Genomic DNA, 144,179 nt, shown 5'->3' on the forward strand with positions numbered 1-144,179 from the left:
TTTTATAGCCTGAAAATTGAAGATATATATACGCTGTATAATAAATGCTATTTCTCGCTATGATATATTTTCTGCCTTTTTCAAACATATATAGTAGACCATTCAGCAATTATATCCGCATACTATTCTATTATTCATTAATTGCTCTGCAACTAATGAATAATAATTATTTAAGTGATAGTTTAGAAATTGAAGTCTGATGATTCGTTAATGATTATATAACCGGATCATTGATAGCTGATAATATAAGTGGCTATAGTTTTAAAGTACCCTACTTATATATATATAGATTATAATTAGCGTACTGTAATATTAGTAACATATTGTTGCACAATTAAAATACTCTCACGATTTAATTTTACAATAATTGCTGACAGTTTGAGAATAAGTTATGTAAATTCTTTAACTTCCTTTTATTTGCAAATTCTGTGACTGATATTTGAATTATTGTTTTTTTAAGCAATAACAATACTAGAACATTAATATTTTTATTAATAATTAAAATCTAAAAATTTTCATTAATTGTTAAAAACGCAAATCAAAATTTTATTTTATTTTACAAGAGGATTCAGATTTTTGAAATTAAAAAAAATCGTTGATATAAAGATTATCAAGATTATGTAAATGTTAAAAAATGATGAGAAAATATGTAAATTTTTATAAAATATAATTTTTATATTCCATTTAAATTAAAAAATTTAAATAGACAGAAATAGATAACAAATTGATTAAAAGATATGTACATGAAAAGAAACAAAAAAAATCTGGAATACCTTTTATGATTTACATTACAACATTAGTCGTAATATAAATTTGTTTGTTAATATTTTTTCTATGTCTTTCATCCTGTTTGTAAGAGATTAAATCTTGCATCTTAGCTTTTAGTGCAAAGCTGACACAGAATTGTGCTTGTGCTCGTTAGTGCGCCTTAACACAAAGCCAATGTTTCGCTACGTTAGATCTCAAATGTAATTTTGTCGCATTCGCCGAGTATATGTCATTAGCTTGACGAATAGTGTCAGCGACAAAGCTAAGTATGCGACGATAGAGAATTACCACGTTTTCAAAGCAATCTCGTCGCGTGATGATGCTTGCTCCATTTTCGCAAATTAGTTGATAGCAATTGTTGTTTAATATTTTCATTTGCGCTGCTGTTCCGCTCTATATTCAAACATGCATAAAAATATGTTTCTAAAAGAGTGTATAATCCGATTGTCATGCCTAATGAAAAAATGTTGTTATTACTATCCACTGGTGCTAATGGTGAAATTAATAATAAACTTAAAAGTATCACAAAGAATCCCGGAGCCTTAATCGAGAATTAATACTTATAACCATTTTCTTCAGATCGATGAAAGTACGAGGCCTAAAATAACGCACCATGTGCATATAATGAGCGGTTGATACTATAAGTGCAGTTCTTGTTCTGCGATGATACGACCCTAGCACGAACTCGTCAATTATTATATGAATATACAATGACACATTTATAGCATTATATAAAGATAAATAGCATGAATGCAAATTATATTAATTAAAATCATTGTTTTAATAATTTATATTCAATTATATTTCTTTTCTAAAATAAAATTTAAAATTTTATAATTTATATATAATTTATATACACAAATATAAGCGTTAAATTCAATTCAATTTCAAACAGAACTTAAAATTATATTGTTGTTTTCTTGCATAATCATCAATATTCAAAATTAATGTAAATTTAAAATATTCAAGACCGAGTATACGCGAGTTAAATTCTTCTCGACATTTAATTATTATTTTCTCACACTAGCACGCATATCTGAAATATCTTTACCGGAAGAAAGAACTTATCACGCACTTTTATACCACTAGAAAAGCCAATATTTATTCTCGTATGCGGTGAAAAGTCGTTATTTTCAGCGATAGAATGCAGAATCGAATAATAAAGCTGATAAACCCACAAATCCATAGTCGTCCATAGTCTTCTGAAACTGGAAAATTTTTCCCAACCGATCAGCGCGGCATCTTTTTAATATGCACCTTCAAAAGTATACCAGAAGCTCTTCTATAGTGGAACAATTTTTCCGCTCGGAGTGTGATCCCGGCAATTTCACTATAATGCATGGAATTTTTGAGCTTTTCTGCAAAGACTTTCTATTCTTTTTTTAATCTTTTTCCTTTGTTTTTATTAACATCAAATTTCAATCCAATAAATTAATTTTTTTAAAAATGAACAAAAATATGTTTTTAATGTTCTAAAGATACGGAATATATTTATTAATGTTCGAAAGGGAAATATGTTCTTGAATTCTTTCTAAATGGAAAAAAAGCAAATAGCAAACTCACAATGTAATTTTCTAAACTCCTAGCTTTGCATATTCTTGCTGTAATTTTCTGTTTTAAATCGACGGAATCTTTGGCAGTAGAGAAAATGGAATCGTTTCGCCGGATTATCATGCCGGACTTATCGCCGGAAATGATTTTCACGGCTAATTGAGCGTACTCGATTGCCTCGCGACTCGATTACTTTTCAAACTTATCGTGTCGCAACGCGACACGTTTTCTTTTCCCGAGAATAGTGGACAATTTACTATCGACAGTTTCTATATCGAAAAGTCTCGCGAGGCATTCTGCCTTTACGAGATCAGATATATAACGGACACTTTGCAACCAACGAATCAAAGGTATTGATTTATAAATGAACGAAATATATTTTCTATCTATGAGACACGCGACATTTATCAATATTTATTCATTTTTATTTTGATAAATAATTTAGTTGGTTTGAAAGATGACATTTCTCACGTCGAAAGGGAATGTATTTAAAAAAAAAGAAAGCAAAATATAAAATTAATATATCTTCTCAGCATTACACATATTTCTCCAAACGTGTCGATATTGTGATTCAATCAAAGCACTTAGTCGACTGGATATCACAATGTACGAACATTGACCGTTCCATCTGCACGTATTGCGATATCATTCGATTATGACGCTTGGTTGAATCGTAATTATGTCTCGCAATTCGCAGTTGAAATGGGTGACAGTCTGACTGGTAGATAGCTACGACAGCGTTAGGAGCAGAGTAGGTCGTCTTAACAGCCCTGGAGACACGGATGGCACATAGAATAATAGGTTACTCCGGCAACCTGGGTTAGTCCCTGTTAGCAAGACCGAGAATGCACAATGTATGCAAACACTGTAGCTCGCGTCCCCGTATTCACCCTTCCTCCCCCTCCCCTCTCTTACCGAAATACTCGAATTACTGTTCTTCGTCCAATAGGATGCTCGCCCGGCTGTCAGGATGCTTTTGCAGCTCTCTTCGAAGCTAATGGAGAGGCGCGACGATCTGTTTTCCTTAAAGCACTTCAGCCATCTCGCTGCGCGTTTATCTCGAGGAAATGGTGCGATACGTCTCGTCCGTGGCAATTTTCTTTTTGTGAAATATATCGCTATTCTCCTTCGCAGAGGACTCTCACGATGTCGACGCATCTCGGCATACCGAGACTGACATTAAACGCTTGCATTTTCTCTCGCCGTTATTAAATGCTCCCATTTTTCTGTAATTACTCGTGTCTGCTGGTCTGTATTTAAAAAAAAAATTGCGACGTCTACTTACCTGAGGAAATGAAAAAATTTCAAATAAAGTGAAATAGTACTCCATATGATTTTTATGATCACATATTTCCCGGAAATAGGTATCAAGTGGCTCGTAATACAGATAATAAATATTTGTTGATAAAATAGGTCCCGCTTTTTGATAGCATGATAAAATTGATTGAAATATAACTTTTTGTAATAAAATACAACATATAAATAAAAATCGAGATGCATCGATATGCACCGGGTAATATAGTAACGTTCCGTATTAGGTACATATTGCATAACGTGTATACATATATACTCTCGCGCTATGTACATTTATTATAGAGAAAAATTCCTTCAACGTTTGAAATAGATATTACGAAAGACAAGATGGAAGTGTAATGCATCGCGCGAATAAATTCGTTTCCTTTACATATCGCAGAAACTTTGCCTTTGTTGTGTATCTACTCTTAATGGAAAGGAATAGCGAAAGGACAAGGCGAATGAGAGAGCTCATTTGTGTAAAACAGATGAAACGTATTCTCTTTATTCGTATTCGCATGCCATCGAGTTTTATCTTACGCGATCGGACATTTCTCGGCTTAACGTGTAACGGATTGAAATTCGGACATTAGTGACTATATAACTCTAGGGCCAGGCTCGTGTCTATTTACAATAGAGATCTTTGTACAAAAACTAGTTTCATATAAACAGTAAAACTCACGTCCATGTACCGCGTCAGTGATCTGGAACGAAGACGTCGCTCCTTAAGAGAGGATTTTTTCGAGTTTTTTTTTTTTTCGGCGAAGTCTTTCGAACGAATATGTCTTTCTTTGGGTCGTTATATAAAAATTTTGCGTAAGAAAACATGAGCAGTGATGAGCTTCGAATACGATCACATTAATATTGTTAGTATTTCGAGAGCAAGACTGGAGAATGAGCTTTGATCGTGGGGAACCTCTCCTTAACCGTACTATCTTATAAAACTGTTAAGTGGGGACAAAGTTGAAAGTAGCTTGTAAAAGTTCCAAAAGAATTAGTATTTGAACTATACATATAAAAGGATGCTGTTTTGTGCGCGACTCGGAACCCGGAAGTATGAATAAAGTATAAAAAACGCCGTTGTGAAATTTTCTCTCAGCTCACTTTAATCCAGCCTCGTCTCTCGTTTCTCTTGTTATTGACATTAACTACTTAGGGGTTAGACTCTTTGTACGTTACGATATACCGTTTATACCTCAGTATAATGGCAGTAAAGAAATAATTCTGGACATGTATGGGTTAACTCTCTTCCTCTATCTCGCTAATTTTGTTTATCCCGTTTTCTTTTTTCCTCTCGGTAAAATTATGAGATGTTGCCGTCCGGCATCGATATAACGTAATCTCGAGAGGAGATCGCATTTCCGGTCAATACGATCCGGAACGCGCTTCGCATCAGTTTCTCTCTACTTGTTTTGTTTGATAAACGTTAAGTGTATTTCGCGGAGTAGAGTTTGTAACTCGCGTACCAACTATGGGGAAAGGAGGGAGATAGACTTTGCATTCGCGTCTCGTGGATCCACTTGGGGAGGGAAGGGTTGGATCCCCATAACGCTGCTCTCTCCGCCGGTATTCGTTTACATTTACGCGTGTAAATATAATCGCCGGCGGCGTCTTAGAAGCTCACGAGGTCGAGATCTCCCGCAAGGGAGGAATCCCTCCGAACTTATATACAGCTCTCTTGTATCCGATTCGAGCGTGTCACTACTTCCGGTTGATGAAATTTGCCTTGCGCGGAGACCGACGATGAAACGGGCCTCTGTGGCATCGAAAGCCCTTTGCTCGTCCTTTGAAGGCTATAATATACCTGAAAGCAAGAACCAACGTCCGATGTTTATCAGACTATTGTTTCGATTAATTCAAATGAATACGTATATGTGCGCGCATTAATTTTTATTTACATGTATGAAAATTGTGCAATATTAAATAGATTTTTAAAGTTTAGAATTAAATTTTTACGTCGTATAAGAGGGAAAGAAAAGATTTCAATAAATCAGTGATTTTTTGCGCGAACAGCAAATAATGCGTACTTCTTCCTATTTTATTCGCATATATGTATTTATTTGTGCGCGTTCGAAAGGAAACGACATATATTACTTTATATTTGCAATTTCCTGAATGGAGAGAGCAGCCTGAAAATAATATCGAATTTTTTTGTAATCCTCGGTATTTTGTCATGTCACTTTTTTATTTTTCTATATATACATTTAATAAATTTATAACTATCGGATAAGAGAAAATTTCAATGAATGTTAATTAGCAATTATTATGTGACTCCTTTGATGCAGTTTTAATTTAATGCTTCAACGAGAAAGTTGTCGAGCTAAGTTTTTCTTCTTCACATTCGTTTAACACGTTATAATTATTCCGACATCTAAATAGAAAGTGATCGCTTACGAAGAAGAGCGAAAGAGAGTCGAATACGAGTTACGTGCATCGGGCTGGCCTCGTCGAATTATCGAGAAAACTTCGACGTAATTAAACTTACGAAAGCGCAGATAACTCAAGACTCTGCTAAACCGAAAAAGTTAAAGTGGGGGACTGCCGCATATTGAAGCAACCGATTCCTTCTCTCGAACCAACTTTCCATCGCTCCGTTTCAAGCTTCTAATATTTAAAACGACTCCTCTAATTTAGCTTTACGAAAGTATAGACGAGGCAATATTTCGATGGGAACACGAAGATCGAATCAAGCATTGCAAAGTCGTACGGCTTGTTCGATATGTTCGAGCATAATTCGACCTATTTTAAACTTTTTATTTTTAATTTCGCGTCGCTTGCCTATTTTCCGAAAATTAACGACAATCATCTTGGTTTATAATTTTACAGAAATATTAAATTACAAATCTTATTACGTAAAAAATTTATCGTAAGAAATGATTTTTAATAAAAATATACAAATTGCATTTTATTTGTAAAAATTCACACAAATTCCCTCATTTTTCTTCCACAATCAAAATCACTTTTCGTACGGGGGAAATTATTAAGAAACTGCAATATATAATCACTTACGTTTTGATGGTTACGCTGATTGTAGGCGTCCATGGCCATCTGTTTGAAATCAGCCATCGTGGGCGGATGATTGTAAGTGCTTTGCTGAGGCACATGATTTTGCGGGTAATTTAGGGTGGGCGTTGGCAGACAGTCGGTCAACATCGGATCCGGAGGCAGGTCCAGACCGTGTTGAACGATCGGCCTTTTTTCCGGCGAGGCATTCTCATCGGTGGCGCGATCTTTCTTTCTTCGTTGTGGTGGTGTCTTATAGACGGGGGTGTACGTTAAGGGTCTTCTTTCTGGAGACAGATTTACGGAAGCCATGCAGAAACTAAGCCGCTTAGTCGATTAAATCAAGAAAGGGACGGTTATTTTATAAATGCTACCTCTCTCTCTCTCTCTCTCGTTATAAAAGCGACAACCGTGACGTCCTCGCATCTCGTGTCATTTTTTATCGCACCGAGAGAAGATTTGCGTTACTTTATCGATGCAACTTTCATTATGAAATGCGCGAGTTCTACGGGAAATATCTCGATTTTTAAGCATCTCAATCCAACCTCGTTTCCTCGACATTATCATTATTCGTGGAGTTCGCTCGCCGACGCAGTTCGCGTATTAATATCGCAAATGGAAATGTATTTTCATAGAAAAAAGTAACATCGCGCTGAAATGAATTTAAATGAGAAGTTTGTTTCATGGACTTGCTTGCTATATAAGCACAAAAACTAACATTACGTGCTTGTTATCGTACTCTTGGAAAATAATGTCAGAGTTTTATTACGTTTATGTTTACGCGGATTTAAAATATGTATAATGTGTTTTTTCAATCGTGCATACTCTTTTTCTATCTCGTACGAGAATATCTTGCGCGGAGCTTAATTTGTAGTTACCACAATTTTAATTATACAAAAAGCCCCATTGAATTATTATTACTTGATTACAATTTTATATATACGTATGAACTCTCTCTCTCTCTCTCTCTCTCTTTCTCTCTCTAAAAATAAAATAATTTATTTAAAAAAAATTAAATATTGATATCATATTTTTATTATATATTATAATATTATAAATCCTGCCAATAATTTAATGACATTATATTCATAACTAAAATAGAGGATTAACAAAACATATAATTCCGGATGTAGCTTATAAGAAATTAATGCCATGAACATATACATATATGTGAAAATCGGAACCGGTATATGTATATGTGTATTCCACTTTAAAGTGAACAATATTAAACACGTTATCGCTATCGCTCAATTTTCTGCATCATTTATTAGTCTTTATTGAAGTCATCATAGAGATTTTTATAAATCACATTTTTTTTATATTTCAATCATTATTATTTTAACAAAATTCACGGTTTATAAAAATAATACCATGCGACGGCCCAGTTATATTGTCGTCAATATATGTATATAAAAAAAAAGGGAACAGATGCGCGCGCGAAAGCAAATTCTTTTCTAACGATCGGATTATCGGCGGACTCACCGTACTCGTTCGGTATGATGTCCGGATCGATGTCATCGACCGCCTGCTTGGTCTGAGGGTGCACCGGGGTGGTTGCACCAGCATTAGGCGGCTCGCATACGATGGGAGCGTGCTTTGGACTTCCGGGTCGGCCGGTGGAGTGCTTCCGGTAGAGCGCCGCCAGGATTCCAGCGACGGCCAGGGCCAAAAGGGTCGCCATGGCTGCCAAGCCCAGCAACAACGGATTCAGCATCGATGCGTCGGTGTTGCCTGCCGCGACAGTCGATGCAAAATGCTCGATCAACTGGAACTTCTATCGATCTTTCTTCCTCCCTCTCGCTCCTCGCGATACAACACACGCGAGACTCCCACCCTCTTTTTTTCTCCAATCCCACATTTCTGTGGAACGCGAGGGTAGCAACTTGGAAACTCGTAGAGTAAAGGAGAAGCGTTACAAGTAACTTTTCTTTCATCATTCGCTCTCTCGCGTCTCTCGAACGAATTGTATCGAATGAGGAAGGAAGGGAAAGGGCGATACCGAATTAAGGGTTGGAGAAGGGTTGGTTTTCCGTACTTTCCAATTACCCGTGGATTGTATTGCGCCGTTTCGTTGGGCTGCTGCAAATTCGTGAACAGAAACCGCGGATTGTAATAAATGTTTTGTACGTTCCGGTTCTCACTCGGAAATGATTTTTCCAGGCGTACCGCTGCGGCCCTTCTCTTTGTCTCGATACGAGAAAGGAAGCAATTCAATATTTCCCTATTATCGACGCGTGACAACGCCCTGCACAAAGAGTACGTACAGCTGTAGATCAAAAAGAGATCGTTGAATGGGCATACTGCCTTAGTATATAATACATATATATATATATATATATATATATATACATATATATATATATATACTATATACTATATATATATATATATATATATATATATATATATCGCGAAGCGCTATTCTGAAAGTGGCCTGATTGCAAAAGCTAAACCCTCTTTCCACCCTCTTCTCGGCCGCTTTGTGATAATGCCGTTCACAGATTGGGTGCGACCCGTAGCTTGAAAAAAAAGATTGTAACTGCTGTTCGACGCGATAGTTTGTTATGCTAACAAATTCAATTTCGCGTTTGTTTATTGTATATAAGACAAACTCGATTAAAATTATATCCCCGCGATCTTTTTTCCTCCCTTACTTTCATAGGATTACATGTCCGCAAAATATTACGCAATGTCACAATATCATAATACCGCGGCACTTTGATCGTATAAGAGCCCGGTTCGTGTTTCAGTTGCATAACTTTTTCACCTTTTATCAATGTTCTGAACAATGTTCGTTCGCAATTACGTTTATTTCGTGTTTATTTTCTTTATTAAAGCTAACTTTTAGCAACAATGCAGTATATAACTGTGTATTATTTTGTTTTCAAATAAATAGATACAGTTGTGGAGAATCATCCATATATTCATGATTTTCCTGTTCATTGTCAGATGAAATAACATAAATAGCATTCCTTCGCGCATTCCCGACTTCTTTTTATTACGTTTTTAATTTCCTCGACTAAAGAGAAAAGTACCATCTGATTTAATAAACGCGCGACAATAATTAACGAAGATATGTCTACCAATATAATTCAACCCCTCTATAAATACGTTTCTGTTATGTTTCGGCAATATATGAACACCTTATCTTGCTGATTCGCATTTTCTGCGTGTGCGTGTGTGACTATATCTGCTAGTCATCAAAATTGTATATCAATTAATGCATTCTTATAAAGACGCTTTTTAATATTTCCCTTATATCTCTGCGCAAAAATGTATCTTCTTTTTATTTTATCGTCACGAATTGGCTCGTGAATGTCGCATGTAAATATATGCAAACTGGCTGATATGGGACACTATGGGCATTAGAGACCATGTCGTCTCTGTATTTTCTCGTATTCTCTCACGTGTACTTATCTCCGACCGTTTCATTCAAGTTTCCCTCGGCCAAAACTGACTCTATGCGAGTTATCATTTTAAATACAAGTCCTTAGAACACGATCTGCTAAAATGCGCGGACGGAATATGGCGAGATTACAATTAATACAATAGATCGCACTCATGCATTATCAAAATGCGCCATTTTACATTAGTACGTTGCAATAACAGTATATTAAAAATGACAAATATGAATACAAAAGCTCCACACTCTGCTATTACATATTACATGCGACAACTAAAGCTCGAACGAGCGGTAATTTTTGTAGCGACGAGCTAGCAGCTTAGTTAAAAACGCGAAAAGACGGCAGTGATGCGCCTTTTAAAGCTCGTTTAGCGCTTTAAAACCGACCGCGGCCCATTCAAGATCTCAAAGAAATGAAACGGTATAAACGAGTTCGCTCCTAGACTGTAAGTACAGACTATATACCTTTGATGCTTCCGATTTGTTGTTTGCTATTACAGTTAGCACAAGGCGGCAATAAATGCGTTTTTCTTTTAACATGATTATATCGTGAATAAATGAATCCATTAATCATAGATTATTAAAATATCTTAGACGTGAACATACATTTTTGTCATTTAGCAATATAGTAGTATATACTTGAATGAAGAATAATCTGAACAGTAATGCTGCTAGAAATTTTCGTCAGATTTATAGTGTATAAAGATAATTAATCAACAAATGCACTTCTCTTATAATTTATACAATAAATCTATAAAATTATGATGCATGTAATATTATTAGACTAAAACCCGTGTATGCAATTATAATATCAGAAAACCAATTTATTCTTAAAAGTAATTTCTTAATAGTATCAAGATTAAATGTAAACAGGAACTGGTATGCATCATGTGCATACTATACGCATTCGCTTGGTAAATTAATGTTCCTGTTTGAGCAAATTCTATTTTACGTATTTTGGGAAACTCGGTTAATAGCTCGTGTTCCGTGTGAATATTGCGTATTACAACGAAGCGACGAAGAAAATCTCAAATCATTAACGGAAATTTTATATTTGGATTCCACGCGCGAATTATAAAACTGCATTAAAATAATGGGAGGAAAAAAAACAGAAAAAATAGCAAAATCGATCTCTTTCGCGTAGTTTTTAGCATTTAAAATTTTTGGTATAATTTTACACGATGGTACATTCACGCCCTGTTTATTTTGCATTCAACATCGTACTACTATACAGTTAAATTAAAACGGATAGTATATATATATATTACACGTAATATTAGTACATTTTGAATTAGAATTCCAATTGTTTGTCAAAATAAATTGGTATTTGGAATTAACAATCCCGACGATATACATATATATTCATCAAAAGCGTTGCGTGCTTGCGTAAATTACGAACGAATAAATTCTCGGCAAAAGTCCATTATGCAAATGTTAGTGAGCGAAAGGATGTATTCGAGAGAAGGCGCTCTTAAGAAGAGCTCGCTAGAAAAAGACGTTTAAGACGCGTGGTATTAATACATAAAATTTCATCCCGCGAAAATATAACGACCGAAGTTTGTTAATAAGAAATATACGAAGATTCCGCACATTGCTATAAGAAGACGTAAAGAGGTAAAGACCGAACAATAAAATCCGAAGAAGTCGAACGTTTTTCGACTCGAATGGCTCGGTTAATATGCGATAACAGTAGTTTGGGGCCAATTAGATTGGAGAGAGAAAAATCATTGTAGTACCGTCTCGAATGAGACAGTAAAAGATTCTCGCGTGCAAGAAAGAGGACCGACGAGAAGAAGCGGGTAATCCCGGTGAATCGCTCCTTGAATCGACCACCGTCGACGCTGTTGAAATTTTTAAAAGTACCGTAAATCCGTTGTTATCCGCAGTCCTGTAGAAGACAAAAGGTAGCTGGAATTCTCGGCTTGACGGGTATCTAGGGAGCATTCGTGATACTCGTTAAAGTTTGATTAGACTTTGATTGCCGACGGAAAGCGGACCAATTTAAACTCCGTCTCGCGGACTGCGAAAGTTAAAAAAAGAAAAAGAGGAAGAGAGGGAGAGAGAGAGAGAGAGAAAGTAAGCGAAGCGACATCCGGCGACCAAGTGAATGCGGACATTACGTCTCGGCTTTGCTGCGTTCCCTTCATGAAAGAATTTAGTTGAGAGCAGAGCAGCCTGTCTCCCGCTTGTACCACCGATGCGCGGACAGTGTGTTTACAACCGGGATATGTCTCCGGCACCGAGAGTAATTAAACTTTTTCCAATGTGAAATTGCAGGACTGATGTTTGGCAGCATTTGCCGCGCCGATGCATTTTACAGAGAACGCAGTTGCTCAATCGCGGCGAAAAATTTTAAAAAAGCGATATAATATCGTAAGAACGGAGAGAAAACCGGCAAATTGCTAGAGTTGCTTACTTTGCACTTTTATGCGGCAAGTTATGACAGCTAGATAACAGCTCTCTTACGTTTGAATAAAAAAGACTGCAGCACTCTATTAGAAATGTTCGGATCGCGGACGCTTATTTGGATAAAATATAAGTGTCACTGTCACGAGAAAGAAAGAAAGAAAAGGTGACGACCGAGGTAGGTGTAGAAGCTGAAGCTTTGTAAAAAATATTCCGTTTCTTCCGTAGGACTCGGCGTAATTATTATAATAACTCGTGTCGCACGGTTGAAGGATTAAAGAGAGAGAGAGTGCGCGCGCGCGCGCGCAATTGTTTGCCTTAAACAGGATTTTAATGCACTCAAGCCGCTCTTTTGCCGCGCGTCGTGTTGACTATGCACTTTGTCTTACCTGCGTAAATAAGACAGGAGCGAACTCGACGACGCCAGAGAACGGCGTCAGGAGGAATTCTTTGAGTCACTCGACGTTGTTGTGCATGCCCGTGTTAAAGAACACAGTGTGCTACCGGTCATTCAAAAAATCTGTCAGCAGACTGCCAGAGAAAGCAAACTCGCGCAGTGCTTTGAATTCAGGTATTATTAGCTGACATCTGACGCTGCAAAGAACTGTCCCCTCTCTTGTTGATAAAGAGGAATGGCTCCACTTAAAATTCTTGCGCGAGTATGACATCAATTTAAAATAAAAGTTTAAAATAAAAGTTTAACATAACGTCAAAATATGCCGGCGTATACATATATAAAGAAAGACTGCAAGTAAAATGTAAACATAATATTTTATACTATAATTTGTGTTTCGATTCTTTTATTATTGTCTTTTCTTTAGTTTCATTATTTAAATCGCATCGAAATAATTTGAGCGTCATTAATGTATAGTTTTATCGAAAAAAAAAAATTGTAGTTTTATATCGCGTTCTATCGAGTATGTCACTAAAATTAAAGATTTCGATAAAAGTACACATAGTTACATTGTATAAAATATATTACGCGCACTATCAAATTTTTCGAGCGCACTCGCGAAAACAACTTCCTCCTAGCGTTTTTGAAATATCGCCCGTCAGCAATCGGCCGTATAAGCATCGACGTATCTCAACCCACTGCAGCGGATGGGAAAAAAGAGTTAATATTGACGTTCCCGTTTATCTTGCCGTTGGATCGTGTATCGTGTCCTCCGCGAAGATGTACGGCCTGTTGCGCGTATGAAAACAATGTCAATCGTAGCGCGATAAATCGAACCACTTGGAAATCTTTTCTTGTGTAGCCCGACCAGTCTCTTCCCTCCTCCTCGTTCATTCGTATTCAACAATAAAAGTGCGGTAAAACGGAGAGAGAGAGAGAGAGAGAGAGAGAGAGCGAGACGAGCGAGAAAATCAGAGGCTTTCCTCCGCGTGAACAGAGTTTGGAAGCGGGATTTCGCGCGGAGCAAGGTTTTCCGCCATCTGGACGAGAGAGAGAGAGAGAAAGAGACCAGAGAGGCGAGTTTGGGCCGCTTTTCGAGACGGGTAAAGTAATTCGTTTGAAATCGAAGCAATCCCACGGAAGCCCGAAAGCAATTTCGAAAGAATTGCAGTCTGAGACCCGCGTCCACGTGGTAACCCCGGGGCCAAACAACCGACTTTACCGCGCACGAAAATGCACGAGGAAGACCTTGAGAACCTTGAGCTGGAATTCCCTATTGATTCGCGAAAAGGCTCCGAATTTCTAAGATACGCTTATTTCCCTTCTCTTTTGGGTCAGTGGAAGTCGAGCGTGCAAGTATTATCCTTCCTTATTTTTTCTTCCGGACAATTACGTTCGCTTTCCTCTTAAGGTTCCTACATTTAGAGGTCTTGGTGTCGAATATAAATGAGGGCGAACTTTCGCAACTTGTAATATCCAAAAACCCCCTCATAAATTCTTATCGCGATATTTATCGCATCCCCTTGTTCGATACGAAACTTTTAGGATTAATTCCGGTAATCCTTTTTAGATAGTTACGCGACTTGTATATATGCGAATGGAGTTTCCAACAAGAATATTCGCGTATCGCCCCTAGCAACCAAGTATATCCTCTCCCATTCTCTTTCTATTCTTCGTATCTCGTTTCTGTCTCCTGTTTTTCCTCCGCCTTTCCTGCCTTTTCTTCCGTACAACATTAGCGTTCGAGAAAGATAACGGTAGGGAAGAGGTCTTTCTCGCATCCTTTTTTTTATTTCAAAAGAAGAACCGCCGCGGGTCGAGTCGTGTTTTAAGTCTAGGACACGTTCTCGCGTGGGAGGGCAAGAATATTCGCCATCCGTTTAATTTTCCTAATGGATCAGCGCCGGTGCGCGTTCAATGAAAGAGTGCGAAATAGAGGCTGCGCAAAAGAGGCTGCTACAATTTTCTTTCTACTTGTCCTCTCAGTCCACGTCGGCTTGCTTTACCCGCTTTTACTCCTTGTGTTCATGTTTTCTTGCACCATCGCGGCGTGCCGTGTCGAGTTACCGTTTTTCTCACTCCTGGCGAGAGAAACTTCTCGACTTGAATCATATCTTCTTCTTGGCGTGTCGGTATCGTTACCGACTAGCGTTTCGTTCGCTCGTGGCCAGATTTTGTTTGGTCCTTGTAGGAGATACCAATAAGATACGCAAAAACATTTCATGGAGGATCTCTCTCCTCGCAAATCGCAACCGATTTGTCGGAATGAAGGAAAAGGGAAACACTTGTTCCAGAAAGTGATAAGTGAGAAGCGTAAAGTAGAGATTTATCCTCATTCTCTGCGTGATACAAACGATATTTAATTTGAACTTTTGTACGCGATTCAATATAACGTTAAAGCAACTCTCTACTGCGATGTATGTGCGCTATTTTTATATTTTTTAAAAATATTACAGAAAGACGACGTCTTTATCGAGGAAAAATTTATATTGTTATATCCATAGGAATAAATAATATGTTTTATAAATACATTTATTGCGCGCTACGAAGCAATAAAGCAGAATATTGGTCTGGGGGACGGATCAGAATAAGCAAACGCAGACGTTAAAAACGCAGCACAAAGACTGGCAGTGCCTTCTGTCGCTAACGGACCCCCTGCGGCGCTTTATAGGACAATACTAGAACGGGAACAATACAAAGAGAGCCCGCAAATTGGCTTCGATGGTTTGTAGACGGGTCGCCATTCGGGCAAATCAGCGCCGCGCGGTTACGGTCGTCAAATCAATATTTGCACCTTGCCACCCTCGCACACAGAGAGAGAGAGGCGGTGTGCAAAGTCAGGCGTGTCGGAATTAGCGAAGAAGGAAGGAAGGAAGCAAGGAGAGTAAGGAGGGTTGGACCCGGCGGTGAAGGACGACGACGACGACGATGATGAGGAGAGGGTGCAGAGAGGGTTGGCGGATCTACGTGGTTGGCGGCGTTGGAAATCGGTGGTAAACTGAATTAACCTCGTGTTGACCCGCGACCGTATGTTACCAATGACTTTCTATTACGTTGTTGGAGAGTCAGGCCGGGTGGAGTCCATTATAATCAAACATTTGCCGCGTTATGGGAAAAGGAATGATCAAAGTGTGTCGTCACGTCAGTCTGCGCAAACGTACCTTACACTCTTTGATCGTTTCACACGCACTTGGCTTCGTTCACGCTAATATAGGATTTGTTAGATTTATCGTGTGTATAGGTATTCGCGCTCGAGAGTTCAGGATATTCGTCGAAACATGCGCGCGCGAAACAACCTTTTGCTTTCGCGTATTAAACGGAAGTTAGTTTCCGATCGTTGCAGCTAAATTCGAGCACGCCAACCTACCAGCAATTTTTGGTATGTAATGCAGTCTGTAGCATATCGATCAAGCCGGCGATTACGTTCTTGCGTTTTGGCTTTTTCGTGTCGACAAGCGACAGCACGAACAGGCGCTCAGACGATGAGTTCTTTGAGTTGATGCCTTTCAAGTTTGCAACGTGGTTTAACGCCACCAATATTACAGGAAAATATACCGAGGCGTCAAGGAACGTTTCCCCTTTGCAGTTACGCGAAAGCGAAAAGACTTTCTTGACAACGAATAGCTATTTCCTCTGATAAGTATATTTATCGGCTCTTTGGTATATGTTTTCTAATTAAGCAGTTTCGTTTAATCGTAGAATAAATTCGAACAATCGTAAAAGATTACATAGAAGCTAATACACCGTAATTAGAAACTTACTTAATTTCATTCGCAAATTGCTTATATAATTTTTTTTGTTACTTCATGAAAATGAATATTTTACAAATTTTTATATCATATTGAATAAATTTGCTCCTTTTAGTATCTTCGAGTCGGCTCGAAGTAAAAAGCCTGACAGTAACTCAACTCAACGTGTATATCAATGCGGGGCGCATGCTGTTTGCTGTTTCTCCACGGAATTGTATGGAGAGAGAGAGTTGCAGAAAGCCAGTGAAACTGTCACGTCGCGTTCACCGAAGCAGGGTATAGGTGTTCGTTGATTGAGAGTAATCTGTTTTGTTAATTGCAAGGTCCGCAGAGTCCGATACCTGCGGTTGCGTTGTGCTGCGTTCAGCATTACAAGCTCTAGCTAGCTACTGGCAGCAGTCGCTGCCACCTCCACCCTCGCCGTTAGAATTCAATCCCCTTCCTCCAGCGTTCACCTATCCCGATACCGGCTCACAACATCGTCGACCGCAGTGTGAGCCTGTCCTGGAGACTACGGCGAGGAGGCTACGGGGGCGGTTAACCGACTAATTGCAATACTGGCGCGTCCGCTCGCAGTATTTGTGAAATTACGATCATATCCGCCGTCCTTGCGACGTCTATCAGAGGTATAATAGGTGCCTATACGCGCACTGCGTCCGAACGCGCACTAATGGACCGTCAAAAGCGAAATTCAGCGTTTTTTCCCGCCCGATCCACGTCATTTTTCAGAGAGCACGTCCGTTCGCTTTTTCAGTGGTACCCAATAAAAAAAAAAAAAAAAAAAAAAAAAAAAAACGTAACGTGACTGTTATTGTTGCAGCGACCAACGATCGACGCGTAAATGTAGGAAGTTGAGAAAGGAAACCGGTTCGGCTGACGAATACGACTCTTTCATTTCCCCCGCTATTAGCGCAATAAATCTATTTATTTCTGTGAAAAATGTCTTCTGTAGCTTTTGTAAGATACGAAGCTGTACCCGCGTTTTGCGCAACATGAATGATGCAATTAACCGGTCATAAGTTTTTCTCGGAAAAAGGAATAGTACGCGCAAATTTCTTTTTAATGTAAGAAACTTAAATATAATGAAAAAAAAAATATATATATATATATATATATATCGTGAAAAACTCTATGTAATAATCTTGCAGGGCAAATTTATATTACTACTTATTTCTTCATTCAATAATTTTACGAGTCGTCCAAGTTGTGTTGCAACTTTGCTCAATAAGATATTTTATCATAAGATCACCCCTTTTTCTCTGCCTGCATTATAATACAAGAATAATCATTTCTGCTAATGAGAAAACTTTTTGTAGTTTTTCTCTCGAACTCGGAACGTGACCAACATATTCTTCTAATAAATAGTCACATATTCATAGGATTATCGAAATTTAAAACTTTTACGATTCAGTGATAATATAATATGTATATAAAGATAAGGTTCCAAGTTTTCATATATATCGACAAAAAAAAGAGAAAAGAATGAAATAGCAAAGGTCTTAAAATTCAAAAATTTTCAAAACGTTTCGTCAATAGAAAAATATTTTCCAAAAGCTTGGGAAATGTACTCACCAGTCGTGTACATAGCGACACCCTTCAAGGTTACCGGCTCGAGAATGGTGGGTTCGCTCCTTCCTTTCGCATTAATCGCGTAGAGAAAAAGTCGATAGCTTCTGCCTGTCGTCAATCCCGCGACTTCGAAAGTCGGCCCGTTGGGACCCGCCGGCACGGTTTTATTTAGCAAAATCGGACCTTCGTCCTCATCCTCAGCCACGACCTCGAGCTGATAACTGTTTATAGGAAGACCGCCGTCGTAGCCCTCCAGGCATCGGACTACCAGTCCTGTTCCCGATTTCGTGCCAAGTTCCTCCATATCCAGGGGCGCCGACATCTCCGTGGCACTGCAATTGTGAAGAGCGTACGGACGACCCGCGGCTATAACCTGAAACAAGGACACAAACCCGAGATAAAGTATATTTGCATTAGTTGAACAATAGATCCTTTACCGCATCGCAAACGAAGCGAATCGTCCTCGCATGAGGAGAAGCTCAAGCCTCAAATGGAAATTTCTTACTCAGGTATAGTTTCTAAACAACATCATATGTATATTATCGCAACTGCATACATAATTTAACAAAATGCTTAAACATCGTTATGCTTATACGTCATGCATTCTTCTATCATAGTCTTGTAGAACGATCGATCTTTCCTGCAACAGCAGGAAACGACTTTACACACGTTCGAAGACTCTCATAAGCACGTCAGATATACGAACACAGTTTGTACCATCAAAGAAGGTAACCCCTGCATTCTTTGTAGATACTGTCGATCGATCAAAATGAAAATGTATGGGGCATAGTGATGCCAGAATATACAATGTGTAAAATTTATGAAGGGAAATAGCTGGCAACATGACGTACATCGTGTAAATACCGGAATATTTGAAATATGCAGGATGGTTTAACTTTAATTTATCAAATCAGCAGAGTTAAGAATCGTAACAATCGACGCAGCGATCGAGAGAGAGAGAGAGAGAGAGCTTCGTGCTTCAGTTCTATCAATCAGGGAAAAAGAAATCTCTTGATATCAGATTGAAATAAATTTCGATATTACGATCAACGGATAAAATCATTTCTCCCGTGAAATTTTCACGCTCACGAATAGAATTTTTCTCTTATGACATGCTAAGCAATCTAACAAGATTCTATACAATTCTCGTTCTTGCGTATAGAATAATGTCTGAAAATAAAAAAATCTGCATGCAAAAAAATTTTATGGACCGCTCCGAAATATAGTTGATGATGAAAAATGGAACATCAGTTATTCATAAGATGTTATAAATATGTATTGATAAAGAAATGTATTACTTTGTAACGTAAAAGAAATTTTTTTACGGTACTATAAATAAAGTTACAATTCTATAAATGAAATATAAAATATTTGTGAAAGAATATATGTACAATTGAAATATTCTGTTGCATAGATAAAAAGTAATCTCTTTTTTGTAATAAATTTCAAAGTCTGTTTTGCTCAACGATATGACATATTCTGTTTATTAGTTGATGTGACATGTTATATAAATTTCATGAAAATAAAATAAAATTGAGAGAATTTTCAAAAATAGTTTTGAAAATTTTCTGTCAAAGGATTTATAAAATACATCTGCATATAATAAATGTCCCACATTTACCAAATTTTACTAACAAATTGTTAAAACGTGGTTTAATAATAACTTAATAAATTGATAATAATGGTTCTTATATATATATAACAAAAATGTTTTATTTATATATTATTTTCAATAATACATATGTCTTTTTTCTTGTAAATTTTAAACGTCTTAAATTCACTTACAGTTAAATTCATTTAAATTTATTTAATTCAAGAGTATTCTTAATTCTTGATATTTGTCTTCTTGTAAGATATATTCTGTGAAACACTTCATATATAACCGTAGAAATTATTAATGTATTGAGAACTTCATTAGATCGACTTGAAACTGAATAAAAAATCTACATAATCATAATGATATAATATATAATGTAAAATGGAGCAAAATTATCCTTTTTATTTCAATAGAAGCATCTACCACGTCTATATTCACATGCGTTATACGTGCGCGTTAAAAAGATAAAATCACAAAAATTGGAATGTGACACCTCGAAAATCGCGCACGTAAAGAAACGAAAAGGCACAGGCGGAAAAGTACTTGCCTGAAAGAGGCAGGGCGTTCGTTGCTTGCCAACCTGGTTGCTCGCCCAGCATGCCACCGTACCGTAATCCATTTCCGTGGCTGGTGTGTAGTTTAGTCTGGACCCGTGAAACTGTTGGTACTCTTTCAGGTTGTCCGCGACGGATGGCGTCCCGGGCACCGATACGTGAGAATAACGCGAGTGCGGTACCTCGACAAGCTCGCCGGAATTATTGAATGTCCAATGGAAAGTAACCGGCGCCGGATGGCTCTCGACGGAGCAGACTAACGACACGGTTTCCTGTTTCAAAGCGCCTACTACCACCTCGCTCTTGCCCTCCTTGCACACTGGCGCATCTGCAAACAAAGTCGTACTTTGCCAACGAATAGTGGCCCCTCTCTCTTTCTCTCTCTCTAAGAGCAACGATAGAATAGCGCAAAGTTTGAAGTATATAGGAATGATTTATGGTCCGCTTGTCAAGATTAATGTATAACAAAGTGTATGCAGTCTACGTTCTTCTGCCTCGAGAAATTTCATTGTCCGATGATAAGCATAAAAAGCGATTCTGATTAATTTATGTTTCCCCGGCATTGCGCCCAACGTACCGTACGTACAACCGTAAATCAATCAACATTCTGTTCTTGTCGTGAAATAATACTAGCGGCGATTTAAATGGATATTCGACGTTCCGGTATACATTGCACCGGTATTGATACTCGCGCCACGCCGCGTCGTCGATATCCCAGCGAGATCCGCGAGTGTCAAACGGAAGAAGAAGCAGCTCGGTAACGTTCAGCTCGCTGCAACGGTCGATCGATAGTCTAATAGGAAATTCCCTTGACATCGGTATTTGCGATAGGCTATGACATGCGGAAGTCCCACACGGCTGGAGTGATGATTTACGACCGAAGGCTGGGAATCACGGATAGAGAGACTGTCTGGTTGCAATTTGATACAGTCTATGCAGTACTAAATTAATTGCGAAGATGAGAAGTTGGGTAGATACAGAGTTACGTTGCATATCGACGTATCACCCGGATGGGTACGTCTGTTTACACTGAAGATATCTTATGTATATGTAGTCTCATAGAATACAGCAAACTTGGAACGATCGTTATTCCAAATTTGCTGTATTCTATGAGAAATCAGGTTGATCTTTTCCACTTGCGTTTGACATATTTCTAAAGCGAAAATAACTTCGCGAAATGCCGCAAAATGTTTTCTCGGATATCTCTCTTGGTATATTTCGCGATTCTTTCGCAAACCACCTGAGATGTGGTTGAGTCGTTTATTTTGCTCAAACATCCTTTCGCAGCCATCCTATTTGATTTACCCTCCATTCGTAAAAATACAATTTATTTTAAAAATTCACTATTTTCATTAACCTGAATGATTTAGGAAAATATGACAAGGAACAATATTATATTTTACGTTGGTATGTATTTCTAAGAAACGTACACAATTTGAATAATTTCGCAATTTCTCCAGGATAACCAGACAAATTTGTCGGGTCGACGTCTATTTCGCTTGTAAAACATTCAACGACAAACATACTCTTCCTTCTTTTCTTCATTCTAACAAAAACGAATTAGATGTTTCATAATATATGTTCAAAAACCCAGAAAGTCGCATCGCGTGTGTTCATTGATTATTTAGTGGCCAACAATCAATGCTCTGTCTTATCTATTAATCCTACTTCAATTGAGATACTTTGGGAATAAAAAAATACATCAATGCAAATGAAGCTAATAAAGACATAAAGAAATTGAGATATGTGCGCGTAATTGCTTACTATAAAAAACATGTAATTTAAATTGCGGTTTATTAGAGATTAACCAGATTTAAATATACGCTAGTCCACACACACATACACACACACACACACACACACACACACACACACACATATATATATATATATATAACAATAGATATTAGCAAACTTCTAGATTTGTGAATCAAATGTGTGTTGATCAGAAAGCTTCCCACACTTACACGATTTGCATTGCAAACAGTTAAAGTTGTTTAGAATGAAATTTACAGATCTTACTATCTCACAATCAAATACACAATACTCTTGTACAAAATAAAAATTGCAGGAAATATTTAATTTTTCTTTAAACTTGCCCTTTGCAAATAATATTTTTGTTAAACTATGCATTTTTAAAAATAAATTTAGCAGAATGTATAATAATTTTATCACGGTGTGCAGAGAGCGTATATATTTATATTAAAAAATCTACATATATTACTACAAAAATACATCGTGACATTCTTTATAATCAAGTGTCAAATTTATCGCGAAACCAGCATGCGATGCAAACGAAATTACACAAAAAGTGAAATTACGCAAAATGATCTCGAATGCAGGGAAAAATCTTTCGTGTCTGATGACATACGACTTGGCTATTTTGTAATAATACTATTGTGACGAATATACATATATCGCGATGAAACTTTATCGCGGTTCGCGTAGTCCCTTGCACGAGTGCAAAGAGATCGACGTCATCGGTTCACGACGCGACGTGACGGATTTAAAATATCGGGACGGATTTCGCGGTCTCTCCTTGAGTTACGTACGCCCCACCGTACGTCTACTCCGGCCTAGCTTAGCACATTGCCAGTCTGCGTTCACCCACACATGAATATTCAGCTACGCTTTACATACACTGAATATGCATCGCAGTCCTTCCTTCCCTCTTAGGTCATTTACAAGATGCAGATAACGCCAGGTACCCCCATGGCACCAGGGGCACCGACCATTCTAATAGAATAATCCGCGTTCCGTGTTTCACAGAAAACTATACACCCTATCTCTCCCGTTTGCCCCTTTATCCTCCTTCGTTTTCCCGTTCCATCCCACGAGTTCCCGGAGAACCGTCGAGTTCGTTTCTCGTGCGTTCGACAAACGCCTCTCGCCGTGCTTGCCTCTGTTCACACTGCGGAGTTGCTTACCATCGATTAAGTAATTATCAGGGGGATCGTAGCTGCGATGGGTAAATTGGGAAATCGATGCCGCGTTATGAGAGACATACGTTTTAATGCTATTAGAACGATATTGTTTACTCGCGGATCATTTTATCGATCGTAATAATTCGCTTATCAATTAGACAAGTGGTGACCGATTGCCGGGGACTTACTTACACATTATCTGAAGAGACACCGGATTACTCGCGGTCTTTCCCTCGCTGTTTGCCGCGAGACAGGTGTAATCGCCGGCGGAATAACGCGTCAATCCTTGAAGGACCAGGGAGTGATCGCTGAGTACTACACCCGCCGTAGAATTATTCTTCAATTCTTTACCCTGCAAACATGTGCAAATTTTGCTAATTATGATAGAGCACGAGTATGGCAGCATTTCCTTAATTGCAATTATAATGTAATTTGAAAATGCTCGCGCATTAATGGAAGCTGCGCGGTGAAAAACTACGCGGAATGGTGTATAAATATATTGTATATGCGCGCGCGAGTTATCTAATGGAGAAGTAATTAAATTTGCATAAACCGACGAAAGAGCAGAACGGTTTGTGTACGTACAACAAAACGGCAAATATACCGTGAGAATGTTTCTTCGGGTATCGTGATAGACACGCGAGAGAGTGTGTTCGCGATATTACTTACGTCCTTGAACCAGGCGAGCTTGTACACCTTTGGATTTGCCCGTACTATACACTCAAAGTACACGTCGTCTCCCTCTTTGATGTCGTCCGGATTCAGGGTTTCGCCCATCCTTAGATTGACCACGGGCTGATATTGTACGTCGAGTCGCCACTTATCCTCCAGCGCGCTGTCAGGAATAGCGGGATTTTCCGCGCGGCACGTCAAGTATTTGCCATCGTCTTCTATTGTTGGCACGAAGCTGAGGATACTCAAACTTTGATTGTTCTCGAGCGAATACTGTAATTAAATATCCGTATTGATTGGAATCGATTCTTCCGAGTGCGCGAAATTGCATACCTACATGTGCATGCGTGAATTATTCAATTTATCCGAATGAGTCAAAGCTATTTCATCGATTTAGGAGTCAATTATTTCCATGATTTTTAAACACGCATATATATATATATATATTAGAAATTTAAAGCTCGTGTGATTAACGTAATCGAGCGCGCGCGCGACCTATTATAATCGCGTAAACTAATTAGCGCATTAACACGCTCTGCTATCTTCGCACACGATTCGTAGGCGTAATTTGAATATTTCTCATTTCCGGTGTTAAAAGCGCCGTATTCATTTTTCATAGAGCGTCACGCGCGTTCGCTGCTAATATTAATTTAACATCGTTGGAAGCTGTTAGGCCGAAGTGATGCCGAAATAAAAGAGCGCCCGAGGATTAACGGTTTTTCAAGATTTATGATGCTTAAAGCAACGACGGGAAATGGAGGATGAAGGGACCAGGGCACGCGGGTCACATCGCTGACGCTCTCTCCATCACGGTCTGTGTTCCTCCCGCTTTCACGATGTCATTTTAATGATAGCACCATCGGGCATATATATCGGAAAAGCCACGTATCCGCATCAGTATCACGAATACGATGAATGGAAGTAATGGTTCGTCAGGATTAATGTGGCGTTGCTCTCTTTCTCCCTCTCTCTCTCTTTTTCTTTCTCGTTTTTTCTGTCTCTTTTGCATTTTTTGTAAGCTTCGCTGCGTTGCACTTTCAGTGCACCTCGGTGTGCGACGCGATCGAATTTCCCGATAAAACCCTCCGGACAGTCCGACACACGGGCATCGATATATCCTGCAGAGGTAGATCGTACGCGGAGTGACGTTACGGTCACACTGTTCGCATACGTCGGTTGAATGTTACCAGCATGGTATTTTCTCTAGCTCCGCTTTCTAAAGGGACTCTCGCGGGGACGTGACGTGAAAAAAAGATTTTATACTTAATCGATTTAATAAAATTCTATCTCGCCACGCATAAATCCGATAATGTCTTAATTATTTCCCGACGCTTCTCACGAAAGGCGAGACTCTACGATTTTTTTTTCTAAAATAAATGCAAACGCGTTCAGCGAAAGAAAAACAAGGGATCTGCAAAAGTTGAATATGTATCAATCTCTCGAGAGTATCGCAACTTATTCGTAAAATCTAAAGGTAAAAATATCCATTTTTCTATTTGCATCACGCGTCGTTCACGAGAATGATATTCTCTTTAGAATTTGTTCGGAATTTTCAATGGGAAACGTATTGATAAAAAAACTTTTCTCGTTGAACAAATGTATTTAACTACGTAGCAGCAGAAAAAAAAATTGTAATACAACTTTTTGTGAAATATTCCGATATGTCATCATGTAATGGCCATCACAAGTGCTTCAAACATTTTTGTCCGCGAATGAAATAATGACGTAATAAATATATATATATATATATATATATATATATAGAATAAGCATAAAACGGTAATGTTCGCTCTGTCATCGTAAAATCCTGATAAACCAAAATGGTGGATACTTTCATCAGCTTTTGAAGCTTATCTAATGTGTTTTTACATACGTGAAATTAGCGTTTTATACGATGTATGTATGTGTGTGTGTGTGCAGTACAATAATGGAAATGGTTAAAAATTTACATTATTTTAATGGATATATTCTGATTCATATTTTAAATAAAATAAAACTCGACACGTATATAAAATATATAATATAATATATATATATATATATATATATATATATATATACATAATGCACGAGTGTTTAAATTATTAAATTTATTAAAACTCTTGTGCGTGTAACATAAATTATATTGTTTTGAAATATGTCATATCTTACGTTAGGTTACAGTTATGTAACAGTCATGTAGCAACAGTTCATAAATGATCAAATTATCAATTAGGTACCTCTTTATTATTATGAATCAACTGCAATTAAAATGGACCTACATGTTGCTTTAATATGTACGCATAATTATCTTAAAACATCGTAACATTGTGAAAACGTGGGATGCATTACAAATATTATATCATTCAATGATACCGGTGAGTATTTCATTTAACATTTGAATTGTTAAACTCTGATAACTGACTCCTGATATATATTACACATTAATTCAGAAGTAATAATAAGAGCGATGTATTTCAATGAATTTACGATTGATGCAATCGTAATTTATTAAAATGACACAAGATACAATCGATAGAGGATATATTTTTATGTAAAAGAGTAAAACTTTTGGAGTATATATATATATATTGCGAAGTTACTATCTGAAATAAGAGGAATAGATACATCTGGTGAGACATTTTAAAAATTTAACGTTCCCAACTATTACTGAAACATTTCGTGATACCGGCGATGGACAGACCTTTACGTGCCGCGCGTATCAAAAATAGGATAAGGAAAGTTAAACCTTGAAAAAATTTATCAAGCTGGGAGCCACTAGATCGCGCGAACTTTCGTACTCTCTCTGTCACTGCGAAGGCAGATGTCAGAGGGATTGGGGCCGAACGAAACGTAAAAGCAGGACGCACGAAAAGTTGTCCGCAAGAAAAATGAACGAAATAACTGCATCATCCTAACTTCCGCACGAATCGTCGTAAACTGCGGCAAGTTGCGGGACGCCGATTTTAAGAATTTTCCTTAGAATTGTGTGGTACATTTCCGACGCTAACCGTTTGCAGGATCTTCGAGAAGATACGAATATACTCACGTCCGACCGAGACAATATTATCTCGATAAAAACACTCGGCGCAACTTTTCCGAACTCGAGTACTCGACAGAGTCCAGAGGGATCTCTCTTCTTTCGCATGCGAATATTTTTGTCGATTTTCCAGTCAGATAATTCCTAATTCTCTTATAAAAACATATTTTAACTTTCACCATAATATCAGTCTACTTTACATATCGCAATATTGGGTATATATCCGGTTAAATATATTTTGTAGGTAGAGATATATCAAAGGAAATAATTTTTCGCATTATAATGAAAGAAAGAGAGAAAGAGAGTTCTTTAGAGAGAATAAAAAATTTATACTGAAAGATACTTGAATTCATCCTCGATTTTATTTGCGTCATTTTATAATTAGTATTATAAATTTGCTTTGCTCGCAGAGCAAAGAAGTTACAAATCAAATACAGACATTCAACGTGTTCAAAAAGAGTCCGAGAGAAACTTTTTTAAAAAAGATTTTGTTTTTCCCTTTATATTTAAATGATGTACTGTATTCCCTTTTTTTAGATTGATTTCTATTTATGCTTTTCATAGCAATTTTATCGCACATGAGATAATTTACACATGCAACCTATATATATTAGACTTACGGTTTGAGCCATCTTCTTGATCGACTTGTTTGCTTTCCACCATGTGATCACTGCTTCTGGCCGTGAACCGCTCGTACGACATTCCACGTCATAATTTTTGTCGGCTGAAACTCGCGTTTCCTTCGTCAAGATTTGAACTACCAATGGTTTTACTGTAACAGTAAAAAATGATGGTTTTTATATGATCGTAAATATAAAATGCAGCATTTTTTTAAATACCTTTTTGTAAGAAAAATGAGATATTGCAATATTGAATAATTAGTAAAACCTTATGTCTCGATGAAAAAATATTTTGCATGTTATTCATTTATTATCTATAGTAATGTGTTTTATTCTCATATAAAAAAAAAAAAATTAAATATAAATATTCTCACATTTATATAATACTAGTAGTTTTTATTACATTAGTCTCTTTCTCTTTTTTTCTTTCTAATTGTATTATTTAAAAAGATGTACATTGTAAATATATTAAATAAAGTTATATAGTTGGAGTACGGTCTCTACGTGCAAAGCCAAGTTTCTGCAATGCCGAACATTAATTTAATCAACTTTATGCGCGGATCGCTACTGCTTCAAAGTTCCCTAGCGAGTGAAATCGCGAAAACGGCTTTCTATTACTACAAAAGCATTCGTGCTCAGTTTTGTGCCGGGAAAAATCCGGGAATAAGATTAAACGGTCGGAATAACGACGAGACCAGAGTGTTAATTCTATAGGGAAGCTACGGAGGAAACGTATTCGCACAAAATCATTCCGAAATTTCGTTGCCCGGTAAACGACTACATTCGCTTCGCGAACTACAAAAGGAATTAAAGAGGATCATCGCGAAGCCGCTCAGTCGACAGTCGCGATTAAAACCCTGTTCTTCGCGCGACACAATGATACATTTTAATTTGTTTAATTCCTAAAGTCGCAAAAGAGAGAGAGATAGAGAAAAAGAGAGAATTGTATCGTATCTTGTGTCGTTTACGATCGTTGTAAGAGATTTTCCAGAAGACGAGCCAGCGTACTGTTTAAAGTAGCAAGTCGCTCTTATCGTTTATTCTCCTTTACGCGCCATTGAAATATTACACACGCTTGTAGAATATTCTTTTGTTGAACAAAACTCGATCGTGTATAGCTCAATCATAGTTATTTTTTTCACAATTGACTCTTCAATCACCAACTTTTTGTTCTCTTACTCAATCGTTTATTTTAAAATCCACTTGTACTGAAACATCTGCGATCTGTTGTATTCGAAATAGCTTCAATGATCTTGATACTAAAAACGATACGGAATAATACGTTTTCTGATAGAATTAAAGTCTCAATACTAAAATGCAATCGTATTTTCTCTCTTTCTCCCATAGGTGACCAATATCTGTTTCCAATATCAATTTTATTCTCTCTCCGACCTATATTTCATGCAACGCTGATTTAGAAATTTGATTCAATGTTTTTATATTTAAATGCTACGATTGTATTTATCTAAGAAATGCAAACGGTTAACCCATGAAAGAAGAAACAAACATTATTTTAGAAATAAATATTCCAAGGAACATCAGAGGAATTATCGTCAAATCTCAAGCTTAAGTATTATTACTTCTCATATCGATCCATCCTTGACCCTAATATCACAATATAACGAATGACTATACCGTACGATGTGATGTATCTATCTATTAATATGAAGAAAAGCAATTCGGAAATTACACAAGATTATTTCATTCTTCAAGCTCGCGCTTGTAGTATCTTGATGTCTTGCGCCACACGTGGCGCGATTATTTAATATTCATTATTTGATATCCATATTGATCGCAAATGATCGAGCTATCTTTAATATTACGTTGGTGGACGCGCGGTCGTCCTCGTAAATTTCAACGCACGCTTATGCGCCGCCACGGCCAGCCACTCATACAACCCCTAATTGCCATTAGTTGGTAGCCACTTCTCTGAAATTGGTTCCTCCGCGTTTCGCCCTGTACCCTCTTCCTGACATTTACACTCGCCCACATACACACATACATGGATACACCACATATATGCACATGCACATGCATGATGTCTGTTCGATGGTCCTCGTGTTGCTCTGATCATATATTTGCACTTAGAAAAAGTTTCATTCATTCGAATCAACTTTTGCATCTACTAATCCGATGGTCAAGGATTTATCTGTTTAATAAGAAGAAAACGAGAGGATTGCGAAAACCACTTTGTTGCACAAATGCAATGAAAAATCGGTTTTATCTGTTTTTCAGATTGATGTTTCTCGTTTTAACAATGCCTTGATAAATATCGCGATTACGTTCGAAAATAATTTTATTTCGCACAAGAGGTGGGTCTGACATATGCATGAAGATTCTACAGTACGGATTGCATATCGACAGGTGCATCATTGGATGCACCATCGAGTATCGTAATCGCACCCTACGATTTCCGTGAAACGAGGAGAAACGATTGTATTTATTTTCGACGTTCAATTGGAGAGAGAGAGAGAGAAAGAGAGCAAGAGCACGAAATGTCGGTGCGTTTTATTGGAGAAACCGAGAATAATTGATTCTCGGTAGAATGATATCAGTAGAATCAAACTTTCGACGTTGCGGCTCTATTGTCATTCGTAATTCAGCAATCGTCGACGGCTTTGACAAATTGTTCCACTCTATCAGCCGTGCTAGAATGTCATGCTCGCACGCTTGCTTCTAGTGTTTTCATTAAATAACCTGTTAGTTTAATTTTCGATTATCGAAAATTTGAAGAAATAAGAAAAATTCAAAAATAACTAAAAATATTTTCTAAAAATTGTGCATCCTTATATTTTCAATCTTTAACGTAAAAATACAGCATTGAGAGAGATTGGAAGTCGATCAACCTCATAATGTCAATATAATAGAGAGTGCCGCGAAAAGAGTCGTTCTTTCTTCCTATTTTCCATGCGTAGAATCCAGCTCGTTTTATCGTTAATCGTAATGTGTATCCATCAAGTTTTACTCGTGTATTATCGACTGCAACGACCATCGACAAACAATCATCCTGTGAATTAACGCTCGCTCACGGGTCGCGCCTTAATGGCTTCACGCGTGTGTGTTTACCATAGCGTTATCGTTTGTTCGTATATAATTCCCTTAGTCGAACGAGTGCGACTGCTCCCGGGGACTCTGGCGCACTTATCACATACAAACCCAGCGGCTCTTCGCACCTTCTCATTTATTTCCAGACGTCTCTAAAACACGGCCACCTGCTCCGAAAAGCGCGACTCTCGGCGCCGTCTGACCGAAATCAATGCCTCGTAGAAGCCATCGACGAAAAGCACATGGCTCACGGCGAAGAGAAATCTCTCGGTCTTATCGGGGAAAACCAAGTCGAGATAGCCCCCCTGATGAATGACGATGATGTTCTGCGCGCCATAGAAACGCCGCGCGAGAGTCGACGGGAGAAAGAGAGGGAGGTTATTAATTATTATCAAGTGAACAGTCCTGGCGCGCGCATGACCGCGCACGAATGAACGTCGCGCGTGAAAGTGCGTGCTAGTATGCGTGCGTGTATGTGCGCGTACGTGCGTGCGTGCACGCCGATGCGCGCATGACCGGATGCAAATTGGCGCAATTGCAATTGGCAAGTCTAGCGAGCCGACTGGTTACCACATTGACGTCGATTTTAATTCTTAACCCGGTGTGTCATGAATCCCGGGCGTCACACGAATATATATATATATGTATATATACGCTTCCACCATTTGTGTTTCACTCTGGCAAAAAATTTATGAACAAAGCGCGCAATTTGCATGCTACGATGCAGACATATACCAGGTCACTCGAAAAGCTTTCGTCACGCTTAGCCGCGTCACGCGTTTCGTGCCCGCTTACTTATTTTTCACATTCTCACTGATCAAATCTTGCTACAGCGCGATGTTGTAAAATGTCGTAAAATTACAATTACTCAGTCTTTAATTGACCTATTATTATATGTATAAGAAAACTTTTCTCGAGTGCTATTTCTTTTTAATTTTCGAAAATTCTTCTAAATCTTTGCAACACGGTTCTCTTTGGTCTTGAAAATTAGACGTGAAATTGGCCAAATTGACATAGAAGCGAAGGGTTAAATCATGGTGGAAGATAACTCGCATTGTGCTCAAAGGTATTTAATTTTCCGCTAAAATTTCAACGTGATTTATGCGGCGGCAATTAAGAATGAATTGATACGCATTCGAGCACGCGGGAACGTGGGCATGCATGCTTATTATTATTTGGTCTATCGAACGAATTCGACGCGCATCGCAATGTATGAATTAATAGGCATCACCCGCGGGAGTGTACGAAATTATTCGCATACGAGAGTATGCCCGCACATCTACTCTACTATCCGGTTATGTATATCGTTGCTGTAGGATCACACAGTTGTTCCCAAACTATCATTCCGCATAACTATGGGGAAGCTTTAATATATTCAATTCCTTTGAATAGAAGCAATCAAAGTCATTCTCCGTGTGATCGCAAAAATGCGAAGAATGAGCAATTTGTCTACACTGACGGATAAGATCGTTCATTTAGTCGTCGAATCAAGAATAGCCAACATTTTCTGATGATTAAACAATACGCCTTTGATAGCGTATAATTACGTTCAATTTAGACTCGTTCAGTCTAGTAATTGTTTTCGGCAAAAGGATTCAGTGTAACCAGAGATTAATTCCTAATCGATGCTTTTTCTTGATATTTATTATTAATCTTGCGTTATTAAATAGAGTGTTGGCGTGCATTGCGACACTTATATCTCTCCCTCAAAACGTGATGGCCGTGCACGCATGCATGTCTGTGACGTGCGATCGGCGAGATCAATCGACTATACGAATTAGCGCCTCTTGCAGCTACGTCGAGTACTAATGCTTTCACGCGTGTTTACATTAACGTTATCGCCCCGGGAAGGTTCGAACAGTTTCTTCCCACCCCTCCAGTCTGTCTGAAACGACGTTACTGGGTCATTACGAGTCGAACCCTCCGCGCACCCAGTCGCCACTTACGCGATATCTCGGCGCGCCGAGTACCTTCTTACCCAGCCGTCATGCGGGGGCGATTAACGCACGCACGCACACGCGTGCACAGAGAGAACGCGGAGTTCTCGTCACATCTATCGACCCCCGGGGTCCCCCGGCAACAACACAACGCACACGGACTTGGCGCGCCGTCGCACGCCAAACGCTCACAAGCACTGGGGAAAACACGAAATCGAAGCTGCGCGGGCAAGTCGAGAGGCACGCGATTCACTGATCCGTCTTACGAGAGGCGTTACCGTTATCTCTATCGGTTAATCTCTCGGCCCGACGACTAATAGGTTCAGCACGTGAATACCTTGGCCCGGCTGCAGGACCACGTGAAAAGGCCTTCGGTGCACGTCTTCTTGTGACCGTTCAAGCGATTCGTCTAGCGATGCAGACGGCTAGCTGCGAGAACTAACTAAAACACTGGTAGCAGCTCAAATAGAATCTTATATATGTACAGGTATATCTACATCGATTCCTTGGGAATTCGTCTCCTTGCGAACGTCAGATTCCGCCGATAGATACGCTGCTTGATTATTCTTGAAGGTGATAAGTTAACGAGCGAGAGATTTCCTAACGCGATATAAATGAAATTCTTTTTTGTCGAAGACTGAATTATAATCTACATTCTTGTGGTTGTAGTACAGGATACAACAGGGCGTTAAGGATCAGCGACTTTATTCTGAAAGTTATTGTGACGTTTGTGTGCCGCGTTTCTCCATAAATACAAAGTAGGAATAAACATCCATTTCAGGGAGATATCATTCTTAGATAGGAAAATACGTGGATACGCGATTAAATGTTTTTCTTTCGCAAAACGCATCAACTTGTCGGTATAGTTTCACGTTTACCGCACAACGCGCAAATGGAGAACTCTCGTACCTCGTTATGCACGCGATAATTGCGTACTTACATTAATGGTTACACGGAACTACGTATATCCAGCACTTTACGTCCACGGGGCACGTTTACGTTTAACGACTGTGCTATATACAGCAAAATATGAGAAAAGGTAAACAATAATTTTCCATAGCTCCCGACGCGATAACTATCGATAATGTTATATATAAAAAAACAACAATAATTATAATAATTTATGTATAATATAAACTATATATTTGCGTACTTTGATACTATCTCATTTCGAAATATCACTGTATTAGTCGTATATATATATAAGTAGTGCTCGAGGGAGCACCGCTAACAAGTTTCGTATTCAGTTTTTTTAACTTTGAAATTTTTTTATTTAGAACAGATTAAACTAGATGCAGCAGCTGGTTGATAAATTGCTACTCCAATAAAAAAATTTACGAAAAAAACTACATTGCACGAGCATGCAACATTACAGAGATTGACAAAGTGAATAGCATAAGTAGAGCATTTCTTGATCGTTATTCACTATGGATGTACATATATTAATCGGTGGTTCGTTTTAATCATCACTGAAACGGTCCTTCCCTTTTTTTGCGCAAACTGATCGACATTGATGATTCAGCGCCAAAATCATCACTTATTACACGGGTTTTCTTTCTCTCTCTCTCTCTCTCTCTCTCTTCATTCTCTTGTTTATGTAAAAACACTATTTCGGACATATAGTATTTATGTAAATGCAATTATCGTTCTCGCGTGATGCCGAGTGAAAATATTACGCACACCGGACGCAGAGTCTGTGGGGACCCATTTTTACGCGACGCACTGAATCATTTGGTTAATACATGCCACCATGAAAAGCAAATGTCGCGTTGTCATAACATTGCAAATTAGAATTACGCTGTTGCGACGACATGCGTAAATGCGATATTTAATGCCGCGCGAAATTGGGTCGCGTAGGAACTCGAGAGAGAGAGAAAGATGAGAGCTAAAACCAAAACAATTACTTTCATCGATCTGCATTTTCAGCGGATATTATAAAAAAATAGATGCAAAAAGGACAAGAAAAGATAAAATTGTGAACGACTTACGATTCACGTCGAGGACGAGCAGCTTGGTTTGCGGTTCCACCAAGTTCGTGTTGCTGGCCTGACAGATCAGCCTTGCCTTGAGGTGCTGTCGCCCAATTTTCGGATACGCCAAGTGGTTAACCGTGATCCCGTTCTCGGCGTTGTAGTGATAGGACTCGTCTATCACGGTGTTGTCGAGATACCACGTCAGCTTCGGGGGCGGTTTGCCGCCACGAACCTCGCAAATCAGTTTCACGTCGCTCCCCTCGTTGTACGGCTCCTCGATGTTCCGGACACTCTTCATCGCCTCGTCCAATATTATCGGCTTCGACGGAGGCACTGTGCGAACAGCATGCGTTGTTAGAATCCGGAGCGCGGATACGTTAATCGATCGTTTGTCAAGGGAAGCGACAGTCAGCGCGAGGGAGAGATGCGTATGCGGTCGATGTGGTGGAATCCGGGGAGAGAACTTTGGGCTCTCTCGGTTGTAGCAGAATTAACTGTTATAATGGGGCCCCAAAACAGGTCATAGTTATACCAAGTATAGTATATTACCGCGGTGCGGAGCTCTCTCTCTCAGTTTGCGGAGCAAACCGCGCGGCTTACGCCGGGATTAATTTATGCGCCGGAAAGCGCCGAGTTCATAAGTCAACGCCCACGAAATGTATCGAGAGCAAATGTATACACAGACCGACGCAACGCGCAAACTTTACGGATCGCCTGACGAATTGTTGCGTTTATATATTTAGCGTCGTTTAATTACGCGTCAGGTGTATGAGTGTACGTGTATGTTTGGTGTACATGAAAACCCTGTTCTCTCTCGGAGGTGCTTCTTGCTCCGATACTTTGACGCGACCTCCATTAAACCGCGTTTGATCAAAAGGACCGACTTTAATTGTTGCGTGATCGCCGGCTTGATTGAGTTTCACCGCGATACAATGCGCTCACCTATAACGGTTAAGTTCATCTTTTGTTTCCGCGTCGGCGAGTTTCTGAAGTCCACCCGGCACCGATAGATCCCTTCGTCCGTGCTCTGCAGCCGGTCGATGCTGAGGTGAGCTGGATTCGACGCCGTGATAAAAAAAGCTCTTGGTCCCAATGCCGCGGGCGACGACCAAAGACGGCCGTTGCTCAATTGACGGTGACCGCGTGCGTCAAAGCTGCAACAAATCGATTAGCTCTCCTGTACTCGGCCAGTAACGATTGCATTCACTCTGTGAATTATTACGAACCTATTATTAATATATAATATACGCGCTGCATTATTGATTATACGTTCGCATATATAATATAACATGAAATTTCTGTGTTTTTCTCTTATATATATGTGCGTGTGTGTGTGTGGAATACTAGAATGTTTCTGCGCGGTAGAATACTCGTCCCTCATCGTAATAAGAGTCAATTTATCGTAGGTAATTACCGCTTTGCTCGTTATTCGTATCAAAAACTGTGCCAATTTAATTACATAATTTGCGATGTAATTGCAGTCAATTGAAACGGCTATACTAACGTCGTTATTGAAAGCTTGTCGTGATTAAATTAATTATAGTTACCATAAATGATGAACGTTATATTTCTGAATAGTGAGTGATGGAAACGTATAACATCTCGTTACAAGTTTTCTCGGTTATAAAATTAAATACCTCTAATCGCGTGATAATAAAATTATAAATCAGTACAATTGCGTAATTAAATTTATAGCATGTGAAATCTAATAACAATTTATCGATACCACCACATTTTTTTTTTTAATTTAATTGCGAAGAATTTTTGCCGGACGTAAATTCTTTTAAATTACCATTCTCGTGGATGATTAGTTAAAAAAAATTAAATTCGAAATCTTTGTTGATTAAATATTTACGTCGCTTTTTTTTTTGCTCTCGGGATTCAAACATATGTATACTCTTATCGCGATTAACTGCATTAGAGAATCGTTCGCGAAACTACGAATTCGAGAGACTAGTAGTCGAACGAACACACACACACATATATATATATATATATATATATGTATATATGAAAGTCACATGGGAGTCGTTCCTAGTGCGTGATTGCATATTAAGCATCCGCGGATGAGAGCGCAAGGATGGGAACAAAAGGAGACGGATTAGAAGGACGGTTGGAGGATATATAAGAGGGTTCGCGCGTGGGACGGAAAGAAGAGAGGTAACTCGAAAGGGAGAGAGAGAGAGAGAAAACGGAGAGGAGAACAGAGAACATGACTGAGCTTTCTAACGGCTCCCCGCGAGCGACTAAAAGTTAAATTGCGTTCCGCGACTGCACGAGAGTTCGGATTTTCGCTCGTGACTGAGTATTCCCAAATCGCCCACCTCCGCGTTCGCTTCCGCGGCATTGACGTTGAAATACGATTTAATTCTTCCACTTCGCACTTTCAACAGATAAGACCGGACACTTCCGCCTCGTTTTGTCGTAGATATAGAGTCCAGCCCCTATATACGGAACCCTTCGGAAAAGCGGTCGAGTACAACACGTTCCGTCCGGAAAACGACCCGCGGATATAACACGTTTGACCGACTTTTCTCGCGAACGATAATCCTGAAAAGCGATTTTCCCATATCGGTCTTCCGACTTCGGCTCCTCTCGCGTTCGTCGATGGCGGGAGCGACTCTCAAGATCGATCGGTCGACTGCCTACTCACCCGACTCGTCGATCACGACTCGAGAGGCTGATTCGTCGAGACTCTCCGGAAAGGCATCGCCTACAGGCGTTTCTTCGTTATCTCGGAAGATTGCAGTGTAGATTAACTCTGTGTTGCTCTTTGCAATTCGCGAGAAACGATTTGCGGATCAAGCGGCGCTCAACATTTTGGAAAACCGAGCGCGTAATAGACGAGAGAGAAAGAGAGCGAGTTTCGATAATATAAAACCTACGGAGAATCGATTTTCTTCGTTTATATTGTATGGCAAATTACATGTATTTGTAAAGATGAAGAAGAGTAATTTAAATTGTCGAGACGATTTATTGCGGAGATGTTGCGAAAAAACACTCGAGATCTCTGTAGGCGAACGTGTCTTCTATTTAGCTATTATTTTCTACTACGAGCGCTCGCTAAAACAGCGATCATTTTATAAAGTCTCACGCGAGGAAAAGAATTTACCAGGTCACTTCTGTGGGTCTAAGTGTCTTGAAACTTTCTCGAAAAAGAGAGAGAAAGAGAGAGGGAACGCGGAATGGAATTGAGTGGATTCGATTTTGCGAAGTGTTATCTATTATAGGTAAAATGCGAAGACCGCCCAAGAGATTGTAAATATTACCGAGCGTTTTGTTCGATCGAGACGCTGAGTGCTCAATATTATAGAGTAATATTGAAACCCAAAGATCTCTAATGCGATCGCGATCAAATATTATGAAGAAATGCAGTCAATCGTTTTCGACTCTCCCTATCTTCCTCGTCTTAACTGAATGAAAAATTAAACGAGCTTCCGGGGATAAAGACGACACGGAGAAATTCAATCATATTCAAAGATTGCGAAAATTTTGTTGAATAAGATTAATCAATAAGATTAATGCAGTTAAATGAAAAAGCGAGGGAAAAAAACTCGTTCTTTATGCAAATAAGTAACAGCTCTCGGGGAAATCACGATGAGATTCAAATGTCATGCGGGTCACCTGTATCGCGGGCTGAGATGTTGAATACATTTACAAGAAAGGAGGCTCCGAGAAAGGGTTACGATCGTATCCGCGTAGTCTCTTGTAGAGCTTCCTCTTCTTAACGGTCTAGCGTACGTACGATAAGCGAGCACGATGTCACGCAATAAATATTTTACTCCGAAAGGTCCCGCGAAGGGAAGAGTCGACGCCAAGCAAGGGGTTGGAAGGGGTTCAACGAGGACAAGGGGGTGAGACGAAGCTTTAGTACGACGGCCGCCTTTAAATTTAAAGTTCCTCGTCGCGACGAGGATTAAACTGACTTTACAACAAGCGGGATGACGGCGTTTCTCGAAGCCGAGTGCCAGCTCGACACCCCCTACGCTTTTACTACGCGGGGGTACACGATGCATTGCCATCCCCCCGTACATATCTTACACCTTATTACATTTCTTAAATATGACCCGTCGGGTACTCCAAAGTCCTCCTCTCCTTTCCCGAAGAGGCGTCCTCTCGCCTCCTTTCTGACTCCACGGACGATGAGGAGGACGGCCATTCTATATGCAAAATTTCACAGGCCGCGGAAGCGAAACGACGACCCTCGAGTGGAGCGAATGAACTTCATCGCGGAAAATAACGCGAGGAATTTCCGGGCCTGAGCCATCGCGCTCATTCCTTTCTGATTTCTTCCGAGAAAGTGAACTTTATATAGACGGTATGGATGATTTTTGCATTCGAGAAGAGGTTATTCGAGTTCGAGAGAAATCTTTTTTCAACCGCGTCTCCGTCCGACACGTTGCTAATTTATAAAATGTAAATAGAAAATATCTACACTAGAAAAAAATCCATGTGCTTTTACATGGAAATTACTTGTTCGAAACTGGAAAAATTAATTATCACTGTAATTTTTTCCATATTTTTTAAAGTAAAAATACATATTAACGTAGAAACATATGTAAAATGTAGGTAAATTATTATTTTTATGCAAAAATCATTCGTAAATTTGAATGTATTTTTACTTTATTAAAAGTTTATTTTATAAGCATTTATCCATTTTATTTATAACATTATTCTATAGCATTTCCTATTCGTGTAATTTTATACAAATACTTTTTCCAATGTTTTTCTTTTGTGACACATACGCATAAATACGAGGATACTTTTATTCAGAAATTTCGGAATTGTCATATATTTAAAAGGGAGCAATTAATTTCAGCTTGAAATTCTTTTCTAAATCTCACCTGTAAATCGGTTCATTCCCGCCTCCTTTGTACCAAAGCACCATGTTGACTTCGTCGTTATCGGAACGAATGTCGCAAGGAAGCTGCACCTTCTTTCCGACTACACCATCAATGGCAACAATCGGTACTGCAACAAAGAAAAAAGTAGATATAAAGTAAAAGCAATTTTCTTTTTTCTCAAATATATTTCAGAGGCGCACAATATTCTAAATCGATCGAGCCAAATTTTCTGAATCATCATAAAATATATCCTATAATTAATCCATGAGCAATTCAACAAAAAAGTCAAGATATCGATAGAAATATCATAAATCTCAAGACTCATTTTCGAGAAAAACAGCTTAATGCCCAAGAACGATCATGGCTATAATCAATCACTTTAATAAGGTTGACACGATATATCACTACGGCAGGTAAAACGCTATATAATATAATACAGCTTTCACCGACGAGAAAACACATTAGGATTAAGTCTTATTAGACGAGAATTTAGCAGTGATGTACACATCGACGATTAAAGGCGAGCTTCTACCCGAGTTTAAGATCCTTCCCGTGATGAAGTAGACGATAGCGGTTTGATGTCGCTGCGGTTTTATCCGCCCGATTAGATTCACATGTAGATGGAGTTATCGTTTTAATGAGCTGTCTCCTCTTCCTCCCTCTCTCTCTCTCTCTCTCTCTGACATACTATCTTTCCACAACGACGCGTTTCCCGACGTCTCATCTGACATGTCTCGATCGCTTCGAACGGGAGCGTCGTACCTGAAGAGCGATCGCTCCCAGGGATCCCATCGATCACCAACGCTAGAGTTTCGTCGCTCGACGTCCGATCGCAACAGGACCGGCCAATCTCGAAAGTCCACGGACTTTCGTGATCGCGTTATAAAGCGTCGATATCTTCCACGAAGAAAGCAAGAGAAAATGGGGCGAAAATAGCGGAGAAAAACAGATCGCGTTCGCCGGTGACGTGTTCAAAGGCGTGCGCAGTCAGTGTCTCCGCGTCCTGATCCACCAAGATATTGCAAGAACGTGCCAAGTGTTTGCTGAAGGGTCCTGAGAGCGGTCTCGCGGAGCTCTCGACGCTCTGAATTTGAAATTAGAATACCAACCGGGACCTTCGATAGGACGATAGGACGCTCGATATGAGAAACGCGATAAAGAAACGTATGCTTCTGCCTTGCACTTTCGTTATACTGACACTATCAAACTATTACAGTAGAGTTTCAAGCCTATCATCACAATTTTTTACCAAATCAATATTTTTCTCATTTTTCCCAGAATATTTTCACCACTATTTATATTACAATCTAATATATATATATATATGTATATCATCAGAAATTTTTATTAAATCAATATTTTTTTTATTTCGCCCGAAATATTTTCACCACTGTTTATATTACAATCTAATATATATGATATACTTAGTTAAACTATCAGAATTTGTCTATCTCGATTAATGCCTTTAAGATAGCCAAGTTTAACAGTGTGACAGTTGTAAATCATACGCGATTTTGCGTTTTATCCGATTCAAATGCCGATCAAGATTGTTATGGGACACGATCCTATTACTAAACGGGCACATTCTTCCCGATCTCATCTAATCCCGGGAGAGAAGTTTCGAAGCGGTTCAGAAGGAAACTCGAGGAAGCTCTCCGCACAAACTCGCGAAACGTTTCGCGAGCGTGACAAGCGCCGCGCGCAAAACAATTTCATTTATCACAAGAAAAATAGCAGTTTAACTCTGCGAGTGGGCGTATCATACATTTCCCGCGAGTTTGGGAGGATGGAAGAGAGACACCGTGGAAAATGGAAGATATCCCGAGGTCGGATCGTTTCTTCTTTGTCGTCATAGTCAACGACGGCGAGCACGAACACGAGTGTATTAGCGTGGATGATATCCTCGATGTTCTAAGCCGTCACACAACCCTAGTTCTACAGTTTATTGCACGCTTCTTTCTCTCTTTGCTAGCACTTAGAGAAAATACAGTCTCGATATTGTCAGCGTGTCAGGACACTTCTCGCACACGAAAAAATGACACATTTCCGAATAACTCGCGCGTATGTATGTACGTGCCATTGACACGAAAAATTTGCATCACCGGGAGGGAAATTATATTGACGACTAATTGATAGACCGAGCGGAAGCTGTCCCCAGAAGCGTGAATAATTGTAGCGCTGCCGCGTTAAAGTTCACAGTACCTCGTAACTCGCTGGAAAACACACGATTGCCTCGCAAAGATAATTTGGAATATTTTTATTCTCGGTATCGTGATCGATAAAAACCAGGCGCTTGTTAAACGAACCACGAGATGGTCCTTTTTCCCCGGAATCGTCTATATGGATCAATCAATATATACTGAGATCTACCGCTTATTATTACGTCTTTCCTTCGACATCATTATAACAACCCGTCATCGTGTAAAGCCGCTGGCGTTTCTTACTTTGTTGCTTAGCGAACACAGATACTCGAATCATCTCGCGTATCTGTGCTCGTGATGAATTCCAAACGCCCACGTCGTTCCTGGTACAGATCGTTGTTGGGAAAATCTCGTAGGGTTTCATAAATAACCTTCCTACGTAGAAAACGAATTCATCAGCGGTCCCTCTCTCTCTCTCTCTCTTTTTAACTTTGACGATTGGAGGCAACATCAAACGAGTATACACAGCGCAGGCATCTTGGGCTTCTTTATCGCGCGAGAAACCATAAATAAGTAATCTTTTCCGGTTTTCACGAATGCGCGGGAGGGTCCTGAATCTTGAAGATGATTGCTTCGGCTGAACGCGCGCCGCGTTTATTTTCCTTTTTATTGGTAACGTAAATATAACGGATTTTATTTTTTTCCTCTGTTCTTTTTCTCTCTCTCTTTTCTTCATCCGCTCTCGCCATCGAGAAATGAAATACAGCGTTATTTCAACAGCAAAGCGTACGCAGCTATTTTTTCTCAACTGATAGCCGCCAATATGTTACCGAACGATGAGAGATTCAGAAAAGCTATATATTCGTGCACCATGTGCGAAAAATAAAAATAAGTAAAAAGAATTGCGCAATCGGTATAATGTACAATGACGTGGTAAATAAATCCTGCAATAAGATCGCTATTTAATGCATATTTTAATAACATTTGACGGTAATAGAAAGGCTCAAAGAAAGATATATTAATTGATTGCAACAATAAAATTATTTCATACTAAAAAGTTAAATTATTAGATTTCTCTCAATATATTAAGAAATAAAAATTTGTAAAGAAGTCTGTTTAGAAATACCTTTTAGGTTAAAGCGAATAAACTTACAACAACCATTCGAAAATTAAAATTAAATTGTAAGTTAAAACGTAATCGATTAAATCGGTTAGCTATTCAAATGCGAGTTGTATGCGTGTCTTTCTTTTTCTACTATTATAGTCGGACGATAAAACGAATATTAGTGTAACCGTACATTTTTTTCGTTAAGCTTATAGCTACAAAAAAATATTGCAGAAATAAAGCGGTCGGCTCGAGGCAATTTTTTCGAACAAGGCAAGGTAATCTTTCAAATAAATAACGTTAGTCTTTCGTATTATTGTGGATGTTGCTCATTGGAATAATGGATGACCGGTCGCTGTCTAATACAGTAACTTTATACGAACAGTCCGACGAAAGTAATGCGTGCGTACGAGACGTCAAAACGAAAAGATTAATTAAATGATGGTATAGTTTTTTCGTCTCTATCTTCGAGGCGTGCGTAGGGTCCATAATTTACATAAGTATGGGCGATCGATTTAATGGAAGTGTATGCGAGTTTGATTGTACGTTAAACATGTCCGTGTTATTAACAATAATAGGTCTTCAACGCAGAGAGATATTCTCGGAGTTAAATAGACGGTGTCGAAAGAAATTTTCGGTCGACATACCGTGTGACACGCGTAAAAAATACATTTCGAACATTCGACGATGTCGGAGTCATTTGTCATATTCTTAACTAGCATGTAGATGTTTTCAATTTACGTCAAGACGCGATCAATCACGTATCACAATGACAGCGAATGCTTCGATAGTCTCTAATTATGTCTTTGATAGAATCACGGATGACACATAGAAAATATGAACGTTTCAACGGGTTTATTCTTAATTAATTTTTCACCGGCGATTTTTCATCGAGAAAATATACGAAACTAGTTGTTACAATAATAAGGAATTCCCTATTCAACACAGTTTGCGCGCGAAATTTCGAAATAAGAGCAATCGTTATTGTAATTCCGGTTGGACGACAAAGTACTTCGACGAGGGAGAATAATTCATAATTTTATATAGCCTCGTGCACTGCAGATAGATTATATAAGCGAAGCTTCGATTTTTAAAGTAGACCGTCTACTCCGTTTGAAGTACGTGCAGCGGTTACCGTTACGGATGGAAAACGTTATTCAAGTCGGCAGCGCGATGAAGTAAGAATCGATAGAGTCAGTCGCTTGCCTAATAGACTTGACGATAAATCATCATGTCCCCGAAACACAATCAAAAACTATTTCATCAGGAAAATAAACAAGTTGACGTAGCAAGATAATTTTATTTATTAATTGCGTGTTTAATCTCCATTAATTACTAGTGTTATTAAATCGCGAATTTTATTAATTTTAACATTTTCCATCTGATCTTGCCTTCGTTATTTCTGAAATCTTATTTTACATCAATTTACTTCAATCGCTTCATTCTAGCAGCTTATTTAAACTTATCGGAACTATTATCTTCTTGATTAATAATTGGTGCTTGTAACGCGTTTAATTTTAGCGTAAGACAAGAGAGAATTTTGTTGCAAATCAAATTATCAAAATCTGTTATTATTCTAAAATAAAAAATAAATAAATTTATCGAAAATTAAATAATCGAAATCCGTTATTATTCTTAATAACAATTTTGCAATTTTAAATCTTAATTCAATATAGTTTTAGGCGATTATTTCATTTAATATACAACATTATTTTGGATTAAAATCTACTTTCATTATAAAAATTATCGCGATGTAGTCGATTGTTATAGATTGGCGATTTTTGTCTCACAGAATTTAAGATTATGTATATTACGAATTTATCTCGACTATACAATAAGTAAAGCCGATTTACAAGAAACTGTGATAACAAATTATTTATTAGCCGACTAAGACGATAATCTACTTATATATATTGCTCAAAAAATAAATTTAGCTCAGCCTTTAAGTAATCGCGTGAATTGTCAAGATATTTATATAGAGGTTTTTGACATTACAACACATAATATAATGCAACATGCGATAAAGTTCATTTTTTGCGAATAAAAGGTGAAAACCTAATAAATGGAGAGTGAAACAGCTGAACTATATCGGTATTTACGATTATAGAAATTTTATAGTTGGAGAATTTTCAAGACCTTAATTTCATAATAATTCAGTCGTTTATACGCTGACGTTTCCTGCGTACATTACATTTATTACTGTCGTCCGAACAACATGCTAAAATTATTGAATCGCATGAATATCCTGCAAAGAAAAGTATGCGTTGCGTAAGATATCAGAGTCCCCGCTTTATGGGATAAAATAATAGCGCAATATAAAAACGTGCATAAGCTGTTTGCAGCGTAGACGTTACGACTCGATGGTCGAAATGGATGCGCAAACAAAGAAGTTCCATTTTGCCACAATATACATATATATGTAGATCATCGTAAAAATTCACGGTACTAAAGTGCTTCCCTTTCCCCGTGTATTTACACAGAACGTATTTTAAAAATCATTGTAACCGCGGAGCGGCCCTCGACGCGGACGCATTCAGTCGTAATAAGAAATCTCGAATTTTCTCGTAGAACACCGTGGCCTTAAATTCCTCTTTATGCCGCTCTATAGTCGCATCACGATCCCTGCGTCTGTTTCCTTCGCGCGAGTAACAGCTTTCGCATAGAACAGAATAGTTCTATAGCAGAGAGCTTTGCAGTTCTCAAGTTCCGCCGGAGACATTAATCTCTCTTATGAGTTATAGCATATATTGTATATATTACGTACGAGAGATACACGAGCTTCGTACGATATGGTGTATCACGATCGTATCTCAAAAATCCGACGTATTACTCGAATCATAAAACGAAAAAGGGCAATAAAAATCGTCACTGAAAAAAAAAGTGACGTAATTAAAGATTGACACGTTTTTATTGCTCGCGTTTTGTACAGCTATGTTTCAACCTGCCGCTCTGTTATCGTGATATTAGAATAAAAAACAAAAAAAAAATCGCGAGCACACGTCACTTTGAATTATTTCACTTTCATTAGTCTTCATTTTTTATGAGCTCTCTTACAATAAGCCAGTTGAATGCATTTGTTTCGTTATTTATTGATCTGATTGACATGCATCAACTACCTTTTATTTTGGGAGTATTTTGCTCTCGTGCGAAAATAATATTAAAGAAACAAATTATATTTATACAGAGACTGAAAATATTTTTTCATGAAACGCCGTAAAATTTGACGACGATGTAAAACGATGTCTTTACTTTTTTTCTTCTTTTACGATTTTTTTCGTGCCGCACTTTGTTTTTTTACGAGTGACGGCCTATACACGGTACAGCAACGCGATATGATTTTATGGTCCTCTAGTGGCACTAAGTGGCGAAAAAAAGAAAAAATAATCTCGATCGTGTGGGAGTAATGACTTGCATGTCGGTCAACCTGATTCTGCCTTAGCTCGACGATCACGGACGTCGTGCATTAAAGTCGAGTAATACTGGCATATATATCACAGCCAGGCGCGCATTTCCCTTTGAGAAATACATCGGATATCGGTATACCGAAAATATTTTTCGCGAAAGCGTGACTTTGCAAAACTTCTCTGTAATCTTGCAATGCGCAGTGTGTGAATTATATCGCTTCGACGCACATACAAAAGCTGTAACGTTTCGGTCCGATCCATTCGCACGCTATGAGGTATCGTACACTTGTATATGTATATATACACACACAAACATATATATATATATATATATATATGTAGTATCGGGACTCCTCCATAACGCATAAGTGGGTGATGTGTCCCGGTCTAGTCACCCGAAGGCCCGATTTTTTTTCGCGAATCCCACATTTGGGGGCTCGTCCGGGATGGAGGCAGGATTCCGGTCTACACGAAGCAAAACGATGTTAGAGACGGTTTGCGGGTGTCGCCTAAGGGTGGGAAAGAGGCCCAAAGGCCCGGTGGCACTAGCGCGTGGCGACATTCGAGGGCGAATGTCAATGCAGGACGGCCGAGTGTAGTATCGGGACTCCTCCATAACGCATGAGTGGGTGATGCGGAGAAGGTTGGGCAGAAGAGGACCTAGGTAGCTTAATGGTTAGAGCAGTCGCCCGGCAAGCGGAAGGTTCCGGGTTCTCGAGTCACCTGAAGACCCGATTCTTTTTCGCGGATCGCACATATATATATATATATATATATATATATATATATATATATACATATATATATATATATGTATGTATATATGTATGTATATACTAGTAAGGAAAGAAAAATGCGACTGCGTGCGACGATAAGTAGTAAAAAAAGAATGAGGATCCTAAAATATAAATGGCAGGTCTCACTCTCGCTATATGCTTATCCCACGGTATTCTTAGTATTCCTTTAGCAAACACGCAGGATTGTAATTTACAGTCGTGATATCGTCAGCCCAGCTGTTCCACCGATCAAGAAGCGAGAGGAAAATAAACAGTCGCGCGCTCCGCGCTATCTCAATTATTGTACGGCGCTAAACTTACTACGTTCGGACGGCGAATAATTTGCCGGCGCCTAATGTCGGGTCTCGTCTCGTTCCCCACCTTGTGATTTATAGATATTACTAAATAATCGTCGTCGCACACAAGCCTGGATCGCCTCGGTCGAACGTTCGGAGAAAAATAAATATAATATAACAGCGGCAAGAGAGAGAGAAAGAGAGAGAGCGCAATTACGGAGCATCCCGCAATTATCGGGAGTCTCGGTGCTCGTTATAGCCAAGTCGAAGGAGAAGGTAAAATCACTTTGTTGGCTATACGAGGACGGAGAAGTTGCAGGCAATAATTACCGATCGCGCGCGGAGCGAAAGAAGTTTACCAAAAAATACACAAAAAAATGACCGGATTCGCGAGAAATGCGGCCAGCGATTTTACGGCTTCCTGCGAACCAGAGAAAGATTTCGTTTCTTTTCGTTGAATTGTAATGCAGCTGTCTTACTTACGGTTAAAAAATTCTTTAATCAAATTATACACATCTATTCGAAGACAAATGCCGATAATTATATAAGTACGATAGAATTTTAATTTAAATTGATAAAATAATCGACTGTATATATACAGGGGATGTACAAATATGTAGAGAGGAAATCCCATTCTACGTCCCATGTAAAAAATTGAAACTGCGCGCGGATAGATTGGTGCTGCGATATAAATTACAGAGATCTGTTTGTTTGCGGATAAAATGAATACCAGCTCGCTAGAGAAATTATCGTGACCCGGGATGTATTATGCAGCAACGATAGAGTTTCAAATTGGTTACCCAGCGAAATGAAATCGACTGCAAATAAAATCCCATGAGAGGCGAATTCGTATATAGCCGTGCGTTTGCGCGCTCGATGTACGATGTATGTGTATGTTGCACCGTAAGTCGAAAAACTACCGAGGGCGCGCGCTCGTTTCGTCGGAGAAAATGAAAAGACGGAAGGGGGTGAGCAGAGGCGATACGTCGAGGGTGCAGCACGCCCTGGTTCTAGGCGCCCATTTAAAATTACGACGAAAGCTCGCACCGCCGTGCTGTGCTCGATGCTTTCCAATTTTCGCGCGAAGCTCAAGAACGTGCTAAACGACCGTGGCAGTAGTGGAGCTCCATCGGCCAGCGCAACGCGTTCCATCCCCTTCCCTTTCCCATATAATCTCTTTCTCTTGTTTCTATTTTTCCCAGACACAGAGTATGTGCCGCGAAGCGTGAAAGCCGTGTGCGGAATAGCATTTGGTGTCTACCCTCGCAGGTTTTAACGGGCAGTCCCGTATGCCAGACGCGTGCCAAGTTTTCCCCTTTTGCCTTCTCTCTCTCTCTCTGTGTATACATATATGTGTGCGTGTCTCTCTGACCCTCGGGAGAGGAAGAAGCCGCGGAAACAGGCGGCTCCTATTTTCACCCCACATTCCATCCCCGCGACTCGCCACCCTTCCCGTCGTTGGATATCTCGCCCGGATATCTAGCAGCATCCGCCGCGCGGCCACTTTCGAACTCGGTACCATGTGCGTCCGTTCGCCTCCCTTTCTTTATTTCCTTTCTTTCGCCCGACGTCTATCTCACCTCCCGATACGTCCGCTGCATTCCTTCCGGTTTCCTCTGTCTCGCGTTCGACGATATTCTTAACGCGGGACATATCAGACATTGCCGAGATATCTCTTGTTACAGCTACGATCTCCGAATTTTCCGAGCGAATACTTCCGTCTGAATATAACATTTCTTTATCTAATCAAAGAAATGGAAAAATTTTATGTATGTATAAAAAACATCATAAATAATATAATAAAATATATATGTGTATTGCTATATTTTGTTATGTTGTCACCAAAATTAATGTAATTGTAAAACAAAAACATGTTTGTTGTGAAAAAAAAAACTGAAAATATTAATTCATTGATATTCTTATGAATGTCAATATTAAAGTAAAAATCTTTAAATTTTTGTCCTACGGGTGCTCTTTGATTTCTAAATTTTTTAAATTGAATATTTTTTTCGTTAGCTCAGTAAAATTACAGAATTTTTAAAACAAGATTTATTTGTCGTTACATCTATTTTTTTAACGAGATACAGCGCGCTTCGATGCACTCGGTCATTTGTTAATAATAGAACGCAATTACGAAAAAAAAGCGAAATTTAACGCAAACCGTATCACGCAGAGTAAACACTTTTTCATGCCGACAAACTCGGGATAAAAATGAGCGTCACGGGCATTATAAGAAAACACAGGGACATATCTGTCGGTTTTTTTTTGTGTAGTCAAACCCTGCAGTTGAGCTTCAAAGCTGCTGCTTTCCCGTGGACATTGTTCTACAGAAACCCGCTTTCCAGGGAGGAGAAGACAGATTTGAGTGCTCCCTCGATAAAGTTTCCGACCGTTCTTTGTATCCTGTTACTTATTTACTCCCGTTAAAAGAACGTCCTGACTGAGAGAAAAAGATTGGACGGAGGAAAAGAAGGTTTCTCGTGGTGCATTGGCAAGCTTTAAAGATCCTTTCACAAGCGGAGACCAAGTCCTAAATGCATAGCTTGGATGCTGCGTTATCTCGTATTCGGCAATATGCCGGTATTTATCCGTCCGAGAGAGTTTTCCAATACGGCAGCAGCAGGTACTGATGAGTTATTGTGTTCAGCGGCGAGTATCGCGACGCATGTCGTGAATATTTATTCTCGCGCAAACTTTCGATGCAGTTCAGGTATCCGGCGATTCCTCCCATACAGTCGTGCTGCGCGTCGTTAATTAAAATATACCGAAATATTGTAATTTACACTGCCCACGTTGTTTTTCGATAAGCTAAGTGGACTTTAAATGATTTACTTTATTAAATTATCGCAACTAGAGCAGATAAATCAGAGAAATCTACGTTGATAGACGAAAGTTGGGTAATATCGCGAACATATATTTTCTTTTAACATATTTATGTTCAGACTCCTGACCTTATTATTAGCGCACCATGATGAAATCGATTCGGATTGCGCGGAACATTTCTATGTATTTTTCCTCGGTTAAATGTGCAATGAAAAGGAAGAGTCGAGAAAGTAAGACTAATGAGAATAGAGAGAGAATCCGAAGAAACGAGGACGTGATATACCATAGCGAACATGGACGGGCAGGAAAGTCTGAAATCACGTGGCAGTAAACTAGCGGGAGCTTTCGGTATATACTCTTCCGCGTATCCCGAAAGAGGGCTTTCCGGCGTACGAACGGGTACGACGTGTTATCCGGCTCGAGATTACTTCTTGGAGCGGAAATAGGGCGTCGGCTAAGACGCCGTTTCGAAATTACCGTATAATTCCGCACTGGGTATATAGTCTCGCCGCCGACGAAAATAATGGCGAAGAGGCCAAAGTGTGCGAGAGTCACACAGAGATCGACTTCAATTTTCCTACAAATTATTGCTCACACGGATTGAAAGACTCGTACGTGCGAGTAACATAAACGTCATGGCTCTACGGAATTGATGGCCGGTTTCGTTAATTGACTTGCATTGCAAAACACGATATAAATTTTATACTTTAATACTTGCATATGTTTCAGTAAGCAAAAATCAACGCAATATATTTATCAAAAAATTTATTTTTAAAATGCAATTTACTCTCGGAATAAATATTTTGTTTTTGCACACAGCACTTATGCTGATTAGCACATGTAACAAATATTACCATGAAAAAGAAAATTACCTCATTATAAAATAAATTTGCCTATACATATACTGTCATAAATTTTCCAACTACAATATTTTCGAGAACGAATTTTATACAAAATTATACACATTATAGCCATTTTTGTAATAAATTGCACAGAAGAGAGAATAAAAATATATCGTAAAAATCGTAATGTCACATCAAATGTTAGCAAAAAATTATGCGTTTCAATTGATTAAAAAAGAAGCATAAAACCCAGTGCAGGTTCCTGCGATTTATTGATAGTTTAACCTCGAGCGCGCGCGATACCCGGTATCGATTCGGCGAGGAGAGTCTCGGATTACCTAATTAACAGATCCTTCTATCTACTCCGGGATCTGTTCAGGTACTGCCTCTGTGCGACGCTCATTACTCTTTGATCGAACGAGTGAAGCGCGAGTATAATTCTCAAAGGCAAATTTTAAGCGGTCGGATGAGACGTGAAAGGGATGGCGATACACGTTCTCGCGCGCAGTTGGTAGCTGGTCGATCGAAAAATAAAAGAATAACTTTCGAAGCGCAAGACTAGAGAAAAAGAGTGCTAGCGAGAATAAAAAAAAAGGAAAAAAAAATAGGAGATGGATTACATGGTCTGTTACCATCGATCGTGCGTAACTCAAGAGAGAGATTCGACTGACTTCTCCAAGACTACCCTGTCTCGTCCTAGTGCTATATCCCACCACTGCGAAAGTTCGTTTTAATGCGCTCGCATTGAAGTGGATGCAGCCGACCCTGGTAAGACCTCTCTCTCTCTCTCTCTCTCTCTCTCTCTCTCTCTCTCTCTCTCTCTCTCTCTCTCGCGGGCGTCGCCTAGTTTCCGCGACTTCGTCTTCGGCGAACTTTCGACGGGGGTTTCATCCCCCCGTTCGAGAGACGTATTCAGAACGAAGCCGCGCGTATAGCATCGGCTCGATACTATATCGAGTAATCCGAGACGACGACAACACGGTAAGCTTTCGCGCCGCGGAGTAATTGTAATTGCGCGGCGCCAGAGTTTCTAGAACAATGCGGCTCTCATCCGGACGCGAATATCGAAATTAGATATTGCGATGAACCCGGAGTATTCGCGATGCCGACGAATCCATCCAAGTTTCTCTGGGCGTGCATTACCCCGAATCGGAACGTGATCGGAGCGAGTAACGATGCGATATACTTGTTATGATCTAAATCACGCGGGGATGTCGGAGAAATACATAAGATCGTCCTCGTCCTTTGATTGCTTCGACGATCAATTTTGACATTATCACGTCAAATTCTCGCAATCATGCTTAAAATTCCGAATCGTATACGAACGCTTTCGGAGTTAAGACGATATCGATTAGACGTAATACTGATGTATATTGCGACATACCGTTTACGATCTTTGTCTTAAAATCATCGTTGCTGTAAAATGTTTGCCGTTTGGACAAATGTTCAATTTCGCGAACCTGAGCGCGCGATGACACCTGTTTCGATGCTATTGAATGATTTAATCAAGTATCGACAGCGCGTAGGTGTTATCTACCTGTCAAACTTAATTCGTTTATCACATCTGACATATCGGAGTGAATAAAATATATTTTGTCGACGACTCGGCGTTTCGCGAGAACGAGAGCTTAAACTTTTATCAGTATATCGTTGATTGATGCGTGAACGAAATTATTCAATCTGAAAATCAAATTGTAATATAATAATACAGTTTCCTCTCTTACTCGACTTTACAAATATCTAAATAAGAAGACACGCGCATGCAGAAATTTTTATTAATGAGGCATTATAGATTAAACAGAAATACGAATGCTATTTAAACAAGACTGAAACAGCTTCGATCTTATTACAGAAAATTTTACATCAAAATATCATTCGTTGAATACATCACTTCTGTTACCTTATTGCTAATCTCACAAGCGAGAATACGGTATGTAATTCGGTTCGATGAGAGCATGATCTGAGTACTAAGCCCGTCTCGATTTCGCTGACCAATCTCATTACGGCGAACGCAACAATGCGGTTGGAAATTCGTCCTTAAGCCGTATTGTTTCAAGAAACTGGCTAGTACGATTCGGATAGAATTAATCGAAAACGGTAATTGCTTTCGTAACTGCGATCGGATGGGAACCTTTTCAGATATTACTGTTTTCGAAAGTAACAAAAGAAAAATTATAATTGTGTTTTTAAAAATACAAACATTTCTTTTTCAACTTTTCAAGCCTCTCTTTTGCAAATATTTTTTTATTGAGTTTTTTTATAAATATATATAATTTTGCACATGTAACAATCATACATTTTATTTAACGCATTTAATTGTCCGAATTATAAAATAATGAATTAATTATAGAAATATGCTTTATGTTCAACAGTCTGATATTAAAACATTCGACGATCATATTTTGAACAATTAAAGAACGATCGATAGACGCAAATAACCATCTCAACTATTTATTTATAAATTATAAAAATATAAATAAAAAAAACTTTAATGTGATTGTTAGGATTCCACACATAAACTCTAGAAGATATAATCTGAAGCTTTTACAATAAGTAGCCGCCCGAAATAAATAAAATCGAAAATACTATATATATTCAAGTGTTTTGCAGTTATTCTCACAATAACAATGAAGAATTATTAAAGAACAACTTCGCTTATATGCCAAACTTTTCCCACAATCACGAATCATATTTGTCGATCAAACAAGAACCATGTCACGATATTATTAATGTGCTTTTGACGTCGGTTTACTTGTAACTTTCAGTTTGCCTATAACTATTCTATTACTAAACTTATACCAAATAAAATTTATTGCTCGAGTATCCCTCTCATATGAATGCTAAAATTAGACAAGTTTAATATTATTTATTAATTAACTAAAATCAACTGTCTTGAATCTATTTCTACATATCTTTGTTAGCATTAATAAGGTAATAGCATTGAAGAACCAAGGTCGACCAAATTAAACGAACGAAACATTGTCTATCGAAAATTTCGTTACTGTCTTACCAGTTTACTGAACTAATACGTTTACGTAATATTTGTCTTATGCCCCTTTCATTTCTTCCGCTCCTCTTTCGTTGTACCATGGTATTCCTGGTTTCCAGCAGCACTTTCAGTTTCGCAGAATTTTTCCATATTTCATCTTTTCTTATGTCATCTGTTCATATTTTCCTCTACGAATACTCCCAGAGAGTTTCGCTCTTTACATTCGCATTATTTCGACCATAATAAATTTCTGCGAAGAATATGACTGAGAAAATTATCGCGTCAATCATTTATCTCTTTTTAACTCGCTTTAAAAAATTGCTTTTTCCTATTTATATATGTTTCTTCATTCACCATCTGGTCCATGACTTCATATATAATACAGACAGATAACTTTCATACGAAAAATATGTCAAACTTCTTAGAACGCTCGAAATTGTCTTCCTTATAAAGTGAAGATTAATGCACCGCAATGTTCCAATCAGTTGGCATCTAAAACTCGCGTGGCCGATGCTGCAAAGTGCGCGTGGTAGCGAGATTGTACGGCCAATGAAATATCTGCCGTCGTCCGGCATCGTCCGAAGATTTGTCAAACGGGAATTGATTTAGGTCCAGGGGCTTAACCCCTGAGGGAGCCCGCAGCACACCAGTTGGTTTCCCTTAGAATTCGTTCGATCCAAGATCCGCGTACGACTTGCACGCAAATAAATCGGAGGACCCTTATATTGGTCAAGAGGTCGAGAATCATTTTTGTGTACGTATTTTGTGCCCTTGTTTCGAGTCGCGTGACAAATTGCTCTGGCGACGATGGGCACCACGATATCTCTAAATTGCAGCCCCGTAATTTTTTTTTTCGCAGATTCGATTGATCGTTATGAAAAATTTCTCGTGTGAAATATAATAAAATGTGGTTTGCAGATTTTTTTCCCATATACGGGACAAGAGAAAAACGGGAATTTGCGTATTAAACTTAATTCCGCGCGTAAGGTAACGCGCGGAATGCTCATTAAATCAGGAAGCGCTAATTGTTATTATTATGAATGCACGTCTACAAAGATATGACGTACTCTTTTTTTACGAGAGGCGGTATTACGAACGTCGTTATAATAGCGTAACGAGGAACCACAATTACGGTGCAGAAACGCGGGTGGTGGGTGCGTTTAATGCCGTAAATGATGTTAAAAAATTGTGGTCTGGCGGGCCATGTATGCAGAAATATTGCGAAGGCTGCACCGCAAAATTCAGGAGCTATACGCTGAATGCGGGAGCTACTTCCTCGGGTAGCTGTATAATTCTATCACGGAGATATAGAATTGTGACAAAGAAGCCATCGCAACCCGATGAGGATCCACCGAAATGGACCATGAACGACCTTTATTTGCGATTTACTTTCGTCCTTTACTCTCCGTCATAAAAGTAAAGCGACCTCTTCTTTGACCGAGGAAGAGAGGAGACGGATATCGCGTGTGCAAAGGAAGGATGCATGTAGGTGTTTTATACCGTAAATAAGGAGCGACACGTTCTCAGAGCTCTCTAACGCGGTTGCCATATAGATTCATCCGAGGATCCATTAACTCTTGCGTACGTGATGGGGAGTATAAACCTCGAGAAAGTGCGAGTGAATACTTCGTTGGCTAGATGTTCAACTGAACAAAGTAAACGAAAGAGGTAGCTAATTGTTTCAAGGTAATGAATACTTCGTTGGCTAGATGTTCAACTGAACAAAGTAAACGAAAGAGGTAGCTAATTGTTTCAAGGTAAATTATAAGATATATACATATGTGTGTGTGTGTGTGTGTGCACCGCAAATCACAAAAATTCTCTACTATTTTATACAATAGTATATTTTTTAATACGATAATATATTGTATAAAATAATGGAAAATCTTTTCACTTGCAAAAACATATCTATAAATGACATTAGTATTGTGTGGCGAAGTAAATAAAAGCACATAATGATAAATTACAGTCTTTTTTATCTTGTATCGAATTGAACGTATAATAGCAAACAGAAAAGTTAAATTTAATATTACTACAATGGCTAATCATCTGATTAATATGAAAAGTTAATTACGAAAACAATGTAAAAATAATAGTATTATTCGAGTTAATTTTTTATTTTATATGCCATAATTCAAAACATACGCAATTTCTATTATAAATACATCTATACATATCTTATATTATCCAGACATAATGTATAAGCTTTCTGAAAGCTTGTTATTATTTCTAGCTATTCTAAAATATATATAAAAATTTATAATAGAACTTTATAATTGAAGAGTTCTTGCGTCTGCATAACAAGTATTTAAAAATTTCGAACTATCGATCGTAATTGAAAAAACAGAAATAATTCTAATAGGGTAATTTTTAAGATTATGGTATACTGCGCGGGTTTATATATTTACGCTCATAAAATTGTACATGCGAGAAAGTTTCCCATTAGCGCTTTAAGTCTCTTTTGTACTCATAGAAATGTTCATTCATTCAATACTATTACTATACAATTTGTCACGTGTACGCTAAAAATAGCTTACAATGTATAACAAATTCTTTAAATACCATAAGCTATTTCTAACGTACACGTGACAAATAGTGTGATAATCAATGAATGAAAAATACAAGCATTCAAAAAAAAAAAAAAAGAAAAAAGAATTTTTGAGGTCGCGCCGCACGAGTTTACATAACCAGAAAACCCGCTAAGCGCTAGTGGGAAACTTTCTTGCATATGCAATTCTACGAGTTTGAGTATATAAGTCCGCGCGGCGCGGTCTAACAAATTATTCTGCCGGTGGAGTTGTTTCTATTATTCGACTATTATCGTATAGTTTTTAAATTTTTTGTACTGCTTGTACGTATGTTCATTAAATGTCATTTGTCACGTGTAGGCTAAAATAGCTTACGGTATTTAAGGAATATATTTCTTATAACATTGTAAGCTATTTTCAGCATACGCGTGACAGGTGACAAATCGCACAGTAATCGCGTTATTGAATAAATGAATAGTGATATTGAACACTTGACTTTTAATGGATAGGGAATAATTATTTAGAGCGCGATTTCCGTTCTCAATTATAATTGGTAATTCTTTATCATTTCTCTAAATAAAATTAGTAGACTAACACAACTTGGCGACAAATTCGCTCTCGTGCTATACGTTTTATTCGATTATATTAAGGTAACCGTGTCAGCTTGATAGACGTGAAGCCGACATCGCCTATTTTCGAAAATCAAGTCAGCTCATCGAACGAGCATACGGCTAATCTTCGCTCGAGGTGTTCGGAAATCGGGCATTAATCCAACTGTCCTCTCTCTCGCCTCAACTACCCGCCATAAATTACGGGCTTCCAATTTCCAGAAGTCGAACTGTTATGCTCGCCATGGCCGTGGTTAAGGAAGCGGAAGCGATGGAGGAGGAGACGAAGGACATACGTCGGTCATACCGGTTGCGTTTAATTATCCACGGAACCTGGCTAGCCCTCGGAAGGACACGACGGTGGCCGGCGTTGAATTTCCTGTAGGTAGACGTCTGAAAATCTTGTTACAGTTTAATTGTTAATTTACCACCTCAGCTACCAGGAGCCGCCTCGTCTCCTGGAAGAGAACTCGGCGCGGCTAGAGACAAAATGGGATTCGTCGAGTGCTTCCGAAGGTAGAGAGGGTATACCAAGGGGACGCAAAATCGCTGGCGCAAGAGACGAATATCCCTTAAAAGCAAATTTGATCCTCGTCGAAGTCTAAGAACGGGAACAGGGAAAATCTGCCGCGAGTGTCCGAGCAACCGGATTATTGTCGAGCTATATTCCTGAGAGAAAAGCCAAAGAGAAAAGAACCTCTAGACACGCGTAAAGGACGAATCAATATCTTATCAATCGGGTCATTAAGCCGCGTTTAAAGAGAGATAGCTTCTTCCTCTTGGCCGAATTGCCCATTGCTGGCCAAGCATTCGGGCACGAAGCCGAGTTTGGCGTTTCCGCTGTTATCAAAGTTTGCTTAAATTGAAATTCTTTCGTATAAAGAACTTCCCTCCCGGCATCTCGACATGGTTTGCATTCTACGCGAAACACTATACGCGCTTTGCTTCTGCTCTTCTCGTCTCTCAATCGTATCTTACTGGTGAAAGCGCGAATATACATATATATACATATACATATATATGCGTGTGTACGTACATATGCGGCTATTTAATTACGATTTTCAATGCAATTCGCATGCAGTCTGTCTCGCCTCGCATACCGCATGTATTATCACGTAACATATCAGCATATATATATATATAACAGTTTCTGTCAAAAGTAAGTTTCTAACAGTCTAATCAAATTGGATGAACGAACATGCCGAGTTTCCTAAACTCCGAAGACGTGTATAAACTTATCCGCGGCTTCTTCCCTCTCTCCCTCTCCCTTTCTCTTCATCCCTTTCTCTTTCTCTCTCTCTCTCACCCTTTTGGAGTCCTGCGGGCGACATCACGCGAAACGCCGACAAGATATTTTAAGCCAGCACGTTTCACAAATTTTGGCGGAAATTCCGGCTCCAAAACTTCGACGAGGAAATACTAGATAGTGTTCCATCTAGTTCCGCTACTACTAGATTGCACACCTAATTATTATGTACGTACTTTGGCGCAGCAACATCTGTTACTATTACTGTCACGCAACTACGATCCCTTATGCGCCTAACGCTAGAAATGATTTATTTTTTGCTAGGAATTTTGTGGCATAATCGTTGATAAAAATAATCGCAACGCTATACCTAAATGTGTTGCGAGTATAAATGTGTTATTTACGAATAATATTTGATCGTTTTAAGATGCCTCGAAAGAACTTTGCGTGCATTGACTTTTTTAACTATATAGTGAAATGTTAGAAAAATTTTGCTTTTTTAATTTTATAATTAATGGATAATTAAAGTCGGACAGTTAATTTTCACCAGGCAAATGTAAATGCAACATGCAAATTCATGCACGAGTCAATAATCAACGCGGTAAATTATTCTCTTCATTTAATTTATGCCGTCCTATTACTTATTTTAACATTAAATCAATATATATATATATATATTTATTCGCAAAAGTATGTCGATAAATAAAAAAAGAAAGAAAAATATAATATTCTTTATTCTTTCTCCGTATATTTTTGTATTTATTGCGTATTAATAAATGAGAACGGTAAATGTAACGCAATATAATCCAATTACACGTTATATTAGAGTTAACTACAAATAATCACCAATTTATTTATGTGAAATTAAATTAACAGGATTAATATATTCGGAATTGTCGGAAATAGTTTAATACTGATCATTTATCGAGGGAGCATTAAATGCAAATTTATTTAACCAATATCACACACGGTGTTTGAATATGAAGTTTTTTTTGCAAAATATTCGATGTTTCAACCTCGCGGGATATCGCGTGCATAAATATGTAGTGATAAGCCAAGCGGAAGTTCGTTAAATCCCACGTGTCTTCCGATATATATATATATATATTCTTCGTATTTGCACGCTGATCTATTATTTTATTATAGAATCACAAAACTTTTATCCAAAAGAATTCTCTGAAAAATTAACGATATCTTTTATTTTAGTCTTTGTTTCATTAAATCTGATTTTCCATTTATTTCTATCGCTAACGATTCACAGTTTCACTTAATGTTTAATCATTAGAGAACCAGAACAATACCTCTTAATGAGAATACAAATTGTATGTATAAATTTCACAAAGTGAGATGAAAGGCAGAAATTAGCATAATGCTTAACGTATTACAATGCAAGAAAGAATAACGCGCGACGCACATAAAGAGAGAGAGAAAGAGACTCTATTAAAAACGCAACTCTATCCCTCGCATTTACGCATATCTTGATATGTATCTGTAATATTCTCATCAATCGCTTATGAACCTGTTCCTCGTTAATTTTTTGCCCCGTGCTCATTTGAAGTAATTATGCATACCTACCAGGTAATCAAAGTAAGTTACCGTTGATTTATGAACAAGCAGGGTAATTTCGCGCACGACAAAAGAAATTCTTTGATATAGTACGACATAATCGCCCCGACTACTTATACCCAAAACGGAATTTGACCACATTTTTCATGGGGACATGCCGTTTTTATGCGTCCCTCTTTTTCTCTCGAGCAGCCATCATTCTCTTTCAGATTTTACGTAATTTTTTGCAAAATTATTACCGGCTATGTTGTCTCGATATTCAATTAAACGTCGGTTTTTCCTTTCCTCACGTTAAAAAATAAAATTTTTGACATTTAATATACAAAAGGAATTTATAAATGAAGTAGAATGCTACGCGAGTAACCTTAACCATGTGCATATGTTATTTAATTAAAATAAAATACGAGACGGATTAAGTATATTTTGTGCTTAATATCGTGTTGCATTCACAAAATTATAATTCTAAAATATCTACGTTCTTATTTTTAAAAATTATAATTGTTATAAATATTTACAAAAAATAAACTTCTCAAAAATATTTTACCAACGTCCATATAATTAATTAATTAACTGATACTACCGACAATTAGTATTCAATAGATAATGATGTACGTTTTTATAAAATAGGACCAGGCAAAAACAAATGGAGTACGCTCTTTCAATTAATAACATGACTCGTGCGTTTATGAAATAAACGCTTAAACGCACTCGTGAGTATCTGTAAATAAAGCGGAAACCGCGGCGCGAGCATCTATATACGATTCCCGAAAAGTTATAGGATAAAGTCTTTTCTGCTTTTGACCTTGCGGGATTCTAGCGCGAGTTAGTGAACCGTTGCGCCGAAATTAATAGATCCCCGATCCCCTACTTCCGGAAGGTGAAAGAACCTTGATAAACAACGCCGACTCTGTATCAGGCCGCTTTCAAATTTATGTTTTCGCCGCGGGCTTCAGGTCCGCACAATGATTTTTCATTAGGTTCTTTGCCCGGCGAAAGAAAAAGCGATACAGCGGCAGTTGGAGTGTCTATGGTACGTCAAAAATACGATCCATTTTTTTATCGCCATTTATTCAGTACAAATATTTTTCTATCCCATGTCTAATTTATGTCCAATTACGTGATATGACATTCGTAAAAATATATTATTATATTTAAAATTTGAACTGGATTTTATGCTGGAATAAGGCGTCTGTTCTTCAAAATTGTGATTTGATTAATATAAATTATAATTATAATTTATTTTCTAGTAGAATTGTTGAGTAATATTTAATTAAATTCTTCTTATATAGATTTATTCATTTAGTTATTTATTTTTATTTTAAACCAAAGTTTATTTTAAATCTCAGATTATCTCTCTATACTTTATACATATGTGTACATATATATACATCTAACTTAATAAATGTCAAGAAAGATGTTTTATTATTTAAAAATTTCAATTAAATTTTACATGATGATCTTACATCACTTGAAACAAAGTTTTAAAATAGTGCTAATTTAGTTTTGAATACAGTCACAATTATAAGAAATCATCGTGTCGAATACGTATGTTTAAATCTGTCATTTTAAAAACGATATAATTGCAAAGAAATATAAATATTCATAAACATGTCTTTATTCTATTAAACAGATGTTCTAAGTGTGACTTATAGCGATTCAAAAGTTTATTCACACATGAAGCATCATAAACTTCTCGATAAAACTCGCAGGACACGCTGTATAAGTTTTGACATATATGGAACATGCACAATTGAAAATACGAGACTATTCAAATGAAAACAAATTGTTGAACTCGGTAAAAGGGATATTTTCGTGCGCTAGAAATGCCTTCGACCGCATAGATTTACGAAAGAACCGAAAAATTGGTCTTACCGAGGACGGAGAATTTTTAATCTTCGGTCTTTCGTGGCGCTCTGGCTCCTTTTTTTGCCTGCCGGCAAAATGTCGGACCACGGTAGGCAAAGTGTCTGATCATACTAGAAGGGCCCGAGATAACTGTGCAATGGGGTAGTTTTCGTTGGGGTCGGAGAAGCCAAGGGATTTTCGCGGAGGCCGGAGATCCACGGGAGTTATCAGAGATGACGAAGCGCTCCCAGGATGGTCCTTACCGTTCTTGGTCGAGCCCCTCGGTGCCGACGCGTTTTACAGGCTCCTTCACAAGGAAGCCGACATTAGCCAACGTCACTCTCTCTCTATTTTAAATGACTTTATTGCCGTCTAATTAACAGCACAAAAATACATAGTAGGTACATAAAATTTTAAAAAATATATATTATTGCAATAAATATACTATTAAAGAATAGAAAAACTTTTGTCGCTAGATAAATTTAAACAGAAAAATGGTTTAAATTTATTTTTCATATTATATAGATTGTTGAACTTTTATAATCAACGCTTTAACGCCATCCGATATTAGCTACCTATACCTATATAATGGGATATCGAAGCGTCAGTCTCTAATAAACAACTTCCCTGGCACGTCGTTATCGTGAAGCTCGAAGGGAAGCTGCGGAATTTTCGCAAGGATGGCAAGGGTTGATGCAACCTGAATTATCCTCCTGTAGGTTTTCGGTGATTCATCATTCTCGAAGACAGTCGCTTCCTTCCGGTGTCGGATACGCGATGCTTCATAAACTTCTTTGATACGAGATAGGAATAAAAGATGACCCCACTGAGAAACGATGTTAGAATATATGTTCGCGCCGCGCGAACACAGTTAAAAAATAGATTTTGGAAAATCTGTTCTTCACACAAAATTTCGCGTGGCGTTATTCCATTTATCACTTGCATCGCAAAAAAACAATAATTGTCCGCGACACGAATAAAAATTTGATTAATATGCAAAGATAGTTTTTCAATCATAATAATTATTGCGATTTAAAGCACATACGTATTATATATGCGTGTCTTGTATATATATCTTGATTGAATAATAAATCGTTCCTATATGAGTATATCAAATAGTAGTAAATGTCCATGACGGTAATGTTGCGATTTATATCTAAAAAAGAATCCATTATTCACACATACTCATAAGTCACGAAGAATTCAATAAGTTAGCGCTTATAATAATAAATTTATGCTTTTGCTTTTACACAACCTGCAATAAAAGCTAACAATAAGTAAACCAACGGTGGTGTATATAATGTAAAAAGAATAATAGATATATATGCTAATTCTATATACACATATCGTAAATATCATTTATATCATGACAGAGATATTTCAAAATAAGTAAGAAATAATTGACAGCGAGATTAAATTTCTCGTGAAATATTAATTGTTTTTATAATGTATATGTGTAACACGCACATCTGTGCGATGTGATATAAAAATGACATTAAAATCCGATTAAATCGTCGAAAGGGAGATCCCGTATGGTAATAAGTTAGCATAATATGCTATATTACGGTGGCGTGTAAATGCAGTATCGGTAGCCCTTACGAATCCGCATCGTAAAGCATAATCAATCTCCGTAATGCGGACCTGTAATGAACGGCCAGGAACCCATTATTCTTCGCTTTACCGCACAAAGCAATATTTAAACGCGCGGCACTCTCTTTCTCTCCCTCTCTTTCAGCCCGCGGCATCCTCATAGTATGTTAATCAACTTGTATGAATCGCCGCATATTTCACACGGAAAACGGAAAATGAAAATACTACTGATTCGACCTGTATCATCCGCAGAGTTGACGTTGAATTAATTGCGGCGCGCGAACTCTCTGCATGGGCGCCTTGAATTATTGCGCCCGATTTTTTTCGCTCGCGCGCGCGCTTTTATGCCTCGCGCATTCTAAACCCCCGGATTCGCCTCCTATCGCTATGCTAACGGCGAACGCGAGAAATCGCACGTGACAAATAAACTCATAGGTTATTTTTTATACATATACGTGAGTGAAATCTAAAGCGCGCACGCAATTGCGCGCGTAGAAGGAATTTATAACGCGCGCACGCAAATATTTTTACATTTCCGTATAGTGCATTTTTTTATTCAAATAAGATTTTTTTCTCTTCCGGTGCAGTTACGCGAAAAGACACCAAACAAGCAGACTCTCTCTCTCTCTCTCTTTCTCTCTTGTGTGTTATCGTAAATAATCATCAGCCAGGCGGGGTGAATAATGGCCCGTCAAGTTCGCCAACTTTTTTTAAACGTCGGCGAGAGATTAATGCATGTGTCGGTGGTCGGTGGTTCATATAAGCATGTACACTTGGCATATATGCTTTTATCCATCAATTATTACCGCTAGTGCACTGTCCGTATAAATTATAGACAAAGGCCATAAGTAACAACGTGTACGGCCAAGAAAGGGCAAGAGCAAGAGACAATAGAGATTAATTGAGAACAAATTACTTTTACTTTTCTCCGTCCGTCGCTAATCATTCGTTTATTTTAATAATTAGTCAATATTGTGATTTCTATTCACATTATCAGAGTTTATACAGTTAATCGACTAGCGGTACATATTGATTTTGAAACTTTAATATCAGATTTATTTATCATCGTTTCAAAGTTTCAACTCATTAAATAATACAATACACATGACGAAAACAAATGCGAAAAACATGCAGAATATACATATAAATAAAATTTCATCCCTGCATTCGACTATTTATGTCTCACGTGTGTAATTGTATCTTTGAAAACACATAATTGCGCGAGTAGACCAAAAGTGCAGGCACCAGCAGAGATATACGTCCTCTTTCTGTAACACCCTTTTCTGACAGCGCTACATCCCGATGGCGCGACCACCATGACCGCAGCCTCTTTCCGCCGTGTCCCACGCGGTTATCGTCGACCGCTACGTAAAATTTATAGGGAATCGCATTCGGCGGCAGCCAGCGAGAAGCCGTCGCCTTCTGGCGCGCGCACGTTTCGGAAAACGAAGAAATCGGCACGTGCGGCAATCTTTATCCGATCTTTCACGAGGAGAGAGAGAGAGCCGCCCCTCGACGTCATCGACCGACTCACGTTCGCCCAGTTTCAACCCTTATCCTCGTTCCCAGCTTTCCGCCCCATTCTCATCTTCGGAGCGACTTAACCGAACCGCCGAGCCAAAAGTAATAATGCAATATCAGGGGACGAGTTCGTAGGGAGCTTTCAAAGCTTCTCCTCTCCGTTTTCGTCGACTGCTCGCTCTCGCGCGCCAGCAGTCACCATTATTTATGAGGCCCGCGTGCCCGGCATTCGGCGGCGTGCCACCTCACGTGCGAGGTGAGGTCGTATGGTCAACGGGGTCACATGGCCAGCGAGAGTAGACGATGCAAAGGAGTCACGGACCTCTCGGCAGGTTGACACGCGATCGTCCTACAACGTCGTAAGTGATCATGCCGCTCGTTCGCTCTGTAAGTAAGTAAGTAAGTCTATATACCGTCGTTCGAGAGATGATGGGCCACGTGGCGCGTTCTCTCCGTCGTGAATATAAGGCGTATACATAGTGTATATATTATATATATATATATATATATATATATATATATATATATATCGCCGACGGAAGGAAAGACTAATTTAGAGTCTTCTCTTTACCTAGGAATCATGCGGCCGATTTTATCGCGTCGGACGGGAGCTCGACTCTCTTGCCTATAATTTTGGATAATACGCGGATGTATGATCTCCCCTTCTTCCTCCCCTGTCTGGCCACTACGTCCGTTACTGACTCTTCCTGTATGCAAATCGTATTCTTCGTGCATGACGCGCCCGGGACGAATCCTTTCCACGGCTATACCGGGATACGACGGAGCGTGAAAGTAAAGTCTCAAATATTTCATTATGTACATCGTATATATTACAAACTGAATGTGATTATAGCTTGTACGAAATGTTCTGCACTTTCGTTTGTCTAATAGAATTGACAGTCTTGCAGAATCGCTTAATAAATTAAGAGAAAATCGAGATTTGAAGGAATAAAAAAATATTTAAGTATAAAAAAGTGTATGAATATATTTTTCAACAAATATATATACAGAAAATATTTGTTTTTAAATTATTAGATTTATAAGGATTAGTTTAATTAAGAAGGGATAGTTGTTAATGAAAAGTATAAAGTGCTTTAATAAGTTGAACTTTAAAAGTGTAAATAAGTCCTAAAACTTTACATCCCAATTAAACTAAAGAAAATTTTACTTTAATAGAATTTGAAACTTAATTACCAAGTAATAACTTGGTTAGATATATAACGTTTGGAAAAGTTATAGCATTTCTTGTAAGGTGAGTCTGATTTAAATTTTCATCAAGTTAAAATTGAGAGCAATATTGACGAGTGAACTGGAAAATGGCATATTCATCGAAATGATTGCCCTGTTATTGATTCTTTTATCGTCTATCTCGTATATAAAAACCGCTGGACTCTATCGAGCGTTCGTGTATATACCTACATATATAGATATATACGTTGAAAGATCGATGTTAAATTTTCTTGCTATGTATTTTTTTGCAAACTTCCAAATTCAGTTCCAGGAAAGCTCGCGAGTAAATCGAGAAAGCAAAGAGACGCGTATATGACGTTATCTGTTAATTGCGACCACGCGCGTTTTCGTTCACGTTGAACCACTGCAAGTGGTAGAGCTAAGCCGTGAGATCCGACGAGAGCGCGCTTTATAATGCTGAAACGGAAACGCGCTAAACAAACGATCCAAGGAGCGACAACTCGTGGTGAGCGTTATAACCCCGCAATCTCCCGGGTGCGGCTGTTACCGAGGGTGACGGCAGGTGGATGGCCCCTCCTCAACCCCAGGGGTATTTCGCCGCACGTTCTGACCGTGCATCATTCTCCGAACCGGTAACCACCAGTCACTACCCCTTCACGACTGCTATACATCGCCCGTATCCGACGACTCAATGCACGAGTAGCCACGTACGTTCTATTACGTGACGAATGCCGCTGTGGCATCGGAAGCTTTGCTCTCGGAAGACAAGATTACTGTCTAAAACTCTCTTTCCTTCGTGTAGGTGTATATGTGTATGATGATAGCTTTTCGACGTGCTTTCGCATTTTTTCCCCGAATAGCGTAAAATTAAAATGAAACTTTCGCGGGAATATATATATATAGATAATTGTGACATGTGTTAGCAAAAAATGTGATAAACTTATATTTTCTTATAAACATAATAACGTAACGTAGGATTATCGTAATAGCAAACATGTAGAAACTATGTATTTACGCGATTTTCCGCAATTTCGTAATTTACCAGAATTTGCGGTATATTAATCCACGCAATGGATATTGTTCAGATTAATTTTGAAATTACATAATAACATAATAATATAATGGTAGGTTTATACTGAATTTTGAATCATTTAAGTTAATATTAACGAACTGCTATTTCACTCGTATGAAGATTTAAATATTACTCATTTGGTATAACGTATTTTATATATTTATTACACTCGCCTCCCCATTAGAATTCTGAGCAAAGTTTATACAATGGCGAATATATATTACGATCGCCATTTACATGTATTAAGAATTTTGTATGCGCATTTGTTATGAATCTCAATGATATAATATATTACAAATGCATTTTAAAATTAAAAGAAAAAAATGTACAAATTTCTCTCTCTCTCTCGTCTGTAAATAATATAAATAAACTGTCCAATTTATATTCTGTGTATCCAATGTAATTTGGCAAGGGTCGGACACGCGGAAATTTAATGATAGTAAAGTAGGTTGGACCCATTTCTTTATGTAAACGATAGATATTAGAGCGAGGGGACGAGTAGCTTCAGTCTCGTAACAAAAATTACCAAGTTGATTCCAGAAGAAATGTCGATGGAAAGTAGAGTGCTAGAAAGTGAAAAGACCGAAGTTTACAAAAGAGCATGATTATCCTGTCGCGCTACGTCGAGGAGGCTGACGTTTCTTTGCGCAAAACCGAGCCAGGGATATTCGAGGATACAAGCCTAAGCCAAGTCCCCTCTTCTATCGCACTTTTTTTCTCTTCCGCATTGCTACCTTTTCTTCCCGAAGAGCATCATTCACTTCTCACCCTCGCCTCCTTCGTGCTTTAATATCATTAGAGCCAGCCAGTATAATAATATCCACGGTTGTGTTGGCGCGCAGATGCTCAAAATTCAACGACACCGCGACTTTTCCCAGTGTGAGGGAGGAAATCTTCACAAAAGATCTCGCGCAACTGAGTCTTGTTTACGTCAGACCGATAGAGTGCTTCTTGATGGCAATGGGACCCTTGCGGGATATCCGCCTTACAATCATACGTGAAATTTCACTCGCGCGCGCGTACGCGCGCGTATGTATGTGTATATGTACATGTGTGTATGAAAGTTCTATCGTCCACCTTTAAAGCCACATCCCCCTAAACCTGGTTCGAGACGGAAAAAGCAATCGTAAAAGCGAGCTCAGCGCGTCGGCTCGGACAGCTTTTTGCCGAAAACCGTTCGCAAAGCTCCGTCCACGATCTCTGGCGAGAGCTTAAGCATGCACACCCGAGCACAATACTTTCCCGGGATATATCCGCGCACGGATGATCGCCGGGAGCGAATATCAGGAGAGGATTTGGGGATAAGTAGACGTCTTTGGTGTCACGAGATACGCTGAGCGATCGTCCTCTAAATTTTCATAGAAATATTGTGCGCGCGGTCATATTTAAATCAATTTTTTCATTATCTCAAATTCTCTCGAGTAGTAGAAAATGATATAAATCATATTCCGAAAAAAAGGCTTTAAATAGAATTAAACGAAAAATAGAATATCTTCATTTTTCTCTTCCTGAAATTCAGTGACGCGTTGGGTATAATTAAGCGACCTATTCTTAGTTTTGTATGTAACTATTCCGTTTATCGTATATCCGTTCACACATTACATTATAGTCCATATACAATTGTGAACCCGCGGTGTTGAACGAGCAAACAGCCATTTAACGTGGTTAGAAGCGATAGTGTGCAATATCGAATAACGCTTCAGCCACGTATGCGATATTGTTTCGACCGCTGCTTAACGTGTTTAGATTTGTTCGGAGAATATTCAAAGCGCTATCAATGTGCCAGGATTAATCAGATGGAACAGACACAGTAATTCTTCAGGATATATAGTGCGCCCGAGCGTGTTATGCGATCGCGTAACTGCACTTGCTGTAGGTATATATACGTTTGATAAATCGTTCGGCAAATATAGTGAATTGGAAAGATACATTAGCAAGACAAATGGCGAAATTAAAAAAAAAAAAAAGAGAAAGAGAGAGAGAGAAGGGCGTCAAGCGCTGATGGCGCCCGGCGAGAATAAATGGAAATCACCGGAAAATCATGCCGACGCGTCTGTCACGAGTCGCACCGGGATGCGATTATATTTCGATAGTTTGCACATTTATTCTTATAATACACGGTGACGTGTATCACGCACGAACGTCATATGTCAACCTTTCTATTGATTTATTAAAACCCAGCGGGTGCAGCAACTATTCGATATAAATCTCGTTTTATGTAGATATTTATACGATCCTTTTACAACAATTCTATTAAATACATTTTTTGCCATGCACAAAAGAGCTCTCTCTTTTCAGAAAAAGAACGAGAGAGAGAATCGCGAGTAACGATACGAAACTAGGAGGCATTTTCTCTCGCGCGGCACTCTTAGCTTTTATAGCGGTTACATCGAGTGTAGCTTCAGCGCCGTTGTCGTTCCTGGCTGCAGCGGAAAATGGTATGAGAAGCTAGTCCGGGCCGCAATGCGATGCACACGCGGATGTAATTTCGTTTTTCGTATGCCATTCGCTGGTGCTGTCCACGTCGTCCTTAAAACGTTCTCTAACACGGCGCGTCCATTCCGCAAATGTTCGCCAGTGTTCGCGCATTCAATCACGCTTGCCAAATGAATATTCGTGCGACTTCCTGTACTGACATAAGTTCATTTGCATATTTCTATTCGCGTTCTACCTTCAATCATTTTTATTCTCGTTACGCAGATGTCTACCAAAGTACGCTAACGATGAATAATTGAGAAATCTATCTTTAATCCTTTAATTTTTAAGAAGAATGCATATAAGTAAATATAAAAGATTATTCAATATTATTTTTTGTAATTTTATTTTCGAGAAAACGTATCTTAAACATACATTCGTATATCTGCTAAAGTCCTACTTTTCAATAAATTTGGAAAGACGAGCGTTTATGCAATTGCGTGCAATGAGCGATGAATAATTCGCCGAGTGTATATGCACGTGTGTTTATTAGGAGGGATGCACGCGAGAGAGAATACATGCGAGGAGACAATATTGCTTGTAATCGAACTGGCAAATCAACCAGAATCGCGCGATCAAATCTAGCCGGAATTTCAGCTGGAAATTCGGGCTTCGGGGTTCGCGCGCGTGCCTCCTCGGGGTCACTCGACGAGCTATTTCTCTCCGGAGCGATTCAGGAATAGCGTGCCTGAAACACGAGTCCGATATTATCGCTCGGCGTGCAATTTTGCCCCGTAGTTACGGCACGGTACGAAAAGGGACTCCGCGATCGATGGCCGCGAGACGGACGAGGTGAACACTCATGATCGCGCCGGCATGTTAATTGGCTGACACTAAATAATGCCTTCACCTGATACCGGGCGTTAGTCGCGGGGGCAAGGACAGCTCTCGCAGCTGCGAGAATTAATTTCTAGTCGCGCGGTTAAGCCAGGGACTAGACATATTCCATCCTCCCCTGGTGTTTCCCATGGTGTTCTGCAATTTCGTTCGCGTAACAGATGCGAGGTATCGTATTCGCGATATGTCGCCGTTACCTAGACAACATCTCCCTTTCTCTCCCTCTCTCTTCCTCCTCGCATCGTATATCCGGTATTATCAACTTAGATTTCTGCATTGCGCCCGTCGATCACGTGTATGGAGAGAGCCGAGGATTAACGCGATCCCGAGGACGCGATGAATTATCATCATCGAAATCCGTGCGCGATTTGTCGATTTCTCCGCCATTCGCGGTAATTGCGTCGCGTTTATCACTTAAATAATCGTGCGCGCCCACGCAATCGGAGAAAAAAAATATACATTTTTTTTTTGCGAGCCGCAGTAGTAGGTCAAATCGAAAATTCAGCCCATTACCTGGCAAAGTTTTCTTCACAGTTGATTCGTTCGCGTTCGCACGCGACGTAGAAGGTAGATCGAAACATCGCACACACGCGCTGATTTCTTTAGCGATTCAGTCCCAATCGATGATACCGAAGGAGAAAATTCATTTCGACTCGTCCATGTTGAAAAACATATTGTCTATATAATCTCTGCCAAAAGATCGACGTTTCAGTACAATTTATCGCTTATTAGCGGAGGATAAATAAAAAATCCGATTATCTCTCACACATCTCTGACACACTAAATTTATTTGAAAATAACCTGTTTTGAAAAGGAAGGGGAAAATGGCGAGAATCATTTTCCTGCGCGATTATCTGCATCATCGATAGAAACTCCATTGCTCGTCGCAGTGTTATCGCACGATAGCCTACGCAAACCGATTAATCAGGTTTCGCAAAATACCCGAAACTGGCGTCAAGCGAACGAACCGATGGTTCGGGCCATTACCGAATCAGAATTGTTTCCGAAATTCCGTGTAATCTGATAGAAACGCGATCCGGTGGTCTCTCTCTTTCACCCTCCCTCTCTCTCTATCACACACACACACACACACATACACGCATGATGTACACGAATAATTCTGAAAAACGGGAAAACATTTTTTTTTATCGCGTAAACGTGTATGCTCCTTGCTGCAGGCGAAATTATGATCTGTTACAGATAATAACTTTCACAGCGAACATAAATTCGCGTTGCCAGTTTTCGATCCCGTTTTATCCGTTGGCTGTCCCATCGATTTTGCCGTAACATATGGGTAAATAATATTGGCGCCTCTCTCGCGGTTTGACGCGATGTGCCTATATAATTTATCGTCGCGTTATTCCATCGCGTAATTTCAATGTTGACTAACGTCGAGCAAATACAATTACTTTGCGACGCGAAATTGGCAAATTCTCTTCAAGAAGCGCTTCGTTGACCGAACCGACAGATCTTCAATGTTGAAAGGAAAATTTTATAGTGATCCTACGTAAACCACATAATATCCAGGATAAATATTATTACATTGGATATTTAATTAGACTATTAGATATTTAATGCCTCTCAGAATCTTCATTATTTTTAATCTAATTTAAAATTGGTAGTTAATATAAAAATCAAAATATACTGTATACTTTTAATTTCTTATTAAAAGGAAGAAAATGCCAAGTACATATTGTCATTAAAACATAAATTATTATTAAAAGTAAACAATAGAGAATAATATAATTAATGTGTCATTTTTATAACAAAATGTATACCGTTTTATGAACTAATTGATATATTTTTTACGTGTTTCAATTATATAAATAAAAAATTTAATTTTATTTTAATTTCTTCCATAAAATCTTGTTACAGTTATAAAGTATTATGCTGTATAAGAGATGTCTTGTCCTTGATGTCAGCTGTAGATTCTCATCGGCATTCGCATGTACGTATTGCATATCGTTAAGAAAAGAGTTATGGTAATTCTAAAGATGACATTCTGGGGCTATACATGATCAATTATAATGGCTCTCTATAATTAACTTGAGTTAACTAATGCATAGGCCGTATGTCCGCCAGTATATTGTACGAGCTTCTGTTCCCATTACATTTGCCGCTTGAAGGAACGGGAGTACTGATAGGATTCCCAGTGTATATGAAGGGTTCCCATTATGTATACCGTCGTTCCAGCAAAATTGCAGATTAGACATCTGTCACAATGGATATTTCCGCGAATATCTCAGCTATTAATAGGAACTACGGTAACCCGGCAATATTACTATAGTTGCAATTCGCGTTCGACGTGAATATTACATAAAAATAATATCATAATATGACTGAAGTAAGTTTTTAAATGAAAAAAAAAAATACAAAAGCTCTGTCCTCACACTGCTAGATCGTTAACATCTCAACGAATATTCCTGCAAATATTTCGTAACAATGTATCAGATGGAAAATCAACGTGGCGCGTTCTCTAGGCTTTACTGTTATATCGATCGTGTACGTAACGGATTTGAATGAAAACAATCCCGCAACGTTTTCGATTTAGGACACCGTCGCGCGGTAATCCTACATCGGTGCTACCAGATTGTAATCAGGTTTGTGAAAAATTTTCGAAATAACGCACGCGTATATACATAAATACGTCTAATGGCACCATATTGCTACGTTAAACCAAAAATTCGAAATTGTGTGTAATCTGATGAAAACGGCGATTAATCGCGATCTGATACATAGGTATAGATATATTTATAGATTATTTCCTGTATTTTTATTCTCTCGCGAAACAAGATCGTCGTCATTGATCCCCTAAATAAAAAATAATCGAAACAAAGGTAGAGATTTTTTTTGACAATCAAATTGAATCAAGATAAGAATGAGTTACACGTTAATTGCGTGAAATTTTTGGACTTAACTATTGCAAAGATAAGAATGCTAATAATAATTCGAAGGCCGTTGAATATAGTAGCACCGGTGGATAAATATTTGTAGATTATTTCCTGTATTTTTATTCTCCCGTGAAACAAGATCATCGTCATTGATCCCCTAAATAAAAAATAATCGAAACAAAAGTAGAAATTTTTGACAACTAAATTAATTCAAGATAAAAAAGATTTACACGCTAATTGGTTGCAATTTTTGGACGTAATTATTGCAAAGATAAGAATGCGAATAATAATTCGGAGGTTGAATATAGTAGTACCGGCAGAAATGCTAGAAACGTAAATGTGCTATTATAGCGAACTAGATTTGCGATATTGCGCGCCGAAATCGCGGGAGATCAGCAATCCGGTCCGGAATAGTTGGGCGAACGGTGAACTTAACGTCACCGCACACGGCCCCGTAATAACGTAACAACTTGGAGTAAACGTACACGATATGCGTTCCAGCAACGGTCGCAACGGTTAACATGATACCAAAGAGGAGACCTGGATGCCGCCCGGTCGATTCTCCGATTCTCTCTGGCGTGACTAGCGAGGTGAAAGAGAGTGTTCAGCAGAGTTTCCTCTCATCCGTGAGTAGTTATGTCTCTCTCTCTCTCTCTCTTACCTGTCCTAAATATAATGAATAAGTTAAAGCCCAGCGTATAATCCTATTTTCCTCCCAGCGCATCACGGGATAGTCCCATATCTTCAAAGCTGTCCGGAGCTTCGGAACTCTCCCCAGTCCCGCGTATAACAACTTTGGCGCGTAGCGTTTGCGATATAATCAGATTCTTGCGAAATAAACCGAGCACGTGTACCGCGAACTCTAACGCGATTAACGAGCATTACGTGTTTCTGAAATCGATCGTGATTTGCAAATTGTGATTTAACGTCGCTAGGATTGTAGCCGAGCTGCGATCGTTAAAAAAAAAACAAAACGGATAGAGTCATTTATGTCCAGGAGTAGGACAGTGCGAGGTAGAACGGTAGGAGGCGAGCGTTACGTGCTGGCATTATTTTTCGTTTTATATCGGCAACAGCGTCGTTTAAAACGACAGAGGAAGCACCGTTAATATTGATAAAACCGTTCCGCCGCGATGGTACAGCGACGCTTAATTTCCACCCCAGCGCGCGTCGTGGGTTCGACCCTTTTTTCCTACGCACCCCTCGTGTACGGATTGTCACTTGACTTAGCTCTTTGACAGTCGTCATCCCGTTCCGCACTCTTCGATCCAATCATCTATCCTTCCTCCTCACTGGTCTATATCCACTTTTTTCCCTTTTCGTCCTGTCTTTTTCTTTCTCCCTTTCTCTCTCTCCATCTCTTTTCCTCTGCTGCTCCCACATCCTTTTACGCGGTTCACGGCGGCCGTCCTTTCGCAAATAAACAGCAAAAGTACTGGTCCAATAATAGCGAGCAGCGGCAGTGATTGATACCCGGCTGGCAATAATACCGGGTGGTCGAATAAAAAGCTCCCGATGGACGGGCCGATGGACGTGCCGTGCAGGACGCACTAGAGAACCCCAGAGCACTAATGATCGATACATCAATCAGCCAGAATTGCCCCGCGTGATTTTCGTTTCATTAAATATCCACAAAATGCGCGGTGCACCCGTCGATCGTTTTATTTCCCGTTTCCCGTGGCCCTTCGCCGCGCCCAAGGGATCATTATTTTCTTTCGCTTTTGCTCTTTCGCCATTATATACCTATACACTCATCCCTCGTGCCTTCCATCATGTATGCGGTTTTCGACAGTTTTAGCCGAACAATGTGCGGTCGACGCCGGACTGCGTTCGAATCAGTACATTAGCGACATAATTTGTAATGATAAAAGCGATTCTTTTTTTTTTTTTTTTTTTCAACTATTGCACACACAATTTCAACTATTTGCAAATTATATTTTTTCCGCTTTTTAATTAATTTGACACATCGCTTTTATGCATCTGAAATGCGAATGAAAGAATCTTTTATGTATAAATCAAACACTTTAGATGTAACCATACGTGCTGAACAAATTGGAATCAAGAAATTTATTTTGACGTATTCTATATTTTCCGAGCTTAAAATTAATTATCCATCAGTTTTCATTCCTTTATTCGTGTTCCGCTGCATTTTACAATTGCAAACAAGGTGAACAGAATAGCCTTATGGAGTGCGAGGACCCAACATCGTTCAGAGTAATAAAGCTTGTCAGCGACAAACCAAAAAGGCTAGCTCGCCATGCGTCATAAATTTCCTTCCTCTACATCTAGCAACAATTCATCGTCATTTTCGGAGTCTTTCTCGCACCGTAAGGCCTCAAGAATGTAGGAAAAATGAGGAATGGTATCCGCCAGTCACGATTTAATGTTCCCGCTCTCGGACGTGAAAACGTTGATCGATCGCCGAACGTGCCGGAGAAGGGCAGCCAGGTAAGACGACAAGTAGGAGAGATATCTCCTTACGTGAGAGGCTACTTCTTCGCCGAAGAAATCTATTTCATTTTATTCCTATTCTCGAATTTTGCCCATAGAACGAATAACCGCCATATGTTTTATAGGAAATCGATATTCTATAATAACTATCCCTTTCCAAGACGTAGAAGCTTCTATTCATACATTTCGCATAAAAAGTACTTAATTTAAAAAAAAAAAAGTCTCAAAGAGGGAAATTATATTTATACTTTTTTAATAGAATACTAATGCTCCTTCTTCTATTTTAAAATGTGATACACGTACAGTCTTCTATTTTGATCTCTCTTTCCCTCTCTCTTTTCTCATTATTAATAAAAGCAAAATATCGTCAAATAAATGTTCGAAACAATTTTCTGGTTATCTGATAATTTAAGACTCGTCTATTTCAGCATCTCAATTTGGTCGAACGATGCCGCGTATAAATCTTGAAAGACAAATACTCTTTATTATTAATCAAAACGTGATATATATTCAAATATTATGTTCCTTTTTCAATGCATATATCGAGGGTGAATAAACCTGGTAATGATCAGCACTTTCGCGTCAAGAAAGCTTATAGGAGCGACACGTCTCGCTTATATAACCGTACCTGTATCTCACACGCTCGCGATACATTCACGCCACGTTGTAATTACCTATTAGGCTGGAGCAATGCACTTTATAACCGGCATGCACCCTTTTAACGCTCCATGCGCGGTCTCGTACGGGGGTATCCGCGAGCAAAATTACTATCGAGCACGGTGGCTACGTGTCCGTATTATATCGCCGCCACGAACGCCGCGCGTAACGCAATTATTTATTAACTTCCCGCGCGCGAGGGAACGTAGACATGTAAATGCAGCTTATAACGTAGACAACTTTACCGCACTCTACGATCGACGATTTATCGAAAAAAATGAGACAGCTCGGAGACTCTCAATTCTCAACGCTGTTTGTTCAAACAGGAGGGAATTTTAGCGCGTGAATATTTAAGTTCGGCACAATGAAATTCTTAACAAAGGGTTAATAAAAACTTATGCGATAAGAAATTTATAATTTAATTACTAATGAAAATAAATGAAATGATTAATTGGGAAGTTACAAAATACTCTTGTATAGGTTCGTTAGCTTTCAATTCGTTAGCTTTTAATTAGTAACAATATATCTTGTTATTAATCTCCCTGTATGCATATGCGCAATTACATTTCTACATTTTTGCGGGTTTAATAACGTATAGCATGCCCGATGTAATTTAAGATTCATTATTCTGGAGATTCTGTTCGCCAGAGTTTTATTATCGTATAAATTTTTGAACGTCCCGTTGGTCGTCGTTGAAGGTAAAATACGATTATCCGCATTGCGAGGGATAAGTGCCTGACTTACATTCGGTTCGTGTAAAATAACCCAATTATTTATGAACTTTCTTGTGAAGATATTGCTACAAGTTTACGCAAGCTACGTATACATCGACTTCTCTAAGATTTCCAGCTTGTTGAAATTCGATCTTCAGCATGTAACTTTGGAAATTCGTAGGATTTGTAAGAACTCGCGCGTCAGTGATTCAATGTTTGAAATGGGAAACACAAGATTTCAAGTGGGAAAAATCACAACAGATACATTTACATATATTCATATCTTATCCATGTGATACAAGACAATATATATATATATATATAAAATTTGATTGTCGATCAATGAATAAAGATTAAAGATCATCCAAAGTAAATTTTTACTATTTTATTTTTGCATAATTAAATAAAATAAAAATTTAATGTTTTTTTATTACTAATTTATTTAAGCAAAAAAAAAGAGAATGTGTATATATGTAGTATGTATACATAAAATTGAATTAATAAGTTCTATGAAGTGTTATTGCAGGCGTTATATTAAGTCTTCCTTAAGTCCTACTGAAGTAATCTGATTATTTATTACCTGCTCCGAAAGAGTTAAAGCAAGTTCGCGTAAAATCTATGCACACTTCGATTGAAAGTGACGTTCATGTTAAGTTTCGATCTCGCAAAGTTCAGCTAAGCGATGCGTCACGCTTTAATACTTTGCAAATTTAATCTGGCGATAAATAATCAACCTTATCTACTGAAGATTGAAGCAAGATTGCATTAATTATAGTATAAATTTATATTATCTGTGTCATTGTAAAAAAAACAGAAGCATTCGTAAGAGTATACAGGTATTTATATTTATATGTATTTATAACATATAATATATATTTGAAACGTAATAAGAGATTCAATTTCCGATAAATATTGCACAATTATTTATAAATATAAATGTCATTCTTAATATATTAAAATTTTTAGAAAGAATTTGAAAGGTTTTTTTCTATATTGAGATATAATATTTATAGAAATATTTATTATTGCATTTTAATAAAAAACTTGATAAAACGTGAAATAAGTTAGTGACGTTAATCAAGACGTCTAAACGAAGGAATATTTGTTCGTAATTTATTTTCGACTCAGTATTTCCAGAGATATTTTATAGTATATTTTGAGGCAAGCTTAACTTTATTTCATCGTTTCCGCTTATCTGTAACACAAATTCGACACGATAGTCCTTCACCTTTTCATGTCGCGCTTTCGCTCATAACACTCGTCTATTTTGTTGCATATTTCGTATCACGGACCGTCTCTTCGCGTAGTTTGCTGTTTGTCGCAAAGTACAAACAGCGCGAAAACTGACTGCTGCAATTCTGTTTAGATGGCTGCTTCTCACCGTTGATACATATATGTATAGGAGCATCGGTTGCGAAAACTTTCAGAAAATGCCAAAGCTCAAGCTGTATGAACTTTTGACCTAGCCTTTCGCCACTCCGCTGCAGTCTGCCTTAGTCCGTTTCGTAGTCAAACGCGCGAACAAGTTGTTCACTAGAAAGTTTCTACTTCCAGCTTAATATGCAGGTTCCGCTTGCTTATGACCGGGAAAAGCCCTTACGCACAATATACGAGCTTTTATACTTACGTGTCGAGCTTACCGCAACTCGAGATACACGTGCGTTAGCGCACTATATGTAATCTAATAAATTTTTCATGTTTCAGGAAAAAAAGAAAAGAAACAATTGAATGCATAAAATTATATCCTATTTGCAAATAGCAAAGGATTAGCAACACCGAGTGAGCGAGATGAAATCCTTCTCGAATATTGTCCTCACACATGATTTGACATTGAAAATTCGATGGCGTTCCGGTTTACACGATCATTTACCATGTTCCCTCATCGTCGCGTTCAAATGTTCAGTTGGATTAAAGGAAAAGAGCCGAAATCGGGAATCGTGCCAAAAACTGACGGCGAAAATTGCCGGCGATATTTTCCCTCCGAGTCGCGATAGACGAGGCCTTAATTAGGTAGAAGCACGATGGTTCGCGCGAATAGCTATTCCTCTTCGCACGCGTATTCATCATCGAAATCGTTATTAATTAGCGTCTAATATCGTGCTTCGTTAGCACTTGTAAGCTCTCAGGCACGACGCCAACTCGCTTGGACTCGTTTGAAAGATAGAAGTCTCTCGGCCCGATAACAATTTCTCTCTTTTCTGCCTCTTTTTTTCTCGATTCTCTTCAAACTTGTTTCGCACGCTCGCCCATTGTTTACGAGCAAAACAATGCGGGGGAATAAACAACAAGCTCTAGAGACGCGTGAAAACGCGATGTCGACGTAAAGGCAAAGCTTGAAACGCTGTGATCTAATGGCAACAGGGTGAAAGTGACATAATTGAGAGCAGTACATTTTCTTGATGAAGTCGAACTTGTTTTTTTGTATCACACCGTTGCTCATTCTGCTCCTCACGCCACGCGACGATTCTCTTAAGAATTGTACATCAGAGTTCATTAAAACTTTCCTACTCGGCAACATCATCGAATCAGAATTGCAGCATTATTGTGTTCCATCTCTGTAATTTACATAATTAAAAATCTAAAATTTATTTCAACAGATATATAAATTTTGCGAATTTTAATTTATTCACATGTTGGATAAAAGTCTTGCAATAAATTCAAAGCAATAAATTCAATTAATCACAAGATTATATCGAAAAAATAGTTATATGACATAAATAGGTGAAGTTCGGTGTAAAAGTTTGCTCATAAACCTCGCAGAACTATTTTATTACGGGATTTCTGCGTGCACGAGGTAAAAATCGGCAAGTCACGAAGTGCTAAAACTCTCGAGTTAAACTTTGATCCTTTTTTTTTTTCATGCGCAATCGCGCGAACTCATTGATTGTGCGCAGTGCAACAAAAGACCGTACATATACATATGTATAACCGATCGAAATCGCTTCGCGTGATCAACAATTACCAGCAAAACGATTTAATTAATTGGCCTGCTTCGAGAGCGAATATTAATCGTTCCTTACACGAGGCGCTCGATTGCAATCTCCGCTCCAAGTGTTTTGCAAGAGGATTCTCCTTCGCCTTCAGCATGTACGAAATGCCCGAGGGAAAATCGCCCACTGCGAAACCCCGCGATGAAGACTTTCGAAGATATCGAAGCAACTCACGAAGGCAGCCCTGACTTATTCTCATTTCGGCTCCTGACGAAGCAGCCAGCCAATTGCGAAATGCTATCGGAATCGACATCTCTTTCTCACTCTTTATTTTCTTTTTTCTTTTTTTATGCCGCGGTGCGAAAGTTAAAAGTAAACCGCTCGGTGATGGAGTAGAAGATGTATCGCTCCCTTGTGAATAATGAGTTCTCTAACTCTGGACCACGTGGTGAGGGAAATGTACGAGGTTTTCGCGAATGAGATTTTGATAATAATAGTTACCGACCTCCACGCGCATTAAACAATTTGCGGAGAAAACTAAATTAATAATAATAAGTGTGTGGATATTTTGAAACATGTTCTCTCGTGTGCGTATATGTGTGTGCATAATTTATATCATGGATTTTATACATCAACGCAACGTAATCTTATTTTGCGCGTATTACTAATGTAATAAATATATATATAAATGTGCTGTTTTCGTACTAAAATGCATGCTGAAAAATAATTCAGTTTGTCTTTCTGTACATTAAACATATTATGTTTGCCTTATTTATAGTTTTCATTATGACATCTTTTATTAATCAAAAATAAAATATTATTGAATATGATAGTTACAAAGATAATCTTACAATTAGAGAGATTGATCTTTGATCGCGATAAAAAAAACAGAGACTTGCTCGCGTGTCCAGAATTTATTAACTCAGCTCAGGAATCGTATACCTCGTAATTAAGTGAATTTTTCGGTTTATTTTTCTCTTTTCAATTCGGCGCAGGAAAACGGAATAGAGAGTTCATCGCGCTTTTAATCTGGAGTGACAAAGAGAATGCTAACGATGGAAGACGATAACGCGAATTTTTCTCTCACTGGCGTCATTTATCATAAAGTTTCGTAACTATCTCACAGCCGGAATGATACTTGCATATTTAAGACGACTAAGATTAATTACGGATTTAGGAAAAAATTATCATTGAAGAGAAGTGTTCAAGCGCGCATTTGTGCAACGTATATAGACTCCCCTAAGTGCATTTATATCTCGTGAATAAGCAAATATTTTAATGACCCGGGCAGTATAAATTATTGCGCAACTTTGCTATAAAAAATCTCTCTTTCAATCTTCCCAACTGCGTCGTCTAAATCGTGTTCTTCTGTGCAGCAACACGCGCGAAAATTAGATAAAATGCTATTTTATAAAAAGATAAAATTTTATATCTATAGAAACATCAAATTATTTGTGATTACATCAAACAGAACATGTGTAAGATTTTACATAAAAATATATTTTTATGTCAAATATTTTTTTGACAGAATACACACTTTTATATAAATTATGTTATTAACTAAAGATAGATATTTTCTTATAAGGAAATATATCACATTATGAATTTATTAACAAAACAGCAAAAAATGTTTTTTTTCAAATATGTAAAAAAGAAAAAGATTTAAGATTTTTAAAACAATTTTTAGATATCTATTGCGTTACATACATATATTGTGACTTTGTCAAAATCATACTTTTGGACAATTTAAAAACTTATCAGTAATTTAAAAACTTGTGACCAACGATCGCCTTTTCTCGAGTTGTGAAAGAAATCAGCGTTGCGAAAAGTGAGAAGTCGTTTAAAATCTCAAAGTTTCTCGAGTTCCTAAGTATAACGAGCACTTTCTGCCCATGATTAATATACTGCTAGATTTAAAGTAAATAACTTTTTTGCCGAGCACACATACACACACACAAAGAAAGAGAGAAACAGATTTTTAAAGTTATAGAAATATTAGTTCAAAAATTGGAGAATCGTGTAGAGCGTCGAGATAATTGATTCGAGTGACGTATCATCGACTGTATAGTTTACTATGTAAACATAGTGCGTAGAATATTTTTACGACTAGTACAAGTACGAATGCGTATGCGTTCGCGTGTATGCATATAATATGTATATACCCATCATCAAATGTTTGTTCGGCCAGAAACGATCGATCGATCGACTCTCTCGCGAGCAGCCCTCAAATAAAACATTCTTTTCTCCGTGCAATGTTTGCATCACAAACTATTTGGCATCTACCATATTCCTTTTTACTGTTATTCTTATCCCCGTACGTTTTTCCCCGTCAACGAATCGTGGCGGAGTGCGAAGCCGTATTCACCGGTGAGCCGCGAGAGGCGAATTATTTTGCCATCAACTTATTTCTACAAACACGATCTCTCGATGCAACAAGGGTGAGAGAAAGAAAGAAAAGAAGAGGCATTTACGTCTGAATTTACCTCTGAATGCGCAAACGGTTTATCGAGAGAGTCTCCCCGTTCGTGATATAATACTTGAGTACACCGATGTCGAGATAATAATAATCTTTATCGCACGCTCACTCTTCTATAATGCTCAGCGAAATTTATGACTCGTCATAAACGACTATGCTATGACATGTCATCGTTGTTATCGACTGTCATTTGACTATCGGCCATTTTTCACCGTTTGGAAAGGTCCTCTTGTGCTCAGCAACCGTTCACCGTTGGGCAGTATTCATGCGAGGAACTGTCTACGAATGATTACGGCTTATTATGCGTCCCGCGATATGTTTTATTCTTGCTGTGAAAATAGAGGGTGGTGCCGTGAAAATGACGACACGCCGCGTGTCTTTATTATCTGGGACGATACCGATTGCCTAATAAAAGATTACGAGTGATATATTTTCGCTCGTTTGCCCAGCGCGGCGCTTTATCCGATGATTAATAAAATGTCATACGTCAGGATTACGGATGATATGCGCAAACGGTCGTACGTTTCTCCTAATAATGCACAAATGCAGTTGTGTATAATTAAACGCGACATATTACTGGAAATGACGTCGAGTGGAAAATGATGCTGTTGTATACATATATATATATATATATATATATATATATATATATATTATATACATATACATATACATATATATAAATTGTATATATATTTATATGCAGATATATACATAATTATATACATGTATATATATATAATTTATATATGTGTATGTATATACATATATAATATATATGTAAATAGTTTTATTAAATGAGAGGTAGGCTGACATTAATAACGAAGCGATGAAGCGAATTATTGACGAATGATAAAAGCTTTTGCGAGATGTACATTATGTTTATATTTATGTCACGGAATGCATGTTTAAGCGATCGATGCAGTGATAACGGACGGTACATTACCATACGATATTTATATAGGTTGAAACATAACTGAATATTTTTATTAATTCTCTCATTAATGTGCGTATTCTCCGGGATTCGATGAAATATTTCTCCATCAAATTTCACTGAATAAACGGTCCGAGTCCGATGAGAATTTTCCTAAATCCACGCTATTAGCATTGCGTGTACGTGCGAATATTTTGTGCGTTCTGAATTTAAAAAAAAATATCGCGTTTACCATTTGTTGAATTGATATCGCCGCCGCGGAAATAATTCGAAAGAAAATTGAAAGGAAAAGATAAAATATAATTGGAATCAATGTCGTCCAAAGTTATTTTTCAACAATGATATCGCACGGTAATAATATTAAATGAAATTCGATCGTAATTGCGTTAATATGCAACTGAGTAATAGGATTGTACATGCGTCGAAACAGGTCAATAAAAAGTCAACAATAATCCCTCTTTTGTAAACATACATGAATATGTAATAAGCTTCTTTTCAGAGTAGAGAATTTGAGTCAATTTTTTCTTCCCTTGTATATTGCATTTAATAAAAAAAAAAAAAAAAGAAAATTTTATCACATCAAAACCAATTTCAATCCTCTTGAAAAGAAGTCTTTCGATTTATCTAGCGAAACATTCGCCCGCAGCCCTCCTTTTGTATACAATCCTTATTAGTTCCAAGCCAGTGCACCGTTCTAAATCGCGCATAATTCAAAATACGAATCGCTTTTGATTTTCCGCTCTCATTTCAATCGGTTACTAACAATAAGATTCATTATATCTTTGTAAATACAATAACCTTTTGTAGACAAGGGTCTCTTTCTCTCTTCTCTTTGTACGATTATCTAACACATCCGAGAGTTCTCATTATTACGATTATTACTCTTTCATCGTACAAAGAGAGTGACAACTTGGCACGATTTACGAATCAAAGACTGAAGAGCGCAGGGAACGTAGATAATCCTCCGACGCGTGTTTTATTCAAAGAGAGAGAGAGAGAAGTGTTGATTACAAGCACCTTGCTTACAGAAGACGACACAGGTGTGCGCGGTGTGTAGAGCTGAGATATCGAATTATGACATTGGAAAATTAGGTCGGGTTGCCCTCCCGCGTGAAGTAGCGATTCGTCACGGTACTCACAGTCTAACGTATCGTCCCACGAGTCTCGTGTAAGATCGGATAGCGGATATTCAACGAGACGTCCCGCCATTAACTACCGTGACCGTCACTCTCCTGCGGGAGTACCCTGTCTGGGATTATCGTAATATCACGCGATCCCTTGCGTGGGGAGAACGGATTTGTGTGTGTCACGAACGGAATCTCAAAACGGACTGTCAAAACATCTCTCGGCGCTCTCGGCCCCCGCGGCATTTTCCGAACATCTCTTTACCTTCGAGGGAATTCGCACAACTTTCATGCGCGCTCGACGCGGAACCCGAGAATGGAATCTTCAAACTTCGTGCTTCGAATTTATCGGAAATCCCGAAGACGCTTGATACAAATTGGTAAGAGAGTACTGCATATTCTTCTTTTTCTCTTTTGCTCTCTTGCTCTCTCTCTCTCTTCTTTCCCAGACGCGGACGTTAAGTTTCTATTGATTCTTGGTATAACTACACTAAACTCGCGCACTGCGAGACTTGTACCTCGCATTGGGTAAATTGTGTTGAAAAGTGATTTTGTCTGTTTTCGCTAACGAGAAGTAGACCATCAACTCGCGATGGAAAACATGTTTGTCTCTCGAGTTTGTCTCGTATAACGAGAGAAATACATGTCGCAAGGTAGAGGAGACAGGGGCCTGCTAGTAGAGAGACAATGTAATGGTCAAGTTGTACCTGATTAAGTAGACAATGTGCGACCGAAGTCATATATAATATATGTATCTTGTTTAAAATTTTAAAATTTCGTAGCTTTCGGCGATGCAAGAATTAATCATAGGACCAGTCTTTCGTAACTGAACGATCGGTCCATTTTTGTCACAAAATCATGCGAACGCTCGTTAAAAACATTGTGAATATACACTTTCGCAGTCGCACGTGAAAAACGGAGAATTTTTCGTTGATTCGCGGGGCAATTTTCGACGTGTCTGACCCCATAATCCAATTTAAAGGAAGGCTATCCGGTGTTTATCAGTTTTATACGAGCATTCGTCAGCGAAAGAGGATTTCGCAGGAACAAGTTATCCCCGCTAAGTCTCTATAAAAATCTAAACACGCGCGCGGCACAATGGCTCCTTAAAAGCGATCCCATCGCGATTTTACGTCTTCTCATCTTCCACAAAGGATATCGCAGCCTCCCTGAATGTATCGGGTTAAGAGGAGCCGACGTTTTATTGGCGTTCCCGCAGATTGGACCTACGACAGGTATACAGAAATCCTTTTGTGCCGGAGATATACTACCTACGGTCTCTTGTTTGGGATTTATATTCTACCGTCTACCGGCGTGCTTCCGCGTTGGCACGTATGTGCGACTCTCTTCACATCTCCGCTATGTATTGCATTAACTTGGACAAATGTCATCTCTTCTGCGTATATGTGTATCCGTGCGTACATACATACGTAAATGTATACGTGTATGCGTCGTATGTAAAACTTGTAGTGTATGTATACAACTATGTACTACACGCGACGCAGTCATGTCGCACAAAGCAAGAGCTATTCCACTAACGACGATGAAGTGGTATCGCGTATGATTAAGTCGCGCAAAAATAGAATTTCTTGTTTATGCAACTTCTGGACACGCAAGAAAGAACGCTGATGACAAGTATGCTCATTTCATGCAAGTCGCATAATACTCACAAACATTGTACAAACCTGGACTGTCGTGGTAAAAATAAAATACGTGGATAAAAATAGCTACGTGTAAAAATATAAAAATGGAATTTCTTTTATAGAGAAAAAAGCTATGACTAGGTGAGAGTAAAATATAAAACTTTATATAAATATTATATATATATACACACAAAAGATATATACATGTGTGTGTGTGTGTGAGTAACAATGAGTTTACTAACACAGATGACCGATTTTAATTGGAGTTAATCCTTACTTACTTCCGGGAACACGCTCGAATAATCCCTTTTAATGATAAGATTATCGGGTATAATTGGAACCTTCTATAGTCGGATTCTACTTCGCTGTTGAGCTATCAAAGTTCTTCTTCTTGGCGAGATTTATTTATTAGAAAAACGTTGTAATATCGCTGATCAATACGCTGTAATTTCACGTAAGGATTGATTATAACTAACGTAGACAAACTCGGAGTCGCGAAATGGTGTTTGATTTGTCTGAAGACGGATTAGTCTGTTTCGCGACTGTATAATGGCGATAAGTAAAGTCGCTAATAATCATATTTGAGACGTTAAATCCTTCTCTCGAGATTATATCCTTTTTCGTAATATATAATATTTATACTTTTCTCTTTTGCTACAAATAATTTTCCACTGTCTCAGGACAACTATAATCTTTCGACGAAAATGTTCGAGCAGAGAGCATTTGATATGTTAAGAACCAAGAAATTGTTTATCGCAAACGACCGAATCAGTTTGTCGAAGTTTACGGAAACTCGTGGAAAGCCCGGAAACGATTGAGAGCGGTTGAGTGGTAGAAATAGCTAACCGTCAGTTAGATAATTAACGCACTCGGCGGCACTTCCAATTAGCACGGATAGGCAATTAGCATATAAGCGCGAGGATCGATGGCAGTTTGTACACACGGTGGACGGCGAACGAATGAGCGAGGAAGCGGGAAATCGCGATGTGCAATATGCAAAAACGAAGGACGGGAAGATCTATGCCCATTAATAATCATTTAGCGGATCCGAGAGCTCCGGATAATATATTAAAACCATTTTGTTGGGTTATTTATGGATCACAAGCATCGAACGCCTTTAATTTATCTCTTATCGCTTAAACAGCGGGATTTCGCGCGATATACACATATATATTTTTATCTCTCTCGCAGCGTTTGCCGAAAATTAAATTTTTACAAATTTACGTCACTCGCACTACTCGATACGTCGAACTCGTCGAAATTTATACGTCGTATCAGATTCGCAGATATATATATATAGTTGTTTATCGTAATTTTGCTAGCGCGCAATAATTAACGATTTTACAGTAATTGGAAAAGAGGATTTGTTTGCGCTGCCTGTCGAGCCTGAATGAATACGAGTATTAACTTCGACGCTGCTATGAAGCGAACCGATTCAATTTTCGAAAAGCACATCCAGTTTTGGAGCTTCGGACAACTTGGTTCGCCGGAGAAAACAGAACACAGATACAACGGGAGGATGATCCTACTCAAATGTAAAAGTTTATCGCAAACTCGAAATCCCGAAGAGACATTTGATACGCTACATCCCGTAGCGAGTTCCGTTCGCTTTGGATGGAAAATATATAAACGATACGCGGGGCACTACATCTTTTTCTCTTCTAAATACATATGTAGCAGATATTTCGCGCACATGACATTTTGTTTTTCGGAAAAAGTCACGGAGAAAGATAACCGAGATCAACGAAAGTTCACGAGGAAAATATATACGCTTCCGTCTACGTCGTATATAAGATTCGTCGGAAACGATATTTATATCTCGGATATTTACGAAATTTTTATACGACCAAATTACAAATTGCATTATTCAAAAAGAAAAAGAAAGAATTTCGAGAGAAAAACGCGAGTGCAGTGTTTCGAATTTTGACAAACATTTCTTTTCTTTTTTTATGGTAATCGCAAAATTTCATTAAACCAAATTATTAAAACAAGCAAAGATGCTGAAACGCGAGATAAAAGACGATGGTGGAGCGGAAGGAAAGAAAAAGAATACGGCAAGGAAAACTCGAGGCAGAGAGAACGTCGAGAAAAAAAAACTGGCAGCTAGCGGCATTCTATCCTCGACGATATTCCCCTGTTGTGCATTTTTCTCTCACCTCTCGTTCCTTTTTCATCTCATGATACCTAACGTTTCATCCCGCTGACGCGGATTAACGAGGATTCCTCACCATCAAGCATCGAATGCCACTGTGTCGTACTAGCGAACTAATCATTGTCTCGCGTTAAATTACTTTGATCGATCAAGCAACCATGCTTTGTATGTTTTACATGTACAATATAAATAATAATTATGAATCAAATTAATCAATCGCATATAAGTACGGGCTTGTTTGTGTCGGGGTTTGAAAGAAATATCTCGCGCAATTATTTATCGATTAGCAAAAGGAATCTAGTTGCTTAATTTCTGCTGACAGCGGAAACATGTCTATGATAGATACGATAAAGATATTGTACAGTCAAGCGTGCTATTAAATATGCAAAACGGTTTCGGACGAAAACTAGCTATTATGTCGGTATAGAAGGCAATTATTACGCGTATTTAGATTTCAATTGAATGTTGTGAGAGTGTACAATAAATAAAAAAAATATCAGCAAAAAGATGAACAGATAGATTACATGTTTAAAAATAGATAAATGTAGCTCTCGAGATTGTGTAATAACTAAATATAAACGATATATAATTCATTTTAAATGTTTATCTTGAAGAAAAAAATCCGGAGATACTAGAAAATATCAAACCAATTACACAAATTGTCGATTTATGCAAAGTGATTGCCATTTACATATTTTTTTCAAACATAATAAATAGACGGATAATTTAATAATTAAATTAAAGAATTTTTTAGGATGTACATATCTAGTCATAGATATTCTAAAGTAATCTGACGTAATTCTAGAATTCCCTAATGACATCTATTGGAATATCTATAACGGGATATAACGGATCTCATTTGTTCCCTAGGTATCCGATAATCACGATGACAGACGTGCATGTGAAATGTCGAGTAAGATCTGAATTCGTTATTAAATCATCATGCTAACCAATTTCGATTTATGCGGTATCAGCAATGTCGGTGTACGATTGCCATTTCCATCACGCACATACATTGTGATTTTTTACAAATAGAAAATTATTTCCTGTCACCGTTCGTCATTGATCATTTACAAGTAACTTTTTTCCTGAAAATTAATCCCTGAGCTTACCGAGAAGCTTCAGTATTCATCAATTTTCACGATGACGGATGTGTGAAATGTCGTATAAGATCTAAATTAAATCGCCATCACCATAAATTCAATTTATGTGATATCTGCCATGTCACTATATGATTGCCATTTCTCTCACACCCACATTGTGATTTTTTACGAAAAATTGTAAAAAGTTCTGTATCATCTCCACCATTTGATCAGAGTCGCGAAGAGATTTTTCATCCCAAAAATTGATTCCTAAGATACCGGGAAAGCTCCGGTATTTATCGTCCATGGAGCTAGTAAAATGGATATTCGAAGTGACGCGAATACCCGAAACGTACGCGGGAGAAGTTTATTTCGTATATCGCGCCGATGTCGATACGATACGATACGATACGTCGAGGGAATTCGATTTTACACGACGCCGGACGCGGCGGAAGGCAGTTTTCGGGCCGGGCCTCGTCGCCATTGCGCAGTCGAAGTTTCGTGTCTCGCTGAAAGCATGTAACTGTTACCCCAAGCCCGAGGGATTACCGGTAATCTGCGGTAAGCTAAGGTATACGTGCGACGCGCGCGAGTATACCGGCAACCTGTTTCGGATATTGTTACGACGAGTAGCCGTTTCTCGTCGAGCAGTCGTTCGAATTCTCGACTGTTTCTCTCCCTCGTCGGGAGAGGATCCCCTTTCGCCTTCCTATTCCTCACGCGCTACTACAGCTCGTTTGTGGACTCGTTAGCGCCAACCGACGAGAGGGGTGGTTGGGGTGCGAATTAACCAGTTAGAAAGTTACGCGGAATCAGTGCCGCGAAAAGATAGAAACCGACCAGAGTTCGTCGTTAGGTTCATCGGGCACGGAGAACCGACAAGACGAGATTTTTAGATCGCTCGTTTCTCGATAGAGCAGGACTTTGATTTCGGCTTGATGAGACCTCGCGATGTCGCAGACAATCCGCAAATATCATCTTTGGACATTTCTGAAAAATTCATCCGCCTAATCTACATAATTTCGAGAATAAGAAATTAAGATCTAAGTTCATTAAAATAGTTTGTCGAATTAAAGTTCCAGAGCCAATTCCTCCCCTTTTATGACTTAATAGATTAACCCTTAAAATATTATGCTGCGAGACGAGCAAATATTCAAAAGGAATAAGCGGTTCAAAAACATTAGCATTTATAATACATATATATCGAACAATTATATTGATATATTTCGAACTAAAAATACCGAAGCGGAAAAAATCCAATATTTAGATAAAAACTTATATTTAAATTTGCTAAACCCAGACTTGACTCAACTAAAATTATCATGTCACGGGCTGTGTTCTATTGCGGTTTCTACTTCGATTTAAAGAACTCGGACAAAGTCCTTAAAATATTTTATATCGAATTACTTTAATATTAACAATACTCTGTCGCTCGCAATCAAGATATTTCTCATTTATATAAATGAGAAGAAGCAGCGTTCGCAATCTAGTTCTGCAACAAGATAACTATCAGGGCGAATAAACCGAAGAAAAGCGAAAGGCGGGCATTAAATCCGTTTGCACATTAGTGGGCCAAGTTAACGACGCTGCGTTACAATTCGCCATAAACCTTCCTTTTCTCTCCGCCGTGAAACTCGCTCGGTGATAATTACTGACTTTACCGGAACCTCGATAATGATCGTGCCGTGGCGATTACGTTTGATCAAAGTTTTACAAAATCTCGGCACGCGTTTTTCGCGTGCAAGCGCGATTTTGTCTTCTTCTTCTTCCTCTTGACGAAGAAGTGCGCGGATAAAAATTCCTGTACGAGCTTCCCTGTAATATACGAGACGGATAAAAGAAAAGCGTCGTAAAACGAATAAAGTGCGCGCGCGATACATACGTGCGAGTCATATTTACGAGAGATAGACCGTAACTCTGTAGAGCTATGAATTGCAGATAAATGAAAAAAGGATGAAAACTAGCAAGAGTGCGCTCCGCGACGTTTTACGATGGCGATAATTTTTATTCTTTTACCAAGCGAGTAAGATCTCGCAATCAACGCTGCGTGGATCCAATTGCATCGCGCGAATTCCATTTCAAGCATTAATTGACCGGACGTGATTCAAATCACCACGATCTAAGCGATGCAAACGATATACCGATAACGACAAGTTGATAAATTTGATATTAAGAGAAAAAAATTGGAAACACGTTTCTAAGTTAAACCACTCGATTTCTATAAGACACTCGAGACGTAATAAATTTCGCGCGATGCTGGCGCGATGCGTGAAAAATTTGTCGCGGCAGGCGCCGCACTTTTTTTTAAGTTTTTTATTGCGGCGGCGGAAACGTATCGAAATTCCGCGTCACCAGTCACGAGTTAAGCTCATAGTATTGACATATTGAAGTGGATCCACTCGTTACTCCGCGCTGCAGTTTTGCGGAACGAGACCCGCGGGAGCGATATCCTGAATTTTCGCCGTCATATATGAAAGGCCCGTGAGAAATATGTAGTTCCGGAATGCGCGCACAACTATTGTTGCGCCAGGCTTGCTACGGATTACAGCAGAATATATGAAATATGTCGTTTCTTGACAGAATTGCGCGAATTATATATGTGACATATGAAACATTCGCGACGTTACGTCTTATTCGCGTCGCGCTAAAACAAATCTTATATCACTCGCCGTATACCTCGGCTGATCGCGAAGCGTTTTTTTCCTTGCGATATGCAATAATCGTAAAAATTCTCTGACCGTAACACAGCGAACTCGCGTGGAAATAGATTCGCCATGCAGTGAAACGAGACTCTTCAAAACTGTTTCATCTTCCTTTTCAGTAATACTGTGTTATTGCTCAAAATCAAACAAAGGATCAAAGCTATTTTAATGACAGATAAATGTACTTAGAATAAGTGCATTTAAAATAAGTGAACCTCGGCAAAAAAATATGCTAACTGTAGTCACGATTGCATCGAACGAATAAGGACTGAGATCGCGTGCAAATAATCATTCGATATTCCTGTTAGTATAAAAGAGAAAAGAGAGAAGAGAGAGAGAGAGAAAGAGAGGGAGGAGAAATGGATGATACTGCAATAATTCCTCGCATTTATCCACATTCTTCGTTTAATAATTCTCTCTTCAAACGAATAATAAAAATGCTTGATATTTTTTATCACACGAATACATTTCACATTCAAGCATTGGAATCACAGTTTCGCGGAAGAAAAAAAAACGTTCGACAGGCAAAACATACATCTCCCACCAGCGTGTTCGTTAATCATCCTTTCACAAATTTTTACACTGACGGAACGAGGTTATCCGGCGAAATCGCATAATAATTATCATTTTGGTCCTTTCGGGTTTCAGCGCGCACGTAATGTTATTTTAGTATACAGTCCCTCGTCTAAGAATAACAGGTGCATTGCCAATTCCAATTAATCTTCCCAGGATTAGACTCGAGATAATCTTGAATATTCGCGTGTCGGGTATGAAACATACACGTTACGTCGCTTGATCGTCTCCGCCTTGCTTAGATGCGCGATAATGCTACTTTTCCCTTACCCTCGGTCATTATTTCGATAAGGTTGTTACGCAAGGATATAGGGGACAAAGGGGTGTCGAGAGGAGAGAAAGAGAAGAGAGACCGTACTATTTTTTTTAACGACAGTCCGAAAGTAATATCGCATGTGTCGTTATGTTAATAATAATCATCGTTTTTCTACAATTCCTGTAATTACATCGTAATCGCCGCGCTAAAATGGCCCTCGAACGCGAGACAGCTTGTCGTGATCGCTTTACGAGGTTCTGTTATTTTTGAATTCTAGAGCAAGCCGAGCCGTGTTTCCATTAAGTCATACACCGACGCGGAAGGTGTATACGACGGATGAAATCGCGTGCAAATTATCGTCTTGGTCGCCGGCGTGCGCATAAGGGGTCCTTCTCGCCCTTTCCGCAATGCCACCTCGGATGGAGGATGACAAATGGCCGACCATTAGACCGATTTCGTGGTCATTTCGTCGTTGCCCTCGCAACGGCTTTTCGGCTTTACCGGCAAAAAAAAGAAATTAATTGCTATGATATGCTGTGATTTCGAAAGCTGTCGTTGGAAAGTGTCCCGACAGTATCAAAGATGATGATGATTCGAATATGAGATTCAGAAAGAGAGAGAGAGAGAGTCTCCGTCTAAGAATTCCTAATGAGTTGAATAAATAATCTTTCTCCTGCCGTACATATTGCGCTGAATTTATATAATTAAAAAATTCTCTGACTCTGAAATAAAAATAAGCGGTGGCAGATTTGTGTTTGTACCTCTGAAATTTTTTAAAATCAAGGAATAATGTGAAAAATTCCACATCGCCTATTTTGAAAAATTAAAAATTATTAGAGAAAAAAATAAATTTTATATTCACACTTTATGCTCTATAAATTGTTTCTATTAATATTTAGAATTTAAAAAAAAAAATTTGTTTATACGAAAAAGGAGCAGATGTTTTATTTTTAGCGCGGACATGTTTTGTAACACATTTTCCATATATTGTGGCCCGGTGAAAGCATTCCCGGTTATGCAATCTCTATTAAAATGTTAACCGACGCGCGCTCGCGCTATGGTAAGCGCTCTAGTTTACATTTCCCGGTGCAGTCTGTTTATAAAAACATGACGCGTAAAGAGATCCTCTTTATAGTACAAAGTACATTTTTCGATGATGCGCGCACATTAAAGTTGTTTTTTCCAGTTGTTGCGGTTCTAGTTATTTGCAAGAAGTAGGTACCAAACTCACATCTCTCAAGCATCGCCATACACATTAAAAAAAACAGAATATTATAAAAATAAACATATCTCTCATCATTGACATTTATACTGACCGCTTTTCTAGCGCGTTGAATTATGACATTAGCTTCATTAGGAAGAAACCGAATGCTATTATCTCGAAATACTGGAACGCAGCAAAGTAAATGCGTCTAACTTTTGCTACGCGAATAAACGTGAAAGCATCGTTAATTAACGCGACGCGTTAGTTACGTGTGTACTATGTGTACACGTCGGTTGTCTTTCGCCGTCAGCAACACCTGTTGAAAAGTAGAAGTCAGACAAACCTTATGAAAACTCGCGCGGCTTGACATTTCGCCACGCTGTGAAATAATAATTAACGAAATCGGAGCAATTCCGATCGTAATTAAGCGCCTTTGAATCAAGCGGAGATTGCGTTAATTTACGTTTGCTAATTCTCGCGCGAAGAAATTTTCTTCGATAATGATATGTATATGTGTTGAATTTTGTTTAAAGATTCTAGGACTTCTTCCAACAAAACAGAACATAACATTGGCAATTTGACGTTTTAATTTCGCAAGATCGCGATTCTATTAATGTCTCTCTTGCATTATGTGTAATTTTAATTGTTTACAAAATTGCATATAATTTTATTAGTTTCATGGCCTAACTGTTATAGTTCTCCTCTATTCATCAAATGAAATTTAATCGATGATATGTATACGATATGTATATTAGCCGAGATTATCATTTTCATATATTTTATATAATTTTCTGTTTCTAACATTTTATATAATATGCAATAATAATTTTATTTCCCCGGTTAAAAAATAATGTCACAGAAATTAATATTTTAATCATATTAATAAAACCTATTCAATTTCAAGTATCAACGTATATATATATATATATATATAGTGTCTCCAGTAGCTCTCCGTCAATTATTATTGTAATAATTCCTATAATTATTGAGGACTCAATGATTGTCGATTGCGGGCAACATTAGTCCCTCTGGTCATCCAATATGTCATTAGTTAGATATTCCCAGATATTCCCATAATGAACTGTTACATTATTGTCTCGATAAGCATGGGGGAGCAATCAGAGTTGTAATTTGCAAAAATGTCAACAGGGATTTGTTGTAAAATGGAAGTATAGTATTTTGAAAAGATGTTATGTGCGAGTTTTATCCTGCATCACATACTGGTCAGAGTTAAATGCCCGTGGGAAAATACTCGTTGGCATTTACATTACATTTATACGACAGAAATGGCGACGAATAAATGGCGCAATAGATTGGAAATTTCCTCAAGAGAGAGTTTCGCAAAAGTGCGAAACCAGCATCACATTATTTTTGTCCTCGCGGCCGCGCGAACTTTGCTATTGAAACTCCAATTTTTTTCTCCTCGTATCCCCGCTGTGGAACATGCTTTTTTATTGCACGGCTATAAATTTAAGAGGGGCTTAGCGCCGTGGTTTAATTAAACTATTTTAACCGTCATTCCCTTCCCTAAGTCTTCCGCCGTGCCTGAATCGATCGGATATCTCGGTCCTACAATTTTCTTTATCATTTATCCGGCTTACAGAGTGTTAAATTAATTTTTGAAGCGCGTATTATCTACAAAGCGCCATGTATAATTATAGCGTACGATACGAAGCTCGGAAATGGCAATAAAACTTTTTAATAATCAATCGACCAGACTTCCTGTTGCTATTCTAAATGAGCCAAGTGGTTGATAATGTGGAAAAAAATATAAATATATTTTTAGTTTTATTATATCATGGTACACAGATAGCTGAACAACAACTAGATAATACATACTAGCTTCCTGTCTTATAGGAGTTCCTTGACTTTTACGACCTTATTATTACGTCGTTTATACGCTTCAGTAATTTGCGAAGATTTCTTAATAATGATAAATAATCTTAGTAATTATATTGACATAAGTAAGGTATTTTCCTTAAAGAAACATTTCCTTATTAGAAAATAAAAGCACTTATTATCGAAGAGGGATAAGAAAAAAAAAATATTGAAAAATTATTTAAAATTTCAATAATGTCAAATATTTTTAGTAATCGTTTAAAATTGCTCTTGAAAAAAGTTTTCTCCCTTTATTTCTCTCTATCTTTAAATCCGCGTATGTGTGTCGTCCGATGAATACAATTACGACCACGTACGTAATGGTGCAAGAGATTTTAATCACAGAACAGTATTCCTATCGCTAATGATATGCATCAACCTCGCGCCGTCGCACCAGGATTAAAATTCCTACAATTATGATTTACATTGTAGATTCGACTGCCGAGATAAAATAACATGGCCGTACCGTTATTTTAATTTTTGAATACATCTGCCACAGCATCGCGGGATGATGCATATACAGGCGATCGTGCGACGTCTCAAGAACAGTTTCGGCAAGTGCGAAATGTCCGATTAATTATGAGACATCGGAGAACGCCGCTAATGATATTCAGAAGCACCTTTCCATTTATATCCCCCTCAACCTAACGCCGTACTCGAGTTTCGACGAGGAAAGGAGGAAGAGAGAGAGAGAGAGAGAGAGAGAGAGTGAGAACTGAACGCGGTCGAGCGAAACTTCCTCGGATGAGGTCGACGGTAATAATCCGCTGTTTAAAGTTCCCAACAGCCTCGTGACGAGGAACCGTGGAGATTTGATTTAATTCGTCGCGTCACGACCTTCGACCCGCGAGCAACGTTGAGCCGCCCTGGAACTTGGAGCAGCACTTTAATCCCTTCGAAAAACAGAAAAGTTTCATCCACTCGAAAAGATTCAAAGTATTACTAATTTTTTTTCTACGAAAGACAAGCTTCCACTTTTCATTCTTACATAGGTACATTAACTTTTGCAGACTTGATTTAGTATAGCAAATATAACATATCGCAACCCAATATTCGAAACAAATTCCCTATACATCGATGCAGAAATAATGTACCTCGCGTTTCGTCTCTGCACTGCGAAAGGATTACAACTCCCAGCTCTAAATCATGCATAACTAGTAGTATTACTCACTCGGCTTATCCAGATCGGAGAGTTCTACCGTTGGCGAGTACGCCGTAGCGGCTCCCAAGACCAGCGTCATCACCGTCGTCGTCGTCACGACACTCCACCACCGCCACCTCCACCACATTTTGTCTCCCTTTCACGCGCACTGCACACACCCTCGACCCCCTAAAGGTCGACGTAACACTCTGCGCTCCCTCCTCCTACAGTCGTTACGTAGTCTCGCGGCCGTAGCGAGCCGGCACTAATTGCAACCCCCAACGTTGCTGCTGCCGCTCTCGTTGTCCTTGCTGTTGCTGCTGCTGTTGCTGCTGCTGCTGCTGCATTGCGCCGCCTTCCACATTGTCCGCCGTTCTTCGTCTTCCTTCTCGTCGTCGTCCTCGTCGTTGTTGCTACTGCCGTCGCCGCGAACCGATACGAGCCGTCGTCCCCTATCTGTCTTGTCGCTCACGTACCTGTCGTCATTTAACGAGACAGCGACTATTTGTCTTTCAGGCCTCCCAGGAACAAGACACGGGACACCTCTAACGACGTATGTTATGACCATTCAGTGTGTTTCTCCATCTTACACCACAATCTTTAGCTTATCGCGTGAGGATCTTTCTCGGTTGAAGCAACTTTGGATCCGTTCAATTGATCTCTCCGGTAAATTTTTCCAGATCGGATGCAATTCTTAAAATTGAGGCTTCATTCGATTGCCTTGTTTCTTATACTATAACCGATGCGTTACTCTGTTAGGGAAATTTGTCGCTGCCGTAAAATTTTTCGGGTGTTGAACGAGTGGATGATTGTAGGATTTGCTGAATAAACGAATTCGTACCGGAGCGATGCTTCTGACAGCTTTTCTCTGAGTGGCAATTGTAGTTTTATTGTCTGTAGAAGGTGGCTTGCAGCTCCAATTAAAAAGGTTTTTTTTTGGAATTTTTATTTGAATTCTGAATGTTTCTGTCTCGAGGTCCTGTCGCGACCCACTAATACGTTCGATCGCGTGGTAAATCTCTGCGGAATGGAATAAAATATCCGTTGGGTCTCGACTAAACTTGCAAAGTGGATTCGACTTGTCTCGAAATTCTGGCTGTCGAAACTTCAGCACGATATATGTCCCGGCGCAACTAGGTTGCGCGAGTCTGATAAATTTTCAAAACACTTGGAGGATTTACGCTGCGCTCGTTTCGGACGTGACCGTATATTTTTCTCCTCCGCAACATCCAATCAAGCAATACATGCGATATATTGTTTAAAAAATAAAATGATTCGGGGCGAAAAAAACAAACTTTGAGAATAAAAGTATTTTCGATTTTTCCCCTAAATTATAATACGCGGGTGTGGCCGAGTAAAATAAAATTGTTTATTTAAAAACTAAATCTTTCTTCTGGTAAAACACGAAGCTCTTCGTCTTGCTGACTATATATCGACCTGACGCGAATGTCGGAAATTTCGGAAACACCGGCGTAGAACAAATCGTCGTTTTGCCACACCACTGATTGTACTTTCCGCCACTATATTTCACCCTTATGTTCCGACACGTTAACCTCGGCCGCAGCCAAATATCGAACGGTCACCCGCGTGCGTATGAAACTGCGAAGTTAATCACGATGTATCGATACTGGCGTATCAAGTACGAATAGGTTCCGGTTAACAGTGCCGGTTAATCAGACACAGTGCTAACAAAGCCACCAGATCTGTAGTATTTATTGTTAGTTGAAGGACTCCAATTTTTCGCACTTGCTCTTCTCTCTGTTCAGCCTTGCAACAATGCACCAAACGAGCACGTGCGTAAGAGATGCGAGACGGCTTTACGTGAAGATCGAAGATCTCAAAAGTAGCATGAAAAGAAAAAAACGTGACAACTGTCAAGCGTGCTAATTCACTCGCGTCCGACTAATTTCGGGCAGTGACGTTTAAATACCGGCGAAAAAAATGTACCGCGGATCGTAACTTTCGGGGTCATCGATCGGCACTCGCGAAGCACGATCGAGTGAACGATCGAGCGATCGATCGATATGATCACCGCGCGCTCTCGCTTCGATTTTGATTCATGAATCACTCGCGTCGCGTATCGAACGTGGAAACGCACCGGCGACAAATCTCCCCCGCGACGAAGCCACATCGAGCCCTGACCCGCGGCGGCTCGGTACTGAAGCCATTGAATATCGCGAGGAACCCTCGCGAGTCGTTTCGGCTCACTCCGCTGCTGCTCGGTCGTCTTCGGGCACGCTCGCGCCGTACGTCCCGTTCTGGACCCCGCTTTCTGCTCCAGCCTCTCTTCTGCTATCTCGCGCGCGTTTCGCTCCGAAAATTTCTACACACACATCTCTATCGTTCTATATCGCGGAGAACGCTATGATTTACCGGCGCGGCTAATTAGTTGCCGTAATCGCCTCGCGGTCCAGGCGCGGATGCGTGAACGTAAGATTTTCGACAGAAGAGGATGAGGAAACTTGGCGGTGGGACGGAATGCCAGGGTCGTTACGCTCTTCCGATTCTAATGAGGCTTTACGATAGAAGAGGAACTTCTTGTCGAAGAACCGAACTCTCTCCCTCTCTTTTTCTCTTGGAGCATAGATTTCATTTTAGAAAACAGGACAGAGTCTTTAATTAAAACTGTCGCAAGCTAACTTCTAACTTAGTAAACAGCTGATGATCGCTTTTGCCGCTCCTATTTATTGTGAAATTTCAGATTTTGCCAGGTGAATTCTATAGATTCTAAATAAATTGGTGCGCACCTGTCGAAAGAGAATGCACTGCATATAACGATAAATATGTCCTCGTAGAATAAGAGGGCACGTCACGCGGAGTGTGTTCATGAAAACTCATAGTTCGTGCGTACCTAGTGCATGCACGAGATAACCGCCCTCGAAGCTTCATGACTCTCTCTACGAGAACTCGCTCCAATCACGATAAATTCTGGCTTTCGTGTTTCCATCGCTATCGGCAATCGCCTGCAAATCACTTCCTAATCCTCGAGTAGGTATCTACGAAGGTACCTTTCCTAAATCCGCGTTGAATATCTAAGCATGTTCCTGTATATGCAGTATATATGTATATGTCGTTATTTTTGTATTTTCTATCTTATTTTTTATTCACTATCTAACAGTCAACTTTAATTCTTTGTATTAATAATGGATCCTAACATTGTGTAATATTAAGCAGAATTATTTAATTCTTGCGATTATAAATCACATGGCAACATTTTTCAACAAAACTCTCATCGTGTGTCTAAATTATCCTCCATCACTTTTACATTGCGAGATATAATTGTATAAAAAATCATTGATAGGTAACATGATAAATAATGTAGCACTAATCCTTTAGCAATTTATTACTATATTATTAATTGACGAATCAAAACGTGATCAATGATCATATGAAAAGATTTTATTTTATGCAAGGACACATAGTGAATCAATACAATGATAAACATTAATAATATACATTTATGTATATAGCGTGTTAATAATATATAACATATTTAATAACATTTGTGCGTTTTAATTAGAACGATATCCGAAGCCAACTATAATTGACGAATGTCATTATTTGCTCAATGTTCCGGATCCTTGATAAAGTTATATATTTTAATTGATGCAACATTTATCTAACATGTATGGAAATAAATATTACATTAACTGCGTTACCGATGAAACGTAAACTAGCATTATGCATTTCCATCATGGTGTATTTAGACAATCACAAAAGCGGAAATATTATTTAGAGGACACGACTGGTCTTCGCGATCAATCTCATAAAGCGTAGTGAAATGGAATTCGATTCTCGGGTCATTGTTCGGAGATGCCCCGACAAATTAATATCAGGCCAAAAATATTTCAAGAGACAAACTAAGCTAAGAATATACACAAAAATAATTAATCTGGACATTAATTGCATTATACGTATTTTATTTATAATATTTAAAAGATGAATATACTTACCAAAAAATCCGACAATATATATTTCGTTTACTACCTTTATTCCGCATCATACAAACATCGTTAATTTATGTGTTTTTGTAATATTAATGCAGTGCATAATATACGTCGTTTTTACCTCCTTTATTCCGCATCACGCAAACATCGTTAATTTGTAATGCAATATTTTTGTATAATATTAACACAATGCGTGTATACATGCGGTGTTTTTAGCCGGTTTGTAAAGCCGTTCACTTACGTATCGAGTTAAAGGTAATCGTTCAAAGAGAGATCCTCATCTACTAACGTGCACACACCAGGATGGCTCGATGCGCGCGCGCTTCGTTTCATCCCGAATCGCCGATATTTTACATCGAGCACAGAGCCTGCTTTCATGGATGCCCGGCGAATTGGAACTCGACACCGCGTCATGCATCATGGTACATCGTCGAACACCCAGGCTGTTAACCCAAAGCGTAAGCTGGATACGATGTTATAAGCTTCCCTATGTACTCTTCGACTTGTCGAATAAACCATGAAGCCTGTCAGTCACACGGCTCTCCAACTCGTCTTGCCGACCACCAACGCTCGCCCTCGCATCTCTCAATAGGATCGCGTAATCCGAAAATCGGGTTTTATAGCCGTTTGACAGGTGCTACAAAGGCAATCGATTATACCGCGGAATTTGAGGGAACGACAAATTCCAACTCGGAATATCTTAATTGCGCGACCTACCTTGCTGCTTTGATAACTCGCTTTAATTCCGGCTTTAATGAGACGACGGCGGAAACCAAATCGATATACAACCGAGAAAAAGTGTACTCTCTTTTCAACACACTCTTCTTTCTTGTCGTTTATTTTTCTACAGAATCTTCTCATTTATGTCAAGCTTATAGACGATACATTTGCTAGCTTCGTTCTTCTTTGATATGAAATCTTATTTTTCTGTTATATAATTACCTCTAGTTTTATTTATATACATTATATTTTGTAATTATTCGCGCGTTAAAAATAAATATTAAATAAAAAAGTGAGTAAAGAGTACAAATATTTTCAAATAGAAAAGACATTTGAATTTTTTTTTAATTAATCTGCTAAAGATGGTCCAAAGAAAGGACTGAAACGTTCAAAATAATTATAATTAAAGAAGAATTTAAAAACAAGTTGCACCTCGTTCTTATCAGTCTCTTTTCATACCTGATTTTAATTAATTTAATATTTCTTTTTAAAAACGCGCGAATAATTACAAAATATTAATAAGTGCAACTGAATATGCATATAAATAAATTAAGGAGTAACTTTACATTGGAAAAAAAAAAAATCGTTTATAAATTAATTTTATATTTATACTATATCAGAGTCTTTTGTATTGTTAGAAAAAGAAATGTTATAAAGTACGAAGAAAATGATGACTGGAGAATTTCGTGTTTTCCTTGATCTTCGTGAATGTCGAGATTTTTCGAGAGTGGATATGCTCTATATACGATGAGAAATATCCATTCGAGGTAGACATCTCGCTGTAGGTACATGCATTTTAGGTAGGAGCGCCGCATGGTTTAGCCATGCGCTCTTATCGTACCGTTTAACAAATAATCTCGACATTCGCGCGGCATCGCGCGCCTCCCACCGACTATTGTGCTCGCAAATCACTCGCCCGCTAAGACATCCGCGTGAATAATGGTCCCGTGTCTCTTATTACTGCGATTTTCGCAGAGTCACAATAATATCGCCCCTTTCCATCCGTGGGTGTGGTGAAAGAACCCAGATTCCTAAAATCTTCTCCCTGAAGAGGCGAGGCGCTCCCGCGCGTTCGATCATAAGCGTCATCATTAATCACCGAACTAATGGCTCTTCGCTATTTCCACTATTGTCGCCATTATCGGGAAAATCGATCGGGGAAATGGAAAATCGCTCCCGTTCGTTTGTTTCGTCCGAAAGAAACGAGCGGGATGGTCAAGTAGATGAGGGTGAGAAACACTTCAAGATGGTCCCGTAACGGTTAATGGTGGTGCAAGACGGCCGGAATGTAACTCGGGGCAGACGAACGGAAAAGGAACGGGTTCCGGAATTTATGCTGGTGTTTACGCGAAGTGGATGGCGTTCTACGACGGGGGTAGAGAATAGTTATTACGATCGCCGTCTTTCGTCGGAGAGGAAAATTTGCTGTCCCTCCTTCCTGGAGATCCGCTCTTCTCTCGGTCGCATCGCATCGATCCGTCTTGTATCTCGCGGCGGTATATATATTTATATATATGTATATATATATATATATATATATATATATATATATGCGATTTCTTCCCATCCTGGAAACGATCGATGAGAAAAGAAATAGACGAGAGAAATGGCGAATCGGCGCGGATTTCCAGAATTACAGACAAAGTTTTTCTTAACTTCCAGGGGACCATGGTATATGTCGAGGTACAACCGGAGCGTTCTTGAATATCCATTACTCCGTGCAATTTCTAGAACCCCCCTCGGCCGCAATCAGAAGAGGAAAATGACTGCCCTAATGCAATTTTACGAGATTCCCGCCTTTTGCGTTCGGAAGTTTTCTGATTTAACGCTGAATGTTCGCTCGGACGCTGTATTCCTTTGGCTTTTAGTTATGAGCTGTTTTAAAATGAATTATCAGTATGAACCGCTAGCGGAACGGACGTTATTGAACTGGGCCGTGGTAAAAGTTATGAATTACTCCTAGAGAAGTAGCGAACTCTCTCTCTGGCGAACTTTCGCGAGAAGCCGAAATCAAGTTTAACATCAACCTACGCCACGTTTCCCTGGGATATCACTTCCGACGGCTAGCCGCCATATGCCAGGGTGAGTTTCCGTTTTCGCCGAAAAAACCTCATACATCAAAATTTATTACCGCTTTATGACTTATATTGCCGTAACTCTCAAAAACTACCGGCTGTAACTTCACTTTATATAATTATTTAATATCTAATGATATGAAAAAAATTCTCGCTCTCTAATTCATCACCCAACAGAATTTTCATTTGCCATATCGAGAAAATGAAAAATTCAACGAGCGTCGTCTTACCACGAGATTATTATCGATTGACCTGAAATATTTGAGCGTCCACCTCTTTTGTTTGAATAACCTACGGCGAAAGGGGGCCTGTCGAAAAGGTGCGAAAGACAGGCGAGATGCCGCGATCGTTTCGTGAAAGAAAAAAAAAAGAACGTGTCCGGGCAGCGATAATAAACGACAAGGCGTGCTACGAATATCACGTCTTTCGCACGAAGCGAAATAATCTGCATCTCCGTTATACCTGCGCCGCTACACATGGAAACCCCATGGACAAACTACGCATTATGCAGATGACGCGCGTTTTCCGATGAACGAAAATCACGGAGTCTTCACACCTTTGTACCGCCTCCGCCACGGCCCTCTCATTTTTACGAAGAAAAGGCAGAACTGCCAAGTGTACTTCATATGCGTCACGCATCCTATCGGGTTGCTTGACGGGTGTAATCTGTTTTTTTCTTCGAAAATATCAATTCGTGTGAAAGCTATCGTTGATAAATACCGGTCGATACATTACATTTCCATGTGAAATGGTTAAGTGACAGTTCAAGTCAAGTTTAAAAAGAGGGATTTTACTTTAAACGAATTTATTTTCATGTCTCGTAGATTTTTGCTCATATTATTTTTACCCACCAGCTTTCAATTTTAAAATATGTTTGATATTACATGCAAAACAAGGAAATCAGCATACATCTACATTGGAGAAAAACAAACGTTGGCAGATTAATTTAATAGAGAGCGACAGAAAAGCGGAAAATAGCAAGAGTCGAAAACAATGTACGAAAAGGGTAAAATAAAGGCCATCTTTCGCCAAGGATTTCGCGAATACCGGCTTCACTGGTCGCTTCAAGACTCCCCTCGACTTCGGGGTTTTCCTTTTAACGACGAACGACTTGTCCTCGTTACCACGCTAGGAAAACAGGGATCAAGAGAATCGTAAGCGGAAAAGATGTATCCTTCTGAACCGAAGGATTTGCAGGGACTGCGAAAGAATTAGTTTCCTGTAGAGATGTCTTCTGTAAAAGCAAACCCGATAATATATATTGACGACATATGTTTGAGATATGTAAAATTTTTTATGTATGATTGAAAGAATTGGGAACGAGGGAAACGATAAAATTATGCGGAACCTTTTAAAAACAAAAATTAGATATATCCAAAAAAAAGATTTTTTGTGTACTCTTTTAACTAAAATAAGCAATCGAAATAAATAATATTGCATTTTTTTTTATTTTTCAAAAAGAGCAAGAAATGGTCTCAAATACGGAACAAGAAGATAAAAACTAAAATATTTCAGATTGTGTGGTTATTCAGCCAGTAGTGAACAGCAGTTATTGGTTCCTCGAGGTACGATCAATACTCACGCACAGTTATTTCTTGCGGGCTAGTATATTACGCTACAATGATAAAACGGTAGCGTGAAAATTAAGGAGCATTCTCAGAGCTTCCTACTGAAACAATATTATTTATATCGCTAATTTTCGTTATATCTCTAATTCGTTCTTATTTAAAATATTCTAAATAAGTATCGGAAAAAGATTGGCTAACTAAATATTAAGATAGCTGAAAAACATAAAGTATAAATAAAATAGTTTTATATACAAAATTCTCTTGCAGATATGTTGTATTTTGAAGCTTAAATTTTTATTTTATTTTATTTTAAACTTGTAGATTGTATATTGTATCGCTTATTTAAAATAATATAAATGGAGATATTTAAACCGTATAATGAGAGTATATTTAGCCAAAACAAATTTTCGTTATTCTATTTTGTTATTGTTGTTGAAAATAACATGTGAGAGTGATAAATAAAATATTTAAAAATATACAAATGTGCCATTTTTATTTTAATTGTAAAAGACAAAAACATGAGGATTACGATAAAGTTAAATTCATTAGAATTCACTAGAAAGATTGCGCTTTCAACAACTTTTTTAGCTTCATCATGATACAGGAACACGATATTGCGGCACATGAGTTACACCTGCTACGAAGCTTAACGCAGATACAAGAAATAAGATAAGAAAAAATAACGAAGAAAAACAACTTGAAGCAAGGAAAACACGACCGCTTTTTGGAGAAGATTATGTTTGGTACTCTAATATTTTTTGTTATCAAACAAAATAAAACTATTCTTGATATGAGATAATTTTTGTAAATTGACTTATATGTTAATTTATTATATGACTAATGATGTTAATTTAATATATGACTAATGTATATTTTTGAATATCTGCGAAGCTGCATATTATTAATACTGGATAATATAAAATATCGATTATCCTCAAATGTGAACAAAAGTAAATAAATTTACCAATGTACTACCGTCACATTTTCTTTCTTCGTAAAGCAATATTGACCATCATAAAACTAGATCATTGCTAATATTTAAAAGCTAGTGTGCATATAATTTTAGATTAATTAACGTAACGTTGACAATTACCAAATAAATATTTAGAGATTTCACTCGTTTTATAGACACTACGTGTTTCAGAAATTATCTTGGCAACTATTTTAATTTATACTAATATACATTTTTTGCTTTTACATCTATATCAATATTAACCTCATAAATGTTGCGAGTGGATACAGATACATATCCTCACCTTGGATCGAATTTCTCAGCTCTTGAGCAAACGATAAAATGCTGGCAAACAACATCACGTCATGTATACAGGCCAAGAACAGAAAAATGTATCCGTCAAAAATCAGATATTACACTCTAACGTAACGTAATCTTTCTTTGCTCAACCGATGGACACATAACCGATTTCCGACTTAATTTCAGCCCGTGGGTCCCGAAAATGTTCACTCCTCCCGTCGCCATTAGGCCAAAGTACATACACACGTCTGGCGTGCCAAGAGCTGGCTGATAAAAGGGTTAATTTCTGGTCGTCGCTTCTGGATCTCGCGAGCCCTTAATTTCAACACCCTCGTCCTCTTCGTCGCCTCGAGGGGTTCGCGTTACACGCGCGCGTGTCATACGCGATTATATATTCCCGAGCATCGGCATCGGCCGCGTTTATATACATATACATCGCGATTCCGCGCCACTTGCAACATCATTACGCCATGCATCAGATAAAAGCGTAATTAAAGGGTTTGCGCTTATACGCGCGAGAGAGCCATGTTTTCGCCGCCGGGCATTCGAGGCTGTGGAACGCACAAGGGGGTTTCGGATAGCGCGAAAGAGAGAGAAAGATAGAGAAAATTAAAGTGAAAGAGAGAAAGAGAAGACCGGTAAATTGTAAAACGTGACGCAGATTACACGCAATAGCAGGGCCGCGCTCGTAATAATAAATTGTCATCGACGGGCCAATGTCATAAACACCGTGCGCGATCGTAGCTCATGGTTTCGGCTGGATATTTCGCTGGTTCAGCGAAAAACTGGATCGCGTAAAAAAATTTGCGAATACGCACATAGATGGGCATCGGTATACAAAGCTGCACTATATATATATATTCGTTGATGGCGTATTGAATAATCCTTCATCGAAACGTTATTTTATATACGGTATCAACAGGAATTGATTATATGTATTGTATATATCTTAATTAGTCGAAATAAATAAACTCGATCAGACATTATTATAAAGAAAGCGAGAAAAGAGACGAAGAAAGCGAGAGACAGAAATGGAAAGATAATATAAATCTAATATAAATCTCTTTTTCCTGATTTTTCATTATTATAGCTGAATATTAATATCCGATTTTAAATATGTGACACTTTATCCTTAATTGCTGAAAGATAATTCCAGGAAAATGTTATCCATCAAACCAATTTAGTTTAATTTTACTCGGTCGATGTTTTATCATATCTTTTTGATTATTAATTATTTATAATGCACAGACATAGCTTTGCTTTTCAGATAATATCGTCATCGATTCTTTATTTTTGCGATCTTTTAATCGGAAAAATATAGTTGACTGCTTTTATTTATGCTCACCATAGAGCGATCTATATTTAACAATGAACATCATTTAAGACATTCGAATTAGCTCAGATGATGTATTAAGCAGTGTAGAAGATGTAGAGAAAGTGATTAATCTTAGGGAAGTAATTTAATTAAGGCGAGGATGACACGCGGTTAATTTTACCCTTTGTGTGTAATTGCCTAAGTTGGCAAGATTATCCTGCAAGCACGAAAATTGCTTGCATCTCATAACGTGCAATTAATACAACAATAAACCTACGCGAGTATTATACCACGATAATATATAGCCTACGGTATAAGAATAAATTCTTTTTAAAGTTATTATAATGATGTAATAAAAAATGTTCTTAATTGAATGACTTTTAATAAATGCTACAAGAAACCTAAAAGAAGAGAACTTCTCCCTCTTTTCTTATCTGTTTAAAATATTTCAACATCATTATCAAAAAATTGTGTAAAAATAACTTATTTTGAAGAACAAAAATAATAAGAAAATATTTATTGAAATCTAATTGATCCGAATAGATTTTTCATAACGCATTAGAAAAATGTGAAGGGGATATATGTATATAAGAGATTCGTAAATATTACGAACAAAAGAACAGATCAACACCGATAATTGATATTTTATCATCGCTATTTATCAATAATCAATTTCTATTTATTTTCCCCAATTAGTAGACACGCAGACCTCTCTGTGTTCCCTTTTCTCTCGTCAGAGAAATACCCCCGATAAAAATCATCAATATTTTCCATGACGGCCAACCACCACGATGTAATGGATACGACATACGAATACCCACACGTATAGTCGAAAATGTACGTATATATATATATACATATATATGTGTATTCGTACACGCATCCAACGCGTGCAAACAATGCGGTACACGATACGTCAAAGCGCACCGGGGCGAGTTATAAATTCGAATTGCGCCACACGACAAAACGAGCTCCCGGCTCTATTTGCAGATTGAATTGCCGATATTAACGAAAAATTCATTAAATACATGCGATTTATAGATTATGTACGTACGCGAATTAATAGCGCGGGGATCGCGCGCGCCTCGCAATTTGGCTTTCGAAATTTTGGATGAGAGATAAAGGCCTCCTCAACCTGCCCATTCCGGTTGTTTAATCTTTATTGCCGCGCGTGGTACGTTTGATCGTAAATATTGTTATTTAATGCGAGAGACCGATGGCACCATATTGATCAATATAAAGGATTTATCGGTCGCTATAAAATAGATCTTACGCTATCGTTATTTGCTAAAATGAATATTGATGCGGTTGAAATTTATAATTGCCATAATATCTCCGGCTTTAATCGCGTTTCCGTTTTAATACCGCGTATTGCACCAAATTGTTCTTGTATCAAACAACAACGAATACATGTAAAAGTGTTCGAAAATCATAAGGAAAATATATTTCGATCTCTTTGTCAAACTGACAATTGCTCCGAAATCTTTCTTGGAAAACTTAGTTATAAAATACTATGATCCAAGATCTAGAAAATTGCTGATGTATACTTTAATGACTAATTTAGAAAAATAGCAATTAAAATCTCGAGAACAAATTTCAGCGTCTAGATCCTAAATTATTTGTTAAAATAAATATTGATACGGCTGAAAATAATTGCCGTAATGTCTCCGGCTTTAATCGCAATTGTTCTTGTATGAAACAATTAATACATGCACAAACGTTCAAAAAATTCGTGAAGAAAATATATTCCGATCTCTTTGTCAAACTGACAATTATAAAACACTAATAATAATAAAAATACCACAATATCCAGGATAGAAAATTGCTGACATACACTTTAATAACTAATTTGGAAGAATAGCAATCAACATATCGAGAATAAATTTCTAGAGCCTAAATTCATCTCGAAATTGTCCGTGGACCGGAAGCTGCTCGTAATGGATGAGAAGCCTAGGACTCAACCGAGCATAATGGAACAAGATAGCCGACGGATAAGGTGTTCCTCCTCGCGTTAGACATACGTCTAGCGTGTCCTCCAGGAGATTCTAAACACTGAGTCACGTTCCTTAATTGTTTTAGCGCAATTAGTTGGTTCGTCGGCTGGTAATTACACAAGGTTCTCCCATGCGGGGACATCCGGAGCTTTCGCGCGGAATCCTCGTTTAGACCTTTTTTTTTTGTAGCAGCCAGAAAAGCAGTTTTCCATTTCTCGAGAAGCGACGATGACCGTCATTTCCGGGGCGCAAGACGAAGACAGACACTGTCACGTGACGGGTAAACATCCATTACCTCGACGAGACGAAGTGCCGGTTCCGGCCGAGGCCTCCGACGATTTGGCTATTTTCAAAGGAGACGTATAAATCGATCCAGTGACCTTCGACCCCTCGTAGGACAAGGAAAAAGGTGCTGCCCCACGATTGGTCGTTTCTCCGACGTAAAGAGATATTACTATCTCTCTTTCTCTCTCGATTGCATTCGATCGTCCATTTCATGAGCCTCTTCTCCGACTTCTGGATTAGGAAGGAGAGGATGATTTAAGGTTAATTTCAAACGGATTATCCTCCCTTCGTTTCTAGAACGAGCGATTCGTTCTAGTCTTATTTGGTGCAGTCGAGGCGCGACTAGAGTTAACTCATCGTGAAACGATATATGAAATGAAACAAAATGACACGTAACATCTGCTCGATTGGCAACTAATCGAAAAAGTAAATAAAAGTGTTCTTGAAAAAGAATAATAAAATCTATGACAGGATCGTTTTCATTAAGCTATGTTAACATTAAACATGCTTTTACTTTTATTTTCGTTTCACAAATTATCAACTTATATATAGCTTTTAACGCTTTTGATTCGTAGAACATCGAACTATAAATCAAATATTTGTCGATTCTGTATGATTTAAATTTCTTATTAATTCTATCCGAATGGACTTGGAGAGAACTTTTGCCAGATAAAGTATTAAAACGTGCTGCTACAATGACCCATTTAATGTCAAAATCAATAAGATATCATAAATGTTACACACATCGCTATTATCGTTAACTTCTCTCTTCAATTGAGAAACTGTTTGATCACTACCGGTTGCGGAAACACGTAAATCCGCAAGCGCGTGATTGTACGGAATCTGTTATTACACGGGAAATTTCATTTAGCGTGACGTTTGTCACGTGATTATGCTCGTAATTAGCGAAATAACACCTGGACATTTAATAACTCATCGGCTTTACTGAAACGAGCGGCGTGACGTTTTCACAATGGGCGCTCGCCTATATCGGCGTTGAAAATGTAACGATTTTCGACTACACAATCGCGTACAACCAGCTTCGCATTCGTTTACTCGAAATATCGGTTACCGCACGTAACACAAGCAGGGAATAGCTAAACTACATCGGATACGAATTAACGTTTCGCGAGGAGTCGTTGACTCATACACCGCGATCGATATCGACATTGGTATGTGTGTTACTACTTTCCCGCAATTTTATTAATTAATTCGTTAATCATCTATCCCTCTTCTTCTCTGCATCGCTTCTAACTGTGTTAGCTTTTTTTAAAAATAGAGAAAAAAGCTATACTTAATAATGTAAAAAAGATATAAATGTATTAAAAATTAAATTTTTATCACGTTTTGTCACATTTTTAGCGAATAGTACAGAATTATTAAAGTAAGAAAGTGTGTCATTTTGATAGAAAATAATATGTAATTTTTTAATAATATTTCTAGTAATACAATTTTCACTAACACATTACATTATTTATTCTTAATTTATATCTGTGTAAGATATAGATTTAACGAATCTAAAAAGTGTCTAAAATTGTTTGAGAAAATAAATAAATCATTTTTTTATCGCCAATTATGATAATCGCGTTAATTCTCTTTCTCTCTGTCTCTCTTTCACGGTAACGATCGGCTGCGCCGATATCGGCAGGCTAAACCGAGAACTACCACGTTCAAAATTAGCAGCGGAAGCGTGCACGATCCCGAGACCAACTTTATATCGGATAACTCTCTCGCAAAGTTAAACCGTGCCCAGGTATCGCTTTAGCGAAGCGCAACGCTCCGTGCAGACTCAGACGTCATTTAATCGGACATTCCTCTCAAGGTCTCAGGGTCCCGCCGTCTCGTTCTGTATCTCTTCCGCTTCGAGGCGCCGCGTCACGATAACCCAACGGTGCCAAGGCAACTGCGGCAAGTTTCATTCCAGGATTACAAGCCGGGGGTCCCGAGGTCCTAGACGAGGTCACCTACCTACCTACCTAACGGCCGCTCGATTCGCAGTCGAGAGACCTCGTATTACAAGATGGGACGAGCATCATAATGAGGGATGCGAATTACAGGAGACGGAAACTGGCACGCCGGGATTCCACTATGAGTTACATAGTTTCATGCGACTCTAAGGGACAGACCGTTCAAACGGTTTGACAGAATTCAAGGCGCGGTCGGGACTTTTTTCACTCGCTTTAAGCTTATAATTTACGTTGCGTCGGTGGGAAAATTCCGTACGTAAGAATTTTTCTTGCGATTGGGCCTGTTATATATATATATATGTGAGCCGATGTGACGTGTAATCGTTAAAGACGTTAAGAAGAGACAACTATGTAGATTCGCTCGTGGACGTAAGTAAAATTTCACAGTTAATTTTCACGCATATAAGTTACATGTCATACTCCCTTGCATAAATATGAATTCCTAGAAGCGTAAGTAACATTTTACGTCCGCTGACGTGTGATTATACATCATATATATGTATACATGATTGTGTGTATTTGTGTGGGAAAATTATCATTTTAGATCCAGAGAATGTAGGTCAAGGAACAAAGATGAAGTAGCTGCCAATTATATTGTAATTGGAATACCTTTTCTTCCACGGTAAATTTGTCGTCGCGTTTGAAACGTGCTGTAACACACAGACATTGATTTCGTGCTTCCTTTTAATCTTTATTCTCAGACAGTGCTCCAATCAGAAATAACTATAATACGACAGCCAGAAAAAACCGATCGTAGGAGGCATAGGAGGCCTATTAACTCTAGAAACAGGCGTAAAATGTAGCTTGAAATAGTATTGAAATATATGATCCTATCAATAAGGTAGAAAACAATTCCAATTTTATTTAAAAATCTAAAGTAAATATTTTATGTCATCTGTATGTTATTTCCATCTATGTTTCAAGAATATATCAAGCATGTATAATAAACATGTTCAACTTGAAATTATAAAGCGAGATAGGGAGGCTGCTCTAAGAAGATATATATCTTCTTCCTCGATAGAAGAATTAATATCGCGAACGAACATGGCAATTTAATATTTATCGATTTCATTTTTTTAATATCTAAGAGAGATAATCGTATTTCTCATCTATTTTGTGTATCAATCATTATTACGTTTCTGGAAATAAATCCAAGCCATTAAGCCCGTTTATCCATTGCACCATCATCGACGTTGCGAATCCGTACCGCCTCAGGTCTTCTGTAGCCAATTGGCAAAAGGTTGAAATCAACTTGCTAGTTGATAACCTATAATTGAATACGTAGGCGTCGCAAAAAGTGTAATCAAAGCGCGACGATGCCGCGGCACTCTTGCGAGGCGAAACAGGTTCTTCGGAACCCTATGTCATGAGAAGTGACGGAGCGCAAGCGAGATCATTACGATCGTCCGCATTCTTTCGATCGTTCTCATTAAACCGATATCACTGATATCATCTCATTCGGACATCTTATGAAAAAGAAAAATAATTTTTCTTACATATCTTTTAAAATGATGACCTAACGTCACACGAGCGCATTGAGAATCGTATTATTTCGATCGAATCTTTACGTTGAATTAATTGCACTTTTTTACTTAACAAATTCAAGCAAAATTAATTGAAATATAGGTAATTCTGTTCTATGTTCGCACGCGATTTTATACGATAACGCAAGAGTCGCGTAATCTCTTCATATATCGAATTAGATTTTACAATTTTTTAAATAATTATTTAAATTAGATATTCTGTCGCAAAATGTCTCGTCTCCACGATTAAAATAAAGTTTCCGCTCTACTGACGGAATTAGCATACACTGTTCAAAAATGCGTTTCAATATATTTTATTAAATCATGACTTTTTATTATTTATACGTTGCTATATGTAGAATCTGACAAAAAGGTTTAGTTACAAATTAATGCATTTGAACTTCGAAAAAGAATAGAAAAATTAACAAAAAGTTTCGCGAAAATATAATGTATAATTATATTAATCCATTCGGACAATATGAATATATAAGTCTACATATGTTGAATTAAGCAAGTGGCCAACTTGATTGACCGTTTCTGCGAATATTACGAATGCACGGCTTGACGAGATGCCATGGTCGAAAGTTCATTTGTATTTTCCATGGAAGAGTCGAAATTAACGAATTCCGGGAATAACTGACGCGCGGCAATACTCGGGCGCATAATACGAAGTGTATAATGTAACACGCGATGCACTTTGCAAAACGTATTTAGAATTTCTCCGAAGCTCCGGTATAATGCATCTTTCACGTGAAAGTCGACGCGTGATTTATTCGGCCGTTCCACAGCTCCGATTTCATCGTGCGGTATCTACTCTTTCTATCGTGTATGTACATCGAAGGTGTAGAAGAGATCTGTACATGTATGTATGTATATGTGTGTGCGTCATTTATTTTTTTACATCGTCAAATAATGCATCACATGCACTGCATATATATCATACTGTACGTAACTTCTATCGAAAGAAACGAAACTTTTGTTTCCATTCGGAACGAATATAATTTAATAACGTACTTGATATATAAGTTTTAATTATGCGCATATTATATGCGGTGAATAGATATCAGAGAAATAATTCATATATATTGATATATGTATATAATAATGAGTTGCGCTAAATTTGCAAATTTTGGATGTCAAAAAAATCGATTATACAATTCAAAAGATGATATCCGTCACAAATGAATATTTCACTATCTGCGATGGCACATATAGCTACTGATTATAATGCATAATGCATAATAGTACGCATATATTCCCCGTTGTATTCTGTCTGCAGTCCTCTAAGATGTATCTGAGCTCGAAATATGAATGTGATCCGATATACATATACGTACCATTAAAATGTAAACCCATAGATGCATTACTGTACATAGAGATTGAAGAATATTTTATAAACTTACCAATTAAACAGGAGACTTATTTATAAAACATATAGTTTTTGTTTCAAAAAATCAAGTAAAATTTTGACATCCGTAACATTTTTATTAAAATAAAATGAAATAAACGTCACGCGTAGACGTTTATATAAAAAAAACTGGACTTCAGTCAATTTCGTTGCATTCTCCTTTCAATCAGCTTATATATTCCTGTTTGATATAATCGAATAAAATACTTCGACATTGCATTCTGAAAAATGCTGCTCACGTAAGGCTCTGTACCTACAATGTGAATGCAATGGAATTTCGAGGATTGATCTCAAAATGGATGTAGTTTGAAGCGCATACATAAAACTCTTTATATCGTGATTTTAACATGATTTTAACATTTTATATGCAACTATACAAAGAGCGCTCTGGTAAAATGCGATGCACGAAACATGACGCATGTTGTATCCAATTTCATGGTCATGAAAAATCATATAATTGCATACATATAATATTGCAATTAAACAATGCTATTTAATTGTTTGAAAATCGAACGCTATACATTTACAATTTGCAACTAAATAGTTGTTATTGAATAAAAAATATTTGGTTTCAGTGTGAAAGCTGTAATTGCTAAATTTGAACTGAAAATATATATTTATCATCAAGTACTATATAACTAGGGAAAGATTGCCTCGAAAGATCAAACATTATTTATAGTACTTTAAATTATTTTAATTTATTATAACCGTATTTCAATCGTACTACTCTCTTTCTCAAATATGTTCAGCGTATTGGATTGCGTTTTATGGCATTCTCATCGTGTATATATACGGACGCTTTATAATTTAAAGGAACCCTTTTAAAGCTGGTGACGAAGAAGAAAAGGATTATCAAGATCAGAGATTGTCGCTATATAATTTATGGCAACAAGAGAAAAAGACACTGCGATATCCATATTTAAATTTAAATGCATTTCATCTCTTTCCCGAATGCATCCTGCATAAGCATGAATGTCTTGAAATTAATCGATAAGACAAATTTGACGCCGTCATCTTACCGCTCTTCAATTTTCATTAACAATCACAATAATACTGTTATTTGAGATTTGAACATGACAAAACGACGTCGAGATCGGTAAGTCGATAAGATTCCTCGAAGCTGTTCCGATACGAAGGTGTTTATAGACGACGATCGATAAAGACTCGTTTACAAGCGATTCGTACCAAAAATCGTGTTTAAAAATCCGTCCTTCATAAATCTGTCGAGTGAAAAATAACACGAATGAATATTTCTGGACAACAGACCACCCCAAAGTGACTAAACTTTTTTAGCCGCGCATTCGTCAATATTTATTCACAATTATTTATGGACAAATGTGGACAAATTGTGGAGAATCAAATGCCATATAATTTTGTAAAAATTCGTATTTTGAGGTGTCAATTTCGCAGACCTGTCAATATTCGTCGACATTTTTAGCATTTCCAAATTTATTTCTCGATTCGAGAATAAATATTTGTTAATTAAATAAAAGAACAAAATAAATATATGATTGATGTGTAACAAAATATATGATTTATGTGTATCAAGAAATGTTTCTTTAAAAATAACATGGTCATATTAAGATTGACTGTGATAAATAAGATTATACACGATGTGATGCTATTTTTGTTATTTATCTTAAATATTGAGCTCTTTTTCTTTTTCTTTCTTTTTGTTTTTAAACAATTGACAGAAGTCTTTTGTGAAACGTCGATATTAATTGCAAAACATGACATAAATATTCAAATCTTTCAATAAAGCAACTGAAAAATAAGATACAATTAAAAATTTGTTAACATTGCATATAATACATATTATTTTTTTAACCTATTTATATATGTATAATATAATTATACAGATCTATATTTTTTTCTCTTTTTATTTTACAGGCAAAATGGTAGAATGCATACGTACTCGTTCGTTAGAAATATTAGAGAGTGAACTCCCTTCTTTTTCTTGCTATTTCAACCGGTCTTTGAAAACACACTTATGGTCTCGCGACGACGTGATCATTATTTTTAATAACTCGAGAATATAATTTATTTCTCCTCCTTCCTCTTTCTCTCCCTTTTTCAACCGCGACAAGAAAAAATTCATTATGACGACATTCCAAATACAACATTTGATCTAGAAGCGAGAACAACTTCCTGATTGCATACATGCTATGTTCTATGTTATTTTCATCTAGACTAATAGCATCTTTAAAGAGATACTAACATAAGTTTCATTCTACACAAACCTCTTCGTGTTCTAATTTAATTTCTATCGAGATAACATTATGCATTTGGAATGAAAACTGATTTCCAATAATAATTGTTGAGAGATATATTCAAAGCACATATAGATATATTCAAGACACTTCTGTAAGAATTCTTGTGATAATCACAATATAGGAATGTCTTTTTTACTAGGTTATTATTTTTGCAAGAAAAAGTATGCCATGAATTCATTAGTTTCCCTCATCCAAAATATTGATTTTAGTCTCCTTTAAAAAAGAACATGTATAAAATAAACGATGTGGTCAAAACAGTTTAAATCTCTAAAATCTTTCCAGAATATCGTAAAGTGACTGATATATTAAATATTTCTCGCACGTCTGATGTATACGATACATTACTTATTTCTACTCTCATCTTAATCGGTCTCTTAAACTAGAACACGGTGAGAAAAGAAAGGCGCGTCTGGGATCAGAGATCTCTCCGTGATAAAATGCACGATCAAAGAACGTACGCCATTTTTAAGACTCGCTCGCGATATTATGGAACAGCTCGTGGAAGATAGAAAGGATTATAGAAACAAAAGAAAAGATAAAGCGTTAATTCGAGAGGGCGTGTTAACGCGGCAGATTTGTCTTATCAAGCGAAATAACTCTCACTCGATTTATCGCTCCGCTCATTTATTTAGGTTTTTGCGTGTACTAGCGCTTCGCCAAAGTAAATTCACCATAGAGAGAAGGCATTTGCCATGGCAGGGTTGGGGGAGGAGGAACAATGTACCGGAAGAGCGGAAGAAGTACGTGCTCGAAACGAAGGTCCTCGGAGAACGGAGAGGCTGTTCGTTCCGCACGGTGCCTCCTCTTATTTTGTCTTTTAACTTATTCCGCGCTTACTCCCGATATCCTGCCTACCTTATTTTTCCTAATGTCCTGTTTAAAATTCCGTCGTACCTCGTTCTCGCGTCTTCCAGCGTTCAAGCCGCACGAATGTTCACGTTTTCCCTTTTAAATAAGTCCTCGGTCCTCCTTTCCATTCGAACATTTCTATCCGGCGAATGTTTATAAGGCCGTCTTTATGCGAGCGACTGATTTTATGAAGTCGCGATGAAGTAGAGCGCTTCTGTTATAGTAAGATTTCAATATTACTTTCACAATTGCTGTAATTGTGCGGATAAAATGTTAGGTATTTCGAGTTATTACGTTGATTATATATATACAATATATATATATATATAAAGAAAGAGAGAGAGACATACGGCAGTGCGCAACTATGGTTCGCCGCATTTGCGACAAACAGAAATTCAAGCGGACGTTTAATTCCGGCGAGCAAAAAGACGATGAATAGAGACGGTATATACCAGGAAGAAATGTGTGCGTATGTGTGTGCTATCCTGTATATGTATATATGTGTGCAAAACCTGCAACGTGTTTACCGCTTAACTGCGCATGTTATCTCGAGGATACTGAAAGATCATCTTTGAAAACATCGCTATTTAGAGATTTCTATCCAATTTATCACATGGTTAAATTTTACTCTTTCGCGATGAAACAATCAACATATTAATAAAGCACGGTGAGATACGCGTGTAAATTTATTTGTTAAATATTTAAAATGTAATCTCTTAATAAGGGATGATAAATCAATTAAAACATACCAAACAATACTTAAAATAGAATGAGAATAAAATATCTTATTTTGCGTATTTATATACATATTCTCTTCCCTCCACACACAATATATGATATAATGTATATTATGACAAATGTTTCATATTTTATACACATTAGAAAGTAGCAATAATTTAACGTTATGTGATGATATGTTAATTTCAAGAGATAAGTTTATTTGCATTGACATATCAATTAGAATGATCGACGTCGATTGTGACCTATAAATCTTACGACGATGGACCGATCGAGTCGTCTAAAGACGATATACGTTATACTGAGAGGATCCTAAATAAATATTCCGTGAGTTATACCTTACGGTCTAATACCTCGTCCGTTCTTATCTACCTCGACCACGAGGGATACTCGCACATAGAATGTAATTAACATAGTTTTGATGGAAGATAAACACGGTCGAGAGCAACTGGCAGGTCCGAGAGGGAATCAGAAAAGATGAAACTGAGTCTGAATACCAATTGTATTTCGATAGAAATGGACATATTCGAAGCGGATATCGTAAAGAAACATTTCTGGTTAGATTAAGCAAAACATATAATTTAAGATTAATATTCTTAACTCTATCGAACAAAAAAAGAGAGAACAGAGTACATATGTTTTTAATTAATCGAGAAAATAAAACAAATTTAAAAAAAATAATATTATTTCTTTTTATATTGAAATAAAAAATTTAATCAAAAGATATATTATACATACATGTATTTTATCCAAATATAATTATTTCAACTCCACTTACGATCAACTTGAAATTTAACATGCGTGTATCTCTCAATAGCTCCATATTTTGCAATTAATCAAAATGTAATGTATGTATGTACTATTTGTAATTGTAAACCAACTATATAAAATATGCAATGTATATCTATAACAATGGCATCTAGACTTTATACGTATATATTCATTCGTCGCATAACTGTAATTACGGAAACAATCATATACAACACCGGATGCAACTTAATCACGTAAATTAAGTTTATAGTTCACGCTGCCGCATCGTGTGTCTGTAGGTTAGACACTAATTTAGTATTGCTTTTGCGTATCCAGAACGTGCTAATAAACCCAACGCCGCAGAATACAGTTGGGCTTCGGTGCTACGAACATTTCCTCGTTAATTTTACGATGAGATATTTGTCGGCCATAGTGCGCATAAATACACGTACGGATTAAGGATATAAAATGTAGTTTTATACAGAGATCGCGCTACACATGTTTAAAAGTATGTATTATAAAGTATCGCGAAAGAGAAGTAGCGTATTTTAAAATCTTCGAACAGTCATTGGTATTAAAAGTATAATAATATCGCGTATTTTATGGAATTAAAAAACGATATCGAAAATACTCAAATAAGAGTTGAATATCGGTATTTCTTTCGTATATTTACTTTTCATTTGCGGCATATTTATTTTATGTGTAATATAGGATTAATTTTTACACATATGTATATATATACACACACAAGTTTTTTGATACTTTTGTATGTCTACTTTTAATCTAATTTTAGAAAAAAGCAGTCGCGTGACTCGCGCCTCCGCTCACGTGACTGAATGAATCAGCTGTGCGTACGTCATTTGCGCGCGCGATTACTCATTCATAAATTGTACGCGCGCGTAATTTTGCCGGTGGCAATTTTATTAAATATTTTAATATCTGTGATAAGCAGCTTGAAACGTCGAAATAAGATAATTATTACGATACGCAAATAACGAGGGACAAAAACGTCGAGGTTCCTATTATTTGCTGTTGATTGTTAATTCTTTTGTGTTTTTTCAACAGAAAATCAGAGCAATTTTACAATTCTAAAGGATCCTAATGGGACACGTCGTTCGATCAATTTAATGCGTCGATAGACAATCATTACCGCTGCTGATTGTGCGTGATAGAAATTACTGCGCGTATATATGATACTCTCTTCGAATAGACATTGAACGATGCAAACGAGGCTAGTGTGTTAATGGTAGCTGCTACCCAATTTTAATTGGTGCAATGCGGACGAGCGATCATCGATTTATGTATTGACGGCGGAAACGTCAATTGCCGAAGGCACATCTATATACACTACGCGTTTCAATCACATGGAAAAATCATTACCGCCCGTTCGCTCTTTTTCACACAATCCATAATAATTACCGTATTATCCCGTAATTTCCTGTCGCCTCTTAATTAAACTTTTTAATTGGCCTGACAAAATTTTACAGCGTCGCGCATGCATCATCATGAAGTCATGAAGCTTTCCAACTTATCCATCTATTTTGTTTAATTCATAAATTTGTTCCTTTTTCTTTTTTTTTTTTTTTTTTTCATAATACGACGTGTTAATTTTCAAGTAAATTTGATGGATTCATTGGACTGTAATTGATGTTTTTTCTTTCTTGACTGGCGCTCGAGAAATAGCGCCTTGTTTTATAACGTGTACACGTGATGCCAGGATATATTCAGGACGAATTTATTTTCGGACGCCTTAATTATTCGAATGGATTCTTAATTCAATTGCTTTAATTAACGCGTATTCTCCTGTGTGATCCGACACGGCGTTTGTTGTTCGTTGTACTAGTACGTTCTCGCTCGTCTCCCTCCCAGCAACCTTTTTTTTGCGCCATCGCGAAAAGTACAGGGATCGCTTTCTTCATCTTCTCTCTTGCGAAGCTTCTTGCACTCTACAAATTTCTACACGTTCAGCCGTCGCGCGGAAACTTTTCTTTGTAGCACTTTTTAATCGCGCAACCAAGAATATTGCGAACGAAGAATGTTGTCTGCGCTTTTAACATGCCATTCTTGGTAGATATCTCTGAAGAAGTTTCGTCTCTCACACATACACATATGGCACAAAAATATAAACTTTATTATATAACTCAACACGCACATCGTGTATTAATATTCCTGAAAAACAGAGATTGTTTTGCGAGTCGTTTGAAATAATCGCGTAATTCAAGATTCCAATTCAGATTGAAAAACACGATATATCTTTTTTACGTTTGAACAGAATTATAGGTTTTGAAAAGAAATAAATTTTTTTTTCGTATCAAAGAGGCATAATTGATTCGGTGGTAGATAGCATTCAATTAAATAAAAACAATTCTCGCGTTCGAAAATGCCGACCCTTCCGCGCATAATTAAGCCTTTAGAATTTCTCGGCTCTCTCTCCTTCGTCCCTTCCGCACGCAGGAATGCAGTTTCGTTTCGGCATTTGTAATGCACATAAGAACAACGTATACATTCATAGTAATATATACACATTTGTTGCATACTTCTTTTTTCTTGTAGTAGAAGGTGAGTTTTTTTTCAAGCAAATGAATAAAGTTTGAAACTATTTTTGCGCTTGACGTTATAATTTCTTATTCGCACGCGAACTATAAAGTGAAGAGTGAACAAACTACGATTTATTCTGCGAATCTCTTTAGAAGGAAATTAAAATATAAAAAAGTAATTCATAATATTTTATTTAATTTTAATTAAAATTGCACATTAATAAACATTTAATTAATAACTGGTATTCTTTTCATGAAATGTATATATGTACCTATATATATGATTACTGATTTTTACGCACCTATCTCTAAATACATATAGAGATTAATATTCGTTTATCTCAGAGAGGAATTCTTAGAAAATTATTCCAATATCTGTTTCGGCATCTCTTGCATTATTATTTGTTTAAATGAAGCCACATGTTACCAGATAAATACATATATCTCATTTCCGGCGCGACAAAACAATATAATCAAAGAGCGCAGACGTGTGTCTGCATCTGTAATCTTCTTCAATTTCTATTGCGCAATTATCGTAACGCCGACGAATACGAGCCATTTGCCTCTTGTAATCTATGCACGTATCTTAGGTGGCGCCGGCTTCCCGGAGGCTGCGTAAACACGAGAGCTTTGAGACACGCAGGCAACACAAAGGAGCTTCCCGGACCCGAAACCCTACTGCCGTCCTTCATCTCTCGAGATTAAACTTAGTTTATGCGTGCATACAAGAAATAAACTTTGCAACCGAAATCGGAGTAAATATCTATTTCCTCGTTTCGTAGAAGCAATTCTTTTGTCGGTGATCATCTGTCAACTATATATCTCGTCATCGCCAATCAGGCTTCAAGATAAGAAAATGATACCGATGACGAAATAGCAGATAATGATACCGCGGTAGGTGCGATATTTAAGTCATATATAAAATCGAGTCGCTCAATCTTAAGAACGTCTTGTATGAGAGTTTACAATAACAAATGATGAAACTGTCACACAATCGTTTTCGATATTCTTAAGTAAATAGACCGCTAATGATAAGAAAATGCTTCTCTGGTTACTAATTCAGAAGAGCTATCGAGACGATACCTGATAAAATTATCATGCGTTTTCTTAATTATTCAGTTACTTCGCTGATTATGTATCGTTGCGCGGAAATGCATGAGAGAAAAAGATTGTGTCAATGCATTTTTTATACATAAAGAGTGACAGTCGAGATGTGCATTCCGTGTTACGTGAATATTTAAATCGTGAAGTATCATGTGCGCGTTTCTTCGCCGAAAAATGCACGAAAATTGAACGAATTGACGTTAATTACCTAATAATATAAGTGACATGATCGGTGTAAAATAATAACATGGCAAATTATATTTTCGCTTATATACATAAGAACTTCTATTCAGTTCTTAAAATATCGATTCTTCTTGGCCCGCGAATATAATCGGCAATCTAGAGTTCGAGTTTAATCCCGTCATTTATTTCGGGATATACTTTAGAAAAAATCGTGGGAGCCATCGCGAAAATATTCGCGGGTGCAGAGATATCGATGACAAAAGGATATCAATCACAGGTAATAGGGAGGGAGAGAAATTTCGAACGTGTTTCGACATTCCCCTGGCAATCCACATCGAGGCGACGAGAGGTTGTAACGAGACGACGCGATCAATGCTATCGATTACAATCGGCGCATATCGCCAGCGTAATTCACACCCCGTTGCAATAACCGGTCCCGCATGTGATAATCTTGGCGAATGCCAAGGGAAAAGAGGTGAACACACACAGGACCGGTCGGCGACCGGACGACGAATATTTCTCTCATATCGCTATATATCGGGATATGAACGAAAAGGAAAATAAAAATGGCCGACCGCGAAGTGCGCGATCGCGAGACAGCGAACTGAAACGATATCCGTCGGCTATCGAGGAAGAGTAAGAGAGAGAGAGGACCACAAAAATAAATAGAAAGAAAAATATGTCTGGGTGTATTTAGGTCAAGCTGGTTGAAGATCGGCAGCACATTGCCCTCGCCAACCGCGTGCTCCCCTCTTTTCCTCTCTTTTTTCCCTCGGGTTGGTGTCCATCACTTCGTTTCGTACGCGTGTGCGTATTGGATTTTTCGCTGGAAAAAAATCTCCGCGTGCCGAAATTCCCGATGAAACGTTTGCATTCCCGTTACGACCGGATAAATAGTATTTTTTTTCGGAACTCTCTTCATTAAACATCGCGGAAGTAACCTGTCCGCGAGTGAGTTGCGTTGATTGTTTGCGATTCCCGATTCGCGGGAACCATAAATAAATCGGTTAAGCTTCACCGTAATTTAACTGATTGATCAATATGTCTCTCTTCGTAAAAGCTATAAATGTCTGCGTAGAGAAGCAAAAATCAATTCAATTCTTCTAATTATTTTAAATAATGTTTATAGAAACTTGAAAAGGGAAAAGAGAAGAGAAAGAGAGAGATCTCTGCTCGTATGTAAGCGTCTTCGCAATTCTTGAATGCCTATGTTAAACGCTTACAGGATTGTGAAAACTCTGCGTTTAACCCCGGGAGGCGTATCTCGCCATCGTCTACTCTCAGAACTCGTTGTAATCATAGTGTCATAAATGGGAGAAAAAACATCTCTCAAGTGTTGGGCGGTGCGAATCGCGCGGAAATGTCGACATTTAATATAGTCATCATCATCAATTGTACTCCTCTTGCCATTATGCCAAGACTCATACACGTTGAGGAATAACGCGTTAACAGTGCGCTGATTACCGGCATTTACTAATAATACGCTCGTAGAGAAATTTGTATTGGCAGAGACTTAATTGTGAAAATAACAGCGCAATAGGTGATTCGACGTATAATCACTATATAGTGTCCCGCGGCCATCACGCAATCGATACTCGCGAACTTTTTTTTGCGAAGTGGAAAACTATATGGTATTTATGCGACATCTGAAAACTAGATGCAATTTCGATGAGAAACTCCGACGTGAACTGGTTCCCCGGATAAATAATTATTACGTTGCATTAGCGAAAGAATCTCTCGATATATAATTAAAACAGATCTCATCGAGCGCGCGATATTCTTACGCGTATCAAATTGATAATTAATTCACCGCATTAAATTCCCGGCAACCGTAAATTAATTCCATCTTCGATGCTTGCCAAAATAAATTCGCGCGGAACGTTTGACTGGTTCGCGCACTAGTTCCTAATTAAAGGAACCGCCTCTCTTTCTTTTTATTCCTCATTCCTCCCCGATGTCTAATCATCTCGTCAACCAAGTATTTCGGCTGCCCTAATTCTATGAAGATCAGTCGGCAGATTCGAGACAGACTCCGACACGTAATAAGGATAACAATAAAAAGATTTCTTCGACGACTGCTTGAATGGTCTTGTCTGTCCAATCTATCGGCATGACGATTATCGTGTAGGCTTTTTCGTCTCAGGGGGAACATCTTTTGATACGCGGTGAACAGATTGGATCAGTTTGACAGCTGACTTTCACGGAGATTTTTTTTCATGCGAGATTCTTAAGAAATCGGTAGTTAAATCGTAACTTTACTAAAAAAAATTGTACGTTTAATTCTTATAATTTATATAATACAGATTGTATTTTTCACTGTAATAAATTATTACATATACAAGCTGAAAGGTAATATATGTCTATATTATATCTTATTCTTTCAGAGAAAAACGAAATATTATAATGATTTACTACAGACAATTCAAATATAATAACAAAGTAAATTAAAAGAGAGAGAATATCCAGATAATTAGCGCGTTATATGCGTTTGCAATTACAAGAGATAAGCATAATATATCATGTTTTTGACAATCCATTAAGAATTATGCAAGTCACTGATTTATATCGATATCTATCGAGATATATATTGTCGGCGGAATACACCGAATGATGATCGAGAGAATATATTCAAGTATTAGCAAGCCATTGCTGTATCAAGCAAACGTCTACGCCTCTGATGATTATAGATCGATCATCATCCCTTTGTTCCTTTGCTGCAGCCAATGCATCGAACTTTAGAGAGAGGGTTTGTTCCTCAACTGAAATTCAATAGTATTGCCCGACGTTATTATTGCAACGCTGCCGCGGAATGATAGATACATACATCAGCCATTTCTTTGTACAACTATATATATACCACGTGCATCAGTCATTCTTTTATACATTGTTGCGATACGATGAGAGAGAGAGAGAGAGAGAGAGAGAGAATTGTCACAAAATCTAAAATTATTCACATTTTTTGCATAGTGGCTCTTTTTCTCGATCCATTTAATTTTTTTATTTTTTCATTTTAATAGTAATTTAAACACCTGTCAGCACTGTTTACCATAATTGTTCTTCTAAAATATATGTTCAATTAGAATGATTTGCGATCGATATAGAAATTAGTTATAGACACACATGACTCATCAATTTATGTAACCGAAGAGGGCCCAAATGGGGCCGAAACGTTCTATTATTATCACTAAATAAAAAAAAAAACGATGACTTCACGCTTGAACAACGGCGTTTGGGTCAATCGCTCAATATATCCACTCCCTCATTTTATTTTATATATATTATCGAGAGCCCTGTACTTTCCACGATTAAGAAAAAATATCGCGCAAGTGTATCAATTCCGCGTCGCCTACCTACATTACTTATTCGCAACATTACGCAATAATTCACCTGACGCGTGCTGCTGGAGGCAGCTTACGGCCATATCAAAATTGTACGATGATTATCGGAGTCCCCGTCGCTAATAGCGCCCATTGAGCACATGAACGGAAATTAGGATGCCGCGCGCGCGCGCGTTCGCGAGGGAGGGAAAATTAATCTACCGTTATAGGAATTCAATACGTCTTGCGTGCATATAAGCGCACATTTGTTTGCGTACTTAGGCCCGGCTGCTGTGAAATTAATCAGTTAGTTCGCAGTACATTAATGGAATATTCATCAGTAGACGGAGTGGTCGCATTGTTTACAGTCGCGCCGTACGGCATCACAATTAAATTTAATGGTCTGTAACCATGTATCCGTTGCCACAGGCGGATCACCTTGCCACGACCGGTCGAGCAAGTTACGACACTTTACGACGCTTCTACATCGCGGCTAATACTTATACTATATCTATATCTATACGCGCGAGACATCGGTCGACTTTCAAGCGTTCCGTCTACATCCCATCGCAGTTTTTTCTATCTGACAAATCGTTTTCGTTTCTTGAAAAATTTTAAACATTAATTGTATTAACTAATATTTTAAATAATTATAATTTTTCATCCAAGAATAACGTACCGATTCGTAAATATGTGACAACCGATTTTTTGATCGAATTTTGTTTAAACTGATGACATATAACAGGAGTCAGATTGTGGAAATATTTGCTTTTTTAATATTGATTTGTCGAGAAAAATAAAACTTTTTTGTTATTTTTACACATTCGTAAACATAATTCGAGGAAATCAGACTTAATCGCGTAAATTGTTAACTTTGAACAAGTGAATGAACAAGCATTACTGAATGGCTCCGAAACTTTGCATGTAAGTTTCACGAGGAAAAGTATGTATATTTATGATGGAACACGTCGGAATTGGGAGAGAGTGAATGCAACAAGCGAATGCCGAATGATTTTGATTCGTGCGGTCATTAATTACCGTGCATATGCACATAATCCCGAGTGTTGAGTTGGTATTACTTAACCATATTGTATTTGCATAAATGCGTGCATGATGCTCATTTAACGGTGACAATTCACAGTTGTCGTGCGAATGGTGTGAAACGCCATGCGTCTCTGAATACGATGAATTTTGTATCTAAATATTTAGCTCTTGTATTCATGCAACGCATATTTAAGCTTAATAATATCGCTCATGATTTTCTGTTTCTTGTCAATTGAAAATATAATTATATACTTATGAATATTTATATAATACACAGATATTTTATTTCTTATATATTTTCTAATTAAAATATATATTATATCCATTGTATATTACAAAATATAAAAATAGAATATATGTTTTTTTATTAAAAATTTTTATAGACACAAAATACTTGGGCTATATGTAAAGAAATTTCCTTAACTTGATATATTTTCCCAAAGTGTTGACGGTAAGTAAATGGGCTTCCTTGTTCCCTCGTATAAAGGGAACGCTTTGTAGTCTCGCTAAAAAAAATCGCAAGAACACCGCAAGCTGTATCGATCGTTTAAATCTCGGAAAGGATTAAGATGATATCTCGTGGCGTTACTTTTCCATTTGGTGCTCCCTCGGTATAACCGCTCTGGCGCAGTCTCTCTGCCGCATAACACAGCGGAATATTCTCGGACGGTTGGCAAAACGAAAGGGCCAACGTTGGTGTAAGTGAGTTTCGGCTTTCGTTGCCGCCGCAAGGCGTACGGTAATCCGATTCTCTTGCCAAATGGGAATGTCGCCGGGAGGCTTAATGTACGGTGGCCCCCGGAAGTAGAAGCTCTGTTTGCACCCCCACGTCCGTTGTCTGCGGCTAAGATCTCTAGATTACTCTAATCGAGAGTCACTTTCGTTCGGCACGTTAACGGTAATACACCGAGAGAAACACCGGAAATATGAGAACATTTAGATTTCCCGACCGTGACCCTAAAGTCACGAATAGAATAGATATCTTCGGTAATTAACACGCCGTATTTTCCGTCGTGAAACGTTCCCGCGGAATATACTTGGATTTGTTATTGAAAAAATTTCCATCTAAATTTGCATTCCTTAATAAATAAAAAATATAGTTTATATATTTATTATTCTTTCTCTTATTTAAAATTCCTGCAATAATCTACAATGCAATTTGAGCCGATATACATCAGAAAGCATATTTGTTGATTTGTGAAAAATAAATATTTCTTAACGTCATAATATTTTTTTTACATTTATTTAAAAACTTATAAAAATGATAAATACGCTTTCTAGCTTATCTCTGGGCTCTTTAAATTCTTGAGTTTTTCAATTTTAAATATTTTTTCTAATAATTAATAAATTTAAAAGCTTCGTGTAATTAAAAAAAAAAAAGAAAGCGGAGCATTGTCAATGAGAAGCTTATTGTGCTTCAAATATTATATTACAATATTTTTATGAAACATTTTATCTCCCCGTCGCCTGTCATAACACCTTCCAGTTGGGTTTCACACCTCGCCGCACCTTAGAGAACGAGCTCAATGCTTATTTGTACTCTCTCTTTAGAGCCAAGCTATTTGCACTTTGGACAGACCGGTCGGCACCATGGAGCGTGAGAGACTCATAAGGCGCATTTAAGCCTGTTTCTTTCGTTTTCTTTTTGTTTTTATAAACACGCCGCGTCTTATGGGCCAGCTTTCGTGCTTCCAAAGCCTCCTTTATTGTACGGCCCTCTCGCCGCGATGAATAATGACGGATTCGACCGTGAGAAGAACTCTCGCAACGCGGCTCAGAGAAATATACGGCCGTTCTGGTTTGATTCGACGATTCCACGATATTGTTTCTGGGGAGCAGATGCACGCGCGCGGCAGGATGCAAAATGTGAAAATGCAAGTTGAACAATCAACGCGGAATTTCGAGTGTTTTGATTTTGCAAAAAAAAAATATGTCGATTTAACTTTATTTAGAACTTTATCACGAAACGACTGCGACTGCATGTTGAGAGATTCATCTCTTCAGGTGTTTTTCATTTAATATTATTTATTTTTCTCCATTAATTTATTTTATTGTTAGTCGTTCCTCTTTGAAACAGAAATCTTTTCACGTCGATGACAGCTATTGTGCTGTTTCGATGACACTGAGAAGTAATTTCGCGGCTCTCGTATAACGTTGCGCTTTGCAACTCGTACGTCATCGATTCAACGACATTAATTACTTGAGCCTTTTCTATCTACCCGAACGCTCTCTCTCTATTCGTCGTGACGCGACACGACGCGACGCGACTCGGTGAAAATAATTTTCCTCCCTTCGCGTGTCATCGTTCCGCCGGCGGTTTAATTGCAGCCCCGTCCGGGATTCCCCGGCCACGGAATCTGCTTCCTCGTTTCCCGGCGGACCCGGAAGCTCCTCCCATTATGCCCTAATGGCATAATAATCTGTATATCCCGCGATATGGTTTCCAATTTCAAGCGCTGATGCAGTCGGGCTGTCCTGTACCAGGAGGCATGCACCAGCTGCCTTCGTGGTGCCATGAGTTACGACTGCTACCAAGCAATGGTCCCACGTATAGATGGCCGGATGGACCCTTTCAAACTAGATTCCCATATACTTACGATACCATTTCTCAATCCGTTCGAGTCTGATTTTTTTTTTGTTTTTTTTTTTAAGTTAAATTTCATAAGCAGACCGGAATTTTGAGGGCATACTTTATAAATATGGCGCCGAACATCTCCGCAGATGCAATTACACGAATTTGAATAATTCGACTCGAGGTGGACGTGAAGCAAGTACGGCGTGTAAAGTCTCCTTAGTTTAAATCGATTTTGCATTGTATCTTGTTCACGACGGAGATGATCTCAAGGGTAGATTACTCGAAAGCGTAACTGTATTAAATACTGTTTGACTTTAGCAGGGTTTATCTTCGCTTTCTGAAGGAGAACGGTCAGCTGACGAAGACATAATTCTCTTTACGGCATTTGCAATTTACGTGGGGCGTAGAATATTTATTAATTAATGCGACGGAATATTACATGCTTTTCTCGAAACTTTTGATGCATTATCCAGACAATTAATTAAAAGCAATTTTATATGTGTACCAGTATTTTATATTCTCTCTATTTATGATCTCGACGCTGATGTATCTTCATTACAGCTGTCGCAAATGAATACAAAATCCTAATAGTAAATATTCTCGCGCGATACTTGTGTTACACGGAGAAATTTTTACTAATGACATATTCAAATGCGAGAAGCTGTCTAACAGCTGATTATTGTGTCTTCGGGAAGTCGTAAATGCTTTTTTACGTTTCGAAGCTGGTAATATCATCATAGCGGACGGTCGACCACGAATATGGTGTCGATATATTCGTGTACTTTATAACCGTTCATTTTCTTCAATGATGCACGTGATTCGTGGAAATGTAAAACGATACAGCGTGTGGTCGACCCTATTTAATTCTTTAACACGAGCAAGACGGATATTTTCGTTTTTATTTCGCTTTACTACCCCGTTGGAACCACTTTTATGATCAAGACTCCCTCGCGACACGGGATTACGAATCGCAGAAACTCAGAGCACGCGATATTTCCCAAAGTTACATTCGGAGTCTTTTATCTGCGAAATAGTTTTAGAATCGATACCAATTGCAATTATATGTTATTGTATTTTCGAGTCTAATAGATATAATAAATAATTTGTATCAGTGTTATTAATATCCGTAAAAAGAGAAATAGTTATTAAAAAAGTTTCCTCTCTTATTTGAACATTCCTCCGTTTAAAAATGACGATGCGTTTTCATTTGACGTGTATAATGATCGGTATTTAAGGTAGCACACAAAATTGTTTTTCTTTCTTAACTCTACTCATCTTTTTCTTTATAGTTATGCTTCTTTTCTACCTCGCCTTTTGAAGAATAAGTTAGATTTGCTCTATCTGAAAAAGCGAAATAAGAACTAAGAAACGTACTCATTACTCATCATACAAAGAGCATTTCTAAATCAAAATGTCGCAGACGACCAAAGTCTGAAGAGATCTGAAGCGATGGTGTCACGCTATCGACTTTTATATAAGCGCGCGGCTCGCCTCGTAATGACCACTGCTATTATAGTTTGAGGTTGAGGTGTTGCACAGGTATAAAACTTGACGCTAAATTGCGGCGAAAGGCCTTTACTCGGCATGCTACTTGGCTAAACGGATCCCGTATCGGCCTTGTTCGTGCGATGAGATCGCGATAAAATCGCGTCGTGCCTTAACCTTAGGCAGCAATCTACGAGCTTCTATGATCGTCGATGCCATATTTTTAATGACAGTTTCGCTGAGCCTTAAAGTTCATCGGTATTTTCCGCGAAAACAACAAATTAATTAACAATAAATTTTATTTATGGAGTTAGCATGCTCGAATTCACTATAATGCATTTAGTCGTTTAAAGAGAAAACTTTCGCTTCATTAAAATCAAATTTATTATTGTAAATTCAAGTTTCGGTAATAATTAGTGTATCATAAAAGATAGAATATTCTCTCTCTCTCTCTCTTTCTCTAGTTTCCCTTTCGTGCATGAGTTAAAATCATTTGTAAAGGTTAAAAGGCAATTCTCGTTTACTCTGTACGCAATATGCATTCTGTCGGATGTAATTTGTCCGAATGAATCAACATCATGCTTGCTAAACGATAATGATAATGATAATGATACTAGTCACCTGAAAAAGAAAAGCAATCAATGCGCTTCCGATTGTCTCATTTATTTCTCATTGTGCGAAATCTCGTGTGCTCAGCTTTTCCAGGCTAGAGACGCGTGTTAATCGGTCCGTTTGTTAATGAATTATTATTTCGCGTTGTTGAAAAAATATGCGCATGACAGTCAGTCAGTCACAGAGTCGGGGACCGGCGACGTTGACGAAGAGCGAGTGGCTAAAAAAAAGAGACGACGTGGAAATTTTTATATCGCCCACCTACACTGACGCAAACTTCTCGCTTCTCGTCGCAAGATCCATATCGATTTAAACACCCTCGCACGCAGCCAGATCGTGGATGGAAACACGTGTATCCGCGGCCAGCTCCGACATATTTGGGGGAGACTTGTAAGTTGCCTGTTACAAGGTCCTAAAACATCGACGGAATTATGCTGATAGAATCTCCATAGACTTCTCACATCTCTAATACACGTAATCGCTCCCTTGTAAACTCTGACCCTGTCGTAGACGGCGATTTGTCATTTGAGCAAATTTACTCATTGTCTGTTGTTCGATGATCGATTATATGAGCGAACTTTAATAAATTTTACTCGTTAATAGACACCCTCTCTCGCGTTTGCGAGCAATATTCGGAAAAGTCTATAGCGTGGAATGTGATAAAAAAATAATGTGATATACATATATTTTTTCCTCATATCTTTAATGTAAATACGACTCCTCCAATGATACTTGACTCCTCTAGAATTTTAACGATGATATATGTGCTCGTTAATTATATTTAATATGACATAAAATCGTTATTTCCCATCTCGTTAGAATAATGTAACTTCTGTAATAACGTGACGGTTCTTGAAGACAGTGTGTATACAGGCGATGACGGGAAAACAAGAGAGCGGCAGCTATTTGTATAAACGCGAGAGACGATCCCGAAGGTACACCATGGATGTTTAAAAGACGTGCGCGCGATGTAATGTGTATATATCTGGAAGCGTGAAAGCGTTTTATATCGGTTGAAATGCGCACAAAACTTCATCCGAACGCGTTTAGTGCGCTACACGCTTCGAATATATCCATTTTGCGATGCTGACGCCTAGACAACCGTGTGTGTGCACGAGACACGAACGATGACGACACAATGAAGGACGACGGGTGAGAATATTCTGTAAAATCTACTCGAGTATTTGTCCATTCCCTCGTCACCTTTCCTCTCTGCATTCGAAACTTGGATGCGATTTTCACTTACTGCTACGTGATGAGAAATCGTAATAAGATCGCAGCTACAAGTTCTCTTCAGAGTAAGCCCGAGTAAGACGATGTCCTTTAAATCTGTGTTATTACACGTGCTCGTCTACGCCTACGTGACATCCCTCTGGTGGTCTGCTTCCTCGCCTCGACCGACATCCGACGTCTCTTTACCACGCTGTCATTAATTCATGTCGTATGCATAATATATACGCGACGGATTATCAATTCGAGAATTGTAGAATCGATACAATAATCTTTCGGATTACAAATATTGGTTCATATTATAATATTAATAAACAAAAAAAAATAAATAACTTGTTGGATATCTAAACAAGAATTAAATTATTCGTAGATTATTATAACAACGCGAATCGTGCATTGACTAAATTAAAAAAAAATAGCAGTACAAAAAAGAGGAAAAAAACGAAGAGCAATATTCGTTTTATTTGTTATGGTATAAACGTGTGGATGTTTCAATTCCACGCGTTAAAAGTGCTAAACAAAATAATGAATTGACATTTTATATAGGATAAATATATAGGAAAATCAATGAATACGAGGAAACATATTACGGAAACATCATATACATATAGGTGTATCAGTATTTTTAATGACGCAATTCGTAGGACTTCAATCGAGCTTGTAATGCCAATGAATCAGTAATTATATGGTAATTTTAACAGTTATCTCAAACATGAATTCGTGAATGTTGTAGAACGCTATAATTTTAATGAATGAGTGCGTTCGCTGTATATATTTGTTGTGTATAAAGTTTATAATGATCGCGCGCGGATTTAATATTATGTATAATGTATCGATATATATGTTTCAAACTTTCCTTCTCCTCATATAAATTTTAGCGCCAATGCAGCATTAATACTAATAAATTGCTCTTGAGTAGAACATTTTGAATATAATTTATTAAATTTAAAACGTGAAGAAATATCTCTGTGTAAAAAACCGTATATAAAGTCAGTAAAGAATTTAATTTATAAAATATAATCTTGCAGGAGAAAATTTTATAGCGAGATTATAAATGTAAAAATATTCTCCTTAAATCTAATCTCTATTCATATCGGCAGGTATAAGATAAGTCACCGGAAAAATACACTCTTTAACAGACTTTTTTGAGCCAGCATGTATAGAACACAACTTTTGAAATAAAACCGTCGCGTATATAAAAATGCATTTATTCCGGAATTAGTTGAGACTCGCTCGTTCTCAATAAAATGTCAAGGGTTGGAGCATATAAACAAATATCGTCGTTTTTCCGAAACATTAATTTACAGACGGCTCTGGAATACTCTCTTCTCTCTCTTTCTCTCCTGCACCGCATTCCGTATATAAAGTCTCTTCTGAGGACAGTAATTTCTGCATAGCGGTTGGATAAGTCATCTTAAGCGCATGAAATGCAAGTTTGTTTCGGTTGCATTCCCGTGTACCTCTGATGCTCGCTTTTGATGCGATCTTGTATTAAAACTGCTGTTTGCATTGCAACTGCGTTTGCGCTCTGTTTAGCAAACCTGCATTATTTGAATGACCTAACAACGTAGCGAGCTATGTAGGGAAGTTTCGAAATTGGACTATGATTATAAATCTATACGATAGATGCAAACGCATCAAGAGATTTGCGTAAAATATAAAAACTTTCTCCCGAGTACTTAAAAAAAAGAGAAAAGGATATATTTCTCGAGTTTCTTATTTCTCCCTGGAGCGATATTCGCTTTGAGTCTAGTTCCGTTTATTTACGTCGGGAACATTTTATCTAGCTGGGAATGCAACTCGCGTAATGAAACTTGCGGAAGTATCGAAGTGCGTTAACTTCGTGCAAATGGGTATAAATTCTGTGCGATAAGTATATATATAAGATATTAAAACGTTTTTAAAACAAAAAAAAAATATATATATATATATAAGAAATGTAATAGTCATCCCAACGAATTACTGCTCTAATTACATAATTTGCAAGCGAAAGATGTAACGATCTTTGGTAACTAATTTTTGCTAATTTATCATAAATAAATATTACAATCCCGGAAGTGAATTATTCTTCTCTCGGTGCTTGTTACGAGGTATTCACAGATGAACGTGATACACGATGATATTAGATGTTTTCGAAGCATGCATCTTGGGCGCGTAAGATAGTGATAAAAGACACCTAGCCTAGTCAAGACTGGAGAGTCGTTCTCTCGTCTCCGTCAAATAGTATTATTAATATAATACTATTAAATGAACTTAGACAGTGAGCTAGTCCCCACACATCTGCGTCTCGCCGCGAGAGATTGCTCGCCGCAGCTTGTTATTCATCGCGCATATATATCTATATATATATATATACACACGCACATGTGTAACTGTTCGTCGACGATAGTCGACGAGGAGGAAAGGATGTCGGGCTGTCTTGCTTGTACCGGCGCAAGAGTGTAGTAAGGCTGCGGCTGAACTAAGTTCCACACGTGAAGGAGGTGGGAGAACACTGTAGGGGAGCCAACCCTCAAGCCACCCATCCTAACCACCTAGCGCCCCGGCTTAGTTCCAAAGTGGCGGTTTCATACGCGCTATATCCCCGATATGAGCAGTTTCCGAGTGCCTGCTGGCTTGCTCGGAGCCCGGAGGTGTCGGATAAAGGGAGATAGACGGAAGAAGCCAAGACGACGCGCGCACTGCGCACGAACGTAGGTAGATAGGTAGGTAAGTAGATAGGTTCAGCCGCATCGCACAGATCGGGAACCAAGGAGCGAGAGGGGACAAAGGGCCACGATGCGGAAAGAGAGATAGTCGGGGCCGCGAAGGGAGAAAGGGACGACAGGTCTAATGTCTTACGGTCGGGTCTCTCTCATTGAAATGCGAACCTGCACCGCCACCGGAGGAATGTGCGAGTATCTACCTACTTGGATTAGAGAATACATATCCTATCTCCAGTGTCATCCACGTCGCGAGCGGCTCCTCGTCGTAGCTCGCCGACGCTATGCCTTTTCCCGGATGGAAGAGAAGAGAGAGAGAGAGAGGGTGGAAAAGGGGGTGGTAGGCTAATTAATTAGCCTATCGCACCGTGCACGCGAACCACCCCCTGCTGCGCCGTGAAAGGACAAAGGGACAAAGAGGACTCCGGGGACGCCTTTGATTTTGCGATCTGTCACGATTATCGCGTAATCGTATATTCGGGACTTTTTGCGAACGCAGTTGGTGATCAATGCAACGGTATACGGCAAAGCCGGCGATGAACAACTCACTGATAACGCGGGAAATATGTACCTGGAGGAATAAAAACCAGATAGAGGAGGAACGTAATTTTCACGCTTTTTGCGACGTGATTCTGTATGTTTCAAACATGCGTTGCTAGCTTAAGCTGCAGTTTTGCATGACCAAAACACAGATTTTATCAATATTTTCATAATTAATTAAGACCGAGAGAGAGAGAGAGAGAAATCTGCGATATTTAAACCGATGCACATAAAATCCATATATATACATATATATTTCAAATTATATTTTGATTATTTTCAACTGAGATTTTTTGCACTTGTTAGTCTCGTTTTGAGAGAATAGTAAAATAACACGCAACGCGTAATTTGCTGCAAAAATCTGTAATAACATACTGCTGAATATAACATAACAATGCAGCGAGAGTATAAAATGTGAGATATAAAACAAATATTTGTATCATTTTTCCTATATACTATAACTGTTATTTTATTTGTAATACATATGTATAGACAACGCGATATTGCATTCGCCTTTTTGACATATCAGATAATAGCACATAACTTAATGATACGAATAGAGTATCAATATCGTTATAATATACACATTGTGTGATGCATTCTTGTACACAATTATATTATTTTACATTTATTTCGATCATATACTTGCCGTCATATAATTCAATAGTTTACATTTTCGTGATGTACGTGATGTTCAATATGAGATTAATTTGGCGCATCTCATCTTTTATCTATAATATCATTATATCGTACAAATAAAACTCAGAGTTAGACAGTCATATTTAGTGCAAAATTTACGATGAAAATACGGACCAGCGATATTGTCGTTTGGCATTTAATAATTGCCAGGATTTAATTTCATTTAAATCGTGTATTATGTAATATGACATTCTCTGCGAGTCATATTGACTTAATGCATTGTCACAAAGATTGACTTTATCGCATTGTAAGCGATGATAATAATTGTCATAGATTGACATTTATAAAACCAATCTTTCTTATAGCCGTAATCATTATGACACGATCGAAATAATCGTATAACGATTGACTGCACGATTGGAACTTGAGAAATAATAATTTCAAATCATAAATTCCGTCGTACATATCTATACATCGAACTATCGTGCTTTAAACTGTCTATGTCTCGGAAATAACATCGCCATCGATTATCATAGAACGTAATGGGGTAGGTCAGCCCGATTCACGATAAGTGGAATCGACCCAGTGGTTAAAAGGGTCGAAGAAGGTAATTCTGTTCGATCGCGAAGCAAGAGTATAAAGTTTCGTGATTGTTCAGGTATTTAAATCACCTGCCATGTTCGAGATATCACTACGAGCACGTTTTGCTGTTAAAATTGCCATTTTCTACCTACGAGCGTCCAAACTACGTCATTATGCCGCCCTTAATAAATGCAACATACTCATTAGTCTCGCAGTGAATAATATGTTTAAAACAAAAGTGTATATGTACGCACGGACAGAGATTATGCAAATTAGAGACTCTAGGCTTTCCGGCTGAAAAATCTCTATGAAGATGTTTTACGCGTCACGCGTACAAATGTGTATACTGTAAAAAAAAAAAAAAATTTAGCATGCTCAAGTCGCATTAGGATGTATGTAAAACAAATTACTCGATCTTCTAATATACTTTGTTATTTGTAACTTTAAAAATATATTTGTAAAATAATATATAACTGTAAGTCTAAAAATATTTTGTATTATATTTTGAGTAACATATAAAACAAACATATAAATTATTTATTCATAAACTGCAATTTTAATAAATTAGTAAGTTATCACAAATATTTTTTAATACTTATATTTGATGCATAAAACTCTGCAAATGTAAAAATAAATATTGTAGTTTTTTTTTTATTATTTAGTGGATGCAAATAATTCATACATCATAATGCGCGTTTTTCACAGCAATTTATTCTCTCTCATTACTTTTTTATTTATTAAAATTATACAATTTTACTATAAGGAGCATTAAATTTAATTATAAAAATTCATACTTTTATATTTATTATAAAAGTTATTAAAATAGATCATACACACACACACACACACGTCTGTGAAATTAAATCGCAACAAAAAAATGTCAATAACTCAATCTCGTTGTTTTGATTCACGTATAACACATTGTTGAGAAACAGGAAATTAATAAAATTGTATATTAAGTTTAAAGTCGATAGAACGCCGTCGTTCGTTCAAGTCGCTTGTTAAGAAGACTTGTGAATCTGGTGGAGGTATTGAGGATTCAATGTCGCGCATTCGAGTATCTATCGATAGACCGAAACTTTACAAGGATTTCGATGGGTTGGAAGCGACTAACAGATAGTACGGGGGTGGGGGAGGAGGGGGTTGACGTCTCGACTTGCCTTAGTCGGTCGAGAGAGTGACCCTCTGACTTCCGGTAGAACAGACCTACTCCAGCTCACGGACACAATTTACCTTGTGCTTGAACGGTTGAAGCAGATAATGGCTTTGTTGCTCTACGGATCGATCGGTCGAATCTATCTTTAGGCTTTGCATGGTCCTTTCGCGCGTCTCTCCTCTTCAGCGCGTAATTCCTTCCAATAAGGATTCACTTGAAATACACGGTACGAATGGTATGTTCCCTTTTAGAAGCTCTTTTTATACTTTTTTAACGTTTTTGAAAAAAACAAAATGTACGTTTGCCAATAGAATGTTTCTTGAAAAATTAATCCGGCGCTATATGTGTTGTAACTGCTGAAATCAACTTTACTTAAAATTTTATATGAAAGAATGATAAAAAATTTAACATCTTTTTAGAATTAAATCCCAGATAAAAGTAATATCTAGCGATAAAAATAATACTTTACGAGAAAATAATTGATTGAAAAATGTGATGCTAACAAAATCAATTTAAAAATCTATTTACACTTCACATAATCAATTCTAACGAGAAAGAGACTATTCATAGCTATTTTATTATATGGATCGATAACAAAGGGCATAAAACTAGTAATTTGCTTCGCTGAGCTAAGACACTTAATTTCTTTATACTCTCTGATACGCTACGCGTTGATAACGATTTGTTTCACAGTGATAAACAATGGTAAATTGTTTTCGAGGGAGACTTGAGTTAAATATTTAGATTAGAGTTGATTCTCTCCAGCTGGAAACGGCAGCTTTTCCTCTTAATTTTGACCCGCCTCTTCTCCTGAATACGTAAGTTTACGGCATGCGGTCCACAGTCGCTGAGAAAAGGGCTCGCGATGATTATTTGTACAAGACGATTTCGGGAGCATCTGCCGCGAGAAATCATGCATTGCTCTTTATGCCCGAAAATATCCCGTGTCGCGTTAAATTTCGAGCGTTCACGCAGTCGCATTACCCATTTACGGATCATTAATTAAACGATGTGTCCTAGTAGTGAGATTTATTTATTCGATAGTTTGCAGCGACTGAGAACACATAGTATAGCGATGCCATTTAATTACACCATGTAATTACATTGCGCTGAATATAACGCTGAATATATATATATATATATATATATATATCCATTCAATTAAGATCGCAAAATGTCATTTTCCTTATTACAACGACAATTTCCACATTGTTCTTGCACATTTTCTTCTTGCGAGTAGACATTTTTTCTTTTACGCGAAAACTTACGACGTTTGTATCATGTATAAGAAGATTACAGTGTGACGAAGTCTCATAAAATTTTTTACGTATCATACCGCTTGTGCATAAATCTGATGTTCGACATACACATAAATATATAAAAATATGGATATGTGTATGTGTATATCCTATGGAAACTTTTTTATAGTCCATTCGTATATACTATAGTAGGAAGAGAAATATATTTCTTCTCTCTATAATTTATAATCGGTCTTTGGAAGGAGAATATATATAGAAATATCTGAAGAGACAGCGATATGCTGCATATAGCTACGAGACACGACCGTTTCGGTAATTATGCAGTACGAAAGTGCATTAATTACCCGATGATTGGAATGTAATGTAAATATATTGCATTTCAGAAACATCGATGATTGGCGTTTTCAAGTATTCAAAACGGCTGGTACGGCGTGACAAATGAGAACATGTTGCACGGTAAATACCGCACGATTTATGAATGTATATATTTGACGCTCGACATATTTTCTGCGCTTTTACGCGGACGTATAATCAATATTTTATGACGATACAGATTGATTTTTTTTTTTTTTCATAATATACGAACGCGGTATGGATCACATCGTAACGAGATATCATCGTAATATATCATAAAAGAATTCCGTCAAATTAATATATCTCATTTGCTTTTATTAATATCAAACAAACATCGAATGTTTCTATACATTGTCAGTCTTGGAAAAAGAATTATAATTAAAAAGACTATTGCTGAATTTTTTTTAATGATGACACTAATTTCGTGATATGATTATTGTTACTACGTATTTGCATGTAAAATTGTAATATGTACAAATATACATTTTCGCAGATTTTCATCATTTGGGAATTATTGAAAATTAGTTTCCAATAAATTGGACTTTCATAACAGGTTTTACAATGTTATCTTGGTAACACGATCGTTGAAATTTTAATCAAGTAATGCGTGTCTAATTTCAAGAATAATTAACGTTATGGAAGATTCAATTTTATCTCGGTCCGATATAAAACAGAGATAAATTAAGTGTAATGCGTTTACATTGCATTTTATAGACCCTTATTTTTATTATCAGCCTTATTTTCATTACCGTGTTCTCGTGTTTATTTCAATACGCTTGTTCGAAACTTACTTTCTCTCTCGATTGTTTAATACATCTTTATAAACATTCTATACTCAAAGAGATACAATTTTATGCATTATAATCGTTACAACAGTCATCATTTAATATAGATACGACATTAAACACGCAACACTCGCATTAAGACAAACCGATGATTAATGATGTGTGAAGCAAAGAAAAAACATACAATCTCTTTCTTGTTAAGCTACATGAAGGCATCGCGCGCGTGTAGCAAGGCTTTAATTTCGGAGCACAACGGTAGCTCTTGAGAAAAATGAGAGAAAACGGTTACAGTCATCATCTCTTCATCTCGAATAAAGCTTAATGTAATGTTTCAACATTTTAAAATGACTACAGGCATTAAAACTTACTGACGCAAATATACCTATATAAATTCAACATTACCGATTACAGAAATGTTTGATTAACTTTTTATTCCAAAATCGAGTCGAGAGATTAAAACGAGTATTTTGGAAATCCCGCTCAATTGGCAATTTGTAGGATCGCGTTCAATTATTGCGAGTAAAACGCACGTCCAATAGTGCATTTTTTATTGAACTATGCACATTGACTGTGCGATATTACAGGTCACGTGTGCGATCGTGAGCCATGTCTGCTTTTTGCCAGCTCATTCGGTTTGAACGATTAGTTCGAGAGGGTAAGAGCATTTGTGTGATCCGTTCACTTAATTAGACCTTGATTATGCAGGTCTGAGTGGAGAACGTCATAGGACGAGGAAGAACAAGAGAAGTAGAGAGAAAGAGAGAAAGGGAGAGAGAGTAAGAGGAAGAGATGGAGAAATTTATCTTGATTTTTCAATAGAATGTAGAATATTATACCGTGAATATCAATCACATTTATTATTCTTAAAGCTATCATAAACGTTTATGCTCTATCAGTGCATCATATATATAATGTATATTATTCTTAATGTTTACTATAGAAGAAGTTGTTCAATATTGATGAAATATTCAAATCGTTAAAATTCAAGAAAATATATATGCTCAGCACATCATCTTTTTTTCCCTTTTATTTTTGCATAAATTCAAGGAACTCCTTTTCTCTTTTTTATCGCAATCTCTTCCTTGTGAATCTAAAGCTAGCTTTAATAATATATTTTGCTCGAATATTTTCTCACATAAAACATTTTTCTTTTTAAATCCTACCGAGAGAAAACTCGCGCCTGTCTTCGATTCGAGACTTGGCTGTCGAAAATTTGGTCAATCAAAAACTACAAACGTATTCACGGTCGCGCACATCCGGTGAAGCAGCACGAGTAGACTCGCTGTTCATTATCCCCCGGCAAAAACGCTCAAACGTTCATTTGCATTCTATCGCGAGAGCGACAAAACGCAGAGCGGGGAATAATTAAGCAGCGAAATTGTCTGGTATGAACTATCTACTGAATACCTACTATAGGGACCGGCGAATATATATATTTCGGCGTCCTCAACGTGTATAATTCCCCCGACTGCTCGCGTTCCAATAGGACGACGATTTCGGCGGTTTTCTCGTTTCCGCGCGATTCTCAGCCCCCGATATTCCGCTTCTAATCAAGGGCGCATTTTTGACAGAATCGACGGACACCTCGAGCGTCACGGAAGTGACAACGGGAGCTTGTCGGAAACGCGTCTAGCAGCTCATCATCGACCGACATTCCGAGTGCACTATTCGCGCGGATGATGAATAATGTGTCCGCGAAGAGAGGAGAAAACCTTTCATCTGCTTCGCGGGAGCAAGAGCTATCCGTCCGTAAAAAGCGCACAATTTTACAGATCTCTGCATGTAACATTTTTCCTCCGCGCGTTCGGTTTTCGTCGAAACAAGCGCGACGCGATTTATTATTCTCCCCTCGATCTCTCTCTCTCTTCTTTTGTGCTTCTTTCCCGTAAATAACATTTTTCGTCCGACGACGAAATGATGCGCCTCGTACGATAATCCTCACGCAATTGAACATTCTCGGTTATTTCCCGCGAGTAGCGAGAGAGAGAGAGAGAGAGAGAGCGATACATTTATCTATTAATTAAACCCCTAAAATCAATCAAAGGTGATTGTAAATAAAATTCTCTTTTATCAGCGAACCGCGTAAATATTAAAATTTTGCATCGATTATCGCAGAGTATGTGTGTGTATATACGTATATAGGCTGTTTTGGATATTTAATTTGTTTGTTTGGACGATTAAATATGCAAATTACGAGAACGGTCGACATATATGAGCGCTATCATACGTATTCGAGGAGAATTTTACGTGTATGTTGAAAAAATATATAAAGAAATAAATTCCAATAATTAAAGCTGACAACATGTTATTATCGAAGCTTTAATAACAAGATGTATTAAACCGATATTGAATTTAACGATATAAATATTAAACTAAATATCTTTTTTTCTCTTCGGATCTTTTCTTCTCTGAATTGATATTAATTCAC

The 144,179-nt window shown here is 38.0% G+C and overlaps 1 protein-coding gene across 1 annotated transcript; it reads right to left on the bottom strand.

Moving 5' to 3' along the window:
• Nucleotides 1-4,086: 4,086 nt before the first annotated feature.
• LOC114942908 (neural cell adhesion molecule 1) lies at nucleotides 4,087-97,143 on the bottom strand. The gene is made up of 12 exons (XM_029318388.2): nucleotides 97,014-97,143; nucleotides 39,322-39,448; nucleotides 35,420-35,631; nucleotides 34,493-34,810; nucleotides 27,523-27,674; nucleotides 23,881-24,156; nucleotides 23,404-23,563; nucleotides 20,281-20,615; nucleotides 18,140-18,509; nucleotides 8,098-8,346; nucleotides 6,622-6,902; nucleotides 4,087-5,416 (listed from the first exon to the last, which is right to left on the bottom strand). The coding sequence occupies exons 1-12, from the start codon at nucleotides 97,129-97,131 to the stop codon at nucleotides 5,276-5,278; spliced, it is 2,739 nt and encodes a 912-aa protein (XP_029174221.1). The 5' UTR covers nucleotides 97,132-97,143; the 3' UTR covers nucleotides 4,087-5,275.
• Between the last annotated feature and the right edge of the window lie 47,036 nt (nucleotides 97,144-144,179).

Source organism: Nylanderia fulva, unplaced genomic scaffold (assembly GCF_048542155.1).
Source record: "Nylanderia fulva isolate GAGA-0341 unplaced genomic scaffold, ASM4854215v1 Scaffold2, whole genome shotgun sequence".
Taxonomy (NCBI): domain Eukaryota; kingdom Metazoa; phylum Arthropoda; class Insecta; order Hymenoptera; family Formicidae; genus Nylanderia; species Nylanderia fulva.

Bases quoted from the DNA above. Each gene is read 5' to 3' on its own strand.
- LOC114942908 (XM_029318388.2), bottom strand. From the start codon at position 97,131: ATGTGGTGGAGGTGGCGGTGGTGGAGTGTCGTGACGACGACGACGGTG. The intron at 39,449-97,013 runs GTGAGTAATACT...TCTTTGTTGCAG, and splicing joins CTCCGATCTGGATAAGCCGA to TACCGATTGTTGCCATTGAT. The intron at 18,510-20,280 runs GCAAGTACTTTT...TCCTTGTTTCAG, and splicing joins GAACGCCCTGCCTCTTTCAG to GTTATAGCCGCGGGTCGTCC.